This window comes from Erinaceus europaeus, chromosome 15, assembly GCF_950295315.1.
Source record: "Erinaceus europaeus chromosome 15, mEriEur2.1, whole genome shotgun sequence".
Lineage (NCBI taxonomy): Eukaryota > Metazoa > Chordata > Mammalia > Eulipotyphla > Erinaceidae > Erinaceus > Erinaceus europaeus.
Genome location: NC_080176.1, coordinates 59,305,699 through 59,449,877, shown reverse-complemented (window position 1 = coordinate 59,449,877; position 144,179 = coordinate 59,305,699).

Below are 144,179 nucleotides of genomic sequence, written 5' to 3'. Positions count from 1 at the left end.
TAATGATTAAGTAGCTGTGCATTTTGCTTATTTTTATTTTCCATTGTTTGTTTTTAGTTTTTATTGTCTTAAATGAGTTCTTTATAAAATCTCCCTGTAGATTTGGATCTTTTCTAAGTTTTTATTTTATTTTATTTAATTGGTCAATTTGTCAATCTCTGTGATAGTACAATAACATTCATTAGAATATTATAGTTTTTAATGTTTTGTAATTACACTGTGGCTTGTACAAATTTCCATTTATTCTTCCAGAATAATGCTCTGCATTTACTGGGTCTAATATTAGGTACCTAAGTCACTTTGGAGAATTACTAGCTGATCTCTCTCCATACATAATCTCTCCCTTAGTCTCTCTACCTGGAAATTAAGTTAAATATAGATTGTGACTTCACATTCCATAAAATTTTTTCTTAATAACTATTTCATATGTTACTGTGTCTAACTGGACATTTTTTCAGAATTCTTTTTTTAAAATTTTATTTATTATTTATTTTATTATTTTTTAATATTTATTTATTTATTTACTTTTTGTTGCCCTTGTTTTTATTGTTGCTGTAGTTATTATTATTGTTGATGATGTCATCGTTGTTGGATAGGACAGAGAGAAATGGAGAGAGGAGGGGAAGACAGAGAGGGGGAGAGAAAGGCAGACACCTGCAGACCTGCTTCACCACCCTGCAGGTGGGGAGCCGGGGCTCGAACTGGGATCCTCACGCCAGTCCTTGCGCTTGGCACCACGTGCTCTTAACCCTCTGTGCTACCACCTGACTCCCATTTTTTCAGAATTCTTTCAGTTAATTCTTTCTATATCTGTATCTTATATACTATTTTAACATCCCAGTAAGTTTTAGATTTTAATAATCATAGCTTAAATATTTAATTATGCTCTTGAACATTTACAGAAGGTGGAAGGTCTGGCTTCTGTAATTGCTTCCCCGCTGAACTTGGGCATTGGCAAGTTGATCCATACTCCCAGTCTGCCTCTCTCTTTCCCTAGTGGGGCAGGGCTCTGAGGAAGCAGAGCTGCAGGACACATTGGTGGGGTCATCTGTCCAGGGAAGTCCAGTTGGCATAATGGTAGCATCTGGAACCTGGTGACTGAAAAAAGAGTTAACATATAGAGCCATACAAATTGTTGATTAATCATGAACCTAAAGGCTGGAATACTGCAGATGAAGATTTGGAAATAGCTAGTAGGTCTATTTTAGGTGGAAGCAAGTTTTTAGACTCTGACTGCACGACTGGAGTCACCAAAGTGGCAAGTGGAAAAGGAGATTATAAGTGTGAAATGACCCAAATAGACTCTGATCATAGGTGTGATGTGATAAAATATACTAGGAATATATATATATATATATATATATATATATATATATACATATATATGTATGTGTATGTGTATATGTATATGTATGTATATATCTCCTTGGGCAGGTGGGGAAAACAGCATAATGGCTATGCAAAAGGCTTTTATGCCTGAGGTTTCAAAGCCCAAAGTTCAATCCCTGCACCATCATAAGCCAGAGTTGATTAATGCTGTTAAAACAAAATAAAATATAAAATAACAGAAGATAAATATATCCCTGGACTGGGAAGATAGCATAAAGGTTATGCAAATGACTCTCATGCCTATGATTCTAGACTCAATCCTAAGAACCAACATAAATCCAAAATGAGCAGTGCTCTGTCTCTCTCTCCTTCTCCCTTTCTCTCTCTCCTTCTCTGTAACTCTCTCATTACAATAAATCAATAAGATATTTGAAAAGGTAAGAGGATATCTTAATAGTTGTGCAAAAATGACTTTCATGATTGAAATAACTTTCACGACTTTGGAGCTTCCAAAGTCCCACATTCAATCTCCTACACCACCATAAACCAGAACTGAGCAGTTCTCTGGTCTCTCTGCCTCTTGTCAATTTCATCAAAATAAAACAAATAAGCTATATATGAGAACTTTAAAAAAAAAAAGAAAAGAAATATACCCCTAAAACACATAGCATTATAAACTAACACTGCCTCAATGAAAATTTCTCAGTGTGAAGAAATAAAATTAAAAGGTATCTGGTTCACTCATTCCTGACGTGAACTCTCATTTATTAAGCATTCAAGCTCATCTTCTGCTATTAATGAGAGAGACTCAGTAGCTGAGCCTTTGCCATTCTGTTTCGTTTTCTCTTGTTTCTGCTTACCTTTCTGCCGAGTGAGATGGTTCCTAGTGTATTTATTTAACTGATTGTGAAATGTATTCTGAGACTCATTAAAGAATTCCTCTCTGACTGCTCCATATAAAAGAAAAGCTTACACAGGCAGGTTTTCTTTTGTGGTAATCACTTTGTTTTCCTAATTAACTGGTGACTTCACTATCTTCAGGTGTCTTAGCTTTACTTGCAGATCACTGATTCAAACTTCCTAGGGTGAGAACTCATCCTTACCCTGGTTTAAATTGTTTACTGAGGCTTGGCACAATCTAGCCTTAATTTGCTAGCCCCAGTGAAATCAGTCTCTGACCTATCTGAAATACACAGTAATCTATATTGAGTATACTTTCAGGGTACACTTAAAATATGATTAAAAACAAAATCATGTAAACTGACCATAAAGCAAATCTCAACAAATTTCCAGTGAGCTAAAATCACAAACAATATGTTCTTTGATGACAGTAGATTTAAACTTGAAGCAAACATAATTTCAATCATGAAATCCTCAATTGATTGGTAACTGAGAAATATAATTTTCATTAACATGTTGAAAAGAGAAGTCATATTGGAAACAAAATTTGGTTAATGATAAATTATTCCACATCAGCTACTAAGGGTTACTGTTAAATCCCTAACTGGAGGGAAATATATAACTGTATATACATGAAGAGATCCTAAAAGATGTATGTATATCTATGTTCATAGCAGCACAATTTTTAATATTCAAACTTAGAAGAAATCTAATTGCCCAGTAACAGATGAGTGGCTGAGAAAGTTGTGGTCAATGGAATAATACTGTTACTAAAAATATGACATCATCTCCTTTGGCTCAATATGGCTGAATCTTGAAGGGATCATGTTAAGGAGATAAGACAAATGAATTATCTCACTTAAAGATGAAACTTAAGACACAAGGGAAAAAAAAAAAAAGAAAAACACAAGGTGAAACATCGACTTGGTATGGTGTATTTGCCAAAGAAAAAGACTGGGGAAAATGGGTAGGCAAGGGATGGAGAGGTCACTGAAATCCTGGTACATTATGGTGGAGAATAACTGAGGTTGGAGTGTGAGAGTTTTCCATACACCTGTCATCATCACCGGGAGATGAGAAATTTTACCAACTATTTCAACTGTAACAATAATTGTACCAACAACTGTTGAAATGTGTCAATAACTGCATTGCAATTAATCCATTATTTACACAACACAGTTGTTTTGAAGATAAAAGCATACGTAAAAATAGAAAATCCTTGAGCTGCGTATATGAAATAGAGAGATGTGCAACACAAACTTGCAAAACGAAAAAAGAGAGAGAGAGAAGGTAGGGGTGGGGGTGGGGGACCCAGTGGTAGTGCAGCAGGTTAAGCGCACATGGCCTGAAAAGCAAGGACCCACCTAAGGGTCCCGGTTTCAGCCCTCATCTCCCTCTCCACCTGCAGGGGGGTTGCCTCACAAGCAGTGAAGCAGGTCTGCAGGTGTCTATTTTTCTCTCTCCTCTATCTTCCTCTTCTTTCTCAGTTTCTCTCTGTCCTATACAACAACAATAACAATAATAGCAACAAAAATAGAAAAAAATGGCCTCCAGGAGCAATGGATTCATAGTGTAGGCACTGAGCCTCAGCAAAAACAAAGAGAGAGAGAGAGAGAGAGAGGGTTAAATGCCTCAGAGATCTGTGAACTATGCTGGGTTCTCATGAGTGAGGGGTGTAGGACTTAGATGGTGGGTCATGTATGGAACTCTACCCTTACCATCTTGGAAACTTGTAAACCATTACTACATCACCAGTGAAACAATAACAAATAAATCCACAAACTAGGCATTTATATCAAAATAATGTCTTCACTTCATTTAGAATTCTGCTCCCATTTTGCCTCAGAACAGCATTTTGGATTATCCAGCATTCTTTCTTTCTGTCCCATAGCTCACACCATTTTTCGTTATAATACTACATAAAATTTTATTACTTATTTGCCATTGTTTAGAATTCCCCCCTTCAACGTAAATTCTATGTTGGCAAGAACTTTGTTCTGTTCCTTTAACACCCAAAGTAGTTTTTGATACTTAGTTGGTGCTCAATTATTTAAATGGATGAGTGAATAAATGCTTCCCTTGACTAAGGGCAAATGACTCAAAGACAAGTTATTCTGTTGATTGATGGTAATTTACTAAAACAGCACTAAAGCCTGGATAACTAGGTGTTAATTCAGCTCTAGTTTATGTGGGCAGTCTTAAACCTCCAAACCTAGACTTGACTGTTCTCCTTCTTTATCCTGCTATGCATGTGTGATTGAATGCACAGTCCCTGGCAGGAAAACATTAAACAAACAGAACCCAGGGTCGCTATGCTGTTAGAGCCAGAAGTATATCATTCATTATGGGAATAAAATACATAGAAAGTAAAAATAGCCACAGAGTAATGGGAGTTTTATTCTCTCTCTATTCCATTTCACCCTCTCTCTATTTTACTTAGGTTATGAAATGATGCTCCCGCCGCTGGCTGATAAATGTTGATTAATCTGATGGAGAGTTGGATTTGTTAGCCTGCAAAGCAATGTAAATAAATCGAGCAGGTGAACTGGAGTTCACAGTGTCATTTCTGAGATTAAAGAGCCTGTCTAGGCTTCCAAGCTACTTATTCCAGTCAGGATGCATGCTCTTCTTGTAAACAGACCAAGGAAGTCTCTTGAAGCAGCTCCACAGACCTCCTTTTGTGTTGTTTCTGCCCTTTCCCTGTGCAAGTTTCATTCTTTGCAACTGCCTATATTGTCATATTTTATTTCTTCTCCAGGGGCTGGAGACTGGGGGAAGGAGAGGTTAGAGAGGGAGCAGATAGGTCAATTTTGCTTTCTTTTTTTTTAAAATCATCTATGCAGTCAATAATTGCACTCTTAATATTCAGGAACTTATAACATGCAGGGCTCTGAGCTAAATGCTTGTGGACTAATAACAATAAAGAGAATGAGAGCAACAATAGTAATTAACACCTTTATAGCAAGCTCCTGTTTATAAAGCACTTTAGGTATCATTATATTGATTGATGTTCAAGGTAATCCTAAGTATAGGCATTATTGTAATTTCTAGGTCAGCCAGATGTCAAATGTATCACCTTCTGTTGTAATGCATTTCTGTGCTATAATAGAAAGGATTGATCACCTCATCTCCAGTTCTGCAGGAGGCTCAGCCTTTCTCAAAATTTGTTACCAACTGGCAGAAAGCTTATGATATCCTTATCATTTCTGGCTCTGCTGAAAAATTACTCCCCACTCCATAGCTATATTCTTGTGATTATTCTCTTCCTCCCATATTGACTTAAGTATGGGATTCAGACCAGGTTCTGCAGTTGACTTCCAGGCAGTAAGCCACGTCCTTGAATGACTCTCTGGCTTGCATTCATGCCATACCTTACAAGGCTTGGCACTTACTCTCCTCGCAGGTTCTTCTCATTATAATTTCCAAAGACAGTTGTGGTTGTTGATTCTTTATTTTTTTTCCTATGTATTTTTTTTCCTTCAGTCTGTAAAACTTGGTATCTTATATAAGAAATTTTCAGCGAGCCCAAATGACAAGACTATTTTCCTCTCTCTCTCTCTCTCTCTTGCTCTCTCTCTCTCTCTCTTTCCCTCTCTTTTCTAGGGATTTTATAGTTTCTGGTCCTCTATGTTTTTCACCCATTTTTGAATTCATTTTTGTGAGGGGTTATGATAAGGGTTTAATTCTTTTTCATATGGAGATGTAGTTCTCCAAACATTAGTTATTAAAGAGATTGTCATCTCTTCATTTGTGTTCTTAGCAACAATGTCACAAATTAGCTGAATATTTATGTCTGAGTTTGTGTCATGATTCTCTCTTTTTAAAATATTTATTTTTCCTTTTGTTGCCCTTGTCATTATTGTTGTTGTAGTTATTATTGTTGTCATTTGTTGTTAGATAGGACAGAGAGAAATGGAGAGAGGAGGGGAAGACAGAGAGGGGTAGAGAAAGATAGAAACCTGCAGACCTGCTTCACTGCTTGTGAAGCGACTCTCCTGCAGGTGGGGAGCCGAGTACTTGAATCAGGATCCTTAAGCTGGTCCTTGCGCGCTTTGCGCCACGCGCGCTTTGCACCACTTGCGCTTAACCCGCTGCACTATTGCCCAACTCCCCATGATTCTCTCTCTTAAATAAGTGGGACTGCTTCAAAATGTAGCAAAGAAAGCAATCATTTAATTAAAAGCACTCTTCTATGAGATAAAAACATTTGCAAAGCAAATCTCTTATAGGGGCTCTTAAAATCCCACACATACACATGGCATACAACTTAGTAGCAAAAATGGAAATAAACCAGTTAAAAAAAAATTGGCAGAGCTCCTGAATAGACATTTTTTAGAGCAAGTATTCAAATGATTCATTAAAAGGTGCTCACTTTTTCTGAATAACAAAGTAAATGTAAATCAAAGCCACGATGAAATATAATTCCACAGTCTCTGAGGGGGGTATAAAGTTAAGATGTGGTAACACTGGTGTGAAGAATGAACAAAAAAACATAAAATAAAAGGTGAATTTCTATAAATAGACTTGGATGACAGTTCCTAGAGGTTAGTGGAGGGTATGAGGATGAAATATTTGTTATAGGGCTCACATTTCAGTTAGAAGTCTATGTTTAGGGGCTGGGTAGTAGGGCAATCTGTAGAGCACTCATAGTATCATGATCAGGGACCAGGGTTCAAGCCCTGTCATGAGGAGTTTGACTAGGGCTGAAGCAGTGCAATGGGTGTCTTGTTTTCTCTTTCCTTCTCTACCTCCCCCTTCATTCTCAATTTTTTGTTTCTATCAACAATCAATCCATCAACCAATCAATACATATTTTAAAAAAGAATATATTTTGAACAGTTTTTTATTTAATCAGAGTGCCACTGCGTTCTGGCATATTGTGTTGGTTTTAGGGATCAAACTTGAAATCTCTCGCCTGCAAGTTCTGGTTATTGGGCTTCACACTTTCTGTCTCTTTTTCTCCTGCTTGTAAAAATGTCCTTTTATGTTTCTGACAAGAGCCTCATTGCAGTATATCTCCCCAACATATTCCCCTTTTTAGTAACTTTATTGAGTGATAGCTCATATTGCACAACTCATCTATTTTAAGTGTCTAATTTAATGGCTTTTATTATATATACAGATGTGTGCGACTATCATTGCAGATAATTTTAGAACATTACATTTAGAACTCCTCTTCAGAAATACCCTATAGCTAGTATCTCCCTCTCCTCCCACCCTTCTAGCCTGAAACAACCACTAATTTACTTTTTCATTTTGTTACATTTACCACGTGCAGATATTCATGTGATGACAATCAGTAATATATGATCTTATTTTGGTGCCAGTATGTGACTGACCTCTGAATGATTCGGAAAGTGTTCCTTCCTCTTCCTTTTTTTTTTTTTTTAATTTGAAAAATATTTGCCAAGACCTGCTATTAATTGAGGTTATGTTGATATATGTTTTGAAGGTGCATTTTCAGAACTCTCCAAAGTAAGTATCATCACACCACACCTGTCACTAATGTGTTGGTGCATTATTCTGACACATTCAGCTGTGGAATTTCCCTCTCCCCTTTTACTCTACTCTTTCGTTGGTAAACTCAGCCCTGTGCTTAGACTCCGAAGGTTCAGTTGGTTTGTCTTTGATTGTTCCCTTGCTTTGTTTCTCACATTCCATAAATAAGTGAAATTATCCAGCACTTATATTTTCCTTTTGATTTATTTAGCGGAATAATTTGGACCTGACATTTTCTTAGTGGGTATTTTCTTGAGTACTAGTTTTATTTATTTCTTTTTTTAAATAGATTGTGATAATTATTTTCAGGTGTCAAGTTGAGAGGCCATGAGGTGCCCTGATATTCAAACATTATTCTGGCTACTTTTATACTGGGACTACTTGGAGACAGTAGCAATTAGATTGGTGACCTAAGTAAAGTAGTTTGTTCTAGAGAAATCTGCTACATAGATGTATTTCAATTATGCATTCACTGGATGTCTGGCTGTCCACATTAGTGAGTTTGATATTATAGACTGAGTGTTTGTGTTCCACTTCTAATGCCATCCACTCCTCAATTTTAATGTTGAAGTCCTAACACCCAATAAGATCACATAGAAATGTATGGTATTTGGTAGCTGATTAGAATGAAATGAGGTCAGAAAAATACACCCTCAGTGATGACATTAGTGCCCTTATAAGGAAAGTAAAAGACATGGACCCACTTTCTTGTTTACTTAAGACACAGCGAGACGGTTGCCATCTGCAAACCAGGAAAAGACTTATACATGAACTTGACTATGTTGGAACTCTGATTTTTGTACTTCCAAGCCTCCACAATTGAGAAATACTTTTTTTTTTGACCTCCAGAATTATTTCTGGGACTCAGTGCCTGCACTATTAATCCACTGCTCCTAGAGGCTATTTTCTTCCCTTTTGCTGTCCTTATTGTTTATCATTGTTATTGCTGTAATTTTTGTTGGACAGGACAGAGAGAAACCAAGAGAGGAGGAGAAGACAGAGAGGGGGAGAGAAATATAGACACCTGTAGACCTGCTTCACCACTTGTGAAGGGACAACACCATGGTGGGGGGAGGCCCGAACCAAAATCTTTACCCTGGTCTTTGCCCTTTGTGCCATGTACACTTAACCCACTGCCCTACTGCCCAGGCCCTCCGGGAAATATATTTCTATTTTTATTTTTTTTAAATATTTATTTATTCCCTTTTGTTGCCCTTGTTGTTTTATTGTTGTGGTTATTATTATTGTTGTCGTCATTGTTGGGTAGGACAGAGAGAAATGGAGAAAGGAGGGGAAGACAGAGAGGGGGAGTGAAAGATAGATACCTGCAGACCTGCTTCACTGCCTGTGAAGCAACTCCCCTGCAGGTGGGGAGCCAGGGCTCAAACCGGGGTCCTTACTCTGGTCCATGTGCTTTGTGCCACCTGTGCTTAACCACTGTGCTACAGCCTGACTCCCAGATTTCTATTTTTAATGCAACTCAATCTGTAGCATTTTGGCATGGCAGTCAATTTAAGACATTCTTTATTTGTTGGAATCTCTCCATTTTACTTCTTTTATACATTGACACAACATGTTCATAGAATGCTTTGATGGTTCTTTTTATTTAATGTCTACTAAAGAAATGTGTGAGGGGTGGTCAGAGCCAAGATGGTGACTTGGAAACAACACCTGGAGTGAGCTCAAAAAAAAAAAAATGGTTTAAAACCTGGGATTCTCTGGAGAGCAGGAAGAAAGACAGTAAGGGGAAGTAAACATTCTGAGGAAATAATAGTAGAAAACTTCTCAGACCTAAACAACAGAAAGGACATTAAAATTCAAGAGGCCTAGAGAATTCCAAATAGAATCAACCCATACCTGAAGACACCATGACACATCATTTTTACAATGAAAAAAAGTAAGGGTAAAGAAAGGATCCTAAAGGCTGCTAGGGAAAAACAAAAAGTCACAAACAGGGGAAAACCCATAAGATTATCAGCAGATTTATCCACTCAGACTCTAAAAGCCAGAAGAGAATGGCAAGACAACTGTTGAGCCCTCAAAGAAAAAGGGTTTCAACCACAGATAATTAATATATCTGCTAGACTTTCATTCAAACTACATGGAGGTATCAAAACCTTCTCAGACAGGCAACAGTTAAAGGAGGCAACCATCACCAAGCCTGCCCTGAAAGAGGTTCTAAAAATCTGTGATAAACAAGAACATCACCATAATACTTGCCATATATCAGAGCAAATAAAAATTGTCAAATAATGGCATTGCAATACCTTAAATACAAAATATCAATGAATGTCAGTGGTTTAACCTCACCCATTGAAAAGCAAAGAGTGGAAGGATGGATCATAAAGCACAACACAACCACATGTTGCTTTCAAGAGTACCACCTGACCCAACAAGACAAACACAAACTTAAAGTGAAGGATGGAAAACTATCATACAGGCTAATGGGCTACAAAAAAAGGCAGGATAGCCATTCTCATTTCTGAAACAACAGGCTTTAAATCAAATAAAATAATAAAAGATAGGCAAGGCCATTACATAATGTTAAGAGGGTCAATCAACCAAGAAGATTTAACAATTATTAACATCTATGAACCCAATGAGAGCACATCTAAATACATCAAAAACCTACTGAAAGTACTACAAAAAATACATCAATAATAATACAATAATAGTGGGAGACTTAAACACCCCACTCTCACACCTAGGCAAATCAACTAAGCAGGGAATCAACAAGGAAACAAGATAATTAAATGAAGAGATGGACAGACTAGACCTCCTGAACATTTGCAGAGTTCTTCACCCCAAAAAACTGGAATACACATTCTTATCAAATCCACAAAGCACATCCTCAAGGATAGACTACATGTTAAGCCACAAAGACAATATCAACAAATTCAAGAGCATTGAAATCATCACAGGTATCTTCTCAGACCACAGTGGAGTAAAGCTAACATTCAACAACAAACAGAATAATTATTAAAAGTCAAACAATTTGGAAACTCAACAACATGCTGCTTAGTAAGCATTGGATCAAAGAAGCACTCAAACAAGAATTCAAATGTTTCTGGAAACAAATGAAAATGAAGACATAGCTATCAAAATATTTGGGACACAGCTAGAGATGTAATGAGAGGGAAATTCATACCCGTACAATCACACATTAGAGAACAAGGAAAATAAATGAACTTACAGCATACCTTAAGGACTCAGAGGAAGAGGAACAAAGGAACCCTAAGGTAACCAGAAGGACTGAAATCACTAAAATTAAAACAGAAACAAACAACATCGAAAATAAAAGAACTATACAAAAGATCAATGAAGCCAAATGTTGGTTCTTTGAACATTTAAACAAGACTGACAAACTCCTAACTACATTCACTAAAAAAAAAAAAAAAAAAAAAAAAAAAAGGGAGAAGACTCAAATAAATAGAATTGTAAACGATAGACGAGATATAACAACTGACACCACAGAAATCCAGAAAATCATGTGAAACTTTTATGAGGAACTATATGCCACCAAGCTAGAGAATCTGGAAGAAATGGAAGAATTCCTAGAAACATATGCCCTGCCAAAACTGAACCAAGAAGAACTACAAAACCTAAATGTACCAATCACAGACAAAGAAATTGAAACAGTTATTAAGAAGCTTCTCAAGAACAAAAGTCCTGGACCAGATGGTTTTACAAATGAATTCTACAAAACCTTTAGGAAACATTAATACCTATACTTCTAAAGCTCTTCCACAAGATACATGAAACAGGAACAGTCCCTTCCACTTTCTATGAAGCCAACACCACCTTGATACCAAAAGCAGATAGGGATATAACAAAAAAGGAAAATTATAGACTAATATCTTTGATGAACATAGATGCCAAAATATTAAATAAGATCCTGGCCAACCAGATGCAGCAGTATGTCAAAAAGATTGTTCATCACAACCAAGTGGGACTTATCCCAGAAATGCAAAGCTGGTTCAACATATGTAAGTCAATCATTGTCATTCACCACATCAATAAAAACAAAACCAAAAACCACATAATTATCTCAATAGATGCAGAGAAAATCTTTGACAAAATCCAATACCCATTCATGCTCAAATCACTGAAAAAAAATAGGAATAGATGGGAAATAACTCAACATAGTGGAGTTCATATACAGCAAACCTACAGTCAACATCATACTCAATGGACAGAAGCTGAAAGCATTCCCCCTCAGATCAGTGACTAAACAGGGCTGTCCATTATCACCATGACTCTTCAAAATAGTATTGGTACCTCTTGCCATAGCAATTAGACTAGAGAAGGAAATCAAAGGAATACAAATTGGAAGATAAGAAGTCAAGCTCTCACTATTTGCAAATGATATGATAGTATACATAGAAAAACCTAATGAATCCAGAAGAAAACTGAGAAATTATTAGGCAATATAGCAAGTTGTCAGGCTACAAAATCAGTGTACAAAAATAATGGCACTTCTTTATACAAACACTAAAATAGAAGAAGAGATTATCCAGAAATCACTCCCATTCACTGTTGCAACAAAATCACTAAAATACCTGGGAATTAAGCTGGCCAAAGAAGTGAAAACTTGTATTCTGAAAACTATTAGTCATTATTCAAGGAAATAGGAAATCATACCAAGAAATGCAAAGACATCCCATGCTTAGGAACTGAGAGAAGTAATATCATCAAAATGAATATTCTGCCTAGAGCCACATACAAATATAACATGATACCCATAAAAGTCCCACCAAGCTTCTTTAAGAGAATATAACAAAAATTACAGTCATTTATCTAGAACCAGAAAATACCTAGAACACCAAAACAATCCTGAGGAAAAGGAACAGAAATGGAGGCACCACACTCCCAGATCCCAAACTATATTATAAGGCCATTATCATCAAAACAGCCTGATATTGGGACAAAAATAGGTACACAGACCAGTGGAACAGACTTGAAAGCCTAGAGCTAAACCCCACATTTATGGACATATAATCTTTCATAAGGGGGCCCAAAGTATTAAATGGAAGAAGGAGGCTCTCTTCAATAAATGGTGCTGGAAAAAATGGGTTGAAAGATGAAGAAGAATGAAACTGAACCACTTTATCTCACCAGAAATAAAAATCAACTCCAAATGGATTAAAGACCTGGATGTTAGATCAGAAACAATCAAATACTTAGAGGAAAACATTGGTAAAACACTTTCCCACATAAACCTCAAGGACATCTTTGATGAAACAAACCCAATTGCAAGGATGACTAACAAAACAAACCAATGGGACTAAATCAAATTGAAAAGCTTCTGCACAGTCAAAGAAACCATCACACAAACTAAGTGACCCCTCACAGAATGGGAAATATTCACATGCTATGCATAAGACTAATAACTAAAATATACAAGGAACTCAGCAAACTTAGCAACAAAAAAGCAAATGACCCCATCCAAAAATGGGCAGAGGATATGAACAAAACATTCACTACAGAAGATATTCAAAATGTTAACATACACATGAAAAATTGCTTCAGGTCACTAATTGTCAGAGAATTGCAAATACAGACAACACTGATATACCATCTCACCCCTGTGAGAATGGCATACATCAAAAAGAACAGTAGCAACAAATGCTGGAGAGGCTGTGGGAACAAAGGAATTCTTTTGCACTACTGGTGGGATGTAAATCGGTCCAGCCTCTGTGGAGAACAGTCTGGAGAACTCTCACATATGACCTTCCATATGACCCAGTAAGTTCTCTTCTAGGGATATACCCCAAGGACTCCATAATGCCCAACCAAAAAGATATGTGCAAACCTATGTTCACGTGGCACAATTCATAATAGCTAAAACCTGGAAGCAACCGAGGTGCCCAACAACAGAAGAAGAAAAAGCTGTGATATATATATGAATTCTATGCAGCTGTGAAGAACAATGAACCCATCTTCTCTGACCCATCTTGGATGGAGCTAGAAGGAATTATGTTAAGTGAGCTAAGTCAGAAAGACAAAGATGAGTATGGGATGATCCCACTCATAAACAGAAGTTAAGAAAGAAGAACAGAAAGGTAAACTCAAAGCAGGTTTTGACTGAGTTTGAAGTAGGGCACCAAAATAAAAATCTCTGGGTTTAGGGTGCAGGTGGAAGTTTGGCTTCACTGGGATTGGGGGGAGGGGGGATGATGGGATGTGATACAGTCTTTTAGTGGTGAGAATGGTGTTCATGTTCACTCCTATTAATTTGTATTCATATAAATCCCTATTTAATTAATATGAGAGAATAAAATTGATTGAATGTCTCAAACTTTTCAATGCAAAGACCATAGGCTGAGTCTTTCATATGGTGACTCTCTTAAAATCTTAGACCAGGGAGAACAGAAGCAACCAGTGGCACAGCTATATACAAATAATGTCAAAGCACATAAATTATGGTGATGTTGTTTATGATACAGCAAATCCTAACAAAGGGATTTTTCAAAGTTAACCCAATTGCCAAATAATGTGATTATAGCAATAACTATATATTTCCTTCTTAAACTCTAAGACAGCATGGATCTCTCGATTCCTCTATAGAGCCTATATTTCCCCCAGTCCTGGAACCTCTAGGGTGGGGCTCACTTTCCTGCATGCTTCCCTCAATTAATACCAAGTGATACTGCATCCTCCGATCCCAAGCTAATCAATGCAAGAGTACCACCTCAGCATGCTTCACTTCAGACTGTGTTAGAGAAGTCAGGCTTGGAATGTCAACCCTTCACCCTCATTACTCGGATGATTCCTTTCCTGTCATGAGAGTTTCTAATTCTATTCCAGGTGGTTCACTTCTTAACAAAGTCCCAAAACCTAGATATAAACCAGGTCCCATGATATAGAGCATATGTTCACATGTATCCATAAATTAGGACAAAATATATACCTGAAAGCAAAAGTACACAGTAGTCTGCAGTGAGTCAGTATAAAGTTCATAATGAAATAGTGTCTACTTAGACTTAGATACCCTCCACACCTACTTCCTATTATACTTCCCTCACTCACTCCAAAGCTAAGCTTCTCAAAGCAAGGACTGCAAAAGTTGAATAAGGGCAAGGGACTGGCATACTTTAATGATGACTCTTTAGTCACTTTCAGGCCACTTCATCAGCTGGGGAGTCCTAAGATTCCCAAACAGACATGATGGGCCTAGACCTCAAATAAATCACTCTCCCCAATATTATCAGTCTTCTCTATCAGGAACAATATAGTAGACCCCTTTGTGGGTCCCCATAGGACTTTGCCCTTAACTTGAATTAACAACCATAGAGAATGTTCCATCCTCTGAAGGAAGATGGGTCCTGAAATCAGGGCAGCTTGGAATGTTCCTACTCATGACAACAGAATGTGAACTCAGATCTATAGGGATGCAGAGGTCACATTGGCTCTTAAACTGAATATGGGTCCCAGATCAGATCAAATCAATGGGGTTTATAGTCAACAATAATTATTCACCTTTCCCATATTTTGGAGCTACTATCTTCCCTAATACAACTTTCTGGTCTTTTTCCCAACCATGACACCATCTCTCCAGACAATAACTTGGATACACCTGCATATCAGATTTAAGGCTCAGGGGAAAAAAAAAACTAGTATAGTCACAGGCCCTTTGGAATAGAACTAAATTATGCCTACTAGCTATCTACAAAATGGAGACCCCCCCCCCAACTCTTCATCTGCACTATTCCAGCTTTTAGGTTCATGATTAGTAAACAACTTGTTAGGCTATATATATTAACTCTCTTTTCCGCCACCAGGTTCCAGATGCTGCCATGATGTCAACCAGACTTCCCTGGACAGATAACCCCACCAATGTGTCCTGAAACCTTGCTTCTCCAGAGCCCCACCCCACTAGGGAAAGAGAGAGACAGGCTGGGAATATGGATCAACTTGTCAATGCTCATGTTCAGTGGGGAAGCAATTACAGAAGCCAGACTTCCACCTTCTTCATCCCATAATGAACCTGAGTCCATACTCCCAGAGGGATAAAGAATAGGATGCCTTATCTCTGTCCTCTGTGTTTTGATATATTGTGTGTTTACTTTTCATTCATTTAAAATATTTTCATATATAATTTTTTATTTTATTTGATCTACCAATATTTAGGTTATTATTTAGTTCTTTTTTGTTTTTTTTTCCTCCAGCGTTATCAATGGGACTTGGTGCCTGCACTATGAATCCACTGCTCCTAGAGGCTATTTTTTTCCTTTTGCTGCCCTTATTGTTTATCGTTGTTATTATTGTTGTCAGTATTACTGTCATTGTTGTTGGATAGGACAGAGAGAAATGGAGATAGGAAGGGAAGACAGAGAGAGGAAGAGAAAGACAGACACCTAGAGACCTGCTTCACAACTTGTGAATCGACCCCCCCCCCCCGCCACTGCAGTTGGGGGTCCAGGGGTTGAAAATGGAATCCTTATGCCAGTCCTTGCTCTTCCTGCCATGTGCACTTAACCTGCTACACCACCGCCCAACCCCCTGGTTGTTTGTTTTTCACATATCTACACCTTGCCTAATTCCCTTTTGATATTTTAATTTTACTCTATTCATTGTCCTTTCAGGTTTTATTTTTTATTTGTAAATTTTGAGTAAACATATGGTCGCTCCAGAAACTGTTGTATGAGAACTTGAAACTAGTGTGTTTTCTGCTGTATTTGATTTTTCTATAGATGCCTATTAGGTCTAATTTATGCTACTCATGTGTCCAATTCTTTTATGAGGTGTAGGTATATAGGCAATAAGTACATCTTCCTGGTTGACTCCTGTATCATTAAAAACTCTAGTAAAGCTGTTAGAAGTCTACTTTTCGCCTGATACTTACATTGTTGTTTTAGCTTCTTCTTCTTCTTTTTTTTTTTGTATATGATTGCTGTTTGACACATCTTTTTCTTCCTTTTTAATCAATCTACAGTCAATGGTATGCGTTTAATCAGGCGCATCACTGCCTGACCCCTATATTTTTGTTTTAAAGAAATTTGTATTTATATATTAATGAGTAGGAGATAGAATCAGAACATTAGTCCAACATTTGTGATGTTAAGGATCAAACTCAAGACCCCATACTTGCAAATTCAATGCTTTATCCACTGTACCACTTCCTGCTTCTCTTTAATTTGGTTTTTGAAGATAAATCAGTTGTTAATCTGACTATTCTCTTTTGAATGATTTTTATCCCACTGTTTTTACAATTTTCTCTTTGTCTTTTGTTTTCAGCATTTTGTGCAATGAATATGTGTCTGTGATTTCTATTTTCATTTTTATTCTAACTGGAGTTTATTGACTTAACCAAATGGGGTTGACTTTTTTTGAGAATTTGAAAACTTTGGGAAGTATTTTATTGGATATTGTTTTCTTCTTTCTCTTCCTTCTCTTTGGCACTCCCAATATTTTTATGTTGCACACATGGACATTTCAAATTTCCCTAATACTATTTGTTTTTCTTTTGTTCTTCCTCTTTATTCCTTGGATAGATTAGTTCATCATCCTTTCTTAAAGTTTGCTAATTCTGTTTAATGTCAATGTATTGTTAATGTTGAATCCAGCCAATGAAGTAATAACCACAATCATTCTACTTTATAACTGTGGAATCAAATTGTTTATGAATCATCATCTGAAAGATTGTTTGGTATACTGTTAGCATTACATTAAGAATAGCTGAATCGCTGTCAAATACGATGAAAGTGACATATAACTCCAAGAAAACAAACTCAGTTCCTCTAACAAGGCTTCAGAAGTTTTCTACATAGTATTCATTTCTTCTCTTCTTTCACCCTTTTTATTTTTTATGTTATATCTTTATATACTGTGTTGTACAGGCTGTTTTCTTTAATATCATCTTGGATAACTTCCCCTACCTCGTCATTAGTCTAAAACATTTGACAAAGTTTTCTATGATTTCTTTCTTAGTCTTTCAAGCAAACGTAATTTTTCAGAAACTCTAGGAAAAAAATCTAGTTTTTAACACTGTAACAATATTTTTCATGTTTTACCTTCTGTTCTATTTTTATCTTGGGAAATAAAGAAAATTCTAGCTACTACCAAATATATTAAAGAATTTTCTTTTTACTAGAGTTCCAAGTCCCTGAGGAATCTGATTTCTTCTGCAGAATGTTCTAATTAAAAAAAAAATCATCAGAAAGGGGTAGAGTATGGTGGGTTAATGAAACTTGACAGGTTCCTAGCTTTATCTTCAATATAGTATCTATTTATTCCTATTGGGCCATTAGGAAATTAGTAGTCATCATAATGTTGGTTTTAATTTGACTTGTTTCAGTTTACTTTGTTCATAAGAGCCAATACATTGTCACCAGGAGAGAGGACATGATTTTAAGTGGTGGGAGGAAGAAGTGGACCTATTTAGTTAACTGCCTCACTTGGGGAGGGAGGATGAGTAGGTGAACACCTGTGGTGGGGCTGGACTAGTTAAGATAATGACTGAAGTTTGGAAGCTCAACAGATATTAGCTATGAGATGCTGACATGAGGGGAGGGAGAAACTGCTAACTGTGTGCTTTCAATGTTGGTCTGCACATCCTTTTAAGAAGAGGCTTTGCTCCAAATCCAACGGAGCCATTTCATAGTCAGGGTTAAATCACTTAATTCTAATTTTTTTTGTCATGTGGCTCCCACACTCATACAGTGATTGGGTGGCTTTGCCTATGGCACCATCACAAATGGTGAAATAATAGACAGTAAAATAATAAACACTAAAAGGCCTCTGTCACATTTGTTGCATTATCACATTTTTCCCCTTCCCTGAACAGTATGATGATCAATTATTCATGATGGAATGATAGCAGTTTATAATAATAGTCTCACTAGAGGTGAAATCCCCCTTTCCTGGAGGTACCCATGTTCTCTGCATGGTTGAAGCAATAAGTCAGTGTTACACATCCACCTACTCGGGGTACTTCTCTTCATCTCTCTTTGTCCAGATTTTTAAAAATTACTGCAGAAGAATTCTACAATAGTTACCAAGGCAGTTTACAGCTCTAGTCATCATGCTCTGCTTAATAAATGATGCCACAGCTATATATTTGGCAAAGAAATATAAAGTAATGGATGTTGTTGAAAGAAAGAGAAAAGATGGAGGAAGCACATGAAGTCATTTTCCGTTTTTATAAGGATGCAAATGCCCTTTAATTGTCCAACTGTCCTGTTCCCAATGGCTTAGTCAGAAGAGTGGGGGCCAGGGTCAGAGGGGAGAGGTCAAGGCCTTCTCTGAAGAAATAGTGACAAATTTAAGTTCACAGTTGAGGAATGTCTCATGTGCCAGTGGAAATAAAGCTGATGTAAGGGAAGACAATGAGGTCTAGTCGAGTTCAGGGTAATTCTTCATAGATCAGGCAAATCATCTTCACTGTGAAAGTAAATTGAGGTCAGAAACAAGCCTTGTGACTCTGGTGAAGTGTGAGTCACAAAGGATTCTGGTACAGGAAGCTTGAGGCATTTTCAAGTATACATTTTGTTCTTAGTGTCATTTATTTGCTCTCAAATCTGTCATATCCAGAACTGACTTAGTAATTAACTGAATCTTTTTTTCTTGACATTGTTTATTAATCTTGAGTTTAAGTTTGCAGTCTTCAAGTAGATTGTTTGAATTCAACATCAAAGTTTGAGCATTACATTTCTTGTCTTTCTAGAAGTGAGGACTTTATGTGTGGACTTTCTAGTTCTTGAATTATTCCATAACTTAAGTAAAATGTAAAGTGGACAAAGCTGTTTAGGAAACGAAAGCCTCCTTTTTTCCTATACTTTTTATTTTGTTCATACCATATGTCTTCGGAATCTTGAACCCTCTTATTACCATAATAAGAACATGTTCTCAGGTAATTTTGTTTCTACTAAAGTCTTATAATGTGAATATAGAATTTCCAATTATGAGGTATCATGAGGTCTGGTGTTTTGTGGTAGTCATAATTAATAACAGCACAAAGAGCTACATTTTGTAATCAGAAACACTTATTTTAAGTATCAAAGTGATAAGGAAACTCTCACAATGGAGTTTTAAGTAGTGACATCTTTTTCATGAGATCTCCTGAAGTCTTTTGCTTTTTCTCCTTTTTTCTTTTAATTTTTACACGCAACACACACACACACACACACACACACACACACACACACACACACACACACACACACTGGTCAGCTAACAATTGTTGGCACACTGGTACAGCATCTCATCTCCCCTTGACAGGTATCTAGCTGTCTGCAAGACACTCACTCCCAGACCTAGGTCCTTTCCCCCCACCATACAACAGGATCCCAGCATATCTCCTTCCCACCCCAGTCTTCCCTTCCTTAAGTCATTTGCTTTGTTGCAGTACACCACACCCAGTCCAAGCTTTGCTTTGTGTTTTCCTTACTGTCCTTGTTTCTTAAGTTCCACCTATGGGTTTACAAATGAGTGAAAATGACTAAAAAAAAACAGTTTTAGTGTGAGTGAAACAAGTAAAATTCAAACTGCATTACTGGCAGTGAAGAAGGAATGTGTATGGCAAGAGACAAATTGGTCTTCCTCCTGAGAATCTTCCTAGAGGTTGGCTTTTACTTGGCATGTTGTACTCGTCTGTGTTGCCACGCTACATGAGAAGGCTTGTTCCCTCTTAAATAATGACACTGAAAAGGGATAGCAGTGGGTTGACTTTTTAGTTGACTAATGCCTTTGTATCTAATCTAAGACAAATATCATCATCATCATAATGTTATGTGCATTGCATAGTTAGATGCTTACAATTGATGGCTTTGTATTGCCCCTTAAGGAAATAGAAATCATTTTAAATGCTGTTTTATCTTCTCTCTGTAGCATTGAACAATACTGCCCTTAAAAACTCACAGTCACAAATAATTGGCAAGTGATAAAAATGTCTCACATTGGGTATATGAACATGTGGATGGGTGCTTTAACATAAAATACATGAAAATAGTCCATATCATATTGAAACTCCTGCACTAGTTAAAATCTAGAGACAAAAAATGAAAGATTAAAAAGTGATTAGAAATGTTAAAAATTTAAACGGCAATGTCATGATTATACTTCCATACCTTCCATTCTGAAGCTAGGTATATTTCTTCCTAAAACAAATAATTTCCTACCACATTTAAGTACTAAATCACTATTGAGATATGACTGAACAATGTGATAAAATCTGTATGGTGGATTGACTTTAGAAATTAGTGGCTAGAATCTCAGTGCTCATTCTGGTGGTCATGTACGATTTTCAAATCTGAAAACACAAGATGTTAAGTACAATGTCCAATCAGATTTCAATACAAAGTGTGACCATTTACAAGAAAGCTTTCAATCAGAAATATGTAATTAATATTTTATATATCTAAAACACAATGATCAAGTTCATCTATTCAAGCAAATTAAACTAAACTTTTAAGGAATAGTTAAGGAGAGTAGATATGAAGGAAGAATGAGCTATGGGATCTCTAAAAGGAATCCAGATCTCCCACCTTCTGCACCCCACAATGACCCTGGGTCCGTACTCCCAGAGGGATGAAAAAGAATAGGGAAGCCGGGGGTCGGGCGGTGGCACAGTGGGTTAAGCACATGTGGTGCAAAGCACAGGGACTGGAGTAAAGATCCTGGTTCGAGCCCTGGCTCCCCACCTGCAGGGGAGTCGCTTCACAAGCGATGAAGCAGGTCTGCAGATGTCAATCTTTTTCTCCTCCTCTCTTTCTTCCCCTCCTCTCTCCATTTCTCTCTGTCCTATCCAACAATGAACACCATCAACAATGGCAATAATAATAATAACCACAACGAGGCTACAACAAGGGCAACAAAAAGGGGAGAAAATGGCCTCCAGGAGTGGTGAATTCATGGTGCAGGCACTGAGCCCAGCAATAACCCTGGAGGAAAAAAAAAAATAGGGAAGCTATCAAGGGAGGGGATTAGATATAGAGTTCTGATGATGGGAATTGTATGGAATTGTACCCCTCTGATCCTATGGTTTTGTCAATATTTCTATTTTATAAATTAATTTTAAAAAAAAGAAAAAGAAAAAAGAAAGAAATATCATGAAATAAAGGATTGTTCTACCAAGGAAGTTTCTGCTATCTGGACCAGTAAAAAAGGTTTTACTAGACAGGTGCTTTGTCAAACTAAGCCACAGGGCCCCTTCCTGTGAGAAAGATTTTAGAAAGAAAAGAAAAAGAAAAAAAATTACAAGTATTAGGCAAGAATTCTATTTCTTGATATTTCTTTTAGTCTAAGAATTTCATAATCTTCGAATGTTAAAAACATTATTTAAAATGTACAGTGGAACAACCCATGGTTATATAACAAAACTGAGCTAATGATATACAGTGTAGCCTTTTGATCATAACTGGGATTCATAAGCAGGTTAATTTATAGATTTTTAAATAAATAAGCCTTCTAATTGAAGTGACATTTAGCTATGTGAGTAGACCTTACATCGTAGTTATGCCTTATGGTAGATTTGCCAAGATGATGTTCACAATGGTTCCATCAGTAGCTAACCATACCTCGTGATGGTGAAAGCAACAGAACTGATTTCCCATACAGGTTTCATTCAGATGTCCTGCCACCTTCACTCAACTGTTAATTCCTTAAAGCAGACTATTTCTTTCTTGGCTGGCATCTATTTTTAGGATGTTTCTGTTGAAAGCATAATATGATTTAAGAATTCTTTTTATTTTATTTAAGAACCCTTTTTATTAATTTTACTTATTTATTAATGATAAAGATAGGAGGAGAGAAAGAAAGAATCAGACATCACTCTGGTACATGTGCTGGTGGGGATTGAACTCAGAACCCCATGCTTGAGAGTCTGATGCTTTATCCACTACACCACCTCACAAACCACAGATTTAAGAATTCTGTGTCAAATTTAAATGAAAAAAAAAATCTGCTCTTCATACCCACAAGCCTCCCATTCCACCATCAAAATAAATAAATAAATAAATAAATAAATAAAAAGAGGAGGAAGAAGAGAAGATTAAGGCACTGGCATAACAATTTTGACGCCATCATCTTTGGTGAGAAAATAACTGCTCTCTCCCTCTCTCTGTTTGCTTTTTTCCCTTCAACCCTCTCTCCATGCCTGGACAGTGAAAATTAACAGTGTGAAAAAGCTGTAAACTGCAGAGAGAGAGAGGTAGCTTCCACACACCTCATTAGGCCTTTAACACATTTGACTTTGTCTTTCCCCAGCACAGAGCATAATATAATTGGAAGCAGTTGGGCACTTCCTATTTTTCTTTGAAAGGTATAATTGGGTAGCCAAGGAACTGTCACATTCTGCCCACAGCCAGCCTGACCATCTGCCTTTGCAGCTTCAATTTCCTGGCTATTTCTTTAAGAGGTTCTGACTCATGGAATGTTCCATAAGAAAGGTTCAGTAGTCCTTTGTTTAATCTCTTCTTTTATAGATGAGGAAATCAAGGCCAGGAGGATTCAATGGTTTACACATGGACACAGTTATTCAGTCTCAAGTTACCTGGCTATAGGTTTAGTTATCTTTACACAATATCAATCTTTAATATATCCATGATCCATTGATTTTCTCCCCATCTGACCACATCATGAATTTAATAGTTAAATTGCTCCATTTGACATTTAGGTATAATGTATGCTATTTAGTTATAAACTGTAGTACAAATAGGGAAGTCACACAGTTAAGGAAAAGCTCCAGGCTGTGGTTTCAGGAAATTGCACGTTGTCCTGTACCATGGTTTTACAATATTGATCCTGTAAGTATCAAGAGTGGGAGGAAATGGGGCAAAAGAATTGTAAAGCACAAAAAAGAAACAACTTTAATTCATATTTATTGTCTTGAGTGTTCCCTTCCTATAAGATGTGGACAGAACAATGAGAAGAAACCTGAATTCAGACCAAAGTATCTGATGTGCTCATCTTGCTCTAAAGCTAACTGAATTTATACATCTATGAATGAAGCATTTAGCCTCAGTTTTTTACATTTAGCCTCAGTTTCTACAACAACTCATCACATTTTCGAGTTTCGGCTATAAGTAAAAGATGAATGGATACGTTCTGTGATGTCATGTTATTTTCCTGATTGTTTTCATCTTTAAAAAATTATAGTTAAGGGGCCAGGTGATGGAACACCTGGTTGAGCACACATGTTAAAATGTGCAAGGATCCAGGTTCAAGCCCCCACTCGCTACCTGCAGGGGGAAAGCTTTGAGAGTGGTGAAGCAGGTCTGCAGGTATCTTTCTATCTCTTTCCCTATCTCCCCCTACTCTCTTGACTTCTGGCTGCCTCTATCCAATAAATCAAGATAATAAAAAAATAAATAAAAACATTATAGTTTTAAAAAAACACAATTCATGGAGCATACTATAAGAGCTAATCTTGGTAAAACTGAGTTGCAGAATCCTTTTGAAAATATATTTCTCCATGATGGCAGAAGAGGACCTAGTGGGGGTTGAACTGTTATGTGGAAAACTGGGAAATGTTACACATGAACAAACTACTGTATTTTACTGTTGACTATAAACCATTAATCCCCAATAAAGAAAGTTTTAAAAAGACAATATGTTATCTCCACATTGTGAGTTGTGACTTCTGTCTTTGTTCCTTCATCCTTTTCCTAAATGCATGTTAGCCCATCACTGTCTCATTCATTCACTCAAGACCGTACTCCTGCAGCTCTTGTCTCACCTTTCACATGACAGCCAACAGTGAGCTGTTCAAGATTCCTTTTTTAAGAATTCAAGATTTCGAGAAGTGTTATTACTTGGATGGGAAAGGTTGAAAACAGAAGAGTGAAAGTCCCACAAACCTTCATCTAGTTGCTTGTCCTCCCCATGGTTAAGTCTGGAGCCCGTGTAAAAGTGTATCTTGGTAGTAGACGGAGAGAAACTTCTGTTTATACCCATGGCTTTGTCAGCCAGTGAGGCCAAAACCTGTCCCAGACTTGTTCATTTTATCTTTCTTCCTCCTGAATTAAGCATCTCAACAGTATCTAGACTTCCAGAAATTGAGTTTGTACAACTGTAGAATCTTCATCTACAAATGCAAGTTGTTTTAAGGTCAGATTTCTGCTTTGAGAGGTCTCAAGGTTAACAGTGAAATATGATCAACACTTTATGAAGATCAGTGTAACACTCTCTCATATATATAAAACATTGCTTTATTGGGGGTTAATGTTTTACAGTCAACAGTAAATACAATAGTCTGTACATGCATAACATTTCTCAGTTTTCCACACAATACAACCCCCGTAGGTCCTCTGCCACCCTGTTCCAGGATGTTTTTCCCATATTCTAATACATTCTGTATTCTCTACCATATCAGACTTCTTAACATCTAGTTTTATTTTATCACTCTGTGCCATTGTTGTCACCAATGATTGACTCTCTGTTTTCATTAACATGAAACCTGGAATTGGAGCATTTTTGTAGCTTCCATGTCATGTTTATCATCATTACCTCTTCTCTCCTCTTAATCCAAGTACCAGTCAAACCAGTATACTCTGATACTGAATAAATAGCCTGTTTTGTCCTCCTTGCCTTTGTGCATATTCTTCCCTCCATTTATAATTCCTCTCTCCTCATTTTCATATGCCAAAGTGTTTTCTCCTTAACTCAGTGTATATTCATATGTAAGTCGAGGGTAACTAAGCTACCAGAATCACAGGTTTTGAGGTATATACAACACTAAAAAGAGGACCACTTGACATTATGGTGGGGGTCATATTCTTCATGAAGTAGCTACCCATATGTGAATGGTATTACCTCTGCTTTAACTTTTTCTTTTTTTTACATATATTCTATTTTTTGAGACAAATGCAGACAGAGAAAGACAGAGACAGAAACACAGGAACACTGCTCAACTCTGGTTTATAGTGGTACAGGGGATTGAATTGGGAATTTGGTGCCTCAGGCAAGAGTGTCTGTTTGCATAACCATTATGCTATCACCCCCCACCACTCAGCTGCCTTAACTGTTTCTGTTACAACAGTTTTTCTTCTCCCAATGACTACATACTGTGCTCAGTTTGACACACAGTAAGCTTTGATTTTATTTATTCAAAGCTATATTTGTATTGTGTATATGTTAGTTGTTTTTTTCCATTTCTTTATTGGGGAATTAATGTTTTATATTTGACAGTAAATACAATAGTTTGTACATGCATAACATTTCTCAATTTTCCATTGTATAACAATACAACGCCCACTAGGTCCTCTGTCATCCTCCTTGGACCTGTATTCTTCACCCCACCCACCCACCCCAGAGTCTTACTTTGTTGCAATACACCAATTCCAGTTCAGGTTCTACTTGTGTTTTCTCTTCTGATCTTGCTTTTCAACTTCTGCCTGAGAGTGAGATCATCCCATATTCATTCTTCTGTTTCTGACTTATCTCACTTAGCATGAATTTTTCAAGGTCCATCCAAGATTGGCTGAAAACGGTGAAGTCACCATTTTTTATAGCTGAGTAGTATTCCATTGTGTATATATACCACAACTTGCTCAGCCACTCATCTGTTGTTGGACACCTGGGTTGCTTCCATGTTTTGGCTATTACAAATTGTGCTGCTAAGAACATATGTGTACACAGATCTTTTTGGATGGGTGTGTTGGGTTCCTTAGGATATATCCCCAGGAGAGGAATTGCAGGAACTTAGGGTAGGTCCATTTCTAGCCTTCTGAGAGTTTTCCAGACTGTTCTCCACAGAGGCTGGACCAATTTACATTCCCACCAGCAGTGCATGAGGGTTCCTTTGATCCCACAACCTCTCCAGCATTTGTTGCTGTTACCTTTTCTGTTGTATGCCATTCTCACAGGAGTGAAGTGGTATCTCATTGTTGTCTTTATTTGCGGTTCTCTGACAATCAAAGATGTGGAGCATTTTTTCATGTATTTCTCAGCCTTTTGGATCTTGTCTGTGGTGAATATTCTGTCCATGTCCTCCCCCCATTTTTTGGATGGGGTTATTTTTTTTCTTGTTGTTATATATTTAGGTTACTAGCCTCTTGTCTGATGTATGGCATGTAAAGATCTTCTCCCATTCTGTGAGGGGTATCTTGGTTTGGGTAGTGGTTTCTTTTGCTGTGCAGAAGCTTTTTAATTTGATGTAGTCCCATAGGTTTATGCTTGCCTTAGTCTTCTTTGTAATTGGATTCATTTCACTGGAGATTGTAGTGAACATGTAACCATAATGTAGTGAATATATAAATGTAGTGAACATGTAACCCTAATGTTGTGAATATATAAATGTAGTGAACATGAACTTGTAAACCAAGTGCAACTTTAGTAAACACAGTGTGCCTACATAGAGTGATGAGACAGAGACATATGTATACCTAAGATAAGACATCAACCTGAATCTTGCCAATGGAGATGTAACTTTGAAACCAGAAGCAAGCTAAGTATAAATAAAGACTCAGAAATCAGCTGGAAGTAGCAATTTCACCATTACTGAATGGGATGCTGCTGGTGTGGTTAAAATCCTAAAGCACACTCAGCTGGCCTCAGTAACAGCTTCCCAGCTGCCATAGACCCTGGCTAGTCAGGTTGTGCCAGCAGAACAAAGGACCTCCTCTGAGCAACACAATGGGTGGTGGCCACCTCCTGAGCCATACCTGTGAGCAACTGTTAAGTAAGGAGAAGGTATGTGGTTGACTGTGTGCTTGTATGAATTGTGTGATCTTTCTATGGAATCTAAAAATAAGTAAAAATATATATATATTGTTTAACCCTGACATGCTTTCCAAGTGAGTGCTTTGATCTAATTCCTTGCTTGGGACAAAGATGTCTTTAAAATGTATGCGGACCCTGGGTCCATACTCCCAGAGGGATGGAGAATGGGAAAGCTATCAGGGGAGGGGACAGGATATGGAGATTGGGTGGTGGGAATTGTGTGGAGTTGTACCCCTCTTATCCTACGGTTCTGTTAATGTCTCCTTTCTTAAATAAATAAAAAAATAATAAAAATAAAAGAAATGTATGCAGAAAAGAGTTCTGCCAATATTTTCCTCTAAGTATCTGATAGTTTCTGGTCTAACATCCAAGTCCTTGATCCACTTGGAATTTACTTCTGTATTTGGTGAAATATAGTGGTTCAGTTTTATTCTTCTGCATGTTTCAACCCATTTTTTTTCCAGCACCATTTGACGAAGAGATTCTGATTTCCCCATTTAATAGTCTGGGCACATTTCTCAAAGATTAGATGTCCATAGGTGTGGGGGCTTACTTCTGGGTTTTCAATTTTATTTCACTGGTCAGTGTGTCTATTCATGTTCCAGCACCAAGCGGTTTTGATGATGATGGCCCTGTAATACAATTTGAGATCTGGGAGGTGATGCCTCCAATTCTGTTCTTTCTTTTCAAGATTGTTTTGGCAATTGTAGGTCTTTTCTGGTTCCAGATAAACATTTGTAGCATTTGTTCTATTCTCCTAAAAAATGTGGTTGGGATCTTGATGGAGATAGCATTACATCTGTATATGGCTCTGGGTAGTATATTCATTTTGATGATGTTAAATCTTCCAACCCATGAGCATGGAATATCTTTCCATTTCTTTGTGTCTTTTTCTATGCCCTTGAGTAGTGACTCATAATTTTCAGTATAAAAGTTTTTCACTTCTTTGGCTGGGTTTATTCTTAGATATATTTTTTGTTGTTGTTGCTATAGTAAAAGGAATTGATTTCTGGATTTCAACTTCTTCTAATTTAGTGCTTGAATAGAGTAATGCCAATGACTTTTGAATGTTAATTTTGTAGCCTAACACCTTACTGTATTGCCTGAAGATTTCCAAAAGTGTTTTGCTGGATTCCTTAGGTTTTTCTATGTATACAGTCATGCCATCTGCAAATAGAGAGAGTCTGACATCTTCTCTTCCAATCTGTATGCCTTTAATTCCTTGCTCCTGCCTGATTGCTATGGCAAGAACTTTCAATGCTATGTTGAGTAGTAATGGTGATAGTGGGCAGCCCTGTCTAGTACCTGATCTGAGGGGAAATGCTTTCAGCTTTTTAGCACTGAGTATGATGTTGGCTGTAGGTTTGTTATATATAGACTCCACTATCTTCAAGAATTTTCCATATATTCCCAATTTTTGTAGTGTTTTGATCATAAAAGGATGTTGAATTTTGTCAAAGGCTTTCTCTGCATCTATTGATATGGACAGTGGATTTTGGTCTTGCTTTTGCTAATGTGGTGGATCACGTTGATTGATTTATGTATATTAAGCCAACTTTGCATGCCTGGGATAAATGCTACTTAGTCATGATGAACACTCTTTTTAATATACTGCTGTATCTGGTTGGCTAGAATTTTGTTCAATAATTTAGCGTCTATTTTCATCAGAGATATTGGTCTGTAGTTTTCTTTTTTGGTTGTGTACCTGTCTTATTTTCATATTCAAAGTGATGTTGGCTTCATAGAAGCTAGAAGGGAGTATTCAAGTGTCTTCAGTCTTCTGGAAGACTTTTAAACTTAGAGGTATTAGTTCTCCTTTGAAGTATTTGTAGAATTCATTTGTAAAACCATCTGGTCCAGGGCTTTTATTCTTGGGAAGGTTTTTGATAACTTTTTCAGTTTCATTAGCTTTGGTTGGCCTGTTCATATTATATAGTTCCTCTTTTCTTAATTTTGGAAGTTCGTAGGTATCTAGGAAATCACCCATTTCTTCCAGGTTCTCTATCTTGGTGACATATAGTTATTCATAGAAGCCTCACATGATATGTTGAATTTCTGCGGTGTCTGTTATGATATCTCCTCTTTCATTTATCATCCAATTTACTGGGGTCTTCCCCCTTTTTTGTTTTGTAAGTCTGGCTAAAAGTTTATTGATTTTGTTCACTCTTTTGAAGAACCAACATTTACTTTTGTTGATCTTTTGTATAGTTTTCTTATTTTCAAAGTTATTTACATCTGTCCTAACTTTAGTGATTTTTGTCCTTCTGGTAGCCTTAGGGATCCTTTGTTCTTCTTCTTGTAGGTCTTTAGGATGTGCAATCAGGCTATTTATTTGAGCCTTTTCTTGTCTCCTAATGTGTGCTGGTATGGTAATGAACTTCCTTCTCAGTACTGCCTTAGCTGTGTCCCAAATATTTTGATAGCTTGTGTATTCATTTTCATTGAACCCTTGAAACATTTTGATTTCTTCTTTTATTTCCTCTTTGACCCAGTAGGTGTTAAGTAGTGTACTGTTGAGCTTCCTCATTTTGGGATTATTACTAATCTTTTGTTGATAATTAAGTGTTAGTTTAATTCCACTGTGGTCTGAGAAGATGCTTGGGATGATTTCAATGTTCTTGAATTTGCTGATGCTGTCTTTGTGGCCTAACATACGGTCTATCCTTGAGAATGACCCATGTGGACTTGAGTAAAATGTTTATTACAGTTTCTTGGGATGAATGACTCTGAAAATGTCCAATAGTTCTAGTTTGTCCATCTCTCATTTAGCTCCCTCATGTCTTTATTGGTTTTCTGCCTGGATGATCTGTCAAGTTAAGAGAATGGGGTTTTGAGGTCCCTTACTATAACAGTTTTGCTGTTAATATATTGCTGTACCTCCTTCAGTATATGTTTGATATATTTAGATGGCTTTTTATTGGGTGCATAGATGTTAAAAATTGTTAGGTCCTCTTGATTGACTGATCCTCTGAGAATTAATTAGTGTCCATCCCTATATTTTTAATTTTATTTATTTTAAAGTCTATTACATCAGATATAAGAATAGCTCTCCCTGCCCTTTTTTGTGAGCCATTGACGTGTGTGATAGTTTTCCATCCTTTCACCTCTTTTGTTCTTTTTCTTCCCTGTAGGATATGGGAGCCTGAGGACTTCTAAACTATAACTAGGCTTCTTAGCTTAATCACTGTTTCCTGAGCAATAGATAAAGCAGGGTGAGGCAGAGATAATCCAGTGGTTATGCAAAGAGACTTCACAGCCCCACTGCTATGCCAGCAAGGTATAGATCTTCTCCTGTGTTTCCTGGTTAATTCTTTATCCCCTGGTGTCAGCACAGGGCCTCCCTGCCACTGCTCCAGATTCTGAGAGCAGTAGCAATGGAGACTCACATTTGCATTTGGTAAGTCTCAGGGGAGTCCTCTCCTCCCTTCAGCAGTCTTTTTGTTGGTGAAACAGACTGGTGGTGGTGTCTCAGCTGGTTAACTGTTGTACTGTTACCCTTTCTCGGCCCCTCTCTGTCCACAAGCCACACATATTTGCACTCATGGGTGATTTGGAGGGTTCCTGAAGTCATTGTATTCCCATTTTGTTGCAGTCCCAGTTGCTCAGTTGTTTTTTTTTTCAGTTTTTAAAAATAATTTGTTTATTTATTTATGAGAAAGATGAGTAAGAACCAGTCATCACTCTAGTAGATGTACTGCTGGGGATCAAACTTGGGACTTTATGGTTGAGAAGTCAATGCCTGTGCCACCTCCTGGATCACTTTTTAATTATTTAACTATTTTAATAGGCATATGCTGGTATCTCCTCACTTTAATTTGTATGTCCAGAATAGTAATAATTACATAGACTATTTATTTATTATTGGATAAAGATATAAATTGAGAGGGGAGGGGAGATAGAGAGAATGAGAGAGATAAAGAGACACCTGAAAGTCTCCTTCACTACTTGTAATGTTTTCCATCTACGGGGGGGGGGGGACCAGGGCCTTGAACCCAAGTACTTGTGCACTATAATGTGTGTGCTTAACAAGGTGTGCCACTGCCTGGCCCCTGTGTGCTAGTTTCTTTGAGATAAATTCTTGCCTTGCTCACATATGATTCTCTGTCAGAATTCACACATGTTGGCTAATCAGTATGTCTCCAACCACCACACTGGAGAGAGTGTCCTTGCTTTTCCTCACTCACTCTCACTCTCTTTCTTTCTTTCCATCTGGAAATGTCTGCTTGGTGCTATGAACCCAGGACATGATAAAATAAAAATGTCAATATACCTCTGGCTTTATAACCTGTTTATCAGGTCTCACTTGCTTTCCTAACACTATTTCTGTCCTGATGCTCTTCTAGGCAGTCAAGGGAACCATCAGTGTCTTAAGTCCTTAGGTGGTAAGTTTTCTGGGAAACATTTCCTTTTTTTCATGCCCCTTTATGCTTCTGTGTTATGCCTGTTCGTAGAGTTCACCTCATTTTATTTATCTTATATTTTATTGAGATAATTGTTCATTTAGAAGACTTTTTGTCATAGGTATACTCTCACACTTCTCTAAGATAGATGTCACTCACCTTTAAACTGCCATATCTTTCTACCATGGGTACCAGGCCCTCAAACCCTCTTCTGTCTCTTCAGTTTGAGTCCTTGTATCTGCTGGAATAGACCATGATTTACTAATGATACATCCTACATTTTCTCTTGCTGCTTCTTCACTCACCTGTGAGTGAGACCATTTGATATTTGTCCTGCTATGACTTATTTCAGTTAGCATAATTCCGCCAGTTCCCTTCAGGTTCTAGAAAAAGAGATCTCATAAATTATTCCAGCTGAATAGTACCCCACTATGTATATAAACCACAACTTCTTCATCAACTACTCAGTCACTGGATATTCGGGCTGTCTCCAAATCTTTCCTGTTACTTATAGCACTGCAGTGAATTTAGAATCAAACCTGCTATTCCTTTTAATTCAGCTCTTTAGAAGTTCCTAGTTAATCCCTGGTTTCCAAAAATGTAGTTCTGTTTTGATTCAATACTTAACTTTGCATTGAGGTAAAATAGATCCTGAGTCAGAGTAACTATAATAGCAATTACATTTAGCTAAGACACATATCTGTCAGGCAGGATGTGATATATTTCCTTTAATTACCACAACAGTTCATTGTAAATAGAAAGCACTCCTGTTGAGGGAAGCCAATCCTGTGACTCAGAGACATCAAATACATTAAATATACATTCAAAGAAACTAAAGACAGAAAAATGGTGACAAAGTTAAATTTTTACCGTCTGTTTTTCTCCAAAATCTGTGCTCTTGAAGGCTCTGGTCTCCTGCCTCTAAATAAATGACACTCAAGAAAATTTTTTATCTTTCAAATATGTGAGTTCCAACTGTTTCTGACATAATGTATGATTGCTGGAAAAACATGTTTTTATTGATATTAAAGGAAACCCATGCTCACACTTGTGATGAATTCTAAAACTGTTAGCATTTGGGGATAGGCTATATTTGGGGTCTGAAGGACTTGTAAATGTCTCTTTAATAATATCACTGTTTTTTTTTTCTTTAAACTGAATCTCATTGTCTCTAATCACTGGTTTTACTTGGATGTGTAGCTTCCAGTCTTCAATTTTCCTAAATGTCATGAAGATATAAATGTAGGACTCAATTGCACGGCTCAAGGTTTTGTGTCTTGATGGATAGTTAGGCGGGGGAGGCAAAGAATGCCTTGGTGTTGAGTTTCGCCCTAATTTTGTGGGTATTTTGTACAAATAAGAACTTAAGAATATTTTTGCTCTTGTTTGTTTCACATATAAATATCTTCAGAGAAACTGGAGAGGAAAAGGAAAACAGCAAACCCCATGGTTTCAAACAGAGACGAATTATTTCAAGGTAAATAGGCTACATCACATAATAACAGCTGAGTAATAGTTTTCTTTAACCCTAGAATAATACCAGTGTTGACTAGAGGAATGTTGTGCTTTTAATACAGAAATCTTAAATTAGTAAAATGCATTGGATTTTTCTACAAGTTGGTCTTGATGCATGGCCTTGTGCCCAGATGAGGTAGGTTCAATTGCACGTAGGCTGTACAATTAGAGTCACCTTGGAGACTGCATCTAGGCAAAATGTGTTCCTCCTGCTCTGTTACAATTTTCAAGGGCAAATTTTAAGAGACCAAGAGTTTTGGGTTAAAGAATTAGTCCCCCAGGTTCTCTATTACTATGGAACAAATCCTTTAGGAGAGGGAATACATGAAGCTTTGTGGATTCATTATTACTTTTGTGAAAATTAATTTCACTGCTGTTTTCTTGACAACTTGTTTGAATGTAGGGGCAGGGGATGTAATATCTCTCTAAGGTTCTGGTATTACTGTTTCAATATTAGGGACAGGAAGTCTAACAGGGCTAAGGCACATTTCCTGTGCTTTGTTTAAAGATTAAGAGTCTCTGGAGACATGATATGGTTTTGGTATCACAGGAAGGCTGACTGAGCATAGAAAAATCATCCGTGGGGCTAGGTGGTGGCACATCTGGTTAAGTACACATGTTACAATGCTCAAGGACCTGGGTTTGAGCCCCCAGTTCCCATCTGCAGGGGTAAGCTTAACAAGTGGTGAAGCAATGCTACAGGTTTCTCTTTTTCTCTCTCCCTCTCTATTTCCCCTCCCCTCTAGATTTCTGGCTGTATCTATACAATAAATAAAGATAATTTTTTAAAAAAATTTAAAAAAAAGAAAAATCACTCATCTTTTACTCTCTAATTCCAGAAAACTAGCATTTTATATACTTATTTTCACCCATGTCCGGTAATAACAAACTGGAGTGAATAACCTTTATCCAGGACCACTGGTCCAGGTCATTTTAGTTCTTATTTGAAGAAAAAAATCAGGCCACAGTGATTTGGAATGACCTGTAGTTTTGAGCATTTTTGGTAGTAGATTCTCTCCTGTCTAGATCTTCTGACCAATTAAGAACCTGACTACTTGATATTAGACGTCACAGAGATATTCAGCTTGGCAGTAGAGTCTCTTTAAATAACATCATTTAATTCTATCTTCCATAATTATTGCTTGGATGATGCTTTAAAGTGAATTACATATTTAGAACATGGTTTAAACTTGGCTTCACACTGCTTTTTTTTCAATCAACAAAACCTTGCCACAGTGTATACCTCTACTATTTGGAGCTCAACTTCCTTACCTGGAAAAAATAACTTCTTGACTGGACCATTTCTGAAGTTCTCTTTACAATAGCATTGATCATTTGTCTTCCAAATGAATAGATTCCTAAGTCTCACTACTCAGGTCCCTGGCAACCTTGCAAAACTCAAGGAAGCCGAAATTTTATGACACTTTCTTTAACATATTCTTCTAAGCTGATTTTTACTTTTTTGAAAGAAAGAAAGAACACTGACAAAAAAGGAAATGTATCATTATGCATTCAAGTTTCTGATTTTTTGAATTATTAGAAGGGTCACTGTGACTTCACTGGCAATGTTCAAGTTGAATCAAGAAGATCACATTATAACCTTAAAACAAAACAAAACAAACAAACAAAAAAACCTGAGTTGTAATCTATTTAACTCTGGAGCATTATTCAGCAATCTAACAGAGATGCTCAAATTCCAAAGGAAGTATAGAGAATATCTAACTTAAGAAATGAGGAAATTGAATCCCAAATACAGAAAATGTACTACTTAAGATCATGCCTCAAAATCCAGCTATCTTAACCAGCTGGGTTAGAGTGGTGATGAACTCAGAAGTTTAAGAATCCTTCTGCTGTGAGATAAAATTACAACCATTTTAGAGACAGAACTTGATTGCCCTGGTTTATAGGGGAGGATGATTAGAAAGTCTGAGCTACGTGAATTCTTTCCCTGACATGTTGAACTATCTCTCCAGTCCACTTTTTTTTTTAAGTATGTTGCAATATAAAACACAATACTGGAAAATATTTTAAAATGTGTTATAAATGCTATCAATGATACAAATGTGACATTATACTGCCTAGATATGGTTGACAAGCCCACTATGAGTATAATACATTGTATCTAAAACTCTAGTAAGGAACAGTTCCTAATTTATTGACAAATTCATTAAACAACAGGGTTTCAGCAACAGAACCCACTCACTAAATGAGGAATACTTGTGTAGTAGACATCTGACTTATTATTATTGTCTTGATCCCATTATTCCTTATTAACTCCTTACCAGAATCAGATTATCCATCATTGTCCAGTGACTGTAAAGTCAAGGGCAATTCTGACTTAAACTGTACTACTACTTTCTCAGGGATGTCCAACCAACTCCTAATTATTGGGGTCTTGGTTCTATTCTCAGCCTTTTAAAAGGAATTCTTCCTCCTGCTTAAAACTGTGTCGGTTTTCTAGACTTTGGGAGACTGCTTTAGAGGCAGAAGGTCAACCAATTCAAGGTTTGTATTGTTTCTGAGATAGTCCAGCATCTCATGACTGACACAGAAGAATAAGAGACTTGGTTTCCAAGACAAATGGGGGACAATTTTGAGGTAACACTATAACTCTACAATTCCCCCTTGAGGTTGTATTAGTATTCTGCATTTCAAAATAATTTACCCCTTTGACCAATTCCTCTTGCTTCACCTCCTTTTCTTAGTACATATCTTACATGCAAAACTTTGTCTCATAATCAGATTCCCATAACATCAGCCTAAATCAACTATGTTTTCACACATCCTGTCACCGAAAAGTCTTAAGAAGTGAATCTAGGGCAAGGGTAGATAGCATAGTGGTTATGCAAACAAACTGTCATGCCTGAGGCTCCAAAGTCCCAGGTTCAATCCCCTGTGCCACCATAAACCAGAGCTGAGCAGTGCTCTAGTTAATTAAGAAAAAAGTAAATCTAACTCAGAAACAGTACAGATATCCAATAAAAGGTGAGTGACTAAGAAAGTTGTTATATACATATACAATGGAATACTACTCAGCTGTCATAAATGAAGTCATATCCTTGGCTTCATCCTGGATGGGGTTGGTGGACTATGAAAGAGTGATAAGTCAGAAAGAGAAAGGAAAATACCAGATGACTTCACTTACAGGTGGAACTTAAAAACAGGAACAGAAAGAGAAAACACAAGGCAAAACTTGGACTGAATGGGGTGTACTACACCAAATTGACGAGGGAGGGAGGGAGGTTTTGGGAGCAAGTGAGGAATATCTTGGCATCTTGATGTATGATGATGAAAAAGATTCAAAGTTGGGGGTGAGACTGTTGTGTGACAAAGAGATGAGAAACTATACCCTGGTGTTAACAACTGTATTGTAAACCATTTATCCCACAATAAAATGAAAAGAAAAAAGAAAAAAATGTGAAACTGAAACACATAGGACCTGAACTAAAGCTATTAATCTAATAGAAACAACCATAGTAAGGCTCAAGACTGGACACCCACAAGATTTTTTTAATTATTTACTTATTTATTAGATAGATACAGAAAGAAATTGAGTAGGAAGGGGGAGACAGAAAGAGAAAGAGACAGAGAGGAACCTACAGCATTACTTTATCTTCTCATGAGCCAGGGAAATGAAAGTTTAAACATTTGCCAAGCCTCCTTTACTCAGGGGCATGAGAAAAACATATATATTAATGACTCTAAGGTTATTGCTGGGGCTCAGTGCCTGCCCTATGAATCCACTACTCCTGGAGGCCATTCCCCCCCCCCCCCCTTTTTGTTGCCCTCGTTGTTTATCATTTTTGTTGTTGCATAGGACAGAGAAATCGAGAGAGGAGAGGAAGACAGAGAGGGGGGAGAGAAAGACAGACACTAGCAAACTTCCTTTACCACTTGTGAAATGACCTCCCTCCAAGAGAAGAGTCAGGAGCTCAAACTGGGATCCCTATTCTGGTCCTTGCACTTTGTGCCATGTGCACTTAACCCACTGTGCTACCGCACGACCCCTAGCTTTTTTTTTTTTTTTTTTTTTTTTGAGGTTCAAACTACTGGCTCTTACCCCATTGGGTCAACTTATTTTCTTTTTTAAATTTATTTTAACTATTTTACTAGTGATTTATTAACAGTTTTACAAAATTATAAGATTAGAAGAATATAGTTCCATACAACACCCACCAGCACACCTCTCTCCACTTACTACTAAGTAGAACCACCACAGTTTTCACTATGGTTTGACATTATTTTTTTTTCATTTAAAAAAAATTTTTATTTATAAAAAGGAAACACTGACAAAAACATAGGATAAGATAGGTACAACTCCACACAATTCTCACCACTACCAGAACTTCATATCCCATCCCCTCCCCTGATAGCTTTCCTATTCTTTAACTCTCTAGGAGTATAGACCTAGGGTCATTATGGGGTGCAGAAGGTTGAAGGTCTGGCTTCTGTAATTGCTTCCCCGCTGAACATGGGCATTGGCAGGTCCATCCTCTGTATGGTTTCAGTCATAGGTGCAATATAAAGAACCAGATCATATGAACTCATTTAAAAAATAATGTGGATCTCGACATTATATGTCTCTCTCCTTTCTTTCTCTCTCTCTGGGTACTGATGGAGCTGGAGTGCAGAGCCCTCTTATCTTTATCCTATAATTTCTCCCCCACTGTGGGTATGGATCAAGGGTGTTAAACATATAATCTATATATAAATATAGGATACATAAACAAATCTTAGAGAGTTTTTCTCAAACTGTTCTTATCTCACTGTTTTTTTTTTTTTCTTGACCATGTTCTATGCATTTCTTCCTCCTTTCATACTTTCTACAGCTTGTGTTTCTGGGTTTGTCTTACTGTGTTTCACCTTGTTGAGAGTTAAATGTTCCTAGTTTCCTTCGCTCAGTAACTCTTGAGTGGCAGGTCTGGTAATAGCAACTTCCTTTAGTTTCTGTATATTTTGTACTGTTTTGATTCTTCCTTCACATATGAATGATGATCTTGCAGGGTAAAGTATGCATGGGTAGCAGTTGTTGCCTTTTAAAACTTTGAATATACCATCCCACTCAGTCCTGGCCTCCATGGTTTCTGCAAAAAAAAAAAAAAATCTTATGCAAGTCTAACTATATCATCTTTATAAGTGACTTTATTATTTTCCCTAAAAGTTTGCAAAATTTTTCTCTGTCCTTGACTTTTGAAAGTTTCACAATTATATGTCTCAGTGTAGGCCTATTTGAGTTTAAAACTTTGGGAGTTCTCTCTGCTTCCTGAATATCTATATCCTTACCAAATCCCAGATTTGGAAAAAAAAATTCTACTACTATTTCTTTGAATATGGTTTCTGTTCTCTTCTTTCTCTCCATTCCTTCTGAGACCCCTATAATTTTCTTATTTCTTTTTCTGATAAAGTCTTCCATTTCTTCATGAGGTGCTACATTTTCTCTAAATTTTTTTCTCCTGTTTTGAAGTAAAAAGACTATGTCTAGTTTGCCTTCTATTTCTGATGTTCTCTCTTCTACACGGTCTGCTTCCTTGACTTGGTGTTTGAGATTGAAATGTATTTAAAGTGTCTTCCATAGCCTGTAACTCTGTTTTCAAGTTTTCCATTTTTCTGTAAAGTGAATCTTTGCAATCTAGGATTTTTTTCTTAGTCCATATCTTCACATCAAATTGAGAGTTTCATATAGCTCAAATTTCTTGACAGTGTATTCCTTAAACACTTTCCCTACTAGCTCTGCTATCATTAAGCTTCTGTGCTTCCTTTTGGTTTTGCAGAGCCAATGGTTTTCTGTTTTACTCATCTGTTTTAGTTTAAGTTGTTGCCTAGATATGGTGTTGTGCTCTTCTTTGTATGTGAGTTGTGGAGGGAGAGGAGAAGCTTTGAAGTGATGTAGTATTGTGGCTCCTGATGTCCCTTAAACAGAGACCTAGCCTGGAGGAGGGGAGCGGGGTATATCCCAAACCTCCTCTTCCCAGACTGATTCTTGAAAGTCAGAACTCTGCTTTGAGATTAATGTTACCCCTCTTGCATGCTGGACATTCTGACCCTGACCACTAGGGTGTCTATGGCAGTTGGGGCAGCTTAAGAGTTTGATAAGCTTCCCTGATGCCGCAGGGGTACTCTTTTCTACCCCTGGGCTCCTCTGAACAATTCCCTGGAGTTTGCTTGAAAATTTGGCTTCTATAGCTCAGAACAACAGTCTCGGGAGTCTGGCGGTAGCGCTGCGGGTTAAGCGCAGGTGGCGCAAAGGGCAAGGACTGGTGTAAGCATCCAGGTTCAGCCCCTGGCTCCCCACCTGCAGGGGAGTCGCTTCACAAGTGGTGAAGCAGGTCTGCAGGTGTCTTTTTTTTCTCTCCCCCCTCTCTGTCTTCCCCTCCCCTCTCCATTTCTGTCTGTCCTAACCAACAATGACGACATCATCATCAACAACAATAATAATGAAAACAATAAAACAACAAGGACAACAGAAGGGAATAAATAAATATTTTTAAAAACTCAAAAAAAAATAACAGCAGTCTAGAGCTCTTTGTGAGCCACAAACACCCTTTAAATCAGTCATCTGCATTGCAGTGATTGTAAATATGGTGCCCTCAGACAAAGTGTTGCCTTCTTACTGCTTGAGTCTTTCTCTCCTATCTCTCTTGTTCCTGCAACTCAGTGCAATCACCAGCCTTCAGATAGTGATGTTCTTTGCCTCACTAGCAATCCCAGCTATTCTGTGATGAATTTTCTTGAGTTACTTTGTTGTAAAATGTGTTTTCTGGGAGAGAGCCAACTTTCAGTGACTAAGTAGCCATGGCTGTGCTCTCACTCAAGATAAAATTGATCTGGAGATGCATATTTCAAATGGTACTTCTAGACTCATATGCAGTTCCCTTTTAAAGTATTCCAAAGTGAAATACTTTTGGGAACTCTGTCTATAATTTACCCCTTTTGGGATTTCATCATGCGTTTTAGCTATTAAATGTTCTGCCAAGCTCTGTAGTTAAATAACCTGTTAAACTTTCTTTAACCTCATTTCTTCTAAACTAATTTGATCTTAGAATTCTTTTCTTGTGTGTATTAACAATTATAGTGCAATGAAACTAGCATTATATTAAATACAATTTGAGAAAGTTGGCCTGGGCTCTATCATAATACTCTATAGTGCTGTAATCACATCTAGTGGCCAGTATTTATTCTCATTCTAACCCACTTCTTCCTGGAGATTTGTATGCAATAACTTGTGTGCTGGCACACTCATTATATCTCTTAATTTTTGTGTTTTAGTTGAAAAAAAAACTCCCAGTTGATTTTTGTGTTATAACAATTCCGTAACAAGGCTTAATTTTGTTTGTGATAAGAATTTGTGTAACACACAACCCTTGAGTAAAAAAAAAAATCCTAGTTGTATAGGAAACAAGCAGAAAATGGAATTGAGTGATGACATTCACTAATAAAGATTGTCAGTGATTATTGGAACTACAAGGGCAAATATATACATATACACATACATGTACATATATACACATGTACATGTACATATATATACGCATATATATACATACATATGGATGGTATATATAAGTAGAAGCTTCAAGGAGATGAAATTTGACCTGGAAGTTGAAATGTTCATTTGAAGGGTTGAGTCATAGGAAGGGTTGAGTCATAAGAGTCTCAAGAAGTTAATCTAGGTTCCAAGATGGTCAATGTTAGTAACAATTATGAAAGCAGTACATGAATAAAATGACAAATCAGTGTTTTTGACTCATGTCTCCTGGGGAAATTCCCCACATTTGCTACTAAAGTCCAGATACCTTAGCATAACAAGAGTGAGTGATCTGTGAGACTGAAAGAACTCAGAGCCCCAGAGTCTCTGCTATATTTGGACTCTACTCCTTACTTGATGTAGAGAAGCCACATTAGTGTGCAAATGTCTAACTCAGCATGTAAGAATTATTTATTAGGCCACAGTTAAGAGATTTCATGTTCTTTTTCCTATTACATCATTGGATTAACAGCAGCTTGTGTCATGATCTTTCATGGAGTTGGAGAATATTATAAACAATTAAATTGCAGATAAAACTGAGAAGCAATGAAGAGAACACCTGTGAGGTCAGTTTCAACTAATTTCTTTAGGTACTTGAGGTGAGAGCCATGTGCATTTGCATAGGTTTGTATGACCCTTACATAAAGCTCAAGGGAAAATGAATTCTGTGGAGTTGAGGGGAGTGGAGGGGAGGGAGGTGACAATTCTCCCCAAACTTTAGACAGCTTTTAGACATCCTATTTCAGTTTTCTAGGTTCTCATGCCAGCAGAAATCTGTTGGAAAAAATAAATTGTTCTTGTTAAATTTTTGTAGTTTAAGAAGGGATTTGGTATCTTATCACAGTTTTCATCAGTGGCTTTATAAAAGGGCAGAGGATGTTAACACTGTACATATTTTAGAAAGGAATCTAATTTGCATTAAATTTGAATTGTGTGTGTTCTTTCATGCCAACAACTTGATGGTGGCAGTCATTTTGCCTCATTTCCCGCAGGTCTCATGCCCTGTCCCTTCCGAAGAGTACACAGTTCCCTCTGGGTTCCAGAGAAAATTGGGCAGATCTACAATCAATGTGATGTGTTTCCCCAAGTCTCTTTTTTAAGGCGGCTTTATCAGGTTTAATTAGACAGCTGCCATCTCTTGTGGTTTGCAGTGTATATTTAAGGAGAGAAACATGATCGTCCTCTGTGAAATGAAAAACAATGTCATCAAAACTGACTCTCCAATGCTTTGCTGGTTCTTTACCCAAACATACGAAACATGCTCAGGTTCCTTCCTGTGCTGTGGGGAGTTCTCAGTAAAGGTCAGGTTGTATGAGCCTTGAGAGCAGCATTTTAATTGGAAACTGTCTAAAAGGGAGTGAAAGACTAAGGTAGGAAATAGTTGTGTACAAAAAAGGAGCAGACTGATTTGTTTTGGAATATGAACAAGATGTGGTCCATGAAAGACAATACTAAGTAGATTTCCCACTCTACATCCAATTCTGACTGGAAGCATTCATCTGGTGTATCTAACGTACTTAGGGAAATTAGATGCATGCACAGATAGGGAAATAGGAGTAAGAGAGAGAAAAATGGGGGGTAAAAGAGACTCTCAGCGAATTGAAAATTCTCAAGCAAGGCACCATGAGAAATGTCTCACACCACTTATGCACACTTCAGTGGTTTAATGTCATTTTATGTTTCTTCTGCCATGACTGTTTTCAGTGTTAGCTGTTTTCAGATTCTGCTAGATATGACTGCTGAGCAATGAGAAGTCAGTTAAGAACTTACTTGTTCTTTCACCCATTTTAGCATCCCTTTCTGAGGAAAATGCCCATACTACAGAGGGTTTTTATTTGTTTTTTGTTTATTTGTTTTTTGCTATTATCTATATTATTTCCATTAATGAAAAATGTTCAAACATACTAAAAAAAATAAACAAAAACTTCTGTTGGTTCATTTAGTTAGTTTTTACCAGCAGCATAAGAAAGAGGAAAACAATGGCAGGGGGGTCCTGAATAGTGGCATATCTGGTTGAGTGCACATGTTACAATGTGAAAAGACCGTGGTTCAAGCCCCTAGTCTCCACCTGCAGGAGAGGAAGTTTAATAAATAGTGAAGGATTACTGAAAGGCTCTCTCTCTTTCGCCTTTCCCTCCCCTCTTTTTCTTTTTCTCTCCGTATGTCCCCAGTCCCTTCCAATTAATCTATGTATCCAATAAATAAATGTCATTTAGCATAAATAAATCAATAAAGTATTTTTAAACAGAAAAGCAATGAACCAACAAACAAAAACAAGTTTCCAGGAGTCTCTCATATTCTCTGAAGATTAACTGAAGAATGATTTGGTGATGCCTGAATCCCTCTATTGTCTCCATGAAACTGAGCAATTCTCTAACTAATATTTCAGAAATTAGCTGCAAATTATCTTTCTATTCCTTGGTGTTTTATCATTTCACTCAGTCTTGGCTTCCCTTCTCATCAGTTTGCCTGGGATACTGTTTCTTCAGAGCCAGGAAGTGTCAATTAGGAGATATGTGACTGTATTTTAGGCTTTGATGCTCTATACAAGATTCAGATATTCCAGTGATGAAAAGTGTGGGAAGGGATGGACTCATCTGCAATGAATCTGGCTTGAGTTGGAATAGTCAACATGAAACAAGTAGGAAATGAAGGACCATTAAGAAGTATGTGGAGAGGCCGGGCAGTGACTGGCACATGTGGTTGAGTGCACATGTTGCCATGTGCAAGGAACTGGGTTGAAGCCCCTGGTCCCCACCTGTGGAGGGAAGCTTCATGATCATTGAAATGAATGCTGCAGGTGTCTTTCTGTCCCCTCCACCTGCTTAATTTCTATCTGTTCTATCAAGTAAAGAATTAAATAAATGGAAAAATGATCTTATGGAATGGTGGATTTGTCATGTAGGAGTCAAGCTACAGCAGTAACCATGGTGGTAATAAATAAATAAATAAATAAATAAACAACAATTAAAAACAGTATATGGGTAGCAATCTTGGTTGTGTATAATGCACTGATCATTGTGGTCAGTTCTCTATTATGCTTTTTGTATAATCCTCAAAATCTGCCTTAGAGATGTTGACTTGGAGACATGTGACTATAGGTTCAGTACATTTAGACACACGTTTTGCATTTCCAATAGTTACTTTCTCTGTCTGACATCTGAAATATAAATTAAAAAGAAATTTTTGTCAAAATGTTTTGATCTCAGATACTTGGTGTAAGGGATGAGTTCTTTATTTTAAAAATGGGTATGATCTGTGCACCCTTGTGTTACAAGGAGGATAAAAGGAGACAATATGTGAAAATCATGTGTAGTAATGACAATTGATGAATGTGATTAGTGGCTGCTAATTTCCCTCCTCTCCTATAACTAATTAATCATAAAGTATGGTTTTAGTGTATAACTTAAAGATTGAATATTGAAGGTTAGTAATGATTTCTAAGGATCATTTGTAAAACTGAGAAAATTTAATGACTGTAACTTTTATATATGTTTTTTAAATTAATACATTGCATGTTTACAAATGGTGTATGGGCTAGAAGATTAAGATCTGGAGAAACACAGCAACACATGAATGACTGAGAAAGTTATGGTCTATATACAGAATGGAATACTACTCAGCTATTAAAAATGGTGATTTCATCTTTTTCAGTCCATCTTGGATGGAGCTTGAAGGAATCATGTTAAGTGAGATAAGTCAGAAACAGAAGGATGAATGTGGGATGATCTCACTTATAAACAGAAGTTGACAAGATCAGAAGGGAAATCACTAAGCAGAACTTGGACTGGAGTTGGTGTATTGCACCAAAGTAAAAGATTCTGAGGACCTAGTAAAAGATTCAGAGGACCTAGTGTGTGTTATATTGTTGTGTGGAAAACTGGGAAATGTTATGCATATATAAATTATTGTATTTACTATCAACTGTAAACTATTAATCCCCCAATAAAGAAATTAAAAGAAAAAAGAAATCATAACAGGAACTCTAAAATTTATATATATATATATATATATATATATATATATATATATATATATAGAGAGAGAGAGAGAGAGAGAGAGAGAGAGGAGAGATTTGGACACCCTAATATGCAGTGGAGTCTGTGGAGTAAATGTAAATCACTTCACTAAACCTTGTGGATTTTGAATCTAGAAACAGCTAGGTCTCAGCTTTTTCCATTTTGAATGACAGTAGCTCCAGTTTCCTATGCATTCCCCTCAATTTCCCAGGGCAGATCCATGCGTTCTCACTTCACATCCATATATCGATTCTTGCATATAAAACAGGATATAGGAATCCAAGCAAAGAGCCTCACAACATTGCACACACCTTGCCAATAGGGCCACCTCTCCTCACTCACTACTGTATTCTCAGACCTGATTACTTGTTCAAACCCCTTCCCTGTGGTCTGAATATGTATACCTCATACTTTTTCTCATTGGAATTTTTAATATCCAATGTAATTGTACTAGAAAGTGGGGTTTCTGGAAGCTGATTGGGTTATAGAAATGGAATTGTCATGAATAGGATGAGCGTTTATATCAGAGTGAGCCTATATTCCCCAAAATTATATCAGGAAAGGAGAAAAATATTAAAGCTTTAGGAAAAGACCCCCAAATCATGCTGGACATCCTGATACAGGAGATTAATCTTGAGAAGAATAAGAAACATATTTCTGTGGGGTATAAACCACCTATACTTTTTTTTTAATTGTTGTCAAAATATGTTAAACAGACCAAAATTTGCATGTAGAATGCAGGGTTTCATTCAATATGGCTTCAATGAGATGTTATGTTTATTTTCCCCAGATTCCAAAAGCTTGCTTTAATTAGGATCAGAGTAGGAGTTGTATTTAAATTTCTCATTCATATCATTCCAAGGAAAATGCCATTTAAAGATGTTGTCTATGCTTTTTTTCATAATTTAATAATATAAGCCTTAAGACCACTGACATTTGTTGAAATTCACCCTCTCTCTGATTTATTAAATTGGAGATAGCTATTTAAGTATTTCTTTTCTTTTGTCACTAAATTCCTTAATTATCTCTAGGTACTACAGAGTGACATATAACTAAACATTATCAAGGAGTTTTACAGCCCTAAGGCTGTTTTTACTGTGTATTATAGTCAGCTGTAATCATTCTAATGGTCTGAGATGTCGCAACTAATTTACCCAAAGCCTGAGTACCAGAAGTGCAGAAATTGTTTGAGAGTTTTATTCTGCATCTAGCCATTACCATGAAGGAGGATGTATTGCTTCTCATTTTTTTTACAAGTGTCAGTGCAGATCCAACCATCAAACATAAGTTGGACCTAAAAGCTTTTAGATTACAGCGATTATTATGGATTTTACATGAGATAAAAATGTAATTGCTCTATTTCCTTCATTCTCTCTCTCTCTCTCCCTCTTGCTCTCTTTCTCCTTCTACTGCATATTTTAGACCTTCTTGTTTGATTGCCACTTTGCACCTGGAACACAAAGATGTTGGTCATAAGAAAGGGGAGCTGAAGTGTTCTTTTTCATAGCAATGGAATGCTTGGAATTTCTCTTCTAAATGGATCACAAGATTTCCATTGTCGTCATTTTAAAACTCTTTTATGTCTGTGTAAACTCATGCCTTTCCTGTAGAGGAAGAACATCTCTAGTCATTGGGTTAGTTATAGAGAATGAGTAAAGGCAATGAACCTTCCTTCACAGACAAAGCTGCACACACATATTTTGTCACCTTGCGTTCTTTCCTCTCTTGTCCATCCACTCTTTCATTTTTGTAATCTGTTCTTTAATTTCAAACTTTCTTATATTCTCCATCCATTCTCTTCCATACAGATCTGTCAGCTGTAGATTCTGGAATTCTAGCACTCTAAAATTAACTCAACTGAGGAGGACATGTTTATAAACTACTTAGATGAGATAGTGTATTGTCCTCGTTCTCAAGGTGTTGTTCTTGGGGATATCATTTATTTTATTTTCCACATGGTCAGAGGAACTGCACTGTAGGAATTGTGCTCTTCACCCCTCCAATGTGGGAGGCCCAGCTTTGAATTAGGTTTTTGGGCTGCTTATAAGCTCCAGACTTATAAAGTGGAGCAAAGATAAGCTCTAAACTTTCAGAAATGTTGCTACATGATAACACATGCAAAATATTTTATGGAAAATCTGATCTTGTAACAAAAACTTAGTAAATGACAGTTAAATGTTTTTATTTCCTCATGGAATGACAGAGGCCAGAAATTAATTTCCTCCTAGAAGTTAATTATTTTCCTCTGACTTGAAGTACATATCCCAGTTTCCTTAAAACACTTGTGACCATGTACTTGCATGTGTTTAATGAAATGAAATGGATATGTTTTGTGTATTTCTCTGAATACCTCTTAAATAGTGGATATGTTCTGTGCAATTTCTATACAGTGTCTTGAGTAGATGAAGGATGCTATTCTTTTTCTCCTCCTCTCTGACCCTTCATCAAATGCGTACATGATTTCTGAAATTTCAACAATCCTTTATGACCATTAAAACACCGAAAATATTTTCCTAAGGAGACTGAGGGGGGACAATGTGACGAAGTAATCCTGAATTGTCTTTATAAGGACTTTCGAGAAATGTGAAACAGAAAAAAAGTTACTGTGTCAGATTAGCTTCGCGGGCGGGAGACAGAGATAGCCAGGGACTCATGGCTGAGCTGAGAACACAGTTCAATCTTTATTCACAAGCGGGGACGCAGTCCAACAACCTAATTACAACACAATTCTGTCCTGCATCCCTCCTTAGGCGGAAGAGTCAGGAACCAAGGAAGTACTTACCATAAGGAAAAAGTGAGGACTAAACCAATGTCCCAGAGGCAGGGGGAGCGAGGGCCAAACCAATGTCCCAGAGGCAGGGGGAGTGAGGAGCAAACCAATGTAACAGAATGACCATGTAAATAGACCACAACGTCAAGCAATGTAACAGAAGGGGTCCCAGAAGCAGAACTAGAAGCATACCAACATTACCGTGCTCAAGTAACTTATTACTTGACTCTTTTATTCTCTGCAATTTACTCAAATTCTAACACATAAATCTAGTTTTTTTTCTAATGATTTACTTTGACTATTAACTATTTGCCATCTTATCTGAATTTCTAGGATAATTTTATTTGTCTATTTATTTATTTTACTATTATCACTGGGGCTCAGGGCTGGCACTAGGTATCCACTACTCATGGAAACCATTTTTCCCCTTTCCTTTATTTTTTAAATAAATCTTTTATATTTACTCATATATTTTTTAAATATTTTATTTACTTATTTTTAATAGAAGGGAAGAGAGAGAGAGAGAAAGATCAGAGCACTGGCTTGTGGTGTGCTGGGAACTGAACCTGGGATCTACCACAGTGTCTCCGGTATGAAACTCTTTTGCATATCCATTGTGCTGTCTCCCCACTCCTTTATTTATCTATCTGTTTACTAGATATATATAGAGAGACAAGTTGAGAGGGAAGAGCAAGAGAGGGAAAGAGACACCTGTAGCACTACTTTACCAGTCATGAAGCTTTCTCCTCTGAAGTTGGGTCCTACTCCTTTTTACTTTTTCCCCTTTTCTTTTATTAGATAGGGAACAGAGATATTAAGTGAGGAGGGAGAGATAGAGGGTGAGAGAGAAAGATAAACACTTGAAAACCACCAACATCACCCCTCCTAAAGTTGCCCTGCTTCAGGTGTGGAGAAAGGGCACGAACCCTCATCCTTGCTTTGGGAGTTATGTGTACTTAACCAGGCAGGACACTGCCACCCCATCTCTAGGATAGCTTACTTGGTTTTTCCACTTTGTCTCTATTGTCCAGTGCACTGACTTTGGCTACGATAAAAGGAAAAGTTCAGAGTTGAACTATTTCTGTTATAAATGTTATTTTTATTTACTCAGTCTATCCAGATATCTCATAAATAATTTGTCATCATTTCTGCTTATCTGACTGGTTTTGCTCCATATCCTATTCTGTGTATAAGACATACCACAGATTTCCACATAACCCTTGGATTTTGATTCTTGGCAATTTATATTTGAGATACCCTATTGATATTTCATATTACTTATGAAATCATCATTTTCCTTTATTATTATTTAATGTACTGCTGACTCAGCCATGTTTTTCTTTACCTTTAATTTTTCTTTTCTTTTATTATTGCTGTAGTCATTGTTGGATAGGACAGAGAGAAATGGAGAAAGGAGGGGAAGACAGAGAGGGGACGAGAAGGATAGACAAATGCAGACCTGCTTCATTGCTTGTGAAGCAATTCCCCTGCAGGTGGGGAGCCGGGGTGGGCGGGGGGGGGGGGGTGGGAGGCTCGAACTGGGATCCTTATGCAGGCCCTTGTGCTTTGTGCCACGTGCGCTTAACCCGCCTCACTACAGCCTGACTCCCCTTTTTCTTTAATTTGTCAGTTCTTTATTCCTCTGTTTCAATCCATTCTCTTTCATTACACCTTCTGGACCTCCTCCTGCTCTCTCCTACTTTTGATCAGTTTGTTTTCTGTAAGTGTGTTATGTGCAACTTTAGTAATATATTCCTTGTTAAATATTAAAAATAAAATGTTGAACATCTTCATTTACATAAATTATATAATGAAACTTACATCAGACAATTTCACACTCTTTATTACTTCTATTGAATGCCCTTTTGGACTAAAAGGAGGGAATTTTCTATCTAATTATATTTGTTTACATATGCAAATATCATATTTAATAATCATGTTTCCTTAGAAATGATGTACAAGGTCACCTGTATTTTAAGTAGATCATTATTATTGTTGATGAAATTACTGTCCTGAGTCATTCACTAAAAATAAGTTAGTCAAAAGACTTCTAAACCACAGCTTATTCTATTTTCTTAAGCAGATAGTTCTGTGTTTTAAAATGTGGGCTGACTCACTAATCAGATGCTCCTTGAAATCTTGGCAATTGTTTTGTTGAACTACATTTCACTTCTCATTATTATGAACTTATTTACTTTGAAAAATAATCTGTCATATGAACTAGGAATAAAAAAAGAATGATACCTTTTACCATATGTACATGGAAATTTAAATGAGCATACATAGTAATTATGAAAAAGATTTCACTTTATCACATGGCTTGATGGCACTTAACTCTTAGTGCTCTCTACAAGAAAAAGAAAGCCAGCTATATTACACAGAGCAGTTGCAGTTAAGCAGAACTCAACTTAGGAATGTGCACTGAAGAAATCCCACTAGACAGAACAATGGAGGTTGAATTCTCAGGAGAAGATTCAAAGGTAGTGTGCCTGAAGACCCACTTCATAATATGTCATATTTACAAAGTGTATCATAATGGAAGGAATGTATTATATGAATTTTCTAAATCAAATCAATGAACAATTTAGGTTAAAGTATAGCATATCTACTATTGTTTCCATTCTGTAGATCTGCAGTCTGAAGCTCACAGTGATAAGTAATTTGGTATTAGGAGATGATAATGAAGACCAGAAGTCAAACCTTCCACCATAAAGAATTTTGGTCCATACTCCCAGAGGAATAAAGAATAAGGAAGCTTACAATAAAGGGGATGGGGCATGGGGCTCTAGTGGTAGGAACTGAGTAGAATTGTACCCCTATTATCTTATAATCTTGTTAATTATTATGAAATCATTGATACAAAACTGAAAATAAAAAGACTAAAGAATTGAACCCAGGTTCCTAGACTGAACCACAGTGCCATAATGTGCCTGCTCTGAGCAGTTAACTGAGGGGTCAGCATGCCTGGGCACAAGGCTTTTTATTTGAAAGGAGGAAGTCAATTTATTCTGTTACTCTAGGAAGCAGAATGAGGTTCAGTTGGTGGAAATTACAGGGAGCCTGGTTTTTCTGCAATTTGAGGAAGAACTTTCCAACAATTAGAGCTGTCTAAGCAAGGAACAATCTGCCTTGTCAAATAAATGAGCAGTCTGTCACTAAGAGGCATTTAAGCCCAAAGCTGAAGACCACTTCACAGGAATGCTGGTGGGAAGATTACTATATGGGTGGCATGAGTGACATCAAAGTCTACATCCAACAGAATTATTTTTGTAGTTGGTGCAAGATGGCATTTTGGGGAAGATTATCCACCTCCTCAGTTATCATAGTCTTATGGCTCATATCTAAGCCCCCTTCATGTTCTATGGACCCATGCATGCAACTGTAGTTCTAGCCTGGCACTCCCCATGAAAACTCCTTTTGAACAAATTTTTTAGTTCTGTTGGTTGCATATGATAGAATAGTTTTTCTAAAATGCTGAAGATTTATGTCTCATTTATATTCCTAAAATGTTATCACTTCTGTGGTCCGGGAGGTGACGCAGTGGATAAGGCATTGGATTCTTAACTCTTAGGTCCTGAGTTTGATCCCCGGCAGCACATGTACCAGAGTGATGTCTGGTTCTTTCTCTCTCTCCTCCTGTCTTTCTCATGAATAAATAATTTAAAAAAATGTTATCACTTCTGAAATTATTAGATGCCAATTATCTTCTCCACTAAAATTATGCTTTTTTTTTTTAAGTTTGAGAGTTATAGAAAACTCCCAATTAGCTGATACAGATACACAGAGATGGGGTGATTGCTCTGCTCTTGGCTGTAATCAAATGTCACTATTTGAATGTGGAAGTATGCACTAACAACATGGAAGCCAGTTTGTATCTGCCCACACACCCATTTCACACTTCTTTTCTTCTTCATTTTTTAAATCACTGTAAAAACGCAAAACTTCCCTTATTCAACTTGTGAATTCCCAACCAAGAATACACTTTTTTTCTCCTAGGGATAATTTTACATCCTGGAGCAAATTGTATTCCATGAGTAAGAGTCAACTGAAAATTTCTCCATGAGAGGCCCCAGAGTGGTGTTTTTTTATATTTATTTATGTATTTATTTATTTTCCCTTGTTGCCTTTGTTTTTCATTGTTGTTGTAGTTGTTGTTATTGATGTCGTCATTGCTGGATAGGAGAGAAATGGAAAGAGGAAGGGAAGACAGAGAGGGGAAGAGAAAGATACCGTCTGTGAAGCTACTCCCTGCAGGTGGGGAGCTGGGGGCTGGAACCTGAATCCTTATGCCAGTCCGGTCCTGTGCTTTGCGCCATGTGAGCTTAACTCACTGCACTATTGCCTGACTCCCCCCAGAGTGGTGTTTAAGCAATGTGAATATTCTTATAAACCACCATTATATTTTATCACACACCCAAATAAGTGGAAAGTCAGAGACTCAAGTCAACAAAAAAACAACTTGACAATATTCCCAGAGACTTAACTGTCCACTTCATTTCCCCCCTATTTGAGGAAAGGGAGAGTGACAGCTATGTTTGAGTTTTGGCTGAGGACAAATATGTTATAGAAAAATGGCTAAATACAGGGTTCAATTCCTACTCCCCACCTACAGAGGGGACATGCAACAAGTCAGCAGGTGTCTTTCTTTCTACTTGTCTATCTTTCCCTCCCCTCTCAGTTTTTCTCTGCTCTACCAAACAAAATAAAAATAAAAGATTAAAAAGAAAAAAATGGCTGCTAGAAGTGATGGATTCATAAGTGCTGGTATCAAGACTCAGGCAATAAACCTGGTGGCAATAAAAGAAAAGGAAAGGAAGGAAGGAAGGAAGGAAGGAAGGAAGGAAGGAAGGAAGGAAGGAAAGAAGGAAGGAAGGGGAAGGGAAGGGAAGGGAAGGGAAGGGAAGGGAAGGGAAGGGAAGGGAAGGGAAGGGAAGGGAAGGGAAGGGAAGGGAAGGGAAGGGAGAAAGAGAGAGAGAGAGATTGAGAGAGAGGAAGGAAGGAAGGAAGGAAGATAGAAAGGCTAAACTATAGTACTCATGTTTTTAATGTTTGATGACATCATTTAATGTAGTTATGATAATACTTATCTGGTTGGGTCTAAACTATAATAATTAGGACTTTTTTATTTTGAGTGATTAGAACTCACCTGATACAACTTTATTTATTTATATTGATTTACAACATCAAAAGGTTTTGTGAGTATATTTTCACACTTAGATACATGTAAATATAAGATTCACCACAGCTATCACCAATGTTCCAGTGCCAAAATACAAGTGGACCTTCTGTCTAGTTTCTACTTTCCTTCCCCATGTCCACTGATAGTTTTCAAACTACCATAGTTTTCAGAATCTGAGACTCAGCTTGGTTATTTTATTCATGAGTTTGTTCTGGGTTTTTATATTCAACATTTGATTGAAACCATCTAGTAGTTGTCTCTTGCTTCATCATTTATTTCACCTAGTATAATCATCCCTACTTCCACATATTTTGTCATAAAAGATGCAAATAACCCTGCTGTTATTACTTTTAACGACAGAGTGCTATCCAACTATATAAATGTCACTTACCTCCATATATATGGAGAGAGTATGTGAACATCAGAACTATGACCATTGTCACAGCCCTCCTATGTGGTGCCTGGACTTGAACCTGAGCCATAGACATGATATCCTGCTAGACTGCAAAATCGTTTTACCTTGTTGAAGTTCACTAATTTACTTTTGCTTTATCTTCCCTTGCCAGTGGAATTGAATCTCCAAATACATTTCTGACCTCTAGGTCCTATATTGTGTCACTAGTTTTCTTCTGTATTTCATGATTGGCATTTCATATCCAAACATTTTTATCCATTTTGTATTAACTTATATGTATGGTTAAATGAGTGACTACTTTCCTTTTTTTTTTTTTTTTTTTTTACAAGTGGCTGTGCAGTTTTCCTAAAATCATTCATTGAAGTCTTTTTTTTTTTCTCCATTGTATGGCTCTGACCCCTGTGTTATCTATCAACTATCCATACATGAGCTTTCTATCCCATTGATCTAAGTGTTTTTGCTCCCAAACTATACTGCTTGACATTCATCAGGTGCAACTAAGTCAAGAAGAGAGTGCAGCTGATGAATATCTTGGCTAACACAGAGCCAGGGCATAACTGATGATGCTTAATTGGAGGGCCCTTGGATGCTCATTAGAAGACTGGCCCTGCTCATGAGTCATCTGTGCACTGACTGGGGAGTCTTCCTGAGGCATACAAGCTGCCCACATGCTGACTGGAAGATCTGCTTTTGTTGTTGCTTGTTTGTTCACCTAGAACACTGGTGTTCAGCTCTGACTTATGATGCTGTGGGGGATTGAACCTGGAACTTTGGAGCCTCAAGCATGAAAGTCTTTTTGTATAACCCTTACATTAAGCCCCCTTTTGTTTGTTTATTTGTTGTTGTCATCACTGCGATTTGACCTATGTAACTGACATTTTCAGATGGAAACAGAGAGAGGGAGAGAGACACTATAGCACTGACATTTTCCCCAGGGGCATAGCACTCCCATGTGGTGATCGAGAGTTCACACCTGGGTCCAGGCATGGCCAAGCTGGGCTCCTCCCCGTGGACTATCCCCAGTCCTATGCCACCATCCTTCCTGTGTGATGTGGGCTCCTTGAAGACAGTGACCTTGTGACATGACTGGTCTCCCTACTTCAATAGTAGTTCGTGAATAAAAACCTTGTCTGAAAATTGACTGGACTCTTGTCAGTTTCTATTGCACTAAAGCCAAATACCTGAAGTCCGCAACACCTCAAATCAAACTTAGGACATCACAAACACAAAACAATGATTTTACCTGGCTGAAGTTCCTCTCTTTCATTTTTTATTATTTTAACATATTACAGATTTTTTTTGTTCTAAAAAGTTGTTTGATTTTTCTTAATTTCTGTTCTATTTTCTGGTGAATGCTTTTATTTTATTTTTAATTGGACATTTAGCATTATTATACTAACCACATATTCCATGATGCAATAAAACTCACTGTTTCCAGTGAATCTTCTGTACAGTTTAGGGTTTTCTTGACAATCATGCAAAAAAGAGACCGATTTTACTTTTCAAATTTTTTACTGGCTTTTAAAATTTTATTTATTATTTGACAGAGACAGAAATTAAGAGGGGAAGGGAGAGTTAGAGAGGGAGAGAGACAGAGAGACACCTGCCACCCTGCTTCAACACTCATGAAGCTTGTGTCTTTGCACACTGTCATAATGAGTGCTTAGCTAGGTGTGTCACCAGCTGGTTCCCTGTTCTTTAAACTTCATCCTTTTTGCATAAATTTGCAGACTTTTGCTGAGTGTTTAATGACTTTATCCAATAGATTTTATGTATCTGTTGAAAACAATAATTACAGAAAAGGGATGGGGAGGTAGCTTAAAGCTTATGCAAAATGACATTCATGCCCAAGACTCTGAGGTTCCAGCTTCAGTCCCCAGCACTAGCATAAGCCCAAGCTGAGTAATGTTCTGCTCTCTCTGCTCTGTGTCAGTATCTTCCTCTGTAGTTTTCTTTCTTTCATGGAAATGAAATCTTTTTGAATTTTTCAGAAAACACAATAGTTCTATAATGAAGAGTACACAATATAAATTAGCAAATGAAAGAGTCAGATGAATATCATCTCTACTCATTGGATAACTCCACGTGGTGGAACTATGAAACGTGGGTTTCTTCTGGCTTACTAATACATTGATGGCAATCATTCTTTGTATCTACAGACTTGAATAAATTCAGTGACTTATTGCACATCTTTGCAGATGCTTCTGATTTTCTCACAGGTATGATCACCTTATCCAAATTGCTGACATTTTTTCCTAATAATTATGACTGTTGTTTTATTTATAACACTTAGAAGCAATTGAAATATCAAATGAATGATTTGCATTCACATATTATTCCTAATTTCAAGAGAAGAGCTATCAAAATATTCACTGAATATTACATCTATTATAAATTTTAATCTTCCTAATTAATTTTCTTTATTTTGCTTAGTTTTTTAAATCACAAAAAGGTATCTTAATTGTCATTTCATGAGTCTCATAGACACTTTATATTATCTATCTAAATTGCAATCATTGTAAATTCTAAAACATCTTTTCTTGTGTTAAATAAAGGAAGATTGGTTATGATATATTGCCTATATAACATAGTTATCTATTTGTTTTTATATTATCATTAGAGCATTTTAATATATGATTACAGGATTCTATTTAAACTTTTTCTTTTCAATGTTTTTGTCTGGTTTTGATATTGTAATTATGCTTGTGTCATAAAAAATAAAATGTATTTTTCTCTGCTCTGGAAGAACTTATATAATAAGATTGAGTTTTATTGCTGTTGTTGAATGCACATGTTACAGTGCACAAAGACCAGGGTTCAAGCCCCCAGTCCCAACCTACATGGGAGAAAGCTTCACGAATGGTGAAGCAGGGCTGCAGGTGTCTCTCTGTCTCTCTCCCTCTCTGTCTTCCCCTTCTTTCTTGATTTCTGGCTGTCTCTATCCAATAAATAAATAAATATAATAAAAATTTAAAAAATAAGAATTAAAAGTAATGAACCTGAGGTCTTCTTTGGATGCTTCCTATGGTTTTCCTTCTATTGACAGATATAAGTTTTTTCTGTCTCCTTTTGTGTAAGCTAGGTGGTTATTTCACTGAGAGTTAGATTTCAGCAAAAATGTCAAATGTATTGGCCTATACTATTCATAGTAATACCAAATTATTATGTTATTATGTTCAATGCTTGTGACATTAGTTATTTTATCATTTATTTATTTTTATTTTTATATTTATTTATTTTCCCTTTTGTTGCCCTTGCTGTTTTTTATTGTTGTAGTTATTAGTATTGTTATTGATGTCATCGTTGTTAGATAGGACAGAAAGAAATGGAGAGAGGAGGGGAAGACAGAGAGGGGGAAAGAGAGACACCTGCAGTCCTGCTTCACTTCCTGTAGGTGGGGGTGGGGGGCTTCAACCACCGTGATCATTATGCTGGTGGTCCCTGCGCTTTGCCGCTTAACCTGCTGGGCTACCACCAACTTCCTCTTTTGTCATTTATTTTCCTGATATAATTTATAATTTTACTTTGTCTTGATGAGTCTTAATGTTTTTTAAATTTCAGTAGTCGTGAGTCAGGCGGTAAAGAAAGACAACAGGAAGGAAAAACATTGCAGTACCAAAGCTTTCTCTAGTGTGGCGGGGCCAGACCTGCCTTCTGCTTTAATATTACATTGATGTTAAGACCAGTTGGTGATGCACCTTTGAGCGCACATGTTACAGTGTGCAAGGACGAAGGTTCGAGCCCCTTGTCCCCAACTGCAGGGGGAAAGCTTCACAGTAGTGAAGCAGTGCTGCATGTGTCTCTCTGTCTCTCTCCCTCTCTATCACCCCCTTCCCTCTCAATTTTTGACTGTCTCTGTCCAACAGATAAAAATTTTAAAAATATTTACATTGATGTTAAAATTTCTATCATGATGTTGATATTTTAAAAAATTATTTATTTATTTATATTCCCTTTTGTTGCCCTTGTTGTTGTTTTTTATTGTTGTAGTTATTATTGTTGTTGCTGTTGGATAGGACAGAGAGAAATGGAGAGGAGGGGAAGATAGAGAGTGTGAGAGGAAGACAGACACCTGCAGACCTGCTTCACGGCCTGTGAAGCGACGCCCCTGCAGGTGAGAGCTTTTTTTTTAGGGGAATAAAGATAAATTTATTGGTAACAAGAATGTACACAATATGCATGGCAGAGACCCAGGAATCTGAATCATTTCTTCCAAAATCTTGCTTATAGACTAAAAAAGTTTTCAAACACAGTGGATCTAGGATGAAGGAAATAGCACATGTCTTCCCTTCTCCAGGAAGCAGGGGATTGCTCTGCCAAAAAAGAATAAAAGCAAAGGCTTCAGTGGGTTTAGAAGAGCTCCATCCCTGCCAAAGACCAGATTCTCCTGAGGAGGAATCTTTATCTCAGACCCAACCCACTAACTACCTCAAGTGCTCCTATCATGAAGTTAATCAATTTCCCGAAGTCATACTGGGGGGAGTCATAAATGTTTCTTCCTCTAGAAAGGTAATCCCTGAGTTAAAAACGAATCAGAGCTTCTCAAAGCCTAGGACCTCTTAATGAGAAGTGTCAGTCAGATCTAGAAGGGCCGCCAGGCACTGCCCCCAAGTTTGTAAACTAAAAGAATCTACTTGTGTCTCACCTTAACTCAGTAGGCTTTGATTAGACTTGGAGTGAATTGCCACAAGAAACAGTTGCATTTGAAAAGTTAAATAGGAAATATACAGCAAAAAACACACAGTAGGAAGAAATACAATGGGAGCTACTGAGCCCAGTGAGACCATTCTGAGCAAGACATACTTGGTTTGGGAGCTGCTCTCCATGCTAATCCAGTTTTCTATTCTTAATTTCAACTCTGACACCGTCTTCTCAGACAATACTTTTAGTCCACCTGTATATTATCTATCAAGCTCAGGAAAAAAATTACTGAAGTCATGGGCCACTTAGAACATTCCTAAAACAGACTTCCATGCATTTTCCCACACAAAGACCCCTAGTTTCATCTGCTCTATTCCTACCTTTGGGTTTCTATTTATTAAACAATTTACTACATTTTATATCTTACCACCTTTCAGCCACTAAGTTGCAGACACTACTGAGATTCCATCCTAACTTCCCTGTGCAGACAACTTCACCAATGTGTCCTGGAAACTCACCTCTCCAGGGCCTTAACCCATGAGGGAAAGACAGAAACAGGCTGGGGGTCGGGGGGAGTCAGGCGGTGGCACAGCGGGTTAAGCACACATGGTGCAAAGTGCAAGGACAAGTTTAAGGATGCTGGTTTGAGCCCCTGGCTCCCCACCTGCAGGGGAGTCACTTCACAGGCAGTGAAGCAGGTCTGCAGGTGTCTGTCTTTCTCTCTCCCTCTCTGTCTTCCCCTCTTCTCTCCATTTCTCTCTGTCCTATCCATCAATAACAACAATAATAGTAACCACAACAATGTTAAACAACAAGGGCTACAAAAGGGAAAATAAATTAAAAAAAAAAAAAAAAGAAACAGGCTGGGGGAGTGGATCCACTTACCAATACCAATGTCAGGTAGAGAAGCAATTACAGAAGCCAGACTTCCCACCTTCTGCACCCCATAAAGATCTTTGGTACATACTCCCAGAGGATAAAGAAAGGGGAAGCTTCCAATGGAAAGAATGGGACAGATAACTCTAGTGGTGGGAACTATATTAAATTGTACCCCTGTTATCTGAAAATATTGTTAATTATTATTAAATCACTAATAATTTTTTTTAAAGCTTGTCTACTTTTGGAGTTGATAGAGTTGTTTGTCCTCTGCTCTTGAGGAGAAGCTTCTTTGTCTTCATATGTGGAGCAGTTGTCTTTGTTCTGGGTAATGCCTCAAGGAGATAACTCTTTTTCCATTATTCTCCCTGGTATTCCCAGAGTCTATTGACATCCTCGATGTCTTCTTTGGTGAAGATGCTGTTCATATTCTCTCCCATTTTATATATTTCACATTATTAGTCTTTTGTCTGATGTATGACTTGTGAAAAAAAAAAATCCCAGTTCAGTAGGATGTGTTTTCATTGTCAGTGGGGTATCTTATACTCTACAGATGCTTTCTAGTTTGATGTAACTTCACTGGCTTATTTTGCTTTTTGTTTTCCTTGCTGTTGATGTCGAGCCTCCAAAAATATTTCCAAAGCAAACATCATGAAGTGTTCTGTAGGTGTTTTCTTTTTGCATTTTATAGCTTTTGTTGTAATGCTTAAATGGTTGATTTTTAATTTAGAACTGGATTTTTAAAAATTTATTTACAAAATAAAAAATTAGAAATAAAAAATGACAGGATCATAAGATAAGGGAGCTACAATTCCACACAATTCCCACTTCCAGAATTCTGTATCGCATCCCTCCTTTGAAAGCTTTCCTATCCTTTATTCCCCTGGGAGCTGGCTTTTATTTATAGTGATAAATGGCAGTCCTGGATAGGGTGGTAGAGTACATGTGTTTCTATGAGTGAAGTCCTGGCCTAAGACATTTGTTTCCTCTGTAGTAGGGGAAGCTTTACAAGTGGTGGAGATATACTGCACAAGTCTCTCTTTTCCTATCTTTGACTCCCTCTGTCTCTTCTCCTTTTCATCCTTTATTTCTCTATCTCTCTCCTCATGATAAAGAGAAGAAATAAGTGGTGGCCCTGTTCTTTCTCTTTTCTATTCCCACCAAATTTTCTCAGCACCATTTATTGAAAAAAAATACTCCTTTCTTTAATATATTCGGTCCCCTTGTCATACATTGTAGGTGTGTGATTTTTTTTTTTCTTTTTTACTAGTAATTTAATAATGGTCAACAAGATTGTGGGAGAAGAGGGGGGCAATTCCATACAATTCCCATTACCAGAGTTCCATGTCCCATCTCTTCCACTGGAAGCTTCCCTATTCTTTTTATTTAAATTGTGTTTATTTATTGGATAAACACAGTCAGAAATAGAGAGGGTAGGGGTAAAGACAGATAGAGAGACACCTACAGAACTGCTTCACCACTTGCAAAGCTATCCCCCTGCTGGTGGGGACCCGGAACTCTAATCTAAACCAGATTCTTGTGCATTGTAATCTGTGTACTCAACCAGGTGTGCTACCCCCTCAGCCCCAAGACGTTTCCCTATTCTATTTCCCTCTAGGAGTATAGACTGAAGATCTTTATGAGGTGCAGAAGGTAGAAGGTCTGGCTTCTGTAATTGATTATCTGCTGGACATGACCATTGGCAGATGGTTCCATACGCCTAGTCTATCTCTATCTTTCCCTTGTGGAGTAGAACTCTGGAGAGGTGAGGTTCCAGGACATATTGGTGAAGTCGTTAGGTGTGTGAATTCACCTCTGGACTCTGAGCTCTGTTTTACTAATATGTGTGTAGATTTATGTTCCAATACTAGAAAGTTTTAATTAGTATAGCTTTATAACATAGTTGAAAACAAGGGAGCACAAAGCTCCATTCTTGTCATGTTATTCTCTGCAATTTTTAGTGAAGCTAGAGGTTTTTTTTTTTTCTTTCAGATAACCTGCTGTAATATCTTGTTGAGTTCCTTAAATTCAGTAGGATTTTTATAGAAATTGAATTTAGTCAGTATATATTTTCATGGTAGGGTGATCATTTTAATGATGCTAGTTCTTCCAGTTTGTGAACATGAGATATCTTTCAGTTTTTTCATGACTTCTATTTCCTTTGGTGGTGACTCATGAACCTTGAGGTTCTTTAATTTGGTATTTATATTCAAGGACTCTTGTTATAGTTTGTATGTCATCAAATAACCTACATTTCTTTGAAAGGCAATGGCTACTGTATGGAATATTTATATATGCAATATAAAGAATTGAAAGAAATACAAGACCTTGTTAAGAAGGAAAAAAAGGGGGGAGTCAAACTGTCACTTAGGACTTTATGAAGACTATGGTGATTATCCTTTGACGGGGAGGAGAGAGTGAGGTGAGGGAAAGAAGGTCACAGAACTGTAGTGCTGGGTGTGGTGTGGAACTATACTCCTATAATCATTTGATCTTGTAAACTATTATTAATCACTAGGAAAAATTAAAAAAATAATAAATTAAAAACAATTTAAAAAGTATTTATTAGTCTGAATTTCCAAATTTTACTTCTGTTTTACCTTCTGAATATGCTTTGCCACAGCTATGATTCTATTAGTTTGTCCTCTTCTCCTGTATCTTTGCTTTTGTCCCTAAGTTTAGATATCTTTTTTTTAAATATTTTATTTCATTTCCTGTAATGAGAAAGAGTAGATACAGAGGGAAAGATACACAGAGAGAGAGAGAGACAGAGACAGAGACACCAGAACACTGCTCAGTTCTGGCTTATGGTAGGGCTGGGGATTGAACCTGGGACCTCAGAGCCTCAGGCTTGAAAGGCTTTTGCATAACTATTATACTGTCTCCCCAGCCCCAGTTTAGATACCTTAACTGACCTACATTTACATCCTGACCATTCAATAATCTTTTATGAGTCTCCCATTCACTAAGTCTTTATTTCACATATTACTTTCTTATAAATGCACGTTATTGTTTTTTATACACATTTTATTATTGATGGTATGATTCTTTTAGAATTCTTTTTCATTTGTTCTACATGCATTTAATCTATTTATGAAGACACTGATTTTTTTTTTGGCATCTGTTTTAATGTTTTCCTCCTAAGCATTGAATTTTGTTTAGTTATATTGACTACTACAGTTGATCATTCCCAACATGAAATTTTTCTACTTCTACATCAAAAATTATGTCACTAACTTATAAAAATAATGTAACAGGTGGGCCTGGGTGGTGGTACATCTGATTGAGTGTACATGCTATAGTGCGTAAGGACATGGCTTCAAGCCTCCAGTCCCCACCTGTAGGGGGAAAGCTTCACAAGCAGTGAATCCAGGCTGCAAGTGTCTCTCTGTCTCTTTCTGTTTCTATCTCCCCCTTCCCTCTCAATTTCTGGCTATTTATATCCAATAAATACATAAAGATAATAAAAAATAATGTAACAGGTAAACTTTTGGTAAATTTCTACTGGAAATGCCAGTATTTTCACCACTTTTTTTTTTGCTTGTTTCATTTTAGTGTAAGTATATGAAATAAGTAGAAATATTGATTTGAGTATTTAGTGATTTATTGGAGAATTTTTCTCTCCAGACCCCTAGACTAACATTTTACTTTCTCTTAATTTTATATTTTTAGTATGTGCATTTTCATTAACCTTTTCTGTGATGGGACACTGCTTCACAATTTATACATCTTTCTCAGTGACTACTATCTATCTTCCTAACGAAAAATTCAGTTTTGTTTCCTTGTTAATCTTGCTCATTTTCAAGTCCTAATGCCCTAAGTCCTGCTCTTCACTTTCTCTATCCCTGGCACTTAATAGTTTTAAATCCTTTACACTCTATCCTGTGAATGCACAATTATTTTATTTTATTTTATTTTATTTGCCTTCTCTGTGTCTTAGCAGACAAAGGGTTCATGCTAATTTATTATTGTCAGGGCACCGCTTCATTTTATCTAATGCCTAGAATGTCCTTGGATTGTAAGTATCATTAAGTTCAATTTTCAGTCAAGAAAACCTTTGTTTACAGATGCTCATTGACTATCAAGGCTTCACAGCTAGAAGTCTCTTGGAGTGTGAATTTGAGACCATTTTGGACCGGCTCTAAAGCCTTCTAACAGAACAGAAAGGTGTTCAATTTCTGATTAGTTCTATTTTCTCTGACTATGTGCTTCAACCTGTCAAAGGGTCCCATTGGACCATGTCCTCTTAAGGATTCATTTCAGAGTCTAAGTGGCGTTATGTGGAGTCCAGCCTCACTCTGGGTAATAACTGCCTTCTGTAGGAAGCGGCTTTTCTGAACCATAGATTTAACAAATAAGGGATGGTGAATTTGTCCTACAATTTGGACTGGGCTTCAGTTTCCCAGGGCTTTTGCTGTACTTAATAGTGATCAGCTTCCTATTATTTGTACAGTGACAACCCTCAGTCTTTGCTATCCCGCTTCAGTTCCCTATTCTGTGCTCCTAACATGTTGCATTGATTCTCAGGTGGTAGCACTTAGTAGAATCTTCCCTGGTTTTGTTTATGTATTATTGATCTAATTTCCTCGTGAAGATTAAGAATTTGATGAATAAAACCAGGCAAGTACTCACCCCACTAGTAAAGCACAGCACTTGCATGTGTGAGGTCTTAGCTTTCATTTCCTACTACCACACATATTGGAATGGTGCTCTGGTTTTAATCTCTTTTATGAAATAAATCAAGTTTCTCTAAAGGCAGAGAAACAGATAACTTTGTAGAGTGTATCAAAGTCTGGGTTAAAAACCCAAAGTCTTTTCTCTTTCTCTTGAAATATGAAAGAAAGAGATAATTGGCCAAGGGAGTCACTCAGCAGTGGTATCATACATACAGAAACACCTTCATCTCATGATAAAAGTTTCTTGAGGGTTATAATTTATTTTCTTGTCACTGCTATTTTTTTATTCTTCAAACACATAGAAGAAACTTTTACTACAGTCCTGGAACCTAACCTACCCAGAGTCATACCCCACTAGGGAAAGATAGAAACAGGCTGGGGATATGGATCCACCTGCCAGTGTCCATGTTCAAGTCCAGCAGAGAAGCAATTACAGAAGCCAGAACTCTGATCTTCTACACCCCAAAAAGACCTTTGGTCCATACTCCCAGATGGGGAGAAAGGATGGGGGAATATGACCAGAGTGCTCTGAACTCAACCCCATCAGGATCTGGAGAAAAGAGTGAAAAAAGAGAGATATTTAGATGTAGTAATAGGTATATGTGTGACTTGGAAAAGAAGAGAAGGTGGAACCATAGAAATAATGGGCAACTATAGGTATCTAATTGTAGAAATCATAGTTAACCCATATCTGCAACTTTAAAAGAACTGCTGTAGCTTCCATGGAGGGAATGGTGTGGAGTTGTCCCGTTATCTTGTAATTTTGTAATCAATATAAAATAACGAATATTTTTTTTAAAGAAAATTTTACTACATGAATTGGTAAGAATGTTGGCAGTAGATTGACCATAGCTGAAACCCTCACCAGGGTCTCTTCCAAGAGACCATGCTTCTATCATCCTGGAAACATCTAGTCTTATAACTGTTTTATCTAAGAGAAAAATTCTGGACAAAGGTTTAGTTCTAGGGCCAGTTAGTGGCACATTTGATTGAGCACACATGTTGCAATGCACAAGGACCCAGGTTTGAGTCCCCATTCTCCACCTGCAGGGGGAAAGCATTGCTGAAGTTATCTCTCTTTCTCTCTCCCTCTCTATTTTCCCTACCCTTTTTATTTCTAGATTTTTCTATGCAACAAATGAAGATAAAAATTAAAAAGAAAGAAAAGAAAAAGGTTCAGTTCTCACAGCTCCCTGGGATGTCTCTTAAGGACTGTCATAAAATCAGGGCAGTAATGTAATGAAATGAAGCCTCTGTAGACCCTGAATTACAGTTTCACTGATGCCTTTGCATCACTGATGCTCTTTATAGAACACTCAACATTCTTCTGCTCTTACTGTCACCCCTTTAATCAGTTTCCAGTGATAAGTTTCAACTAACTTAAGAGGAACACCCAATTAAATGGATTATTTAAGTTGGATTTATTTGATGCTGGGATATATAGGCAACAGTTATAGGCAATATGCAAGTAACCATTTTATAGGTAATTTTACACATAAAATAGTTGTCATTCATCTTCATCTAGATAAACAACAATAGCACCTAGACTGAACATGTGTTCCAAACTTCACAAGTGCTCTCCTTCCCTAATTTGTTCGTAATCACTGTTGTCAAACCCAGTTTATCTCAATTAGAGATGTAAAGTGATTTCAGTTTATTTTCTTGATGGCCACTATACTTGACTATCAACTGTATGACATGTCTTATACTTTCTGGTCATTAACTAAAGGGACACTTGGGACTTTTGCTATCCTTCCTAAGGCTAACTAGTTAATTCATAGTGTAATTCTAGGGTGATTTGGAGATTCCCCCTAGCCGTTAAGTGTTCTCTTCATGAGTGTATGAAGTTCCATCAAGGTGCACTTTTATTTGAGTAGAATGTCACTTTAGATGTTTAGTACATCTTTGAAATACAAACAGAACTGGCAAGACATCTCACCTCTGCAGGCACCAGGTCTGCCAGGGATGTAAGCCAAGTTTGAACCTAACCCCCATAGCATTAGGGAAACCTCAAGTTATGTGGTTGTCTTTCTTTCTTTGTCTCTGTCTACCTATTTGAAAAATTGGGCTATGAGTCCCACCCCCAGCTAAAAAAGAAAAAAAAAAGTTGTGTAGAAGAGAAGAGATGAAACTATTAACATCAAATAGTGACAAATACAGTGGGATTGCTGCTTAACCACTGAGTGTCCTGCTATTTACATATAAAACTAGATACTGCAAACAAAAACAAACAAATGGAAAACAGGAGGAACAACACACTTAAAACATCAAGTAGAGCGCTTCTGTCATAAGGTGATCCTACCTTGTCCTGGGTCACCTCTTATTTTATTTTATCTCTTCCTCCATGTTGGTTTCCATAAGCAGACCTTAACTTCTCAGAGGAGAAATTGGCTCTCTCATTACTGGTTCACATTTAAGTTTTGAAATAGGTGAGAAGAAAGAAAGAAACAAAAAAAGAAAAAGGAGGAAGGAAGGGAGGGAGGGAAGGAGGAAAGGAAGAAGGGGAAATTTTTATGTGGGTTGATGATAAAGAATTAATTAGATCTTCCCTTAGGTCAGGCCATTATTATTAAAACATTATTTTAAAGCGGAAACCTTGCATATAAGAGTTTGGTTATATTAGGCTCCCCTCTGCTGGGGAAAGAATGGGAATAGCTAAGTGCCAGTACTACTTCCCTCCATGGTTCTCAAAATGCATGCATAGAAAGAAAAGGTCAGGCAACTACTGTACCATTTGTTACTATGAAACTTCTCCCCCATGGCCATCCATCCAGCCAAGTTTCCTGGTGTGAGGTGTTTGGCCATGGGGGAACTGCAAGAATTCTTCTAATGAGACCAAGGTACTTCTTTTGTCCCGGGAGCTGTCCCAGTTGCATTGCTGATGGCAACAGACTGTATTTTCCTATGAGGCTAACGAGTACTAAGGTCAGAACAAAGTCAGTCAGGCAACCTCTTTGGCTACAGATCAATGTAATTAGACAACTGTAGGAAAGAAGAGTAAGATAGAGACCCTAAAGTGTAAGGACCCCCAAAGGAGAGATATTTCATCCCCTTTGCTGTGGCCAAAAACAGATCATGGGTTCCTGAAGACTTTTAGCCGGTTATACTCACTTTTTCTCTTCATACTAATGGCACTCCAACAAGTGTTTCATAGTAGATGACCTCCTTTTCCTTTCATATTCAATCAGATGCAATTTATCCTACACAATTTTGCTAACACTTCTCAATCTCACTCTTGCTTTCCTTTTTACCAGCGACTGTGCTAGTCTGGCATTCAGTGCAGTCACTTCCTAACCTCACTATTTCAGAATCACTCACAAGCCCTGGCATGGTATCAGGCATATACTACTCGATATAGTATGTGCATCAGTACTGTACATAACTATATAGTTATTATAATAGTATTTATTTATTTACCCTTGTTTTTATAGTTGTTATTATTGATATCGTCATTGTTAGGACAGATAGAAATGGAGAGAGGAGGGGAAGACAGAGTGGGGGAGAGAAAGATAAGACATCTGAAGACCTGCTTCACCGCTTGTGAAGCAACTCCCCTGCAGGTTGGGAGCCAGGGGCTTGAACCTGGATCCTTACACTGTTCCTTGTGCTTGGCACCATGTGAGCTTAACCTGCTGTGCTGCCACCCGTCTCCCTATAATAGTTATTATTACATGTTTGTGTAAGTAGCCTCCTTCCCATTTTAATCAATTTTTTTCACTCACTCCTTATAACATACTTAAAGTATAGTATTAACAATCCAGATTCAGGAATATCTTATTTTTCATCCCAACACTTTGTACTTAATCATTTATTAGAAAATTAAAAATATCTTATATTTTCCAAGATACACTAATTCTACCACATGGACACATTTTAAATTCTTCTGTTTTTGCTTTTTGTTCTTTATGGAGTTTATTTCTACAATCTTCCATCATAAAACCTTCCTGTTAAAATATTCCTCACACATTTGAAACTTGCATCTGTATTTGAGCATAAGTTCAAGTAACACTATTATCTCATTCTTATTTGTATTCTTCAGAACACAAAGCATAGTACCTTACTCATTTAATCAACATTGATTTCAAGGACCTCATTAGAAATCTTGGCACACATATAGAACACCAATTAAGGACAAATCAAAGCACATTTCCAGTGATTTACTGGGGTTGACAGAAGGGGAGACATCAATATGGACTGAAGTCACAAAACATGTTTCCTGGAAGAGGTGGTTTTTATGTGACCCTTGAAGATAACATTCCTCTTGCCAAGTAATAAGCTAATTAGCATGGCAATATCACCATCAAAGCTCATAAATGCATATGTTTGTATAGAACTGAGAATACTCATATGCATTTTGGAAAGTATAAGAATAATATATGTAAGTCAATGTTCTAGCAAGACCAAGGCAGGGCAAAGGATCTCAGTTGCCCACAAAGAGGAGTCAGTATCTGGACAGAAACTAGAGGTTATGCCAAGTGTTCACTCACACCACAACTGCACTCTGCCTGTTTGACCTGTTCAATGAATCTGCTTAACTAAAGAGCCCTGGGTCTTCTAGTTCTTAGATAGTGGGGATATCCTGATTCCAATAGCAGGCAACATGAGAGATTATAAGAAAACCACCCTAGGTTGTTGTTTTCTTCTTCTTCTTCTTCTTCTTCTTCTTCTTCTTCTTCTTCTTCTTCTCCTTCTCCTTTCTCCTTCTTCTTCTTCTCCTCCTCCTCCTCCTCCTCCTCCTCCTCCTCCTCCTCCTCCTCCTCCTCCTCCTCCTCCTCCTTCTTCTTCTTCTTCTTCTTCTTCTTCTTCTTCTTCTTCTTCTTCTCCTTCTCCCTCTCCTCTCTCTCTGTCTCTCTCTGTCTCCCTCTCTCTCCTCTCTCTCTTCTCTCTTCTCTCTCTCTCTCTCTCTCTCTCTCTCTCTCCTCTCATCTCTTTCTTTGTAGAAGGGCCAATTAGAGACAAGTCATTTGTAGAATGATTACAGAAAGACTTTCACCTCCCTCTGAAGTACTCTGAACATTTCCACACTGTTGAGACCCTTGATGTATACAGTATGAAAGTGAGTATAAGTTTAAACCATTATTTGCTGTTAACACATACTTCCTAAGAAATAAAATGCTCCCTAAGTATGATTTCTGTGTATAAACTCCTTGTAGCTATTATTGAGATTGCAATAGGTTCTCCAAACTTCTATTAAAATATCAATAGTATTTTTCAGAGCTTAAATTGAGCAGTGATTTTATTTCAGGCTGATCCTATAAACCACTTTTCTTCGAAGATTCTCTTGTTGTTGCTAAAAATGAAAGCCATTCAAACGAGCAGTGATTGAAACAGTGAGAAAGAGAGGAAAAAATCAATATCACATTTTCCAGGGCACTATCTCTGCTTTTGAAAAGAGACCATTAATAATGGTTACGGGAGAGGCAGGCAGTTGCTCAAAGTGCATTCAGGGGCAGCTGAACCGATGGATTTCTGGGAAGCCTCTTGAGAGAAAGAGAGATTGCTGAGAAGTCAAAGCTCACTGGTGGAATCTGCAGCGAGCTAACTCCAGCGACATTCAGAACTGAGAGCTAAATAGACTTTGCTGCAGTCTTGGAAATGCTCTCTATCCCTTGTCTGCCGTCCAAGACAGAAAATCACAAGAGCCTACTGATTCATAGCTTGCTGGGTATCTCTCTTTCTCTGTCTCTCTCTCTCATTTTATTAGTGATTTAGTATTTATTTACAAAATTAAATGATAACAGGGGGGAAATTTCACACCGTTCCCACCAATAGATTTATTTTTTAAAATTTTTAATATGTATTTATTATTTATTTTCCCTTTTGTAACCTTTGTTGTTTATCACTGTTGTTGTCATTGCTGTCAGCATTGTTGGATAGGACAGAGAGAAATGGAGAGAGGAGGGGAAGACAGAGAGGGGGAGAGAAAGATAGACACCTGCAGACCTGCTTCACCACCTGTGAGCGATTCCCCTGAAGGTGGGGAGCTAGGATTTTGAACCTGGATCCTTCCACTGGTCCTTGCGCTTTGAGCCACTTGCACTTAACCCTCTGTGCTACCACCCAACTCTAAATCTTCAATCCTTCCAATGTAAGATACAGCAGTTCTCCTAAGATTGCAGATATGGGTTAACTATAATTTCTACAACTGTCTATATTTGTATATATTTGCCCTTTTATTTGATAGGTTCCATCTTTTATTCCTTTCCAAGTTACACCTACACCTATTACTACATCCAAATGTCCCCTCCTTTCTCCTCTTCTCTTTCTGGGTCCTGACAGAGCTGTAGTTCAGAGCCCTTTCGTCATCTTCCCCCTTTCGTTTCTCCCCCACTGCAAGTATGGACCAAAATTCTCTTTGGGGTGCAGAAGGTAGGAGTTCTGGATTCTGTAGTTGCTTCTCAACTGGACATGGGCATTGACAGGTCAATCCATAAGCCCACTGGCTGTGTGTCCCTATCTGGTCTATTAAGCAAAGGCCCACCTTATCAGGAGGGAACCCAAGCCTTTGGAAACAGCGTGATGACTCCATCTCCATTTAATTTGTATTTCTTTCCAGTGCTCCTTCTGTGTTCCAGGAGTGTTTACTAGTCACTGGTAGAGACTAAGTTCTAGGGGAGAAAAGGTTTATGACAATTGAAATTTGAAAGGATTGAAGGAAAAAAAAAACAGCAACAACAAAAACTAGTTCTTAAGTGCCTTCCAGAAATTATGGAGTTCACTATTTGCTTTATACCTCAGCTAATTTAAGTGCATGAAACCTAACATAACTCCCAAGTCCATGATACTGGATAGTAGTCATTATTTTCAGCAGATTAATTTCTCACCTCCTAGCCTGGGTCTATGAAATAAGATATCTCTGATTTCAAACCTCAACTGAGAACTTGTTTAATTGATTAGGACTTCTTGAATCTATTCATGATAGATATTTTTCAAATGCATAAGAGGTATAATAATAGTATCCAATTTTTTTTTAATTAAGAAGTATGGGGAGAGGCAGTAACGCAATGGGTTAAGCACACATGCATGGAGTGCAATGACTGGCACAAGGATCCCGATTCAAACCTCCAGCTCCCCACCTACAGGGGAGTAGCTTCACAAGTGGTGAAGCAGGCCTACAGATGTCTATCTTTCTCTCCTCTTCTCTGTCTTCCCTTCCTCTCTCTATTTCTCTCTGTCCTATCCAACAACCATGGCATCAACAACAACAATAATAATAACCACAAAAAGGCTACAACAACAAGGGCAACAAAAAGAAAAAAAAAGAAGTATGAAGTCAATAGCTGTGACTTATACCTCCAGTCATCAATTATTATTGTTTAAAAATTGTCTTGTTGGGCTATGCAATGGGACATCCAGTTAAAAGACATGTTACCATGCTAAAGGCTTTGGGTTTAAGCCCCTAATCCCCACCTTCAGGGAGGAAGCTTTATGAGTGGTGAAGCAGTGCTGCAGGTGTCTCTCTCTCTTCCTATCTTCCCTTCCCTCTCAATTTCTCTCTATCTCCATCCAATAAATAATAAATCTCAGTTAATGGCAATTCCTTTTTCCTTGTTACTAAGGGGAGAATACACACCAGCAACTAGGATCACAAAGCTCACATTGAATGATTATCTTCAAAATATACCCAGAGGACTAGGGAGATAACTTAGTGGCATATGAAACTGACTTCTATGCTTTAGATTCAGAGGTCTCGGGTTCAATTCCCAACCACCATAAATAAGAGCTGAACAGTACTCCAGTCAAAAGTTGTTTTAAAACCTTTCAAAGGGAGTTGGGCTGTAGTGCAGCCAGTTAAGCGCAGGTGATGCAAAGCACAAGGATCTGCCTAAGGATCCCAGTTCAAGACCCCGCCTCCCCACCTACAGGGGAGGCACTTCACAAGCAGTGAAGCAGGTCTGCAGGTGTCTATCTTTCTCTCCCCCTCTCTGTCTTCCCCTTGTCTCTCCATTTCTCTCTGTCCTATCCAACAACAACAACATCAGTAACAACAATAATAATAAATACAACAATAAAATAATAAGGACAACAAAAGGGAGTAAATAAATAAATATTAAAAAAAACCTTTCAAGTGTTTAACCACTGCTGTTGTTCTTATACAGACTTTTTGTCATCTGTCCATGGTATCTCTGTCCTCATACTTCACTTACCTAGTTGAGACCTGACCTGAACACAGTAGATAAATTGTTCCCGCTAAAAGTCGTCAAATTCTATCTCTGTTCAACCATCTTCATTGGCTGACTATTTTTAATTTGATAAGTGGAAAAACGGGCTACCCTTAAAACTTTGTTTTTTGATTCCGTGGTGTCCATTTGTAAAATCCAAGTCATGCTAGCTTTCTTTGCTGTTCAACGAATGAGAAAAGGAAGACTCTTGAATCTGGGCCTTTATACTCAAGTCTTCCTGCCTAGAGTATTCTTTGCTGAATATTTGAAGAGCTAAGTCCCTCATTCCCTTTAGAGATTTACTTAGTAGTAACTTCCTGTCTACCTAACTAACATTTACATGTCATCTCACCCATCATTGCATGTTCTAAATCTCACTCTTGTTTAACATTCTGTTACTAATGTTCTGCCTATTTAACTTAATATCTCTTCAGTGAAGAAATGATAGGTCATATTGTTTCTTTCTGTTATGATGTTCTCAGTGACAAGAAGTGGACTGGCTTATAGTAAGGCTTAACAAATTATCTCAATATATATTTATTATTCACATGTAGCACAATTTCTGACATATTATAGGTATGTATTCATAAATAAAGTAATTAAATACATTGTACATAACATAAAAACCAGCATAGAAGTGATACCTGGAATTAATTTGAGTTACAAGGAAGATCTGCTCAGTGAAACATACCTGGAAAGACAGAAGCCCTGTCATTTTAGAGTTTATAATTTTCTAGGAGTGGGAAAATAAGAGACATCCTAAATCATATGTATTCATCAAAGACCTCTCAAAATATCTTTCTGAAACAGAAAGTAAATGAATACCACATATATGAACGAGAAAGAGAAAAGCATTGTATTTTTGATTTAGTAGTTATTTGGTTGTTGGAAAAGCCATGATGTGTTTTTTTTTTTTAATGCAAAAGTGTGTCATGACTTTACCTATAGCCCAATAATATGTTAATAGTACAATAGCTATTCTTATATAACTGTGTATGGAGACATATATAATACATGCATATTTATCTCATATTAATACATATGCCAGTTTGTTCACTAAACAATCAGGATGTACATAAACATATTTTACTACTAAAAAATGAAGTCATTGAGTCTCATAGCAATTAAGGGGTTAACTCAAGGTCGTTGAGTGGCAAAATTGTGCTTTATTACTATGATTCCTGCTCTTGAAAAGCTCATCTCTTTCTAAAAACAATATTGTCTCATGCATACAATTTTATGTCCACCTAGAGACATCTTAAGAATAAAAACAACATATACAAAAGACAAAGAATCTCATAAAATGGCAGTAAATTGTCATAAAGACAAAAAATCTGAAATGATGTTAGCCTTATAAAAATGCTAAGGGTAATTAAAAGCAACAGCACTCTGAAATTTCTAAATGGAGCAAGATAAAGTCTACATAAAGAGAAAAGCCAACTGCTTATAAACAGATGGTATCATGTTAATAAATACCAGAGTAAATGACACCGTTCAAACTTACCTGCTCCTGCATTCTTGCTCCAGGAAAGGGCTCTTGTGAGTGGAGAAGTGGAATGAATTTGATGATCAGTGAATTAGAAATTAAGGAGTAGTGTCTTCAAACCTCTCTCTCTCTCTCTCTCTCTAAACTAAGACCACAAATGTGTCTACAACTGTACTGTAAACCACTAGTCTCCATGTTCACCCCATAAAGTGTCAGAACTGTGAACCCAGGTGTATTTCATTGTTTTTTAACAATAAAACAGAATTTAATGCAGAAATGTTCTCTTTTCAATAAGTGGGGTTGAAATAACTGAATGTCAAGATGTAAAACCAAAGATAAATGTATAGTATAAAAATATTAAATGAAAGCAACACATCCAAATTAAAGATAACTGTACAATCTTTAGAAAAAGATCTAGGATACTTCTGCTAGACTTTGGGCATGATGATGGGTTTTAAATGTGATGTCAAAAATTCAGCAGGTAAAATAGAAAAAGGAGATGTAATATTGCTAAAACTCAAAAGTTTTGATTTTGAAGTTACAGAATTAGAACAAATTATGGATTTTTTCAATTCAATTAAAAAATCATGTTGAGACAAGCCAGAAAGAGAAAAAAAAAAAACAACCAAAAGAACTTATTTACAGGTGTAAATTAAGAACAGAGAACAGTAAGGGAAAAACTTAAGGTAAAACTTGGACTGCATGTGGCGAATTACACCAAAACAAAGGACTCTACAGAAGGAAGAGTAGGAACAAGAAGAAGGAACATTGGAGTCCTGGTTTATCTCCTAGACACCAATCAAGGGGAGATGATGAGAGGTTGTGCCTATTTGTGAAAGACTCTACTGTATACCACCAACCCCCTAGTAAAATAATAAACATTCAATCTAAAAAAAAAAGTGATAAAGAAATGAACAGAAATGCCATTAAATATATCAGAATGGAAAAACAAGTTACTCAATAACTTCATATGTTCAACAAATCAAAATTAGAACCATAATAAGAAACCATTCTATTGTAAAGGAAAGGAATCCAACCCCAAAATATCCCACCTTAACATAATGACTGTGTTGAGGTAAGACTAAGAGAAAAAAAAAAAAAAAAAGTCAGACATCCTTTATCTCTGAAAGCAGGAGATGCATTCCATGTGTGGAATGGCCAGGTAGAAAGTCATCTAATCATCAGAGGCAGAAGAAGTAGGATCCCCAAAGATATATAAGCAAAACATTATTTTCCTGGTAAACTCAAGCCCAAATTTTGTTTAAAAATTCTTTTTGGGGGGTTTCCCAGAAAATGGCAGACTGAGAAGCTGCTAGTGGCTTGAGCTCCAACCACATCGATGGGAAACGGTAGAATTTTCTGCCTCTAGCAGGCCAGTCAATAAGGGGTCCTAGTGGTGACACCAAGGATGTGACTATAACTTAACTTGGGTTAAAAAATAGAGCAAAAAGAAAGGGAAAATTTTTTTTCTTTTAAATTACTATTCCCAAAGCACACCCCTTCCCCATCCCCTCCCCATAACCAGTCCCTGGGAAGCTCCACTGCTGAGCTTCTTTCTTTACCAAGATTCCTGTCCCACCAGGGGGTATCATTCATTCTAAGTCTATTCCCTTCTGAAACCTTTGGCCTTTTTTCTTTCTAAGTAGCCAACCAGCTGCCTCTGCTCAGGCAGCTCCCCTCCCTCCCTTGCCCACATAGCTAAGTAAATAATAAAAAATAGATAAATAAAAAACTCTCCCTCCCCCCGCATAGCTAATTAAATAATAATAAATAAATAAATAAATAAATAACTCTTTCCTTTCACCACTCTTTTATTACTGCTTTTTTCTTTTCTTTTTCTTTTTTTCTCTTTCTTTTTTTTTCTTTTTCTCATTCTTGTCATCCTTTCTTACTTAATCCTTTAGCTTTCTGAATTCACTGATACAAGTTTGGGAATCATTTTGGGGAAGAAATCTAACTTAGAGTGGACTCTCTCTGCGTGTATCACTGCTCAACTTCCCTTCCTCATCTAGATACCCCTAGAATATACAGTGGATAGTAGATTTGCATAACTGTCTATTCCAGCTATCCTTGTCTAGTTCTGAGGGTTTTTTTTTCTTTCTTAAAAATCAGCTGCCTCTGCTCAGGAGGCTTGAGGCAATCTTGGACAGGGTTTTTTACCCTGCTCTATTTTATTATTAATATTATATAAAGGTATATATCTTCCCCGCCCCCTTTAGGTTGATCAGAATTAACTCTTAGGGTATCTTTCATTGCTAGGGTAGTGGGCATCTTATCTATTATGAGAGGAACCTGTCTTGTTACTCCTACCTCCTCTGTAGACTCTCCCCTTCTTCCTCCTCCTAGCTAATTAAAAACAAACAAACAAAAAAATAAAATAAAAAATAAAGTAATCAATTAAAGAAACTTTCCTTTCACTGCTCTTTAATTACAGCTCTTTTTCTTCTCTTTTCTCTTTTCTCTCTCTTGTTCCTCTCTCTTTTTTTTTTATCTTGTCATATACTTCTTCCTTCCTTCTTTCCCTTTCTGAATTTGTGAATTATTTTGGGGAAGAAATCTGACTCAGAGTGGACTCTCTATGTGTGTATCACTGCTCTACTTCCCTTTCTCCTCTTGTTACCCCTAGAATATACACTGGATAGTAGTTTTGCATAACTGTCTATTCTTGCTATCTCTTCTTTCTTTTCTCTTTCTTCTTCACTTGGACTTGGTTACTATTTTTTCACGGACTGGAGACATTGTTTTGCTAACTGGTAGTGATTAAATTGCTTCAATACTTGCTTCAGTTGCTATTGTAATTCCTAAGGTTGGTGAGTGCATTTGTCATAAAGGTATTTAGTACAGTGTTGCTTTTACTCAAGACACAACAACTGAGGAACAACAGAGCATAAAAATAAGAAACACATAAATCAAAAATATGTGTAGATCAAGAGCAAATAAAACTGCTACTCCAATGAATGAAGACAAGAGCCCAGAAGAAACTACAAATCAGCCAGAAGTAACCATAGATAAGAAAGTATGCAAGCAATAACAAATTTATTAATCACAGAAATGAAAACAACATTGGAGGAAAGGAATGGCAGTATTAGGGAAACAACAGTTGAGACCCCCAAGGAAAATACTGATTATCTTGAGGCAATTAGAGAACTGAAAGCTGAAATAGCGGTAATGAAGAAAGAAGCTGAGGGAAGGGAAAGAAGACAAACAAAAGCAGAAAACAGAATTAGTCAGACAGAGGATGAGTTAGAGAAAATAAAGGAAGAGGTAAAATAGCTTAAAAAGAGATTGAGAGACACTGAAAACAATAACAAAGACATATGGGATGATCTCAAAAGAAGTAACATTCGTATAATTGGCCTGCCAGAGGAAGAAAGAGAGGAAGGGGAAGCAAACATTCTAGAGGAAATAATACAAGAAAACTTCCAAGACCTGAATAACAGAAAGGACATCAAGATTCAAGAGGCCCAGAGAATACCAAACAGAATCAACCCAGACCTGAAGACACCAAGATACATCATAGTCACAATGAGAAGGAGTAAGGATAAAGAAAGGATTCTAAAGGCTGCAAGAGAGAAACAAAAAGTCACATACAGGGGAAAACCCATAAGATTATCTTCAGACTTCTCCACTCAAACTCTAAAAGCCAGAAGAGAATGGCAAGATATCTATCGAGCCCTGAATGAAAAAGGGTTTCAACCAAGGATAATATATCCTGCTAGACTTTCATTCAAACTAGATGGAGGGATTAAAACCTTCTTAGACAAACAACAGTTAAAGGAGGCAACCATCACCAAACCAGCCCTGAAATTGGTTCTAAAAGACCTCTTATAAACAAGAACATCACTATAATACTGGCATTATATCAGAGCAAACAAAAATCTTTTTTGAACAATGGCACTACCATACATTAAATCCATTATATCAATAAATGTCAATGGCTTAAACTCACCCATCAAAAGGCACAGAGTGGAGGGATGGATCAGATAACATAACCCAACCACATGCTGCTTGCAAGAATCCCATCTGTCACAACAAGATAAACACAGACTTAAAGTGAAAGAATGGAAAACTCTCATAAAGGCTAATGGGCCACAAAAAAGGCAGGTACAGCCATTCTCATGTCAGACACATATATTTTAAATTATAGTAATAAAAGATAGGCAAGAACATTACATAATTATTAGAAGACCAATCAGCCAAGAAGACTTAACAATTATTAACATCTGTGCACCCAATGAGGGACCATCTAAATTCATCAAGCACTTACTGAAAGATTTTCAAAAATACATCAATAGTAATACAATAATAGTGGGAGACTTCAATACCCCACTCTCACACTTAGACAGATCAACAAAGCTGAGAATCAACAAAGATACAAGAGAATTGAATGAAGAGACTGACAGACTATACCTCTTGGAAATTTTCAGAGTCCTTCACCCTAAAAAACTAGAATACACCTTCTTTTCAAATCAACATAACACATACTCAAGGATAGACCACATGTTATGCCACAAAGACAGCATCAATAAATTAAAGAACATCGAAATCATCCCAAGTATCTTCTCATACCACAGTGGAGTAAAACTAACATTTATCAACAAACAGAAAATTATTAAAAGTCACAGAATTTGGAAACTAAACAACATACTCCTTAAGAAACACTGGGTCAGAGATTCACTCAAGCAGGAAATTCAAATGTTCCTGGAAAGGGAGTCGGGCTATAGCGCAGTGGGTTAAGTGCAGGTGGCACAAAGCACAAGGACCAGCATAAGGATCCTGATTCGAACCCCGGCTCCCCACCTGCAGGGGAGTCGCTTCACAGGCGGTGAAGCAGGTCTGCAGGTGTCTATCTTTCTCTCCCCCTCTCTGTCTTTCCCTCCTCTCTCCGTTTCTCTCTGTCCTATCCAACAATGATGACAACAACAATAATAACTAAAACAACAAGGGCAACAAAAGGGAATAAATAAATAAAATAAAAGATATTAAAAAAAATGTTCCAGGAAAAAAATGAAAATGAAGACACAACCTATCAGTACTGAGCGGGAAACTTATAGCCATACAATCACATATTAAACACCAAAAAAAAGTTCAAATGAATGACCTTACTGCATACCTCAAGGACTTAGAGATAGAGGAACAAAGGAACCCTAAAGCAACCAGAAGGAAAGAAATCACTAAAATTAGAGCAGAAATAAACAACATCGAAAATAGAAGAACCATACAAAAGATAAATGAAGCCAAATGTTGGTTCTTTGAAAGATTAAACAAAATTGACAAACCCCTAGCCAGACTCACCAAACAAAAAAGAGAGAAGACTCAAATTCATAGAATTGTAAACGATGGAGGAGATATCACAACTGACACCACAGTAATCCAGAGAATCCTGCGAGACTTCTATGAAGAACTATATGCCACCAAGCTAGAGAATCTGGAAGAAATGGAACAATTCCTAGAAACATATGCCCTTCCAAAACTGAACCGAGAAGAACTACAAAATCTAAATGCACCAATCACAGACAAAGAAATTGAAACCATTATTAAGAATCTCCCCAACAACAAAAGTCCTGCACCAGATGGCTTCACAAATGAATTCTACAAAACTTTCAGGAAACAGTTAGTACCCATTCTTCTTAAACTTTTCCATAAGATTGAAGAAACAGGAATACTCCCTTCCACCTTCTATGAAGCCAACATCACCCTGATACCAAAAGCTGATAGGGACAGAACAAAAAAGGAAAACTACAAACCAATATCTCTGATGAACATAGATGCCAAAATATTAAACAAGATCTTGGCCAACTGGATAAAGCAGCACATCAAAAAGATTGTTCATCATGACCAAGTGGTATTCATCCCAGGAATGCAAGGCTGGTTCAACATCCGTAAGTCAATCAATGTCATTCACCACATCAATAAAAGCAAAACCAAAAACCACATGATTATCTCAATAGATGCAGAGAAATCCTTTGACAAAATCCAACACCCATTCATGCTCAAAACTCTACAAAAAATGGGAATAGATGGGAAATTCCTCAAGATAGTGGAATCTATATATGGCAAACCTACAGCCAACATCATACTCAAAGGACAGAAGCTGAAAGCATTCCCCCTCATATCAGGGACTAGACAGGGCTGTCCACTGTCACCATTACTCTTCAACATGGTATTGGAAGTTCTTGCCATAGCATTCAGGCAAGAGAAAGAAATCAAAGGAATAAAGATTGGAAGGGATGAAGTCAAGCTCTCTCTATTTACAGATGATATGATAGTATACATAGAAAGACCTAAAGAATCCAGCAGAAAACTACTGGAAGTTATTAGGCAATATAGCAAGGTATCAGGCTACAAAATCAATGTACAAAAATCAGTGGCCTTTCTTTATGCAAACACTAAATCTGAAGAAGAAGACATCCAGAAATCATTCCCTTTTACTGTTTCATCAAACTCAATCAAATACCTAGGAATAAAGTTTATCAAAGAAGTGAAAGACTTGTATGCTGAAAACTATGAGTCGCTACTCAAGGAGATAGAAACTGATACCAAGAAATGGAAAGATATCCCATGCTCATGGATTGGAAGAATAAATATCATCAAAATGAATATTCTTCCCAGAGCCATATACAGATTTAATGCAATACCCATCAAAGTTCCACCAAGCTTCTTTAAGAGAATAGAACAAACACTACAGTCATTTATCTGGAACATGAAAACACCTAGAATTGCCAAAACCATCTTGAGGAAAAGAAACAGAAATGGAGGCATCACACTTCCAGACCTTAAACCATATTATAAAGCCATCATCATCAAAACAGCATGGTACTGGAACAAAAATAGGCACACAGACCAGTGGAACAGAATTGAAAGCCCAGAAGTAAATCCCCACACATATGGATATCTAATCTATGATAAGGGGGCCCAAGGATTAAATGGAAAAAGGAGGCTCTCTTCAATAAATGGTGCTGGGAAAACTTGGTTGAAACATGCAGAAGAATGAAATTGAACCACTTTATCTCACCAGAAACAAAAATCAACTCCAAATGGATCAAAGTCCTGGATGTCAGGCCAGAAACAATCAAATACTTAGAAGAAAACATTGGTAAAACACTTTCCCACCTACACCTCAAGGACATCTTTGATGAATCAAACCCAATTGCAAGGAAGACTAAAGCAGAAACAAATCAATGGGACTACATCAAATTGAAAAGCTTCTCCACATCCAAAGAAACTATTAAACAAACAAAGAGACACCTCACAGAATGGGAGAAGATCTTCACATGCCATACATCAGACAAGAAACTAGTCACCAAAATATATAAAGAGCTCAGCAAACTTAGCACCAAAAAAGCAAATGTCCCCATCCAAAAATGGGCAGAGGATATGAACAAAACATTCACCTCAGAGGAGATCCAAAAGGCTAACAAACATATGAAAAACTGCTCTAGGTCACTGATTGTCAGAGAAATGCAAATTAAGACAATACTAAGATACCACCTCACTTCTGTAAGAATGGCATACATCAAAAAGGACATCAGCAACAAATGCTGAAGAGGCTATGGGGACAGAGGAACCCTTTTGCATTGTTGGTGGGAATGTAAATTGGTACAGACTCTGTGGAGAGCAGTCTGGAGAACTCTCACAAGGCTAGACATGGACCTTCCATATGTTCCAGTAATTCCTCTCCTGGGATTATACCCCAAGGACTCCATAACACCCAACCAAAAAGAGGTGTGTACTCCTATGTTCATAGCAGTACCATTCATAATAGCTAAAACCTGGAAGCCACCCAGGTGCCCAACAACAGATGAGTGGTTGAGAAAGCTGTGGTATAGATACACAATGGAATACTATGCAGCTATCAAGAACAATGAACCCACCTTCTCTGATCCATCTTGGACAGAGCTAGAAGGAATTATGTTAAGTGAGCTAACTCCGAAAGATAAAGATGAATATGGGATGATCCCACTCATCAACAGAAGTTGAGGAAGAAGATCTAAAAGGTAAACTAAATCCAGGACCTGACCAAATTGTAAGTAGGGCACCAAAGTAAAAACCCTGTGGTGAGGGGTAGACATGCAGCTTCCTTGGCCAGTGGGGGGGTGGGAGTGGGTGGGAGGGATGGGTCATAGTCTTTTGGTGGTGGGAATGGTGTTTATGTACACTCTTTGTAAAATGTAGTCATATAAATCACTAGTTAATTAATAAGAGAGGGGGAAAATTAATTGTATGTCTCGTAGTTTTTAAAACACAGACTGAGTCTTTTTAATATATAGGTTGTGAATTTGATATGTGGACTCTCTCAAAAGCCTAGACCAAGTAGATCAGAAGCAACCAATAGCACAGCTATATACAAGATACTGGGTATTATACAGCAAACGCTAACAAAAGGACTTTTCAAAGTTTACCCAATTACCAAATAATGTGATGATGACATTAACTATCCATTGTCTTTTGGAACCCTAAGACAGCAGGAACCTCACATCTCCACTATAGAGCCTCTACTTCCCCCAGTCCTGGAACCCTTGGATAGGACCTACTTTCCCGTATGCCTCTCCCAATCCATATCAAATAATATTGCATCTGCCGATCACAACCTAATCAACACAACGATTGCCACCTCAACATGCTTCACCTCAGATTGTGTCCAGAGACTTCACGTGTGGAATGACTACCCTTCAGCTTCATTACTCGGGTGAGACCTTTCCTTTCATAGTATTCTCTAATTCCATACCAGGTGGTTCACTTTCTAACAAAGTCCCAAAACTTTGATATACACTAGTTTCGATAAGAGAGAGCGTATGTTCACACATATCCATAAACTACTGCAAAATATATACCTGAAAGCAGAAGTACACTAGATTTTGCAGTGAGTACCCCCCTAACACTTCCTCTCCACTATTCCAAGCTTTGGATCCACAATTGCTTAACAATTTGTTTGGCTTTGTATGTTAACTCTCTTTTCAGTCACCAGGCTCCAGATGCCATCAGGCTGCCGGCCAGACTTCCCTGAACTGAAGACCCCACCAATGTGTCCTGGAGCTCCATGTCCCCAGAGACCCACCCTACTAGGGAAAGAGAGAGGCAGACTGGTAGTATGGACAGACCAGTCAACACCCATGTTCAGCGAGGAAGCAATTACAGAAGCCAGACCTTCTACCTTCTGCAACCCACAATGACCCTGGGTCCATGCTCCCAGAGGGATAGAGAATGGGAAAGCTATCAGGGGAGGGGGTGGGATATATGGAGATTGGGTGGTGGGAATTGTACCCCTCCTACCCTTTGGTTTTGTTAATTTATCCTTTCTTAAAAAAATTCTTTTTTTTTTTTCCAAAAATGAGTTAAATGCTCTATTTACTTTTCTGAGTTACATGTTTTTGGAGTCCCACATGGCTAATTTTTTATTTGCATTAATTAGCTTTATGTCATGTTTTTCATTTTTTTCATTTATTTATTATAGAGACATATTTTATTATAGAGACAGAAACAAATTGAGCTGGTAGGAGGAAATAGAGGGAGAGAGACAGAAAATCCCTGCTTCACCACTCGTGAAGCTTTCCCCATGCAGGTGGGGACCAGGGGCTTGAACCTGTGTCCCTGTGCAGTGTTTTATATCAAGTTATTAGAACTTACAAAGAATCTGATCAATAAGGGAACATGTTTTATTCCAATATTTTTGGAGTAGTTGATAGGAGAATCTTCAGTTACACTCTGCTTATCCCTGGGTTTTGTTCCTGAGAGTTCATGGACACTGATTTCCACCAGATCTCTATAAGTAGGGTTCAGTGGAAGCAACAATGTTGAGTTTTTGTTCCCCCCTCCCCCCCCCCCTTACTTAAATTACCCTGACAGAAGAAACTACTTGCATAGCCAGATTCTTGGATATTAGAGGCAAATTTTGTTTAGAAAAGCCCTGGGCTCACAGTCACATTATTACCTGCAAGACCTTGGTCTTTATCTCAGATTTCAGCCTACCCACTGGCACAGAGTAGAAGGAAAAAGGGAAATAACTAGGGAAGAAAATGGAGTGTGTGTGGGGTGAGGTAGGGTTGTGGGCATAGGAGGGAAATTAGAGGAGAAATGGAAGGGGGTGGTGGGCAGAGCACAGAGGGCTTCAAGAAAAATACCAGGTCATTTAAATGGAATAAGGGAAAATTTAGCCCAGGAAAGACAGGAATTGGAGATAAAAGCAAAAGTAAACTCAGAAAATTGCCACATTTTTCCAGTGATCTTCTCAAGTCTGTGCACGAGCTATGTCTCTTTTCTCTAAATAGTATATTTTCCTTGATAACCCAGGTCCACCAATTCTTCCTGAAAGCTACTGTGACAAATCAGACTGTTGGAGAACACTCTGGTCTCTCCAAGGGTGCAGAAACACCCTGGCTCATGACTTTGGCAAAAATTTGTTGTGTGTACTCTTGATTACTATTGATCCTTTCTTCTTAGAGAAGTTAACCATTATTTTCTTTGCTGTACTTAGGGAATGTAAAAATCTTTCTGTTAAACAAGGGGGAATGTTGGCTGGGGACATACCATAATGGTTCTGCAAAAAATTTTCATGCCTGAGGCTCTGAGGTTCATGTTTAATTTCCAGCACCACCATAAGCCAGAGTTAAACAGCACTCTGGCATCTCTCTCTCTCTCTCTTCCTGTTTACCTGTTTTTCTCTATTTATATTTCTGTTTCTCTTATTAAAATGGGAAAATGAAAACCTAAAGGTTCTCTGTGTTATTAAATCGCTGCTTAACTAGTGCATGACTAGTTCTTTCTTTGAACAATGATAAAGGCACAGACTCCATTTTTAGAACTGCATGTCCTTTGAATATTTGGGAATTCCTCCAGTGTCATAGATGGACAATATTATTAGAAGATTTATATTTTAAATAATTATTAGATAATTAGATTTTAATTTAATGGTGAGATGATGGATAGTTTAAAGTGAAAAATAGAGATAAAGTATACATGAGATATATTTCTTAAGCACTTGTCTTATTAGCATCTGTAGAAAAACCTGACTGAAAAGATGCAAATAGTTTTAAATACTAACTATAGGAGCTTCTCTAATAAGCTAAAAGAACAAAAAGCACATGAACAATGATATACCTTATAAATATACCGTCATCAGAAACCACTTCATCTCCCTAAATCCCCAGGCCTATCCAAACCAACTCAACTGGAGACTTCCGAAGGTGAGTTAAAAAGTAAGCAATGCACTTTGCAGTGTGAATAGAGCTGTGCTTAAATTACGAACTAAGAAAGGGGGGAGGTCCAGATGCCTTTGTTGAACAGTCTATAGAGCCTATTCCAAGGTAGACTATACTAAATACTGAACTCTAGAATCTAGAAATATTTTATCTTCCACCATTGTAGAGACATTTTTCTTGATATATAAATAGACAAATTTACAATAGAAACATTGAAAAAACCTTTAATCTGCTAAGTATTATCATGGAAATGGCCAGCCAAAATTATGACTGTTCTAGGAGGAATGTAACAAAAAAAAGTAAGTAAACTCAGCAGCATTCCCCAGCTCCCCATCTGCAAAGGGGGTGCTTCACAGATGGTGAAGCAGGTCTGCAGTTGTCTTTCTGTCTCTCTCTATCTCCCTCACCTCAATTTCTCTCTGTCCTATGCAAAAAAATAGAAATAAAAAAATAAAAATGGACATCAGAAGCAGTGAATTCCTAGTGCTTCCACTAAGCCCAGGTGGCAATAACATGAACAATTTTTTTCATTGACAATGTACGTCTTCAGAGAAACATGAACTTTCAGAGAAACACAATGTCCTTTCAAACCATCTCTTACTCGTATCTAAACAATTGCAGTTACGCAAAGAAATGAAAGTACAATGTTTTTGCAGCTAAGAAGGAAATATTTAAATAATCACTCTAGACTTCTGATGATAGCGAAATATACCCTAAATAATAATTACTCTAGAATTTGATAATAGAGGAAACTTCCACAAATAATAATTATTCTAAACTTTGAATAACAAAGAAAAGTCCCCTCTATCTCCTCAGAAAACATCTTACATTCTTTCTCTCAAGCTTTAAATTCTCAGTCTTATAAATCTTAAAAAAAAAAAAAATCCATTAGTGATATGATGATTAGAGTTACTAGAGCTCTTCTATAGTAGCCAAAACTAAGACCTCAAAACATGCATCAAATGTGCTTTGCCACTAAGCTACCTACACATCCCAATTATTGTTTAATTTTATATATATTTTGAGAAGTGAGAAAGACAGGCTCCAAACTACACAATTTATATGATCCCACTTATAGAAAGATCCAGATAAGTGGGAACTATTGAGATGGAAAACAAATTAGAGACTAAAAAATACTGAGAAAAAATATTACAAAGGAATCAGACAGGAAATTATATAATAGAAGTACTCTGCATATTACTAATATTTGAATATATGACTCATGTTCAAGAAAATTTGATGCTATGACATATTTCTTTCTATTCTTCTATCTCTGTCTTTCTCTCTGAAAATGTTGAGTTGGAGTGGTAAAACTCCACTGAGAGAAACAAAGAAAAAAAAAAAAAGAAGAAAACAACTTTACACACTTAACAATGTTTTCTAGTTGGGGTTATTTGTGTATGAAGACCAATACAAAATCACCAGCGAAATGGTAACAAACCAGAGTCAGCAGTACATTAAAAGGATCATATGCCACCATCAAGCAGAACTTATTCTCTGGCTTAAGAGAAGCAGATCAATAAATATGACATACCACATAAACAAAAGGGAGGGAAACATGACCATTTGAGTAGATACAGGTAGGTATTAAACAAAACGTAACATTATTGGGGGTGGGTGGTGCCACACCTGAGCGCACATGTTACAAGGCGTAAGGAACAGGGTTTGAGCCTCCAGTCCCCACCTGCAGGGGGAAAACTTTGCAAGTGGTGAAGCAGAGCTGCAGGTGTCTCTCTGTCTCTCTCCTTCTCTATCACCCCCTCCCTCTCGATTTCTGGCTATCTCTATCCAATAAATAAAGCTAATAAATTTTTTTTTAAATGTAACATCATTTTATGATAAAAACAATGTCAAAAAGAGGGTAGGGGCCAGGTGGTGGTACACCTGGTTAAACAGACACATTATAGTTCCCAAGGACCCAGATTCAAGCCCTTGGTCCTCACCTACAGGGGGAAAGTTTCACAAGTGGTGAGGCAGGGCTATAGGTGTCTTTTTTTCCTTCTCTATCTCCCCTACCTTCTCAATTTCTCTCTGTCTCTATTCAGTAATATAAATAAATATATTTTAAAAAAACAAAAAAGAACAGGGTTATATAATTAATGTATATTATATATTGGCATAATAATAAAGGAACTATGTAATCAATAAATATCCAATATTTTTAGAAGAAGATAAAGATGTATACTCTCACTACTACTATTCAACATATTGTTGGGTGTCTTAGAAAAAGCAATTAGATAAGAAATATATATATATATACTTATACATATATATATGGCCATGGAACCCAAACTGAAAAGCTTCCATTACCTCCTGGTGACATAATATCCATAGAAAATCTCAAAGACTTCAGCAAAAATCTGTTATTGGAATGCTGGGAGGTAAGTCACCTAGTAGAATACACACGTTGCCCAGCACAAGAAACCAGGTTCCAATCCCCATCCACCACATAGGAGCTGCTGAAGGGAAATTGTTCATGAGCAGTGTAGCAGTATCTCTCCATTATCCCTCTCTATGTGTCTCTGTCTCTATCTAAAGGGGGACAACAGAAACTGGGACTAGCAGAGTCATACAGGCACTGAGCCACAGCAATAATCTTAGTGAAAAAAGAAAACCTATGATGAACAGTAAATAACAGTAATGTAGAGGGCTACACAATTCATATACACAAAATCTATCACATTTATTTAGCAGTAATGAACTAACAGAGAAAAAAGCAGAAAAAACAATTCAACTTGCAATCATAGAAAAACTAATTAAATATTGTGGGGAATAATTAACCAAAGAAGATAGAGACTTGATCATGGGAAAATTAAAGGTTTTGTTGGAAGACATAGAAGACACAAAAAGATGTGATTTATGACAAAGGAGCCATGAGTATATAATAAAACATAGAAAGTCTCTTTAATAAATGGTGGTGAGAAAACTGGATAGCCATATGTAAGAAATTGAAATTAGAGAATTATCCACTACAATATACAAAAAATCAGTTTAAAGTGGAATTATTTGGATAAAACCATAGAATACTTAGAGGAGACCTTAGATGCTATATAGACATCAGTTACAGAGGTGTGTCTGGAGCCTCAGGCTCCAGACCAAGCAAGTCTTTTGCTTGGTCATTATACTGTCTCCCCCAACCAGAAATAAAATTTCTGTATAAATGGAAGGATGAATATGGGATGATCTCACTCATAGGCATAAGTTGAAAAACAAGATCAGAAGAGAAAACACTAAGCAGAACATGGACTGGAGTTGGTGTGTTGCACCAAAGTAAGACACTCTGGGTTGGGTGACTAGAGGGGTTAAGGCCCTGGAATATGATGGCAGAGGACCCAGTAGGGATTGTATTGTCATGTGGAAAACTTGGAAATATTATGTATGTACAAACCATTGTATTTACTGTCAACTGTAAAACATTAATCTCTCAATAAAGAATTTTAAAAAACTCAAAAAATGAAAGCCAATTATCCCACTTCTAAGTATTTATCCTCAAATACAAAAAAAGATAATTCAAAAAGACATATGCTCCCCATGTTTATCATTATTTTTATAAGGCAAGACTTACAAACACAATCCTCATCCCTGACTTGGGTCTTTTTCCACTGTCATGCAACAAATGGTGGGGAGAGGAGAAACTGTACCCATATGTCAACAGCTATACTACAGCCCACTAACCCCCCAATAAAATGCTAAAAAAATAATTTAAAACTGCCCAAGTACTTCTTAGCTAATGACAGAGAGAAACATGATAGTTCAACATAAATTGAGAATACTTTTCAAGGACAATCTTAAGAGTTATAGTAGCAGTTAAGGGAAGATCTTTGAATTTTATAAGTGCTCCCTTTGTAGACAGCCATGCATTATGAGGTTCAAAAAGTCCTTTGTAGGAGGATAAGTGTAAAATCAAAGGTGAGATGTTATTCCAAGTGCTTTATATTGCTATCCAATTATTAAGTTATTCTACTATTGGGAAAGTAGAGGTCTGGACCACTGGTGAGTGGTTGAACCAGAATTTTAATCCAAGCATTGTCACATATGACCCATTCTGTAGTCCCTCCTGTGCACAAAGAGTGGCTTTTCTTCCCTTTGTAGTTAACAACCACTAATTTCTGACTATAGACTTCCCATCCTCTTCAGGTTCATTTTCACTCCCAATGCCCATATCCAGGCAATTATGGAACTCTAATCATATTCCTGAAATAAATCTCATGTCTTTGATCTCCTTTTACCACCAGTGCATTAGATAAAGTTCCCATCATCACCTACTGATCCTCTATTGCTAATCAGATGCTTCCATGATCTCTTGACCTGGCCTGACAAGCTCTGTCATGTTACAAGCTTATGATATACCCAAGAGCATTCCATTACACTCATGACATTTCTGGGAGTACATATTTCCCAGGAGGATCTGTTCCTTGTCTAGTGTGGCTCTGGCCTCTTCAGCACATCATCTCAGTGTCCCATTCTACACTGTGAATATATTGCACTACTCGTTGTCAGCCCTCAAAAATATGGTCAAAATATTTATTTTGACATCTTATATTTCTGATTCTCACTAATAGAAACCCTGCTTATTCCATCTGCAAAGCTTTTCAGGACTCAAGTTATATATGTTTAATCAATTAGTCTTTTGTTTTTCATTTCTAGCCACTTCTCACAAAACCCACCATAACCCAACCACTGATTGTCGGCAAGATACTCACACTCTTTTTGCCATCTGTGCAGTCTGATGTGATATACTCCTCAGTCCTTCCTACTCCCATTTGTTTTATCTCGTACTATTTGATGCATCTCCTTTCTCATTAAATTTACATTTTATACAAGTTTCATTTCAGTTATAAGATGCTGAGGAGAGAACAATGGCCCATTTCTCATTACGGTACCTATAAAATGACCACTTGCTATCTTACAGATAGAATACGCTTTGTAAACATATTTCAGATTTAATGGCTCCAGGTGAACACTAAAGAAAACAAGGATGTTGTCCTTGTTGACTTCATTTCTTATTCTATAATGACTCCTTCTGCTTACACATAAAACAGAAGAATTTAATCATCCCAGCAATCTTTAACTTGATAATGAAGCACATAAATTAATTTTTAAATAAAATCAAGGAAGATGGCATGAAATATAAAATGAAAGCATCATCAGAGTCTTCCTAGGAAACAATATTCTTGACACTGAATTGTGACACTGTGGGACTTGGTTATTTTATTTCTTTCTAGGGCAGTCCCTTGTTTTATGCCTCGAATAGCATTTCCCTAAATAAAACTGCATGAAACAAAATGCCATTATGATTTCTAACATTCATTTCCAGTGAAGTTCCTGTTAGGTTGCAGTTATAACTATGATGGAAGGGGTGTGAGTAGAGCCCGCTGCAGTAATAACTGTGTCTTCATACATCAAACCAAGGGATTATAGGAAAAACATCGACATAGAGCAGAAAGCTAACTGGAGGGGTAACACCACGCTGGCTTGAAATTATGTTGGGAAATGATCAGAAAGGATTGCACTGAGATCTGAAATTAGGGTAAACTCAGAAAGCTCCCCCTACACATTCACAGGCATTCTAATTATTTTTATTATTTACTAGTTTTTTGCATGTAATTGCTTCCAACAGGTACAGTGGACATCATTCTGTTAGCTGCTGCTGAACCCTGTTGACATGAATTTGCTATAAAAGCACAAAAAAATATTTAGTCTCTTGAACTAATGAAAATTTTTAAGCACAAGGGAAGTATACAGAGATGGCAGAAGAGAAAATGTTCAGGTCCCTATAGCTCATTGTCATTTCTATATAATTCTTTCAATAGATGAATTTTACAAACGCATACATCTTTCACTAGTCTCTGATTTTCCTTCTGTAGTCCCACTTCTCAACTCATTTACTTTCCTCTTGTCACCTTTCTTGACTACTGCACTCACATTTTAACTGATCTGTTCATTTCTAATTTTGATTCCATTCAATGCAGAGATGCCCTGGGTATACTTTCACTTGCCCTTAGATCCATGTCAGTATCTAGGTTATATAGCTTATTGTGGTCTTCACAACATAAAGAAATCCATACAGTGTGGTAAAGGGCTTAATCCTATTGAAACAAAGCTTTTTAGTGGCTCTTATCACCTAGTACTTCACCCCCTAAGAATTTCTGTAGTCTAGAGATACTGACCTATTTGTGTTTTTGAAGACACACCATGATCTCTCATTTTTTAAAGTTATATTTTTTAATTTATAAAATGTAAATATTGACAAGACTATAAGATAAGAGGGGTACATTTCCTCACAATGCCCACCCCATCTATCGTTTTTTTACTTTTTATATTTTTATATTACAGATTTACATGTCAACAGGGGTTTGAACCCACACCATTCCCACCACCTGAGTTCTGAATCTTCACTATCTCCACTGCAATCCACTACAGTTCCCCTAAAGTTTTAGACATAAGCCAACCATCTTCTCTACAACTGTCTGTCCACATTTATACATAGTTGCCCCTTCTTTTCCTGATTTAATCCTCTCTTTTCCTTTAAGCCACTCAAGACATCACAACTACCTCCATATGTCCCTCTCATTTTCTTTCTCTCTCTCTGGGTGCTGATGGAGCTGGAGTGCAGAGTCCTCTTATCTTCATTCTCTCACTTCTTCCCCACTGGGAGTATAGAACAAGGTTGTTTATGAGGAGCAGAAGGTAGGAGTTCTGAATTCTGTAGCTACTTTTCCATTGATCATGGGTGTCGACAGGTTGATCCACTCCCCAATCCTGTATCTATCTTCCCCTAGTGGACCAGAGCTCTGGAGATGAGAGGGTCCAGGACACACTGGTGAGGTCATCTGCCCAGAAAATCGGGGTGGAGTCATGGTAGCATCTGCAGCCTGGTGTCGGGAAGGTGGCATGACCTAAATTGAGACAAGATGGTTAATGAACAGGAACCAGAAAGTAGGATCAGAGTAGATGAGATTAGGAATTTTAGGGTGGAAGAAAACTAGGAGAAACATTTTAGGCATATTCCTGTGAGCATACAACTATAGTAGTTTTGCTTGAGTTTGGTAGCTGGCCTGAGGCTGGATGAGAATATTGTCAGAGAGAATAGTGTCAGAGTGGAGAAAGGGGCTAGAAAGTCGGATTAGGGGTATTGGGTGATAGCGTAGTGGGTTAAGCACAGGTGGTGCAAAGCACAAGATTCAGTGAAAGGATTCCAGTTTGAGCCCCTGGATCCCCACCTGCAAGGGAGTCACTTTACAAGCAGTGAACCAGGTCTACAGGTGTTTATCTTTCTCTTCTTCCTGTCTTTCCCTCCTCTCTCCATTTCTCTCTGTCCTAACCAACAATGACAACAACAATAACTACAACAATAAAACAACAAGGGCAACAAAAATAAATAAATATTTTTTTAAAATAAAGAGAGAGGGGGCCAGGAGGTGGCACACATTACAGTGCGCAAGGATCTGGGTTCAAGTCCCTGGTCCCCACCTGCAGGGGGAAAGCTTCACAAGTGGTGAAGCAGGTCTGCAGGTTTTTCTTTGTCTCTCTTCTGCACTATTCCCCCTCCCCTCACAATTTCTCTTTGTTTCTATTCAAAATCAATAAAGATTAAAAAATTTAAAAAAATAAACAGAGGAAGTTGGATTGGGGAAGGGAGTAGCTCCCATTCTTATAAAAAAATTGTGGCTAAAATTGACTATTTACCTCCACCCACAAGCTCCATGGCCCATATGAAAATGCATATTTGTATTTAGTGCCAGAGCCTGTGTAACCTCTAAGTCCCTAATGGTCTGAGCTTATAGCTCATGATCACATTTGAGGAACATTGCAGGCTGTACTCATTTCAGGACCAGTTTTTTCAAGTGGTGGGGTAGGATACCCTCAGCCTTTCTTCAGAGACTGGGGTTATCCCTATCGTCATTGCTTTATGGTAGAGCCATGCTCCTGAGAGGGCCCACAAGACATTGTTCCTTATGGGAGTGACCAGTGGTAGTGGAGACAGGGACCCTTTAGAGATCAAGGCCCATCATATGTGTATGGAAATGCAAGGGTTCCCTAACTAGGACCCCAGATGATCAGATGGTGTGATATTGACCAAACAGGCCATTATTAAGTGGGTCAATCTCTTGCCCTTATCTAACTTTTTAGTCCTTTCTTTATATGACTATCTTAGGTTTTTCTCTCAGTTGTTTAGGCATTGACTATCATTTGTTGAACCCAATCAGAGTTAAGTTTTGGGGATCTGTCTCCTTTGGCCCTTTCTGCTAGGCTGTCTTGCTAATTTGGTCTAAATCCAATCAATCACAGAATTTATGATGCATTCTTTAGGCACTTCAACCACTATTAAGCACTTTGAATTTGAGTTATATGATTGCCCTTGTTTATGGATACATGTACACTTGTATTCAGTACCCTAAACCCTAGCCTAATCTGGTATCTGTTACTTAGTTAAATGATGTAAACTTAGATGTAGATAGTCCCATGTGTTAGGAAAGGTCTCACCAGATTTGACAGTTTCAAGGTTGATTTCTCAGGCTGGTATATCTGGTTGCAGTCCACAGTAGGATTACAATAGCAGCATAATGTGGGGTGGCAGCGCCAGTAGCGATTTGGTTGAAGCTGACAAATTTGGTATGGCAGTAAGGAATCATAGAGAAGGAATTTCAAGAAGTATGAGCATATCCTAGAGGCACCAGGACTATGAGAAATGTGAATCTTAAAGAGGATGCAAAGAGTTTCTTATAGTCTTAGAGTTAAAAACGTCAATAATTAATTATTATAGCTAGGTTAGTTGGGGGGGTTTAGTATCTATATTAGTATACTTGACTTCACTATGATTTGAATGCTTTTAGTGGTATTTGAAGCTCTTTGTATTTTAAATACTTACAAGGTCAAAAGGTCTTGATCTGTCTGACCTAAAACTATAGTTGATTTAGATGTTTGCAGAGCTATATTTTCAGATATATTTTTAGACATCCATAAACAATTAATTTCCTTATCAGAGTTTGATCATTTTGCAAATCAAAGATAAATATAAGCAAAAGCTAGTATTTGTGTTTATGGCTACAGTTTAGCCAGTTGGAGGAACTTGAGATATTAAATCTATCTACCCCCCCCACACACATCATATTACTACTGATAGGACTAAATAGTGATAGGACTAGAGTTTCATATCTTTCGGGCCACTGAAAGTTTGTGCCCTCCCCCATTTACCCTAGGTAATCACTATAGTTTTCCCAATTTAAATATGGTTTGTGTTGTGTCTGGTTATTTATTGTATGTATATGTGTTCAGTTCTCTAAATTCCATATATGAGTGAGACCATCCTGTAGTTTTCCTTTACCTTCTTGCTTGCTTATTTCACTAAGCATCATGTTCTCAGGTTTCATCCATTTTATCCCAAAGGATGCAAAATAATCTTTTTTCACTGCTGTGTAGTATTCCATTGAGTATACATCTCATAACTTTTTAAATCAGTCATATGTGGAGGGACATTTTGGTTGCTTCCAAATTTCTGCTATTGTAGATAATGTGGATATGAACATGGGGGTGCATATATCCCTTCAAATTAGTGATATTATCTGTAGTAATATGAATATGAACATGGGGGTGCATATATCCTTTCAAATTAGTGATATTATCTCTTTTGGATGAATGCCTATGGGTGGGATTGCTGGGTTGTAAGGTATTTCTATCTGTACTTGCTTAAGGATTCTCCATATTGTTCTCCATAATGGTTGTACCATTTTACATTCCCTCCAGCAGTGTATTAGAGTTCCTTCTCTACACATCCTTTCCAACATTTATCTTCTCATGTTTTGTTGATGAAGGCCATTCTTACAGGTGTGAAGTGGTATCTCAATGTGGTTTTAATTTGCATTTCTCTAGTGATGAGTGGATTAGAGCATTTCTGCATATGTCTGTGGGTCATGAATATCTCTTCTTTGGAGAACTGTCTATGCATGTCCTCTGCCCACTTTTTTATTGGGTTGTTCTTTTTCTCTTTGTTGAGCTGAATGAGTTCTTTATAGACTTTTGATATTAAGTGCTTTTCTGAAGTATGATGTGCGAATATGTTCTCCCATTTGCTGGGTTTCCTATTTATCTTTATGGAATTTTCTTTTAATGTATAGAATCTTTTTGATTTGATATAGTCCCACTTGTTCAATCTTGCTTTTGTTTCCCTTGCCAATGGGGTGAAGTCTCCAAATATGTCACTAGTGTTAATGTCATGAAATGTTTCACCAATATGTTCTTCTGTGTATTTTATACTTCCAGGTCTGATATACAGATATGTGATCCATTTTGAGTTAATTTTGGACTATGGTGTTAATTAGAGGTTTAGTTTCATTTTTCTACATGTGGGTCTCCAATTCTGCTAACACCATTTGTTAAAGAGACTTTCTTTTCCCCAATGGGCAGATCTGGCCCCTTTGTAATATATGAGGTATCTGTACATGTATGGATTGAGTTCTGGGCTCTATATCCTATTCCATTGGTCCATATGACCATTTTTGTTCCAGTACCACACAGTTTTGATTACTACTGCTTTGTAGTATAACCTAAAGTCAGTTATTGTGATGCCTCCATTTTTATTCTTTTTCCTTAGGAGTGTTTTTGCTATTCATGGTTTTTTAGAGTTCCACAAAAATTTTTGAATAATCTGTTCAATTTCCTTGAAATGTATCATTGGGATTTTAATAAGAATTGCACTGAATCAATAGATTGAATTTGGCAAAACTGCCATTTTAACATTTATCCTCCCAATCCATGAACAGGGGATATTCATCCATATCTTTGTGTCATCCTCTATTTCTTTTAACGGTGTCTTAAGTTTTCCTTGTAAAGGTCCTTTGCATCCTTTGTTAGATTTATTCCTAGATATTTGATCTTCTTGTGTTCAATTGTGAATGGTATTGCATCCTTCAGTTTCATTTCTTCTGACCTTTTGCATAAAGAAATGCCATTAATTTATGGGTACTAATTTTGTAGCCTGCTACTTTACTGAATTTATTGATGATTTCCAGTAGTTTCTTGGCAGAGTTTTTGAGGTTTTTCTAGGTATACCAACATATCATCTGTGAATAATGAGAGTTAAAGGCTCTCGAGAAACTCATAATGGAGGGAAAATTCCCTAGCATAATAAAGGCTATTATTTGATAAACCCATGGCTAGCATCATAGTGGGAAAAAAATTGAAATCTTTTCCCCCAAAATCAGGAGCTAGACAAGGGTGTCCTTTAACTAAAATGGGTGCTATACTTTGTTGAATGCTTTTTCTGCATTGATTGATATAATCATGTGATTTTTATTTTTCCTTTTGCTTATTATGTTTATTGAATTACAAATGTTGAACCATCCCTGTTTCCTAGGGATGAATCCCACTTGATCTTAGTGGATTATTGTCTTAATATGTTGTTGTATTTGACTAGCCAAGATTTTGTTGAGGATCTTTGCATCAATATTCATCTGGGATATAGGTCTATAGTTTTATTTTTTGGTGGGGTCCTTTCCTGTTTTGAGTATCAGGGTGATGTTAGCCTCATAGAATGTATTCGGGAGTGATCCCTTTTCTTCTATTTTATAGAAGAGTTTGTAGAGTATGGGTGTTAGTTCTTCTATGAATGTTTTGTAAAATTCATTAGTATTGCCATCAGGACCCAGGCTTTTGTTCTTGGGTAGGCTTTTGATTACTGTTTCAATTTCTTTACTAATGATTGGCCTGTTAAGTTTATCTACTGCCTCTTGTGTCAAGGTTGGATGTGGGTATGACTCTAAGAATGTTTTCATTTCTTCTAAGTTGTCAAAGTTGATTCCATACTGGTGTCCATAATATTCTTGCATAATCTTTTGAATCTTTACCTCATCTGTTATAATATCTCCTCTTTCATTTTTGAATGATTTTACCGTTGCATTCTTTTTCTCTTGGTGAGTGTAGCTAGTAGCTTATCTATTTTATTTATCTTTTCAAAGAGCCAGCTTTGGTTTCATTAATCTTCCTAATTATCTTCTGGTTTTCTATTTCATTTATTTCTGCTCTGATTTTGACTATTTCTTGTCTCCTGCTGACTGTTGCTTCTTTTTGTTGCTCCACTTCTAGTTGATTGAGGTGTATTATTAGATGGATTACTAGTGATTTCTCCTGTTTATTAATGTGGGCATGTATTGCTATTAACTTCCCTCTCAGCACTGCTTTTGCTGCATCCCATAGGGTCTGGTAACTGTTTTTTTCATTTACATTGGTATCGAGATAATTCTTAATTTCTTTTTGATATCTTCAATGACCCATTTATTGTTCATCTGCATATTGTTTAGTCTCCAGGCTTTGGGAACATTTATTTTCCTTTTTTGGTTGATTGCTAGTTTCATGCCTTCATGATCTAAAAGGATGCTTTTTATAATTTTAATATTTACATATCTGTTTAGACTGTCTTTGTGGCCCAGTATATGGTCAATCTTTGTAAATGTTTATGTGCACTTGAGAAGAATGTGTATCCATTACTTCTGAGATGGAAAGTTCTGTATATAGCTATTAGGTCCATTTCATTTATGGTTTAATTTAAGTTCACTATTTTTCTATTGATTTTTTGTTGTCCAGATGTTCTGTCGCTTGCTGTGTGTGGTGTGTTGAGATCTCCTACTATTATTGTGTAGCTATCAATGTCTCCCTTGAATTCAGTAAGTATTTGTTTTATATATTTGGGTGATCCTAAGTTGGGGGCTTATATATAACGATGGTTATATCTTCTTGTTGGATTGATACTTTAACTGTTATGTTAATGTCCTTCTCTATCCTTGATTACTTTCTTTGTCTGAAAGTTTATTTTATCAAAGAATAGGATAGCTGTTCCTGATCCTTTTTGTGAGTTATTAGCTTGGAACAACTTGCTCCACCTCTTATTATCAGTTTCCGTTTGTCTTTTCTCTGGATATGTGTTTCCTGAAGACATATAATGGATGGATCCTGTTCTTTAATCCATTTAGCTGCTCTGAGTCTTTTGACAGGTGAATTTAGTCCATTCATATTTAAGGTGATTATTGATACATGTGGTTTACTTCTGTCCATTCTGATTTTTGTTTTGAGTTGGTTTTAAATTGTTGAGTCTGTGCCCATTTGTTTCTATCTAACTTATTGTGTGTATTAATTTCTTTTTAAAAAATATTTATTTGTTTATTCCCTTTTGTTGCCCTTGTTGTTTTATTGTTGTAGTTATTATTGTTGTTGTTGGATAAGACAAAGAGAAATGAAGAGGGGAGGGGAATACAAAGAGGGAGAGAGAAAGATAGACAGCTGCAGGCCTTCTTCACTGCTTATGAAGTAACTACCCAGAAGGTGGGGAGCTGGGGGCTCGAACCAGGATCCTTATGCCTGTCCTTGCACTTTGCACCACATGCACATAACCTGCTGTGCTACTGCCTGACTCCCACGGATGAATTTCTGTAGAGAATTCCTCACTGATTTTTCTTGTGCTTTCTGTAAATCTCTGTTCCCTGTTTTGTTTTTTGGTTACCATGTGTGTAATAACTAGCATTATGTATCTAGAAAAGTCTTTTTTTAAGTTGATCTTGATAAAAAAACATTTGATAGAGCTTCTTTGTCTTTTAATTCCCTCCCCTATTTGCTTGTTATTCTTTCCTATTTTATTGTGTTTTTGTTTCTAGTCTACTGCTGTTCCCCTCACTGAGAACCTGTGTTCCTATGTTTCCTCCTTTTCTGTAAGACCCCATTCAGTATTTCTTTTAAGGTAGGGTTGGTTGTGAAAAATTCCTTTAGTTTTTGAATATCTGGGAATAAATTTATTCTCCCACATATTTGAAGGATAATTTTTCAGGATACAAAATTTATGGCTGAAATTCCATCTCCTTTAGTGCCTTGAATATGTCCTTCTACTCTCTTTGCCTTTAGGGTTTGTAAAGAAAAATCTGATGAGAGTCTGATATTTCTCCCTTTGTGTGTAACTTCTTTCCTTTCCCTAGCAGCCTGCAAAATTTTCTCCTTGTCATTGAGCTTTGATAATTTTACAATAATGTGCCTGGTGTTGGTAGTTTTGGATTTGTGAACCTGGGTGATCGATCTGCCTCCAAAATAGGTATGTTCTGAGGATTGCCTAGGTGAGGGAAATTTTCATCTAAAATTTTTCTGAAAATTACCTCTGGACTTTTGACCTGGTCTACTTCCTCGGGTATCCCTATAAGTCTTATATTCGACCTTTTTTATGGAGTCTGAAATTTCACGAAGAGTAGTTTCAATCTTTCTGAACGTTTCCTCTCCCTCATCTTTGAATTGAAAGAGTGGGCTGTGTCTTTTAGATTGGAAATTCTTCCTTCTGCATGTGTGAGTCTCTTTCCTAAGCTTTCTACCTGAGATTAAACTGCACTAAAGGTGTCTTTCATCCCTTGCAGTTCTGTTTGAATTTTTTCCTCCAAGCTGCTTAACTGCTTAATGAACTCTGCTTTGAGTTTGTCTTTCACACTTTGTAGCTTCTTATCAAATTCTAAAGTAAAATGCTCTTTCACCTCTTGCTTACATTATTGTAGAGTTCTCATAAGCTTTCTATCATCTGTCTCTGATAGACTCTCTGCATCTGAAATTTCTTGGATTTCGTCTGATTTACTTCTCTCTGTATGATGCGGCATGCTCTTTAACTGTCTACCTCTTTATTTTTGCATGTATGGTGTTGGTTATTGTTGGCCAGCAGGTGGTGCTGTTGTAGTCTTTGCTTTCTACTTATTTGAATCTGAGGCAGTGGGTGGGGGGAGGGGTGTTTTGGGCAATCTTGTGGGCTGAGTTTTGTCTTTGTCTTAAACTCAGACTGAGAAAAAACAAAAGCAAACAAACACAAAAGATAATAATAAAAGTAAAAACCCTGAGTCAAAGATTGAGAGGTTTTAAGCTCCAATTTATTTTCTTCTGGGGAGTCTGATAACTGTGTTACTGTCCCAGATGGTGCGGGTCAGAGTCAAGCACTGTCCGCCCAGAGTTCTCATTTTGACCAACCATGTCTTCCAACACACTCCCATTTCTCCAACCATGTGTGCAGGTACCCACCTGAGGCTGCGTATTTTTTTCAGCTGTATATTATTTGTCCAGTTGAGTCTCTTGTTGGGTAAAATAGTTGTATCAGGGAGAGCAAAGGTCTGATTGCTACTACTCCATAAACCATGTCTCCCAGAAGTCCTATCATTTTCAAACTATACTAACTACCATCTTTATCTCTGCTATAGTAATAATTCAGAATGACAGTAAGAAAATACATTTAAATGAGAATTGTTCTTCCTCCACCAAAATATTTCTGCTTCCTTTTTATGTCATCACTAAGCCAGAGTAAAAACAAAGGGCAAAATCTGAAGCTAAAGGTTGTCTTGCTATGCAATATAGCTCAGATGGAGAAGGAAAAATACTCTATTATTTCACATTACAAACAAAGAAACGGACAAAGTCAACATAAAATTAAATCCTGAAATTCTGATACAGAACTAAAGTCACCAAAGGATGTGGGGAGGTGAAGGAGAAGATCAAGTGGAAAGTGGGAGTGGAATACTATTACAGCAGTGGTGGGCTTGCTGTGAACACACAATCTAAGGAGAAGTGAAACTGCACACCTGAAACAGACCTCCCAGCTAACTCACTTAAAAGGGATGCATGTAAAGAACCTGCCCCTGGCCACCATTCTTATTACAGCTCTGTTCACTAGTCCTACTTCTTCCCTGCATCTTGAAAATGTCTTAAGGGTGTTTATACTTCTATGCAGGCTTTTCCTTCAGATAACACCAGTTGTTTCATTTACACAGATCTTCTTCTCTATTGACACCTTATCATAGATACCTTTGCTGACTTCCCTACTAATCCTGGCACAAGCTATGTTCAATTATTGTTTTAATTATACATCTAATATGACTAGTACTTTTTTCAGTGTTATACTTCCTACACAAGGACAAGTATCTGGCACATAGCATGTTTTCAACAAAACGCTGTCTAAGAAATATAATCTTGGTCTTGCCTAATTGCTGAGGAGTAGGTAGATCCAGAGGGCCAATGGACACTTGAAAAACTGTTAAAAGTCAATGACTATCAGAGAAATGCAAATAAAGATGACAGTGAGGTACCACCTCACACCCATGTGAATGTCAGATGTTAGAAAATAAAGTAACAATGTGTTGGAGAGGATGTGGGAGTGGGAGGAAGGACCATTTCTGTATTGCTGGTGGGGATATAATTTGGTCCAACTGTTGTGGGATAATGTCTAGACATTTCTCAGAAGACTAGTGGCAGGCCTACTCTATGATATTGTATTTCTAGCTCTGAGATTTACCCAAAGGAAACAAAACTACCCAATCAAAAGAGATCTATGTACCCCTACATTCATAACTATTACAATGGGTAATAGTCAAAACTTAAAAGTAATCCAAATGTCCAACAACAGATAAATAGTGAGGAAAATTGTGGTGTATGTACAGGTTGGAATACTACCAAACTATTAAAAATAATGAAGCCATTACCTTTGTGTCATCTTGGATAGAACTTGGAGGCAACATACTAAATGAGATAAGCCAAAAACAGAAGGACAGATACTGAATGATCTCACTTATAGGCAGAGTCTAAGAAAAAGGAAAAGGAGAACTTCACATGCCATACATCAGGCAACAGATTAATAACCAAAATATACAAAGAGTTTACCAACCTTAGCAACAGAAAAGCAAATGACCCCATGCAAAAATGAGAAGAGGATATGAACAGAATATTCACTATGGTAGAGATCCATAAGGCTAACAAACATATGAAAAATTGCTCCAGGTCACTGTCAGAGAAATGCAAATAAAGACAACACTGAGATACCATCTCACCCCTGTGAGAATGTCATACATAAAAAATGACAGCAGCAACAAATGCTGGAGAGGATATAGGGACAAAGGAACCCTCCAGCACTGCTGGTGGGAATGTAAATTAGCCCAACCTCTATGGAGAACAGTCTGGAGAACTCTCACAAGGCTAGACATAGACCTTCAATATAACCCATTAATTTCTCTCCTAGAGATATAACCTAAGGACTCCATAACACCCAATCAAAAAGATATTTATACTTCTAAGTTTAAGCAGCACAATTTGTAATAACTAAAACCTAGAAGCAAACCAGGTGCCCCAAACAGATGAATGGCTAAGAAAGTTGTGGTATATATATATACACGGTGGAATACCATGCAGCTATTAAGAACAATTAACCCACCTTCTCTGACCCATCTTGGATTGAGCTAGAAGGAATTATGTTAAGTGAGCTAAGTCAGAAAGACAAAGACCAGTATGTGATGATGCCACTCATAACCAGAAGTTAAGAAAGAAGAACAGAAAGGAAATTCAAAGCAGAATCTGACTGAGTTTGGAGTAGGGCAACAATGTAAAAATCTCTGGGTGGAGAGTGAGGGTAGATGTTCAGCTTCACTTGAGCAGGGGTAGGGGGAAGGGACACAGACCTTTGCTGGTGGGAATGGTGTTAATATACACTCCTATTAACTTATAGTCTCATGAACCACTATTTAATTAATATAAGAGGGGAAAATAGATCAAATGTCTCAAACTTTTTGATGCATAGACCATAGCTCTGAGTATATGTTCCCTCAATCTAAGCACCTAAAACTTCAGATTGAATTTAAAAAGAAGTCTCAAATTGTTAATACATCTCTAATAATGACTTATTCTTTGAAATACTAAATCTCCTAAAAACTTAGACTTGGGAGAATAGAAGCAACTGACAGCATTTAAGATACAGCTGTATATAAATAGCATACAAGGACATAAATTATGGCATGGTCTTGTATAATACAAAAAATTCCTAATAAAATTTTCAAAGTTAACTCAACTGCCAAATAATTTTATAATAGCACTATCTATTGCCTTCTTAAACCCTAAGACAGCAGGAACATTCCCCTTTCTTTATAAAGCCCATATTTCTCCAAATCCTGGAACCTCTAGGGTGGGGCTCACTTTCCTGCATGCTTCTCTCAATTCTTCCAGCTGATCCTGCATCTGCTGTTCCCAACCTAAGCAATGCAACCAGTACCACCTTGGCATGCTTCACTTTGGACCATGTCCAGAGACGTCAATCATGGAATGTCAGCCCTTCAGTTTCATAAATCTAGTGATACCTTTCCTAGCTCATAGGACTCCGTAATTTCATTTTGGGTAGTCCAGTTCTTAACAAAACCTCAAAACCTAAGTGTAGACCTGGGCCCATGAGATAGGACTTATGTACACATGTATCTACAAGTGGGGTCATCTGCCCAAGGAATTCAGGTTGGCATCATGATAGCATATGGAACCTGGTGGCTGTATAAGAGTTAACATATAAAGCAAAACAAATTGTTGACAAATCATGAACCTAAAAGCTGGAATATTGCAGATGAAAATTTGGGGTCTCCATTTTGGAAAAGTTGGGGAAAATATATATATACCTTTAAGATATATATTTTGCTTTAAGCAAAAGTGCGCAACAGTTTACAGAGAGTCAATAAATGAAGCAAGCAAGTAGAAAGACCCCAAAAGACAACTTAAAGTACCTAATGAAGTATTATAGTGAAGACACCATAAAGTATTTACTTAGACCTAGTTACCCTCTTCACCTACCTCCTATTACACATTCCTAAATCACTCCAAAGCTAACCTTGTCAGACAAAGTAAGGATTACAAAAGATGAATAATGTCAAGAGACTGACTTACTTAAATGATGACTCTTTAGTCACTATCAGGCCACCCCATCACCTGGGGCCTAACCAGGGAGTCCTAATATTCCTTCACAGACATGATGGGCCTAGACCTCTAACAGATCTCTCTGGCCATTATCACTGCTAATCTCTCTAGGCACTGTCACTGCTAATCTCCACCAGGACTCCTTTGTGGGCCCATATAGGACCTTGCCCTCAATGTGGATCAATAATGGTAGGAACTGTTCCATTCTTCAGAGTGAGGTTGGACAACATACTCTACCTACCACCAGAGGAAAATGAAATTAGTACTGACTGAAATGTTCCTAGCCAAGATCGCAGAATGTAAGCTCAGACTTACAGGAATGCAGAGGTCACATAGGTTCCTATGCTGAACATGGGCCCCAGATCAAACCAATGAGGTTTACAGTTAACAATATTTATACACTTTTCCCATATTTTGGAGCTACTCTCTTCCCTAACCCAGGTTTCTAGTCTTTTTTTTTTACAACTATGACACCATCTCCTCAGAAAATAACCTGGGTCCACATACATATTAGACATCAGACTCACACAAAAACTAGTAAAATCATGGGCCGTTTGGAATGTATCTAAAATAGGCCTACTAGCTTTTCCAAAACGGAGACCCCAAATTTTCATCTGCAATATTCTAGCCTTTAGGTTCATGATTTGTCAACAATTTGTTCTGCTTTATATGTTAACTCTTTTTCAGCCTCCATATACTACCATGATGCCAACCTGAATTCCTTGGGCAGATGACCCCATCTCACCTCCCCAGACTCCTGCCCCACTAGAGAAAGAGAGATACAGGCTGGGAGTATGGATTGACCTGCCAATGCCCATGATCAGTGGGGAAGCAATTACAAAAGCCAGACCTTCCACCTTCTGCACCCCATAATGACCTTGGGTCCATACTCCCAGAGGGATAAAGAATAGGAAAGCTATCAAGGGAGGGGAGTATATATGGAGCTCTGGAGTTGCAAATTGTGTGGAAATGTACCACTCTTATCCTATGGTCTTGTAATATTTCCATCCTATAAATAAAAATTATATAAATAAAAAAGAAAAGAAATATAAATTTGTATAATTACCTCTTTCCTTAAAGACCATTCTATGAATACCTATGTATTGCCCAAATGTTACCTCCCATATGAAATCGTCTTCAAATAGTTATTTATGCTTCTATAGCTCTACTCTTTTATTAAATTTATATTTATTTTTCAATATCTAAGTACTTATGTGTGGTACTTTTAATTTGTTGTTCCCCATAGGATTTCTGTTATAACCTGAAAATCTTTTGGAGATGGACGGTACATTTTATTTATCTTTTTCAACAGATTAAAAAGCACTCAGCAACTGCTTCTAATTCTTAATCCCCATAGGGTCAATTGCAGATAGAGCTAAATAGAAGTCAGATTATCTCAAATACATAGTTGACTGCTCAAGTGTGTAGCTGTTGGCACTCCCCTTTCTATAAAGAGAGTAAAATCACAAATAAGGAGAAAAAAAAAAACTTGTCAAAACTACCCTTGCAGAAAGTTATATTTAGTACCACTTAGTGGTACTTAGTTTGAGAACGTCAATGCAAAATAGGGTCTTACACCTTACATGGAAATGTTAGGGGGAATTTGCTCTTGAGACTCTCTCTATAAGAGAATCTCTCTCTATAGAAATGACTATTCTAAAAAGTGCTGCTTATTTATGTTGACTGAAAACAGACACCTTCCAGCCCTCAAAGGTTGGATCCCTTGCTTTAGTAGACAGAATTCTAAAGAAACTTCTATCTGTCGAACCCTGTAGTCTGAAAATCAGACATGTGTTTTATCACACAGTATTTGGTCATTTATTCACAAATATGTTGAGCATGAATTCTCTCTACAACAGATGGGTTTATATAGCCTCAAAAATTGAATGCATGAAGGAAGCCTCTCATCCTGTTGGTCCTCTCTGAAACACAAATCCTACACCTCTGTGTACATCTAGGTTTGATTTGGGTCTGTAGAGAGAATGTATGGTAGCAATGGGTGAGGACAAAATAAATAATATGTAGCTGTTGACTCTGCCTATCATCTAATTACAGAGCTTTCACAAATTTAAACTTAACAAGAGTGGTTATGTGACATTGTTGGCAAGCTTAATACAGGTTTAAACAGAGTAATATTTCGTAATACTTGACACTGTAGACCAGAATGATAGCCCAGTGTTAGTGCACCATATTTGTATATATGAGGATCTAGAGGTTCAAGGTTCAGTTCCCACACTACCACAAGTCGGAGCTGAGTAGTTCTCCTGTGTGTATTTTTCTCACAAAATAAACTTAACAGAATAAAAAGTTATATTTTAATGAAGTCTGTAGCAATTAGAAAGGTAAATCAGAGAAAATTAAATTCTTTTAAAAAATATTTATTTTTATTTATTTATTCCCTTTTGTTGCCCTTGTTGTTTTCATGTTGTTATTGATAACATCGTTGTTGGACAGGACAGAGAGAAATGGAGAAATTAGGGGAAGACAGAGAAGGGGAGAGAAAGACAGACACCTGCAGACTTGCTTCAACACTTGGAAAGTGACTCCCCTGCAAGTGGGGAGACAGAAGCTCAAACCAGGATCCTTATGCTGGTCCTTGCACTTTGTGCCACCTGCGCTTAACCCGCTGTACTACCGCCCAACTCCCGAGAAACTGAAATTCTTATCAGTCATGGGGGGCAGTGTCTTGGTTCAGCAATTGTGATAAGGTAAAACATTAGGAAGAATGGAGAGAAAACACCCCATCTTTGTTTCTCAAGCCTCATGTCTAAGTGAGGTCATCTGGCATTTATTCTCATAGCTTAACTCATGTATCATTTTTTTTTCAAGTTGCCATCCATATTGTAGTAGAAGAGAGAAATTCGTCTTTTCTAATAGCCAAATAGTACTCCCTTGTGTATATATGCAATTTGATGACTATGGGGAGTATAGGTAGACAGAGTAAGGACAGCCTGGAGGCCACAGAAAGCTGGGGATACTCTCGATTCATCAGTCAGATACTAGAGTGTGAAAGATTAAAACTGAGTGGTCACTTTTCACTTTGTTCAAATCTTCTCTGTTCCAGACTCTTGGAAACAGAGTTGGCAGTCAGCTGAGGTAAAGAACAAACACCTCATCACAGACCCCTGCAAGCATCAACCCGGCTTTGACCTAGCACTTTATGATTGGGCCCTCAATCGCTATCGAACAGGCCATGGCCGGTGCGCCGCTATGTTCCATCGCTGGGGAGCCAGAGACGACCCGAACTGCCCCTGCGGCTACAGACAGACTATGACCCACATAGTCAACGACTGCCACCTCTCCAGATTCAAAGGAGGTCTCGAAACTTTACATCAGGCTCAACCTGACGCTGTTGACTGGCTACGGAAGAAGGGCAAATGCTAGAAGAAGAAATTTGTTTAAAACACCAAATCAGAGGACCTAAAAACAAACTCATGAGTGACACTAGACTGTGTGTGTGTGTGTGTGTGTGTGTGTGTGTGTGTGTGTGTGTGTGTGACATGAAACACAGGATGCTACATTTCTCTTGAGCATCCAGCCTTTAAATAAATCCTTTCTTAAAGTATATTTGTCACAAGATGGATGCTTTCTTTTTGCTTAACTGATTTTTTTTTCTTACTCAAGTACTGGAACTTCTTTTTTAAAAATACTCATTATCATCAAAATCAATGACATGTAACTCTTTGGAAAGTTTACCCAGGAATTAGGGAATATAGTTTAATTTTTCTCTGTCCCAGGATTATGCTCAGATTTTTTTTTTTTTTTGCCTCCAGGGTTATTGCTGGTGCTCAATGCCTGCGCTACGAACCTACTATTACTGGAGGCCATTTTTTCCTATTTTGTTTCCCTTGTTGTTGTCATTATTATTGATATTGTTCCCATTGATGTTGTTGTTGTTGGTTAGGACAGAGAGAAATTGATAAAGGAGGGGAGACGGGGGGGGAGAAAGATAGACACCTGCAAACCTGCTTCACCACTTGTGAAGTGAAACCCCTGCAAGTGGGGAGCCAGGGGTTTGAATCGGGATCTTTATGTTGGTCCTTGTGCTTTGTGCCACGTGCACTTAACCCACTGTGCTACCTCTTTACTCCCAGAAACCTTCTTAACTATTATAAAAAGACAATGGACAGGTCTCAGGGAATACAGAGGTGTAGATATCTGAACTTTTCATGATATGACCTGGTTCACAGAAAAATAACTGCAACAGTGAGTAACTGCATCACCTTGGCTGTCATACTTTAATGAGAGGGAGGGAGAAAAGTGAAAAGAGAGGGTTAGGTGATGGGAGTATTAGAAGAGCTATCTTCCTAAAGACTGACAGAAGACTTTTTGACTTTTCTTCTGACATCATATTAAATGAAGGTGGTTTGTGTTCTCATTCTTAACCTCCATGTGAGTGAGATGTTAAGGGGTAGCTTAATTGTGCTGAGTGGGAAAACACAAAAGGAACTCCCAGGAAACATCAAGACTGTGGCCATCCTTGGTGGTAGGAAAGTTGTTCACCTCTCTCATACCATGTGGAGGAGGAATGGTTACCTCCTCCACAACTCTATTCATTATGAATTTGCAGTTAGGAAGTGCCTACTTTAAAAAAAAAATTTATTAGGGAATTAATGTCTTACATTCAACAGTAAATATAATAGTTTGTACATGCATAACATTTCTCAATTTTCCATAGAACAATACAACCCCCACTAGGTCCTCTATCATCCTTCTTGGACCTGTATCCCCCACCCCCCACCCCAGGGTCTTTTACTTTGGTGCAATACACCAATTCCAGTTCAGGTAGGAAGTGCCTACTGTTGACCTGTTAATTCCTCCTGCTTTTTTGTCAGAACTGAAGAAAAAATAAGAAATGAAACCTATGCATTAGACCATTCTCATTTATGACATGTTGACATCCAATGGGACCACATTCCTTGTTTCTCTTTGTATAAATAATGCAACCACAACTACTTCATTCTCATTCTAAAAAGCTCCTTTATAAAGCTGGTCCCTGAAAATAGGATTAATCCCTATGCCATAGCAATTTTCCATTTTTGCATGAGTATTGCATCATCAAATTTAGAGTATAGAGTTAGGATGTAAGGAGCCATGAAAACATGTAAAAGTTTGTTAGGCTAGGCAGTTCACTCTAGAAATAACTAGAGTGAGTCTTCAAAACATACTCAGGTGCACCTGGGGTGGGGTGTGGTGGTGACTGTCAGGGGTATAAAAGTAGGCAGAGATGAGTAAGTAGTAGCCTATATACACAATGTAATACTATTCAGCTATTAAAATTGGTGGATTTGCCTTCTTCACCTCATCTTGGATAAGGCTTGAAGCCATTAACCAGCCCCCCCACCCCCACCATGCCCAAAAAAAGGTGAGAAAAAAGGAGAGTAGCCAAAGCATTATATTAAGAGACAAGAGGTCCTAAGTTTGATCCCAGCCATCACATATACCAGAGTGATGCTCTGGTTCTCTTTCTTGCCTCTTATTATTAATACGCTTATAAAATGCATTTGTGTGGGTATGCACACCACATGTGGCCTTTTACACTCATTTTGAGGACTTTTCCAGGTATGGGAACTACTCAGTAAACAAAGAATCATCAAGCAGGTTTCTCTTAGAAAAGACAGTTGCAGGAATTGTTTAGTTGTTGGTGCGCAAAGATAATAGAAAAGTATCCTGTTTCAAGCTATTTGTGTTTTGGTTGGGTAGGAAGGATCAACTGAGAAAGAAAGAGTCCCCAAGCAAAGAAGAGAACAAGATGCCTTTTAAAGCACAACGCTGTTCTAGTTCAATCTTGAAAAAAATCAAATGCTAATTTTGTTTTGAAGCTGCCAGTACACAGGGAAGTGATCCGAATCCTCTGTACCTTTGAAAGATTGTCATCCTTTACATATCTTAGTTCAACTTAAAATATTGTGCAATTGCCAGACCTCATTTTAAAAAGATGTGCTTATCATTCAACTCAGGGTAACATTAGCACACTGAAAACTGCTTTCTAATTAATAAATTAGAGCCTTAACCTCTGGAACATCACTCACACATATGAGGTGGTGATAGAACCATACAAAATAGTAGCATGCTGTCACCCTTCCAGGAAATATGGAAATAGCTCTTTTGGGGGGCTCATTGGCCTACATTATTTATCAGTGTTTGGTTTTAATATACAGATTTACTCAACATTGAATGAGTATCATATTTCTCCTACAAGATATTAATTTGTGATCTTGAACAAACTGTCGATGGGATAACAAGCCCACTAGGGGGGCATGCAATCAATAATTTGTATCCAGTGACTTCTTCCCTAAGGTAGTTTTAGGAAAATATTACTTTTACGCTTTCATTCTTGTTCATAATCACAAAGCAAGAAAACACAAATTATAAAGTTTTTTTTTTTAAAAAAGCACTTTTAGTCTGGCTTTATGAAATTTCTAAAAAGCATACCACCTGATCATCAACATTGTTTTATCTAAAAGCAAACACACACCCAATAAAATGAAATGAAATGAAAAGAGATCAAACAAACAAAAGGACTGGTGCTCAGAAGGATATATAAGAGCAAATTTAGACCACTGGATTACACTATGGAACAGGGCAGGGGGAATGGCGATGTGGCTTCACTTCTGGCTGGCTTGAGTCTTACTCCAGACCTCTAGACAGCCAGGTATCATTTCTACAGTCTTACAATTTAGACTTAGTTATAACTTTCTCACTGCATTCATGTTTCTCGGGCAGCTCATGGCCATGTTGCCAGGGCCAAGCTCCCAAAGCCTCAACACTCAAGCTGGATTTTGAATCTCCATTCTGGTTATGATCAATTATCTGCTTTGAACCTAGTCGGTTTCCTTACTTGAGCCCATGTCCTCGAACTCGAGCTACCTCTCAGCTTGTCATCTGCCAATTTTACACTCAATGTTATTTGCCAGTCTCATTTCACCAGCCCAATAGTGTGACCGTATCTCATAGATGAAGTTTTTCAGTTAAGATTATGCCTTTCATCTGGAATGAGAAGAAATTGAGACATATGCACAAGAAGTGAATGTCACAGTGGTTATAGAGTCTTTGACTTTAATATCAGGTTCAGGAGCATGCTTGTGGACCCGATTTCACAATATGTGCCTGCCTACTTTCTCCCACTCCACACTCCCAGTATAGGCATTGAGAGTCAGAGAAGGGATAACTGACTTTACAGCATCACACAACTTTCCACTGCCTCTCTCCCAAATGAACATAAGCAGAGAACACAAATCAGGCAAGAAGACGAGACATACAACCATCAACACGTGCTGCAGCCTTGTAGAGAAATGTAGAACATCAGCCTCAGGCTCTCACCTTACCTGTTCCAGATTTGATTGCTGCACATAAAGGAATGAGCGCCAGCATCAGTTTTTCCCCCTTCTCCTAAGCCCAGAGGGTAGGAAGTAGGAAGTAGGAGGAATTTTCTATTTCACCAATGTAGGGGTGAATCAAGACAGAGATTAATAGCAATTTCCTAAGATCCTCCAGATAAATCTACTTGCCCTCTGCTTTCATACTGTCTTGACATCAATATTTTTGTTACCTCTGAATTACTTTCACTTGAGTTTGATCCCATAGAGATGGGAGAAGAGAGGTGCCTGGAGAGCTTGGAAGGTTTCCACCCTGAGGACTGTAAACCAAACCTGTATTAAGATATTATGGCTGTTTTTGTTTTTTTTCATAGCCTTTATTCCTCCCTTTCACACACAGTATTTCCTGAGGAATTAAAAAAAATAGGAGAGACTAGTCATTTTTTATCTTTTAGTAAGTTTTAGTGGCAAGCAATGGCAACTAACAATTTTATTCCAGTAACAACTCATGTGAAAGAATCCCAGGAAAAAGCCAAATACCGGGACTAATAAATATCAGGGACCATAGTGAAGTCAAGCTACAAAAAAAGAGTAAAGATTACAGCAAAAATGGGTTGTGGATTCTCACTCCAGTACAATGAATTCCACATGTGGTTCCTGTGTGAACATTCTCCTCGATCAACCCCCCTACCCCCCTCCACACACACTCACCCCATACTGACAAAATAACTTGCCCAGAAAGGCTTAAAACCATCACTCTGGTCTGCCACCATTATTTAGCATACTTTGCTATTTTATAGAGATTTTCTCCTCTCCATTCTGAGAGAGGTTGCATTTTTAATGATGATTATGGCTATAATGTAATGGGGTGAGGGGGGAAGAGACTCTATTTTGGTCTATCTGAATTAGAAAGACTGACATTTCTAAGATCACAAATTTATAGTACAAATATTTTATTAAAATGCTTCATGGGAAGTGAGGTCTTCTGGACTATTCTCTCCATGTCTTCTTTCTCCAAATAGTATGGATTAATTGAGAGTTTACAATACTCCAGTGCTGTGAACCTTGCATTCTTGTGACAGAGGTCTCCGGTTTGTTGTGCAGGGAGAACTTTTCCCTGGGGGGAGGGGGTATTTGACAGGCACATATTTTAAAAATGTTTTGCAGGTAAAATTTTCATACATAAAATCGTATTAACATTTCAAACATTCTACCCTCCTAAATTCAAAGATGAAGTCTCCGGAGAAGAGAGGTGCTTCCTCTTCATAGACAGCAACGTTTTTGTAGGGCAGGGAAAATGTGATTTTCACCAAATACTTTAACCATGTCCCTGACCTCCATTTCAAAAGCAAACTTTTAACAAGCAGAGGGGTGAAGATAAAGGGTGATGATAAAGAGAAGGCAAAGGCAGAAAAAAAATGTCCTCGGAATTATTACTCTGTCAGGACTATCAAAGCTAAAACATCTCCCCTAAGATCTGCATGAAATCATCCAAAAAGCTTGGAAATAAATCAGGTTTATTCTGAAGTAGAAGATGGAGACCTAGGAAACCTTTAGTTATCCACACAGTCCTGCTTTGACACTTTTTAACATTCACATCTGTCCACCACTTTGGCTTTGAGCACCCTAGAAATAACAGATTATTTGGTGTGGGTAGGACTGACTTGTAATAGGTATTCAAACTGACATTTACAGTGAAAATAACATGATTATCAAAATATAATGTACAGAAAATATCAATGGAAAGAAAGTTTTTAAAGGCTTATTTATTTTTGAGCAAATGGAAAAGAGAGAACTAGATCACTGTTCTGAAACATGATGTGCTGGAGATCAAACTCAGGACTTCACGCTTGAAGACTTCAAGAACGCATCCACTGCACTACCTTCTGTGTCACAATGAACAGACATCGGACCATGTCCAGGTCGAAAGGAACAGGACCTAAGGGGTGGGACCACGATCACTCCTCTGTGAAAAGCCTGCTTTCCTGTTGCGTAATTAACTTTTATTGTAAATCCCAATACCAGTTTTAATGAGGTTTTCAACTAGTCTTAATATGAACTTCCTTTTTACATGCATTCTGCTAATCTATCTTCCCTTAGTCATGACATCTCAATGAAAGACCATACCAACCCTGTGAATCAAAGCTAAATTCTCTCCCAAGTTCTCAAGATAGTAAGAACTTCTGTGACTTCCCTCAGCTCTTAAAGCTTATGTAGTACCTAGTGCTGTTGAAAAAGTCTCCATTTAATTATATCTATTTAATTGAAAACTCTCATCTTTTCATTTTACCAAAATACTATCACTTTTACCCTAAGAGATCAAAATTGAAAACAAGCCAGGTGTTTTCAGTGGACATATTTGGTATACAAAGTGTGCTCCATTCATGCCATGAAACACTACTGGGAAAAGAAAACAGACTTCTGATACATAAAACACCTTCACCGAATCGCTAGAAAATGATGCTGAGTGTAAAACCAACCCCAAAGATTATAGACTTTATTATCCCGTTGGTACAATAATATTGAAATCATGCACTTATACACTAGAGATGGCAAGCAGTTAGAGAATTGTGGCATGCCTAACTATGAAAAGGCAATTAGAGTGATCTCTGTGGACATGAAAATATTCTATATTCATTACTATACCAATATCGATATCCTGGATTGTTTTTATATATTAACATTAGGTGAAAGACAGTAGAAAACACATGGAGTTATTTTGTTTTATTTTCTTATACTCAGAAGTGAAACCAAAATGGTCTCACAGACAATTTTTTAAATAAGTTTGTTGTGTATGAAAGACAGGCAACAAAACAAGCACCATTCAGTGATATGTGTTGCCAAAATTTAGGCCTGGGACTTCATACATGTAAGTCCTGTGCTTCACATGTTAAACTGCCTCTCCAGCTCCTGAGACAATTCTTTTCCTCGTGTTAAAATATCATCTTAAACATAAATCATTAGACTGTGTGCATGGTTTTGTATCTTGTATCACAGTCTGTGCCATTTGTCTATCATTCTTGTATAAGTATCCCAGTTTTAATTATCCTGTGCATATACATAAACACAGTGATATGTACATATATATGTATTGAGAGAGACACAGAGAGATGTATATATGGTATATGTATTTCTACATTGTTCTTCATGAATATGAGGTTAAGCAATACTTAGTGCTTTGTATCTTCCAGTATATATTAGAATTATCTGCTAGGGGTCAGGCATCTGCAGCACTGCTTCAATGCTTGTGAAGCTTTCCCCCTGCAGGTACAGACTGGGGCCTTAAACCTGAGTCCTTGCACATTGTAACATATGTGCTAAACCAAGTGCACCACCACCCAGCCCCATCCTCATAATTCATTTTGCTTATGGTCAGTAAGAATGTATTCCCAACGTGTATTTCTGGGGTTTTTTTTGTCCCAGTTCCAGGCAGTTTTGATTGTAATAAACCTACTATATAAACAGGAAGTGTGATGATTCCAGTCCAGTTTATTTTTCCCCTCAAGATTACTTTGTTAATTCTAGGTATTTTATGGATCTAGAGAAACTTTTATCAATTAAATTCTATTCTCTAGAAGAAATTTGGAGCCACCTTGATATAGATTATGATAAATCTGAGTATGGATCTCCATATGATGATCACCTAAGATGTTTTGTGTTCAGTTAAGATTTTATATATATATATATATATATATATATATATATATATATATATATACATATATATATATAAATGAAACCAAGTCATTTCCAAGATATAAAGCAGTGAGTAGAAACAGAATCAGATGAATCATGTTAGAATTAAAACAGATTTGAAAACTGCTATGATTAACATGATAGATGCATCATAAAAAAAGAGGATATCACATGTAAACATATCAGAAATTTCCATAAAGAAGTGGAAATTATAATGAAACAAACAGAAGCTTTAAAATTAAGAGAAGAGGGTAGAGATGACAAAACCCTTTGATGAGCTCCGGAGTAAATTTAGCAAGTTGAAGAAAGAATTTTAAAATTTAAATACAGTTAAGTTTATACTTCAAAATAAAATACTCTATCTGAAAGACAAAAATAAAAAAGAAAGAAATAGAAACAGAATACCCAAGTGCATTGAGCTAGCTTTCAACACACACACATTTCTCCACTCATAGAAAGTTCTGGGAACTTCTCAGAACTATTTTTTCTTTACCTAAATGTTCATACTTTCACTCTATTTGTAGCACACTACAAAGCAAAGACCAACTATGTAGATGTATAGCACTCTTTTTTATTTTCATGCATATCACTCAACTCCCATTAGACCTGTAATTTCTAGCTGCCTAAAGCTAGTTAACATTTGATTTCCTTTTCCTTAGCTCAGTGAACTAAAAGAAGTATGAGTTCCTCTTACTTTGAAGGTAGGAGAGTTCCCTTGTTATATCCCTTTTCTTGATTAATACAGTATCACAGTGCCTGCTATTTGCCTCTCTAAAACAATAATTTTGTACAACTTGCCAGTTCTCAAATTGTTTATATTGGGAGGTCATGATAAGTCCTTATTAAATCAGCACTCCTGGAAATATAAGGTCATACTGTACTTACATTATAGGTATGTGACTAGATTCTTAAATTCTAATAGAGTCAAACATTAGAAATTGCTTGAGGAGAAGTGAAAAGTCTTAGGATATTCCACAACTTCTGATATTAGCTGAGCATCATGAATTTGAGTAATTGTATCACCCTCTCTCTCACCAGTTACTCAACTAAACTGAGAGGGAGTTGCAACTTATTTGTTTCTAAATCTCTTCCTAGTGTAAATATTGTGAATTCATGGTAGAAAATAGTTCTCAATCTTTAGAAGGAAAGGTTGAACTTTCTAGCATTTATTTGAACATTTATTTCAACATCATTCTTTATAGGACAAAATACCAGGGTCTCAAATGGCTGTGCTATGACAAGTCCTGCTCACACTAACAGAACTTACACACAGGCATCTCAGAGATAATGGAACAGCCACTCTCTTTAAATGAAGCATGGCAAGTATCCAAGGAATGGTGGATTTCAAAGTAACCATCCATCACTTCAACATAGTCTTCAAGGATCAGTGTGAAATCTCTTGCCATTGCCTCTACCCTTTTCCAAAATCAAAACACCCATGAAATTTGTTCACTTCTCAGGTACCTGTTGACTGACTATGTTGAGCTGGAGGTAGTGGCTAAGAAGGCTGTTAGCCTGGAAATAAAATCCAAATGGTTGATAATCTCCCTCTTCGGGATTCCTGCTAATCAGGTAATTGTAGATTAAAGGATTTACTCACTCCTTTTGAAGTCACAGCAAAGGCACTAAGTTGTTTCTGCTGATCCTCAGAGGAAATCTCCTCTAATGTAGGTTTTACCTGGATGGCCTATTCTAGTGTCCTGGAAAATCAAGAGGTCTTAGATTCTTCTGACCTTTGAAGATCAATTCAGCAGTCTCTGAATGTATGCTGGCTACTGTGCCAATGTTCCAACAGCAGGAATTCTGCCAAGGTAATAGTTCAAATGAGCCATAAATGGGATCACTGTTTCTACTGAGGATGATTGTGAGGCACAGGTTGGGGGCTCCTATCACTGTAATGTGGTCACCTATTGATGTGTGGACTCACAGATAGTTAAGTGGGAGAGAATGTAGAGATACAATTTAGATATATAATGTATTCCTACTTAGTTAAAAGAAGGGAAGCACATTCATATATTTTAAGCAAGTTAAAAAAATTGTTTTCTAGTTACACTTTAGCTAAAGCAGAAGGCTTAATTAACCAGCATCTTTTTTCTTTCCAAATTATTATAGTTATAGTTACCTTAACTGAATAGGAAAGTCATAAAATCAGTCTCAGGAGACTTTCTAAAAGCAACAATATCTAAATAAATTGGATGTTGGGATAAATTAATGGTGGCTCACCAACATGTGTTTGAATGGGCTAGATAATTTCTTGAATTTGCATGTAGAGCATGCCAATAGGGAATTATGTGTCTCTTTACAATAGCAGCTCCCTAATTCTCCTAGCACTAGAGGTCAGATCTGACAAAGTTTACACAAAAAGACACCCACTCTTGTTCTTTTCTGTCTAAATAAAAAATAAATTTATTTTAGTTCTAAGGAAACTTGGATACACAGGATACCTCACGTTTCTGAAATAAAGAGCTCTAGAGAAGACTATTTTTTTGTAGAGAAATAGAAAAGGCTTACTTCTATGCAAGGACAATTCAAATAATGATGAGGTAAGAGTTAATGTCAAAGGGCATTCTCTATCATGTATGTCTATTGTAAATATTAGAGTTGCTTTGCATATACTTCTATAGCATACACCTAGTGTTTTCCTGATCCCAAAAAAGATGTATTTTATTTTTGCATGTTTTGTAAAGTGTTTTAAAATGCTTTAAATTTATCTCTCTTTAGAAAGCAAAAGGTAAGAATATGAAGATCCTTGAAGGCAAAAGCATATGGGTTTATATAATTCAGTATACTATAGGTCTGGAATGAAATTATGAATAACCTCATTAGAAATTAAAAAATGGCTATCACTATTAGCACTGATATTTATATGACAGATAATTCCACCAAGTGTTTTTCATGCATTATTATCTAATTAAATTCTTACAAAAATTCAAGGAGACAGAAACTCATTGTAGTATTAGACCAAAAATATTGACACTATACTCTGGATGAGGTACTATGAAATGGTCAAGCGCAGATTTAAATCCAACTCTGATGCTCCAGGGGTGTGAGAGCAATGTTTTGGTTATTTCAACTGAGTATATAGTTCAGTTGGGGGGTGGGGGTAGATAGCCTAATGGTTATGCAAAGAAACTCTCATGCCTGAGGCTCCTAAGTCCCAGGTTCAATCCCCCACACCACCATAAGCCAGAGCTGAACAATGCTCTGGTGCTTCTCACTGTGTCTTTCTCTCTCTGCATCTCTCTAAAAAATATAAATAAATAAATAATATATAGTTCAGTTGAAAGTCACAGTAAATATACCGTGTCTTCATTATTCATTTGTCTGCTTTAGGACATTTGGGTTGCTTCTAAATCTTAGCTATTGTATATAGCACTGCAGTAAATATAGATGTGAACATATATGAACTACTACTCAACTATAAGAAAAGACATATTTTGGTTTTTGCTACAACTTGAATGGATCTGGACAGGATCATGCTAAATCAAATGAGTCAAGAGGAGAAAATATCAGACACCCCATTCACATATAGGATTTAAGAAACAAAGCAAAAGACAAGATGAAACATGACTAGAACTTTCTCATAAACCTACTAATAATGCCTATTTCAGAAGATCTGATGACACTGAAAAGCGTGGATTAGAGGGGACTAAAAGACAAGTCAGTGGTTTAAGGGAACTTTGGTAGTGGGTGAGTTAAACTGGCATGTATTTTGGGGAGACATGAAATTGTCCCCCTTATAAAATGGTGGTCTTGTAAACCATTTCCCTGTAAAAAGATAATAAAAATTAAAGAAAAGATACTGTAAAAACCATTGTAAATAGCATGCTGATTTCACTTTATTTCAATTTTTATGAAGGGTTGGCTTGTTTGTTCATATATATATATATATATATATATATATATATATATATATTTCAGTGTCCATAGGTTGTAAAGCTCAGAATTAGGACATTCCAGAAAGTATAGCTCCAAGATCCAGATTTGGCATTTGGAATTTCTGACAACAGGATATTTCAAACCTCCCTGCCAGACAACTCCCTTTGGACTGCACAGACTCTGGAGCATAAATTAGTTCAGCAAGTGTCTGCATTAAATTATGCTGCACACTTTGTCACTCTCAATTGCTTTGATTTTAATAAATTCAAGGGAGACATTCTATGCACTTGGTGGCACATCCTTAATTCTAGCCTAACAGAGTTTTTTACTTAACATTGTGAGAAGCTAATTCAAACCCAGTGTCCAGCTCCAGCATCTATCAGGCAACAGTGTAGCAGGGTCTTGCTCTCTCTGCAGAGTTTGTTAAAATGCCCATCTGCGAGGGATTCCATGGCCCTCTTGGTGTCACAGGTATTCTGGCTACCTCTGTGCTCACTCATTTTCTGCCCTTGAATATTTATCTTATCCATTGATTTTGCAAGAAGACTATGGAAATTGATTGGCAGCACTGGTGAATAGCTGATGGGAGAATTTGGCCTCTGAATGAGAATGAGTCACTGGTGACAGATCTGTGCCCAGTGTGACTAATGCATATAGAGTGAAAAAGTTCTGAGGTTGCTTCTATGCAAGCATCTTTTGCAGTGTTGATGTCAGCAGACAGGGAAGAGTACTTTCCTTAATATATGGACTCAGGGATGTTTATCATCATTGATATTCAGTTAAATGCATCATGGATAGCCTTTAGTTTCAAGATGGTTTACTCTATGGAATCTCAAAAGCATTAATTAATCGAAGAGCTATTTTCTGTCTTAGGGTTGTTATCTGTCCAGACTAGGAGACTTCTGGTAGTAGTAATTTGGAAGGATGTGCTAGCAGGATCATATTTTCTCCATGGAAAATCCAACTGCTTTGCATATCCCTAACCTTCATGTTCTAGCCTTGTCCAAGCTTTGAGAAATACAAAGACAACTATTTTTACTTATTCAAGACTGAGTGTGACATTAACAATCTGCAAGTAAAATTCTTCATCGATTTTATAGTACTTTGTATATTGGAACAAAACAAAGAAGGTGGTGTGGTAGATTTCCTCCCCCACAATCCCATGGAAAAGTGAAGAATCACCAAACTCAGAGTGTTTTTGTACTTTCCTATCATTCTGTGGTAAGAACTTCATAAGTATTTGTTAAATGAATGAACAGACACATATGCCCTCATATGTAAAGTAAGGTTCTCTGCTAGTTCTGGATGTAAACTGAAGTAGGCAGATTAAAACTACTTTCTAGGAGTTAGGAAGTAGTGCAGCAGGTTAAGCACACGTGGACCGGCTATGGATCCCGGTTCGAGCCCCCTTCACAGGTGGTGAAGCAGGTCTGCAGGTGTCTTTCTCCCCCCTTCTGTCTTCCTCTCGTCTTTCCATTTCTCTCTGTCCTACCTAACAATGACAGCATCAACAACAATAACTATAACAACAATAAAAAAGAGCAACAAGAGGGAAAATAAATAATTATTAAAAAATATTTAGGGAGTAGAGAGGCAGTGCAGTGGGTTAAGCGCAGGTGGCACAAAGCACAAGGATCATCGTAAGGGTCTAGGTTCGAGTCCCCAGCTCCCCACCTGCAGGGGCATCCTTCACAAGTGATGAAGCAGGTCACAGGTGTCTTTCTCTCCCTCTCTCTGTCTTCTCCTCCTCTCTTCATTTCTCTCAGTCCTATCCAATAACAATGACACCAATAACAACAATAATAATAACTACAATACAACAAGGGAAACTAAAGGGAATAAATAATTACAAAACAATATTTTAAAGAACTACTTTCTAATCCTGTGAACAAAGAATAAAGTAAGATATAAAACAACAAAAGGTGGGTATCAGCACCATGAAGGCACATTTTAAGTAGGTATCCAGTTGAAGAGTAGAGGCATTTTTTATTAGTGTCCCAGAAGTGCAGTCTAGTCACTTTGAGAGGAAATGTATTTTTATTTTGTTACGATACTCAGAAGTTTTACCTTTAAAATCAGTGCTTAAAAAGATGAGAAATATTCAGGGAAAAGGTGGACAACCTAAAGCAGGAAGGAGACGTAGAGTAAAAAGAAGTGAAAATCCTAGAAAAGAAATAATATGGAGAGACTGTAGAATGGGTAATATAGAGAATGAAGATTGTTCCAGATCTTCCCCATCCCAACACAATAGTTGAAACCCTCTCCTAGAATCCTTAGCAACACCAAAAACCTCCAATTTTATATACAGTCACTGGTGTTCATACAGAGATCTCTTTTATTTTGCTGAAGACCGAGATTCCTATAAGTTCCATAACATGGAAGTGATAATGACACCATCTGTTCTTAAATTTCTATCCCTACTCCCCCTACTTTTTTTTAGCCTAGAAATTTGGGCAAATAATATGTAGTGTTTTTCCCTACCTTATAATATCATTTGCATACTTTTCATTCAAGAGAAATCAAGAATTTGTGATGAATTTACCTACTTTCTGAGACCCTCAGAATCTCTTCTCTGCACCTCAAAGTCACAATCTTAGTCCACATATGCCCTTTTAAATCCTCTTTCCTTGTCTAACTCTACATGTATAAGTACCCACATGGTAATTACACATTTGATCTATACTAAGAATGAATTTACTCAAGTTATTTTCCAATCATCAATTTCTATGGCATCATAAACTTAGCCTTCTTCCCATGGCATCTATGTTAATTGCATGCTGCTATGTCCTATTCTATACCTCTTTCTCAGTGTACTTTGTGACTATGACTATGTTGGAATCCAGAGTACATTAAAAATTACTAATAGTGTTTGCATTTCCTTAGGATATATACTTAGGAGTGAAACGATGAAATTGGAAATCACTCCTATTCTATGCATCTCCTATGTTAATAGCAGTGTTAGTCTTAATAGCTAAAGTAGGGAACAGACCTAAATGACTTGCAGTAGAAGACTAGACAGCAAAAATATGGCATATATACTCAAAGAAATACTACTCATTTTGGAATATTTACAGTGTATTTCTGGGTAAAATTGATGAAACAAGAGCAGTTTATACTAAAAGAAGTGAAAGCCAACATTTGGATTGTTTAACTCATACACAGAGTACAGAAAAAACTAAGTAACTTGCAGAAATAATAGAAACCAAAAAGACTCTTTGGCTCTGAAAAGGGTTAAGCAGCAGAAGAAGTTGGGATAGGTTAGGTTGAGGGCTCCATTTATTGTTAGGGAGGAGGAATTTTGATGGTAGGTGCGGTTGGTTGTATACACATATAAGCAGGCGTGAAACTACACTCCAAAAATCTCATTTTATTGCAAATTAACATTATATCAATAAGAAATGCTTCACATCATTAATAGAACTATAAATGCCTTCAAGTCACAATATAAAGAATCAAAAAGTAACCGAAAAAACACTATCTGAAGGGGCCAGGTGGTGGTGCACCTGATTAAGCACAAATGTTATAATGTGCTAGGACCTGGGTTTGAGTCCCTGCATTCTGCCTGCAGAGGGAAAGCTTTGTGAGTGGTGAAGCAGGGCTGTAGGAGTCTCTCTCTCTCTCTCTCTCTCTCTATCACCTCCTTCCCTCTAGATTTCTGGCTGTCTCTAGCCAATAAATAAATAAATAGAATAAAATGACTTTTTAAAAAGAAAACATTGTTGGATAAAGAATGCCAGTATTAAATTTATTGAGCAAAAATGTGTTTTTCCATAAAAGTTGGAAGGAGTTTATGCTTTTAGGCTCATATCATAGACTGCTGAATGAATTCTTACCAAATGCTAGTTATAATAGAACACAGTCAAGTACAACTAGGCAGGCAGAGTTTGGATCTAATTAAAAGGAAGCTTCTTATGGAAAGAACAGACTAAAGAGTGCTATTTGGGATAGACCAATACTTTCTCTTTTGTAAAGACAATTTTCAATACATTATTAGAAACCTCTTTAAATGTATACATTATTAGAAACTTCCTTAAATGTATATGTTATTTCCATAAGCATAACATAATTTGTAGAGGAATGTTCTCAAAAGTTAAGCAATCATATTTGAACTCTTGTTCTGACACATTCCAACTGTGTTGGACTGAGAAGAATGTTTCCACTTGTTACTCTCAGTTCTCTCACTTTTAACTTGAATACAATAATATCATCCTTGGCTGATAGTAGTGGTTATTCACAATCATAAACACCAATATTGCTCTTATTTCCCCTTGGTATGACTCAGGTACCTAAACAAAAAACAAAATTTCCTAGAAACCAGTTTCTTTAAAAAAAAAAGTCTCATTATCAACAATAGTGCTTTTAAGTTTTTCATCCTTATTGTCTCAGTGGTTTGTCTTTACTGATAGATTACTTTTTGACCTCGAACTAGGCTGGGCCATAACTTGATTCCTTTGAATGGAGAGAGTATATTGAGTCCAAGTTGATTCATAGCCTCTTGTACTGTGAGGTAAGCACATAGGTTTTATTTCATGAGATCCAGACATTTACTGACCTTCATAAAGCTTCTTTAAATTTCTGCTTATTTACTTTTTTCTTTTTTATTATTTGGGCATGATTAAAACTGTTGAATGTCAGGTTTCTGATTAAGTATGGTTCTAGCCCCATTCATAGCATGGGCAGAACTCCCTGTCTTTCTTGAAATATAGTTACAGAGTCTTCCTCTGGTCTCTCACTTAGGTGATTTTTTGGAGGAAAGATTATCTATTTTACTTAAATGAGTTTCCCAATTCAGCCTTTTTTTTTTTTTTTTTTTTTTGTCTCCAGGGATATTGCTGGGGCTCAGTGCCTGCACTGTGAATCCACTGCTCCTGGAGGCTATTTTTCTCATTTTGTTACCCTTGTTGTGCTTGTTGTAGTTGTTATTGTTGTCACAACTGTTGTTGCTGTTGGATAGGACAGAGAGAAATGGAGAGAGGAGGGGAAGACAGAGAGGAGGAGAGAAAGATAGATACCTGCAGACCTGCTTCACCTCTTGCAAAGCGACCTCCTGCAGTAGGGGAGCTGAGGGCTCAAACTGAGATCCTTATGCTGGCCCTTGCGCCTTGCGCCATGTGTGCTTAACCCGCTGCACTACCGCTGTTGTGCACGGGCCGCGGAGAAGAGAGAGAGGGGGTCCGGAGCGAAGAGGAAACACAAATCTTTATTTGCGCTGGCACCTCAGAGTTGGGTGCTAGAGAGGCAGGTTGGGCCACGTGGAGGTAGCGAAAATGGCCGCCTCACGCAGTACCCTTTCCTGCATCTGAACACCGAAGTGAAGCACTGGCAAGAGAGCGAGGTGCGGAAGAAGAAGGGCTTTTATAGGAGTAGCTTTCGCGAGAATGGGAGGGGGGAGGAGTAACCAAAGCACTCCAAATATCGCTGGGATATAGACAATGCCTTGAGGGCACAACATGGCTGAACAGGCACTCCGAGAATGTCCCAACTCTTGCAGGAACTAGCAGTAGCCTGAGGGGACAACATGGCAGATGTGACTTCATCGGTACAATTTCCCAGCACACTACCATGCAGCTCCCTCAGCCTTAACAGTTTTCTTCTCATTTTATTCAATCATTGCTCTGGCTTTCCTATTTAAAGAATATTGCTCAAGTCAAAAACTGGTTGTGATAAATGACTAGAAACTAAAGTCCAACACGGGGTTTAATGTTGTTTTGTTGTTACACTAGCAATTTGTTGTTGCTGACTTCTCTTTATTGAGTACTGGTCATGGTTGCTTCACTGTGTAAAGTGTTTTAGTAATCTGTACAATTACCCCAAGCTAATTTTTGCTCTGTGTTAAGAAATCTAAACCACAGAAAGAATTATGAGGATAGTACATTCATGGTTATACACATGAGAAATAGGCAGTCTAGAATCTGAACCATAGCCACACCATCCATGCCTAAAGCCAACTCTGCCATCAGGTAGGATGTGCTTGAGAACCTTAAGCTTGACATGCAGTAATATGCTTCATATATCCATGTTTTCAGTCTTGTCCCTTCTATCCTGTTCCACAACCTCTTTTTTTTTTTCCTAAGAGAATGGATTGCATTCATTCTCCTAGATTTCTAGCTGTCTCTATCCAATAAGTAAAAATTAAAAATAATAATTAAAAAAGAGAATGGATTACTTGGAGGAGAATAGTGGGAGCAAGGAGAGAGGAAGAAACAACCAGAAGATAACTTTACAGAAAGGCAATACCTCTCTAGGGAGTGATGGAGATACATGGCATCCTCCAAAGTGTACTTCAGTGCCAATATCTCCCTGTGAGACTGATCTTTCTTGCCTGAAACAGACTTTCCTTTTATTTTTTTTTTGTTCCTTCAACTCATGAAGATTTTTAATCTCAATTTTTATAAACCAACTAACCACCATCAGTATAGCCGATAGTAGTTTAAAAGGTTCTCTTTCTCCCAAGGGACATCATTTTAATAGCAGACATTTCACAGACTAAAATTACTCTAGGATCAAAAGCAATGAATATTTTATGGTGGGCTTCTAGCAGAAAGATAATTTGTGAGGAGGCTCTTTCTGTACTGGTGACCGGGGGGCACAGCTCTTTTGCTTATTATGTTATAGGCCATATGGTTTAGGGTCTAGACCTTGGGCACAAGAATGCTGTTTGAAGTAAAAGAGAAGAGAGGACAAATTGGAAAGGGTAGAAGGCATCTGAGAAGACCTAGATTGAGTAGTCTGGCTTCCTTTTCTGAATAATGTCTAATACCCACAGCTAAGTCACTCTGTCCCCATTGGCAAATTGGGCCCTGTGTGAATGTCACAAACCAATCATGCTTGTAACCTGTCCTGGATCTCTAGGCTGGCCTGGAGCTCTGTGATTCAGCATTGACAAAGACACACTGTTCTTTGTGTCCTAGAGCCTCAGCTTATTAAGCATGTGCATGTTTTCTCACTGGCTACTAAGCAGATTTGGACTCCAGAAGCACCATTTTCTAGTTGAGTAGAGTAAGGCTAATGATTTGTAGTTTCATTTTATAAATATTTATCAGTTGTTTGTTTTTCATATAAACAGAGAAAAATTAAATAGTAAAGGGACTAGAGAGTGCTAGAGAGATACCTGTAGCACTACCCCTCCACTTGTTAACACGCCACAGGTGGGCCTGAGGACTTGAATGGATCCTTACACACTGTAGTGTAGGTGACACTGGGATGTGCCACTGCCCAGCCCCTGCAGTTTCATTTTTTGATCACTGAGTGTAAGCAATAACTTGTGGATCGTGAGGCTACTTAACACTACCATTGTGATTAACATTATGATTATCAGTACTAGTGCCAACTATGATTGAGGTTTGGTATCTATCAGTCCTTTTATAAATAGTTCAAACAGAGAAGAAAACATTTGGGTGAAAATAGACTGAGAACATTTCCTCTGCCCTTATAGTGAATAGAATACTTTACTTTGATGTACCCACATATTTATGTCTCCAGATTTTATCCTATTAGCTCAACACTTGATACAGAATATCATCTTGCATAAGTGGCTGTGAGTCTTCGCTACATAAACCCCAGTCAAATCTATAACCATTTCACTTATTTGGACCTGTGCAGAGCTTATGCAGATCTGTGCTGTCCATGGAATTCTCCACTTCTGGGCATCTGCCTTCTCAGTTCTTTACCTACTAGTGTCACATAGTAGGCATTTTTGATAATCAACCTGCCTCTTTAGCCTCTCTTTTATCACATATTGTTTGGGACCTCTGTCTCCATTGACGGGACTCATCATGGGCTTTAAGTGAATCTCACATACTCAGCACCTAGTAGTGTGGAGTCACCTAGCAGCTTTCACCCTCCTTCCATGACAACAAGCACATGCTGTGAGCCCTACACAGAGCAGGGGATGAAAGCATACAAGAGTCCCTCCAAACCAAGACCATCTACTAAGTGGAAGGATAAGAAGGGAAAAAAAAGGGGGGTTGGGCGGTGGTGCAGTGGGTTAAGCGCACCGCAAAGCGCAAGGACCGGCGTAAGGATCCCTGTTCGAGCCTCCAGCTCCCCACCTGCAGTGGAGTCGCTTCACAGGCGGTGAAGCAGGTCTGCAGGTGTCTATCTTTCTCTCCCTCTCTCTCTCTGTCTTCCCCTCCTCTCTCCATTTCTCTCTGTCCTATCCAACAACAAAGCAACGTCAACAATGGCAATAATAACCGCAATGAGGCTGCAACAACTAGGGCAACAAAAAGGGGGAAAATGGCCTCCAGGAGCGGTGGATTCATGGTGCAGGCACCGAGCCCAGCAATAACCCTGGAAGGAAGAAAAAAAAAAAAAAAAAGAAGGAAAAAAAAAAACTCATTGAGAATGTAAAAGATTTCAGAAAATACCACGGAGGAAATGGTAAATCACTAGTATCTTGAGGGCCAAGTGTTCGACAAACATAAAATAATTCTAGACTTTAAAACACAATTTGACCCGCCTACCCCAGTTTTGGTGGAAAGATACAACAACCACCTGAGGAAAACATCACTGCCCAGCAGAGTTCCTTTTCTCCTAAAAGACTTCATTCCTGAGAAAGAAAACAAATGAGACTCCCCAAGCCAAGTCTGGAGACAAGTACATAGGCTTGGACACATGACAATTTTCAAAAACTCCAAGAAGTTTTCATTGAAACAAGTCTGTTTTGTTTGAAACATAATAAATCAACTATTTTTTAAAAATGTATACAATTATATTCCAGGTCCTGTAAATACTCTTAAATAGCTAAATAAAGTGAACTCAACTGGTATTTAGACAAACAATATATTTTAATGAAATCCTTCAAAGTAAAATTAAGCCAATGTACGCTTTCTTTGAACAAGCATGTATTAAGTGAAGCCAACACGTTTTTCCCTTTGTAGAAACTGATACTGGAGCAGATACATATATAATCAAAGCCAGGGATCTTGAATTTTTTTTTTACCCCAACCAATGCACCATAATTAAAGCCATATGAATGAACTTCAGCTATTAATTTTACATAACCTGATATACATGCATTGCTGAATAAATCCAGGGTCCTTTAACCAAATTAGAGAAGTTAACTGTAACAGATATATTTGTTGGCTGTGCTCTAACATATAATTTACTTAAACCAATATTAGAATTGAAACCAATGTATCTGTATTTCAACCACATACATTTTCCCAGCATATGTGATTGTTACCTAAATAGATACATATTCCTCCCAACGACTTCATATTCATGAAACCAATGAATTCACAGCATCCAGCAGATGTGGCAGAATAATCACTCCACCTTTTATCTCCTTCCCACTTTTTTTTTAACACAAACTTAAAAAATACTATTGTGAAGCAGGTCTGCTTGGGAAAAAAGATTATTGTAGATTAAAAGACAAATTTAATGAGGGCACTACACTAGTTTGGGGGAAAATGTGGGGCTGGGAGTTAGCGGTTACAGATTTGTTCCAGTTTTGCGACTAACTCGTATGTTCTCGGATAAATCACTGAATTCATGTGGGCCTCATTCTTCTTATTTGTAAAAATGGAGATAATACTTTCCTATTACACAGGGTTTTTGCAAGAATGAAAAGGAGATAAATAAGTAAACTTATTTTGAAGTGACATTATCATGATAGATAACTCCCACCTCCTCAGGTTCAACAAATAGCTGCCAGCTCCTCCCTCCAACAAAGTACATAACATAGATGCCATCACACCAAATTTTACTCACTATTTCTCCTTTTCCTGTGATAGTTTCAGTCTAAACTGAAATTCTGAGTGGCCAGCCAAGTACACTGGTACTTATTCCATATACTAAGCCTCATTACACTTTGCCTTGGCCTCTTTCAACAGAGTCTTACAGCCAAGAAAGTAATAAAACAACTGAAACTTGTTATCTATTATCAGTCATCCCTTATGTGATGCAAACGGGGGAAGAAAATGTAGCAGGGCTTTTTTTTCCCCTATAAATAATAAAATGAAGAGCATATAACTCAGCACATCCTAAACAAATAGTGAGTGTATCTTTCAATGAAAAAATAAAAAGAAAGGACCCCAGAGGGTAGATAGCATAATGGTTATGCAAACAGACTCTCATGTTGGAGGCTCCGAAGTCCCAGGTTCAATCCCCCACACTACCATAAGCCAGAGTTAAACAGTGCTCTGGTAAAAAAGAGAGAGAGAGAGAGAGAGAGAGAGAGAGGAGAAAGGACCTATATAAGGTATGATGAAGAGGAAATCCATGTATCTGGCACATATTGAGTCACATTGGATGAATCTAGCAGGAGCTTAATTGGAGGCCCAGCTCTTTAGGGAGAGTCATCTGTATGCTTCAACCTGATGTTGCTTCAAAAATCTTCACCTCAGTGATTATCCCAGTTGCAAACTGGGATCAATGATTCAAAGTAACTGTGGGAATATATACATCTTGACAAACTATTCTATAATTTAGTTCTAGGAAGACTCTTCTGCTATCCCCAAACTATTCTATCCCATAATTTCCCATTACAATACTCCCATTATCTAGTCTAGGGATTATTGGGCTTTTGCTTTATTGCATGAAAGACATACAAGAGAGGCCAGAGTATCAGTCTAACAGGTGAAAGGGTAAAACTCAGGACTCCATGCTTAAAATTCTAGCTCTCTACTATAGTATCACTTTCCATGACAATCATATATTTGGTTTTTGTAGATTATGTTAAAATACAGCTTAATATACACATATGCACTAGGAAATTTTTATTTTAGAAGAATAATGTATTATACCCCATAAAATGTATCTGGCTCTAAATTAGTGTATAATATTTCATTAAGTATTGCGAGTCAACACCTAGTTGCTGTCATGAGTCAGCAATGAGCAAGCATCCACTGAATAAGGGGCATTGACTTAAGTAAGAATTCTTTATTTCTTCAGTCATATTATTGGGGATGGGTTAATGACTTACTGTACAATTGTTGACACATCTCACTCTTATAGGTGCCTGCAAAACACTCCCATCCCCAACTTAGGACCCTCTCCATTATCATTCACCAGGAACTTGAAGGAATCATGTTGAGTGAGATAAACCAAATACTCTCTTTGAAGAGTTTCTCTACTTTCCAGAAGGATTAGAGGTTCACATATTTACCTATGTATGTTTTCTGATTACTGATATGAATTTTCTTTCTATACTCCTAGCAATATTTATTCTCAGATTTGTATTCTAGGGTGGTTGAGGAATTATAGTATTTAGACCAGATTTAACCAGGTTTAGAAACTATTAATTGATAAATGATTCACCAAGTTTGAGTTTTTGTTTCTTTAACTACAGAGAAAATGCATCCAAACTTTACTGGTTATTGGGAGCGTTAACATGATAGTGTGCTTTTGAATTAGTATCATATATATATATATTTTTTCTTTTTTTTACCAAAGCACTACTCACCTCTGGCTTACGGTGATGTTGGGGATTGAACCTGGAGCCTTTGATACCTCAGGCAAGGAAGTCCTTTTGCTAAACATTATGCTATCTTCCCAGCCCTAATATAGGTATTTTATGAGTATTGCTTTCTTCTCTCTCTGACCATCTTCCTTTTACCCTTTTACTTTCTTTCATCTGTATAAAGTAGTGTCATATTTACCTAAAGAAATGAACCTATGGTAAGGAAAATTGAAGGTATAACCCTCACAAATAGGTAGTTATTTCGTTAGCTAGGGAGTGCAGCCAACTTTTCACAAAAAGAATCTGTCAGTTAGAGACTAAGAAAAACAAAGGGAAATGTTCTCTACCACTGACCCAAGAAAAATCTCACTAGCAAATCTGGCAGAGAAAAGAGCAAATGGTATTTGTGGATTTGGACAGCTACAATGCTGAGATGTTATAGGATCTCCTGTTTGCTTTATATTTTATACATGCTAGTCTTTCTAGCCTAGTGGGACCTCAAATTGGGAGAAAGCCCCAGAGCAATTATCTTTAAGACATACTAATCCAAGCAGCATGATTCCCAGACTTTCAGCATGGGCTAGGCCCTAGGAAAACATGAGATCTGTTTTTCTACAATCCCTTTTTCTTTCCCTCTTTGCTTTTGTTCCGCCCAAGATTCCAGCGTACTTGGAATCTCACTTTTTTTTTTTTCAGTTTTCACATCAAGGCCCAAAATTATCATCACTTCTTCACAATTCCAATAAAATAATAATTTTCTTAAGGGGAAAATTAATTGTACAATTCAAATTAATCAATGTTGTTGCTTTAACTATGTTTATAAATACTGGCTAACATGTGTCATATATATCTATATGTCTATATATATTAACTTTGGATAGAGACAGAGAGAAATTGAGAGAAGGTAAGGTAGAGAGGGAGCAAGGAAGAAAGACAGCTACATAACTATTTTACCACCCATAGGTGGGCACCAGAGGCTTGAACCATGGTCTTTGCCCATTAGAACATGTATGCTCTACCAGATACACCACCACCTGGTCTCTTACCATGTGTTATTTTTATTTTAGTGAGTTGATAAAATAAACTTTACAAATCTAGAGAGTCAGGTGGTAACAGCAGGTTAAGCACATGTGGTGCTAAGCGGAGGACCAGCATAAGTATCAAGCCCCTGGCTCCCACCTGCAGGGGAGTCGTTTCACAGGTGGTGAAGCAGATCTGCAGATACCTGTCTTTCTCTCCCCCTCTCTGTCTTCCCTTCCACTCTCCATTTCTCTGTCCTATCCAACAACAACAACATCAATAGTAACTACAACAATAAAACAACAAGGGCAACAAAAGGAAAGAAAGAAAAAAGAAAACTGAATAAAAAAATAAAGTTTACAAATCTAAAAGTTTTGCTAGCTCTCGAATTGCCTGAGTTTTATTTGTTTTCAATCTTATCCAATCTCTATCCTTACGAGTTACAGAAGATGATGACAATCCACATTGGCCTGATTCCTTGCTCACTCCAGGTGTCCCAGATAGGAAGCTCTAAGAATTCCCACTGAAGTGACTAAACCCTTATTAGGACATAATAAGGGACAATACGGGATGCATTGGATCGACCTTCCCGTGGTGCATCCCGTGAGTACCCATTCATTGGGGAAACTGACGATCCTTCCTAGCCGACTGAATCCACATGGATCCCAGTCACTTTCAAAGCCAGTAACAAGCAGCTTCTGCCAGCTTTCAAGCTGTTGGTCCTGCTCTTCGAGTCCTCCAACTTAATGTTGAGGGGCTGTCCTTTGCCAAACGCGTTCTTATTGGTCAATTGGCGATTCAGCATCAGGCAGATGTTATCTGCCTACAAGAAACACATATAGCAGTCGATGAAGCTGCTCGATTCACCATCAGTGGATTCGATTTAATATGCTATAATCTCCATCCTAAACATGGCCGAGCCATCTACGCCAAATCGTGTCTTGCGGACGTTTACCATACGGCCTCTTCGGCCTTCTACAACTCCATTACTATTGGAACTATTCAGCTCGTCAACGTATATAAGCCTCCCAGTGCCTCATGGGATAACGAGGTCCTGCCTAGCCCGAATCACCCAGCTGTTTACGTTGGAGATTTTAATAGTCATCACCAAGACTGGGGATACTCCTCCACTCGTGCTGACAGCTCTATCTTAGCCGACTGGGCTTCAGCAAATGACCTCTCCCTATTATACGATCCCAAACAGCCAGGCTCTTTTCACAGTGCTAGATGGAATAAAGACTCGTCACCCGACCTGTGCTGGATTAGCATAGTCAACGGCCAAGCCTTTCCCGCTACGAGACAAGTTCTCAAGATCTTCCCGCACAGTCATCACCGCCCAGCTATCATCCACATTGGTCTCCAGCTCCCACTGATTCTGTGCTCGGAGAAACTAAGATGGAACTTTTGGAAAGCAAACTGGCGTCTGTTCAGCGATCTTACCAACAAATCTATTCCTGCAATTCCAATTAACTCTATCCCCTCTGAAGATTCCTACAGGCGCTTCCGCCAAGCCATCTTCAAAGCAGCTTCCCAAGCCATTCCTCGTGGGAGACGTGCTAACTATACGCCTTGTCTTGATGCTGAATGCGAGCAACTACTAAAGCAGTATGATGAGTCGGGCGACCCAGATGTGGCTGACCATCTCATTGCCTCCCTGGATGCAGCACGCCAAGCCCGCTGGCAACAACTCATGGAAAGTCTGAACTTCACCCACTCAAGTAGGAAGGCCTGGAAGCTTCTTCACAGACTGGGTGCCGGTAGCCAACCCCCTCCCGTCTCCCGTCCTCCCATATCTCCAAACTCAGTGGCCAGTCACCTAACTCAAGTTGGACGTGCTAAGATCGACCCAGTCTGGAAAAGAGAAATTTCCCATGAGTGGTCATCCCACTTCCGGTTATCTTGTCCATCTCCAAAAATCTCTCCCTTTACACTGTCTGAACTGGAAGACGCTTTGAAGAGGGTTAAACCGGGAATGGCTGCTGGCTATGATAACATCACCCCAGAACTCATTCTTAACCTGGGCCCCGCGGCGGCAAAGAAGTGGCTCGCTTCATTCCTGTCCCACATCTTGGAATCTGAGTCTATGCCCAAAGTTTGGCGTCGTGCGAAGATTATAGCGGTTTTGAAACCAAAGAAAGACCCAACACTGGCCGCCAGCTATAGACCAATTTCTCTCCTCTCCGTGTGTTACAAACTCCTTGAGAGGCTGCTTCTGTCACGTATTTCTCATCTTACAGAGAAATCACCCGCCCAAGCTGGTTTCCGCCCAGGAACATCTACCTGCGAACAAGCCCTGGCCCTCTCAACTTATATTGAAAATGGATTCCAGAAGAATTTAAAGACGGGTGCTGTCTTTGTTGATCTCACAGCAGCCTATGACACCGTCTGGCACCGTGGTCTCCTGGTCAAGATCTCAAGATGCCTGCCTCCATGGGTGGCCAACACTATATCATTTCTTCTCCAGAACAGAAGATTCCGGGTACATCTGGGTGACAAGTCTAGCAGATGGAAACTTGTCTCAAGTGGCTTCCCCCAGGGCTCTGTTCTGGCTCCTACGCTATTTAATATTTACATCAATGACCTCCCAGAAACTTCTTCAAGGAAGTTCATCTACGCCGATGACATCTGCTGTGCAACTCAGGCATCAAAGTTCGACATCCTCGAGGAAACACTCACAAAAGACATGTCTTTGATATCTGATTACTGTAAAAAATGGCGACTAATTCCTAGCACTGCAAAAACGGTATCATCTGTTTTCCATCTACACCATGCCTCGGCCTCACGTGAGCTTAATGTGCAGCTTGGCGATACGAGAATCCGGCATGAAGCCCAGCCAGTCTATCTTGGCATTACTCTCGATCGCACTCTGTCATTTCACGAACATCTCATAAAAACTGCAGCAAAGGTGGGCGCGAGGAATAACATCATTGCATGACTGGCCAGCTCCTCATGGGGCACGAGTGCTTCCACACTACGATCATCATCTCTGGCATTATGCTATTCCACTGCAGAATACTGTGCCCCAGGATGGTTCCGTAGCCCCCATGTCCACTTGGTTGATTCCAAATTATATTCCTCCATGAGGATAATTTCTGGAACCATCCGTTTCACCCCGGTTCCATGGCTGCCAGTTCTTAGCAACATCGCCCTGCCAGATATTCGTCGGGATGCGGCATTATCTAAGTTCATTTCCCAAGTCTACACTAGACCGGACCTGCCAATATACGCGGATATCTTCGCCCACCCTGTTCAACACTTGGCGTCTCGTCACCCAATCTGGTCCCCTACGCCTACACTGAACTTCTCTGTTCCAGTCTCTTGGAAACAGAGCTGGCAGTCAGCTGAGGTAAAGAACAAACACCTCATCATAGACCCCTGCAAGCGTCAACCCGGCTTTGACCTAGCACGTTATGATTGAGCCCTCTTCAATCGCTATCGAACAGGCCATGGCCGGTGCACCGCTATGTTCCATTGCTGGGGAGCCAGAGATGACCCGAACTGCCCCTGCGGCTACAGACAGACTATGACCCACATAGTCAATGACTGCCACCTCTCCAGATTCAAAGGAGGTCTCGAAACTTTACATCAGGCTCAACCTGATGCTGTTGACTGGCTACGGAAGAAGGGCAAACGCTAGAAGAAGAAGGACATAATAGGACACACATGAGATTTCTAAATTAGTAGTGATAGTGCCAAAACAATTCAATAACCACAGGGGAAAAAGAATTTAAAAATTATATATTTTATATCTCTGTGAGTGTTTAAAAACACCACTCCCAAGTTCTAAAACATATCTCCTGAAAACAGTAAAACAGGATTAAAAGAAAAAAAATTAAAATTTCCTATAGTCTCCCCAGGTTTCAAAACTACATGTTTATATAAGACTAGGATTTAAAAAATAATTTCTTGGGCCAGCAAGACTGCTCATCAGGGAGGGTTTCCACACTGCCATGCCTACAACCTAGATGCAAACTTAGCTGCCACAGTTCTGGGGAAAAGCTTTGGTGTGGTGGTGGGGTGTTTCTCTCTTCTCCCTCTGTCTTTATGTCTCCATTTCTCTCCTTCTGTCTCTAAAAGCTCCCCTGTGCTGTGATGCTCTATTGACAAAACAAACAAAACAAATTTTCCCCTTGGATATTAAATAGCTCCTTTTAACAAAACAAGGAATGTGCCACTATCCACCTAGTTTCTGTTACCAAAAATATTCAATTTCCGACTTACCATGACCTTTTTCCCAGGGCCTTTTGTTCCTATGATTCTAATCTACATGCTCAGTGATTGGCTTCATCTATCTTGAACAGATAAATATAGGTAAGGGACACTTCCTTAGTCTTAAGTTGAAACTATTAGAGAGCAGACTTCCAGTTTTGTCTTGGATTTGACAAATATATATAAAAAAGCCTTACCTCCATTGGCATTAGGTGTCATGATGAGGCCATCTTTAGGTGCTTTTCAGTATTCATATCCATTTCCTTACATGAAAGATGCCCTCAACTTTCCCTCATCTGTATGTGAATTTCATCCTTACTTAGCACAAATAATTTCTTGAAGTGAAAAATACTTATATTCCCAATGTATCCATACTCAGAACTACAACCATATATGTTAGGGATAGAGTAGGAATCCCAATAACCCCAAATGATTAATAGTAATAGCTCATGTCAATAAATGACTAAATAAAATGTGGTAGCTAAAAAATATTCCATACAGTTAATTATAAGAGTTTGCCAGGAACTTATTCAAAATACAAATCCCTTGCTGCACACCATTTTATATTGCTGCCTTAATAAATTATCATAAATTTAAAGTATTAAGACAGTTCATATTTATTACCTTAATTCTTTAGGTTGAAAGTCCAGGTTGGTTCAGTTGAGTTCTGTTCTCTGGACTTCACAGACTGAAATCAAACTTGTCATTAACTGGGTTTTATTTTTATTTACTTTTATCAAGCCATTTTAAAAATAAACTACTTTTATTTTATTTACTTATTAATTTTTATGTGATGGGACTGATGTAGATTGAGAGAGAAGGGAGAGAGAGGGAGACAGAGACACTTGCAGCACTGCATCACCACTGACGAAACTTCCCCCTGCAGATGGGGACTGGGGGCTTGAACCTGGATTCTTGTGCATGGTAACTTCCAAAGTCAGTGGGTGTACCATCTACTGAATGAATCATTAAGTCATTTTTTTAAATTGTGATTAATAATGGTTTAATACATTATAAAATTATAGGGTTCCACACCACACTCATCAACATAGTTCTGGGCCCACACCCTCCCAGTGATAACCACCATAGTTCTCAGACTTAGGGACTTTATCTCTAGGTTTGTCTATTTTTATAAGGAAACTCTGAGACAAATCCACTTCTGAATGTGTTTAGGTTATGAGGAAAATTAAGGATCTTGTGACTGTAAGAAGCCAGTGCTGCATTGTTTACTTTTTTATGATTATTTATAAAAAGGTAACACTGACACAACCATAGGATAAGAGGGGCAAAACTCCACACAATTCCCACCACCAAAACTCCACATCCCATTCCCTCCCTTGATAGCTTTCTTATTCTTTAATACTCTGGGAGTATGGACCCAAGGTCATTGTGGGATGCAGAAGGTGGAAGGTCTGGCTTCTGTAATTGCTTCCCGGCTGACATGGGTATTGTCAGGTCGATCTATACTTCCAGACTGCCTCTCTCTTTCCCTAGTGGGGCAGGGCTCTGAGGAATCTGAGCTCCAGGACATAATGGTGGGGTTGTCTGTCCAGGGAAGTCTGGTTGGCATCATGCTAGCATCTGGAACCTGGTGGTTGAAAAGAGAGTTAACATATAAAGCCAAACAAATGTTTACTTTTAACCAGAAGTCCTTGTGAGTTTCTAGAAGCTACCCACAACACTTGTTTCCTCCACCCCTGGCAACCTTCATCTCCCAAGCCAGCTGTAGTCATCAGATATTTCTTTTACCTTAGACCTCTATAGATCGCCCTTTGCTGCATCTCCCTCACACTTTTTTTTTTTTCTCAGATTTTATACCTCTCTGGGCCACTTCTATCACATTTTAAGATTTATAAGAGTCTTATTGTCAATTGTGTTCTCCTGGATAGCTCAGAATGTTTTTTTTTTTCCTTTGTTTGTTTCTTTGTGTGTGTGTTTGAGTTAACTGATTACATTGTCAGGAATACTGGGGCAGGGGTAGATAACATAATGGTTACACAAAGAGACTCTCATGCCTGAGGCTTCAAAGTCCCAGGTTCACTCCCTGCACCACAATATCCCAGAGCTGTGCAGTGCTCTGGTGTTTCTCTCTGTGTCTTTCTCTCTTTGCATCTCTCTCAAAAATAAAATAAATAAAATATTTTTTAAAAGGAATCCTTTCTATCTTTCTCTCCCCTCTCTGTCTTCCCCTCCTCTCTCCATTTATCTCTGTCCTAACTAACAATGATGAATGACATCAGTAACAACAATAATAACTACAACATCAGTAAAAAAAAAAAAAAGGGCAACAAAAGGGAAAATAAATAAATATTTAATTTTTTTTTAAAAGGAGTCCTTTACTACAATACTTATTTAAGTATTTGTCAGAGTCCAGAAGTTAAAAATACTGTAGGGATGACTTGAGAATTTTGATTACCAAACTTGAATACTCTCACCTCTGAGCTCTCAGATTCAATTTCCAGCACCACCATAAGCCAGAGATGAGCAGCTGAGTTCTGGTTTCAGGGCCTTGTACAGGATGATGGACCTAATTTAGGACTGAGTGTTTTGCAGACAACTATCTTGGTGAGGTGAGAAATTGTATCCACGTGCCCGTATCTGTACTGTAAACCATTAACTCCCCCTTCCAAAAAAAAAGGCATATGGCACTAGATCTCCGGTGGTGGTTGTGGTGAGACTTGCATATATACAAAGTCATGCACACTGCTATACTCCCAAAGTCTTATAGCCTTGTCAGCCAATAATAAATGAATAAAACCTGATTTTTTTTCAAAAAAAGAACTAAAATACTTGTTTCAGTGACTCTTATAGTCAGTCTGATTTGGAACTAATTTGCCAAATATGTTGCTGAGAGCAATAAATAGTTGATAGGGGGTGAATAATGATAGCAGGATGGAAACATTTATCAGTTCCATACAGAGTGAGGGACTGAAAGTTGACTTCATCAAACCAAACTGATCTGGCCATGAACACATACACATCACCTGTTCTGTTCATACATTAATATGAACATAACATGAAATAAAACACTTAAAAGTAAATGAAGCAAAATGAGAGAAAAACCAAGCCCATGAAAAACAGAGATGTGTCAAATGCTGACATTCATTCCATTGCTATTGACCTGAGGTTCTAGGGGGAATGGGTGGGAAAGATGTTTCTCTATGTCTGACCACTAACGTTATTCAACTAATCTGAACTCTCTAATGCTCATCACTATATTTTCTGAAAGGCCACTATGTATAGTTTCCCTGAATCTTGCACAGTGATTACTTTTCTGGCCTTGACTGGCATTTGCACTGCAACCACTGTCACACACTTGCTCATATCCTTAACCCATTCATCTTTAGGTTTCTACAGGAAGCTCAGTTGCAAACTTGCTTTTACATCTTTTAAACCACTTTTCACTAGTTAAGAGGTGAGCATGACTTAGATAACAGATAAAAATGTACACATTAGGACACTATAAAGAAACAGAATAGAATATATATGTGTGTGTGTGTGTGTGTGTGTGTGTGTAAGTGGCAATATTTTAAAGATGTAACTAGTGACCTCAATATATATAAAACTGTATGCTGTACATAGAATCAGCATATTATATTTATATGTTAGTAATATGCACATGGATATTGCTGTCAGGGATTCATGAGGGTCACAGTTCTGTAGGCTGACAAGTTCCTAGAGATGTAGTCAGCAAGCTGCGTTGAGCTTATAGTATAAGAACCCATTAGCCTGCAGGCTTGAGATCCAGGCAAATTGATGGTATTGTTTCATTGTAAAGGCTATCAGGATGAAGACACAAGAAGAGGCCATTTTTCAGGTTGTGCTCAAAGGTAGAAAAAGAAAATGAAGCCTTTACTCAAGGTTGTGAGACAGAAGAAAATCTCCTCTTCCTCATAGGACTGTCAGCTTTTTTATTCATACCTTAAGCCGATTGAAAGAAGTAATTCATACATTAGAAAGAGCAAACATTTTTACTCAGTGAATATCATCCCCAAATGCAGACATGTTTAAATAATGTTTAACCAGATATTTGGGCAACCTATCGCCCTGTCCACCTGCCACATAAAATCAACTATCACACAGTGAATAGGCAAATATTGTTTACTCCTAACCCTGAGAACCAGTGAAGTTACCTTGTATGCAAAAGGTAGTCTTAAAAATGTGATTAATTTACATCTCTTGGGCTAAGCAAATTATCCTGCATTATCCTGGCAAGTTATGGACAAAATCTTACACAATTTATAAAGGGGAAACAGAATGAGGCTTTACTAGAGAAAGGAGATGTTATATTGTTAGTTTGGAGAGTAGAAGAAGGAGTGAGGAGCTAAGGAAATCAGAGAATGCAGCACTCGTCTAGTTGGTATGAGAAAAGAAATAGGACCTTTCCCTTGATACATTGGGACTATTGGAGCTCTGGAACATAAAACCCTGATGATACCTTGATTTCAGAACAGTAACAGTGATTTTACACTCTGACTTTCAGAACTATAAGATAATCCATGCATTCTGCTTTAAGCTGCCAAGTCTGTGGCTCTTTGTTGTGCTATGTATAGAAAAATAACCATTGTACATAGATTTATTTGCAAATAATACTGTAATTCCTTTTATTTTATGGGAATCTCTTGTATCATAGTCGCCAATTTACCCCGCCCTCTGCCTACTACCAACCCATTCTTACACAGACCTCTCTGGATGTCAATGAGTGAAAAAGAAATGTTTTTTCACAGACTCATGCAGTTTAGTGATGCAATCTCTATTAGGAAATACCATAAAATTTCCCATTATTTACTCCATTCAAATAATTTATAGGACTGGTGAAATACCCTATTTGGATAGTATACTACTTGGCATTAACACAACCCAGGCTTGAGCTCAGCCCCCATCCACCACATTGAAGGAAGCTTCTGTACTGAGATTTCTCTATCATCTATCTATCTGTCTGTCTGTCTGTCTATCTATCTATCTATCTATCTATCATCTATCTACCTATCTGTATTTATCTAAAAATAGTAAAATAAAAAAACAATAGATTAATCACAATATGTGATATATAATATTGTGTAACAATCTATAAATAACAATAATAATTTACACCATGATATTTTCATTTTAAAGTATCATCAATCAGTATGATATAATCATGTTTAGCATTCAAGGTTCAAAGAGGAAACTCAAACACTACTAGATAGCCTATATGATATGATTATAGTAGAATACTTGTAGAAATGTGGGTAGAGTTAAGGGAATCAACCAAGAATATATAGTGCCTAGAGATGAGTAAAAATCCTGTTACTGTCAAGCTTTGACCAGAAGGAATAATGGGGTATTCTATTGATACAAGTGCTCTGTCAAAGGTAAAGGTATGGAGGACATGCTCCTGCAGAAACTATAATTCTAGAAGGACATGGATACTTTCAGAAAATATGATTAAGAAGAGTCAGATAATAGGCCACACATATCACATCTTCCCTGTCTTCCTTCTGAATTCCTACTGAGGATGATCATTGTCCAAACCCAACTAAGAAGCTGACGGACAAGGCGACTAAGATTATGGAGTTAAAGTAGTGCTTTTTAGAATTTGAAGACTATGGAAGAACTTAAATTGCATGTGGTGAATATTAAAATAGAAAACAACATAGCCAGTTTAATCTAGAAATGCAGAAAGGTAAAATTACAGAGAAAATAAGAAAAAAGTCTCTTTTTTTTCTAGGTGAAGACTCAGAAGAATCAGAGAGGTCTTGTTCAGGATCATTACTGGAGATTTTGTTGTGCAGATACAGACACTGTTTTTCTCCAGACACGGTGTCTCTCCCTATACACAGGACATGCTGAAGTCCATCTGCACTTGGAGTTGTTTTGTTAGTATTGTTCTAATTTCTTACCACGAGCAGTAAACAAAAAATCTACCTTTATTTCTCTCTTAATGAAGTATTCCTCTGGGACAGCCAGAGTTTGAGGTTTCTGATGTATTTGGAATCAATGGACTGGTGCTTTATTAAATTATGCAAAGACTTATCAGATTCTGGGGATTTAATTCTGTGCTAAGTGTGTGAAATGGAGAGGGCCACCTGGCTTTTGTAGATATTTATCAAAAACAAAATCATGTTGACAGTATGGATTACACAACATTACAGGGATACAAGATATGGAATGCTAGGAACTTGGATTTGATCTTCAATGGTTTAGGATGATTTGGATGGTCCTACCTATCGTGCTATATTATACATTATCTTGCTTTGTTTCAAAGATAGTAGAAAGCTCCATTAATAATAATAATAAACAACTCTGTTAAACATATGAACTCCCAACCAACACTTGATATAAGAGAAATCTTGGAAGGTCAAATGATCATCAATAGCAACTTTATAAGTAGTACACTCCCCTTTTGAACTCCCACCTTCTTTCGTGAGTTCCCTTAGTATGATTCCTGCTGCTACAGTCTAGAAATTCTTCAAGATGAAAATGCTTCCGCTGCTGCATAAGTGCTGCCTTAACAAGAATATGCACACCATTCATTGTGTCTGTGACTGCTGCTCAGTTGAGCTCTGAAAATAAAAGAAAAGGGTCTTAAGTACCAACTTGACTCAAATCAAAGAAGAACAGAATGAAGAGACTTTCTTACATACATTCAAGCCTCTGGAAAAATAGAGGCTTCTACACCTGAGATAACAGAACCCTTGAACCCAGGGTTGGTAGAATATCTTGGCGTCATTTAGTTCTTTACTTGTTAACACTTCTTCTGAATTCCTGACTTTATACTTGTTTGGGTGTTCCATTACAATTATTTAAATAGCTTTATTTATTTATTATTGGATAGAGACAGATATTGAAAGGGGTGGGAAGATAGAGAGGGAAAGAGAGAGACACCTGTAGCTCTGCTTCACTGATCATGAAGCTACCCCCTATGGATGGGGACCAGGGGCACAAACTCAAGTCCTTGCACACTGATGTGTGTTCTTAATCAGGTGTGCCATCACCTGGCCCCTTCTCTTACAATTCTTAAACAAACCAAAGACATTTATAGGTTCAACACATATTGGTCTTTGATGGATTTCTGGCTTACTGTCAATGTGTCAACATTATATACGTTTACATGATTGCTAGAACAAATCATTCACAGACTCCACTAGTGCAACAAATGGACCTATAGTTTTTTGTCCCTGAAAATATCATGGGATCTTCTTTGCTTCATACAAGGAAGAAAATACAATTAATGCAGACCTGATAAACCTATACTTTCAAAAACTTAATGGACATATGATGTTCTCTTATGACTGGCATATGCTAGGAGTTCAAATAAAATAAATGTTTAGTGGGTAACAGAAGGGTTTTTATATTACTGTCTCTAGTTCTTATATTGACTAATCCAACAGTTGAGGACATCAGTTATTAATGCTCCCTACTCCTGCATGACAGCACACATTTCTTTTTTTTTTTAATTTTTTTTTATTTAAGAAAGGATTAATTAACAAAACCAAAGGGTAGGAGGGGTACAACTTCACACAATTCCCACCACCCAATCTCCATAACCCACCCCCTTCCCCTGATAGCTTTCCCATTCTCTATCCCTCTGGGAGCATGGACCCAGGGTCATTGTGGGTTGCAGAAGGTAGAAGGTCTGGCTTCTGTAATTGCTTCCCTGCTGAACATGGGCATTGACTGGTCGGTCCATACTCCCAGTCTGCCTCTCTCTTTCCCTAGTAGGGTGTGTCTCTGGGGAAGCTGAGTTCCAGGACACATTGGTGGGGTCTTCAATCCAGGGAAGCCTGGCCAGCATCTTGATGGCATCTGGAACCTAGTGATTGAAAAGAGAGTTAACATACGAAGCCAAACAAATTGTTGAGCAATCATGGACCCAAAGCTTGTAATAGTGGAGAGGAAGTGTTAGGGAGGTATTCACTGCAAACTCTAGTGTACTTCTGCTTTCAGGTATATATTTTGCAGTAGTTTATGGATACGTGTGAACATAAGCTCTCTCTCACAGAAACTGGTGTATATCTAGGTTATGGGACTTTGTTAGAAAGTGAACCACCTGAGATGAAATTAGAGTGTACTATAAAAGGAAAGGTCTCACCCGAGTAATGAAGCTGAAGGGTTGTCATTCCACACGTGAAGTCTCTGGACACAGTCTGAAGTGAAACATGTTGAGGTGCCAATCGTTGCGTTGGTTAGGTTGTGATTGGCGGATGCATTATTATTTGGTATGGATTGGGAGAGGCATACGGGAAAGTGGGCCCGATCAAAGGGTTCCAGGACTGGGGGAAGTAGGGGCTCTATAGTGGAGATGTGAGGTTCCTGCTGTCTTAGGGTTCCAAAAGACAATCGATAGTTAATGTTATCATCACATTATTTGTTAATTGGGTTAACTTTGAAAAGTCCTTTTGTTATGGTTTGCTGTATAGTATCCAGTATCTTGTATATAGCTGTGCTATTGGATGCTTCTAATCTACTTGGTCTAGGCTTTTGAGAGAGTCCGCATATCAAATACACAGCCTATATATTAAAAAGATTCAGGATATGAACAAAACATTCACTACAGAGGAGATCCAAAGGCTAACAAACATATGAAAAACTGCTCTAGGTCACTGATTGTCAGAGAAATGCAAATTAAGACAACACTAAGATACCACCTCACTCCTGTAAGAATGGCATACATCAAAAAGGACAGCAGCAACAAATGCTGGAGAGGATGTGGGGACAGAGGAACCCTTTTACATTGCTGGTGGGAATGTAAATTGGTCCAACCTCTGTGGAGAGCAGTCTGGAGAACTCTCACAAGGCTAGACATGGACCTTCCATATGATCCAATAATTCCTCTCCTGGGGTTATACCCCAAGGACTCCATAACACCCAACCAAAAAGAGGTGTGTACTCCTATGTTCATAGCAGCACAATTCATAATAGCTAAAACCTGGAAGCAATCCAGTTGCCCAACACCAGATGAGTGACTGAGAAAGCTGTGGTATATATACACAGCACACATTTCTTAATGAGGTTGTACAGATGAGCCATTAGTTTAAAGTGACCATGTGAAGAAAACATCCTGAATGCAGGTGCTATGTCCTTCTTTTTTCTTATGCTGAGCTAGAAAGCCTAGCACATATCTGACCTAATATTATAATAGATAGAAAAGGGAAGATGTAAAGCAGACTGTCTGGTATTCCAAGAATCTGAGTGCTAGAGAAGCAATGAAAATATATTCAGGGACTAACTAAAAAATACAGAACAATGAGGATAAGTTTGGAGGAGTCTGATGATAGAGTATCCAGCAAAGACAGAGAACATTGAATGGTCCTCCATTAAATTTTTTTAGAATAGACATTTGAGAGAAAATCACTCCCACTTCATTTTTATTAGAATTTATGACATATTAATTGGAGAGACATGAGGCTTTGTACATGAAGAAGTATTTATACATTTAAGATACTTAATATATTTATTAAATATAAAACAAATCAGAAAATATCTGTCCAAGGAGTCAGGCGGAGTGTAGCAGGTTAAGTGCAGGTGGCGCAAAGCATAAGGGCCAGCATAAGGATTCCAGTTTGAGCCCCCGGCTCTCCACCTGCAGGGAGTCACTTCACAAGCAGTGAAGCAGGTCTGCATGTCCCTATCTTTCTGTCCTCCTCTCTGTCTTCCCCTCCTCTCTCCATTTCTCTCTGTCCTATCCAACAACA